At 44.6% G+C, this 144,179-nt stretch overlaps 1 protein-coding gene across 6 annotated transcripts; it reads right to left on the bottom strand.

Moving 5' to 3' along the window:
- Positions 1 to 35,820: 35,820 nt before the first annotated feature.
- Positions 35,821 to 135,868, bottom strand: SYNDIG1 (synapse differentiation inducing 1). Of its 6 annotated transcripts, none has more exons than XM_054063945.1 (4): positions 135,589 to 135,867; positions 120,019 to 120,587; positions 110,049 to 110,186; positions 35,821 to 36,064 (listed from the first exon to the last, which is right to left on the bottom strand). In XM_054063945.1, the coding sequence occupies exons 2-4, from the start codon at positions 120,496 to 120,498 to the stop codon at positions 36,038 to 36,040; spliced, it is 645 nt and encodes a 214-aa protein (XP_053919920.1). In that variant the 5' UTR covers positions 120,499 to 120,587; positions 135,589 to 135,867; the 3' UTR covers positions 35,821 to 36,037. The 6 variants fall into 6 exon arrangements, with proteins under 6 accessions (XP_053919920.1, XP_053919915.1, XP_053919916.1 ...); XM_054063940.1 differs by lacking the exon at positions 35,821 to 36,064 and adding an exon at positions 53,144 to 55,173 and having other exon boundaries at positions 135,589 to 135,860; XM_054063941.1 differs by lacking the exons at positions 35,821 to 36,064; positions 135,589 to 135,867 and adding exons at positions 53,144 to 55,173; positions 134,814 to 134,884.
- Positions 135,869 to 144,179: the final 8,311 nt, after the last annotated feature.

Raw genomic sequence — 144,179 nt, 5'->3', positions numbered from 1 at the left:
CTTTGAAGGTTCTTCCCACCTTCTGACAGTTAGGGTAGGACCTGTTGAGCCTGAAGGCGCAGTGGTACCAAGGAGGCATTCACAAGCCTGTCTTCTCTCAGTGTAGTAACTACTGTAGACCTATGTGTGCCTTACAACTCTGAATAACTTCCCTTCCTTGCATCTCTCATGAATTCAAAGAACATATGTCCTTCTTGGTTGATTTTTCCAGGAATACATTCCTGGCCAATATATGTGAGGTGAAATTCCTACCATTTTGTGTGTTTGGCTAGTAGTTCAAACAGTTGAAATGGCACATATCGCATCATTTTTTAATTTTTTTTCACTGAATCCTGCATCTTAAAACCTTTCCTTAAAATATTCACCTGTGCTGAGCTCCTGGATCTGAATTATGGGTTGGTGATGTTGTTCTTTTTTGTCTATTTTGTTGAAAAGCCATCAGGTAGAAGACATTTACTTCAATGCCCCTGGAGAACAGGATTTGTTAGCTGGCTCCCCTGCACCATTATTGACAAGGAGAATTAGCTTTCCTGTACTGTGCTTCGCGCACAATGGGAAATAGGTACAGACAGTACACGTAAAAGTCAAGGCCAAATTTAACAACAACGTTTAAATAATTCTTATGGTCTGTTAGTCAGACAATAACACCTGGTTGGTAAAGGATGCACTTACAGGGATCTCTCAAAAAACCTCACAAAAAATGACTTCTGAACACTCTCTGTAAAATTGTAGGGGTATGTGTGATTTGTTAAACCAATAGACAACATAGTTTGCACATGGCATAACTATTAAGACATGACATATTCAGCCTCACCTTTGTATTGCATAGAAGCACTCTCTGACAGTGGTCCAATTAATTGAACAGGTATTGTCCTTTGTAATTTACAGAACTCCATATTACATGCCTAGGTTTGAATGGTTAATGAGTCCCCTGAAGACCTCTCTTTTAACAGGTGTGGCAAGTCCTTTATTTTTCTCGCTTTCTGGGCAGAAACAAGACAAAGAGAAGAAAAGGCCTATGAACAAGACTGAAAAGATGGGCTAAGGTGCACACAAGCTGTATCTGAGGGGAAGCTAAGTCTTGTTTTCTGTCTTTGGCTGTTCTTCTAGACAAATATGGAGTAACAAATATGTCTAAAGGAAAACTGAGGAGGGGCTCTTTATCAAGGAGTGCAGGGACAGGGTGAGGGAGGAGGAGTGATTTTAAGATGAAAGAAGGGAGACTTAGATGAGATATCAGGAAGAAATGTTTTCCTGTGAGAGTAGTGAGGCATTAGCACAGATTGCCCAAAGAAGTCATGGATGCCCCATCCCTGAAGGTGTTCAAGGCCAGGCTGGATAGAGCTTTAAGCAACCTGATCCAGTGGAAGGTGTCCCTGCCCATTGCAGGGGGGTTGGAACTGGATGATCTTTAAACTCCCATGCAACCCAAACCATTCTGTGATTCTATGAACTTGTGCTGATGGATCAGAGAGTCACAGAAGGCACCTCTGAAGACTATCTAGTCCAAATCCCAAACCGGCATCAGCTAGAGCAAGTTGCTCAGGGCCTGACTCATTAGCTCTCAGCTGACTCATAATCCATCCCAAAGCAAAGCTTCACAGGTATCTACTTTTCTCTCATAGAAAAGGCAATTGCCCATTCATTCTGGTCTGACTTGTTCTGCCTGAAGAGCCATATCCATTCATCTCAGCCCTCCAGGCACAGGAGCCTGGATGTACCATGTGAGGCGCTACGTCTCTATGACACAAATGAGATCAGAGGCCAGTAACTGCACACAGACTTCTAGTTCCCCATGCTGTAGGGATTAGTGTTCAAGCGCTTCAGAGAAAGACCAAATCATGCTGATTTCAAGAAAGACTGTCATTTTAGCTTTCTCCATGATGCTGCCTTGTAGGAACCTCCTTAACTATGTGCATACTCTGCAGCTGAGCTCTCTTCAGCCCTACACTGTTGATTATGAGGTCTTTCCAGTCCGTATCACCTTGCCGACTTTGCTGTCAACCTACTGCTACAACCTACTATTACAACAACTTCCTTACTTAGTTGGGAGTTGTCATTCCCTCTTCCCCTAATCCTTCCTAGTTTAAAGCTGTCCTCACAGCGCTGACCAACATGATGGCACAGATGCTTTTGTTCTGCTTGGGTGGATTCAACCTCTCTCCAACAGTTCTTGATCCTCAAAGAGGGTCCATGGTAGCAAAAGCCAAATCTCAGTTATCTCCAGCTTTGCAACAAACTGTTGATTTGCCGGATCAACACACCCCTGCTCAACCCTTTTCCCCAATCCCCATTCCCTCCTAGAGGCAAAACCAAGGAAGATGCCATTTTAACACCTATGTCCTTTGGCCATCTTTCCCAGACCCATGTAGGGTTGCTTTATACTTTCCAGTCTCCAAAGGTGATTTTGTTGCTGCCCTCGTGGATGAGCAGTGGGGGATAACAGCCTTCTGAGGCTTCTCTGCTTTCAGAGTAACCTCAATGTCCTGGATCCTAGGCAACTTCAGGCTGGCAGTTGGAGTCGTCTGTCCTGCACAGTAGGGAGTTTCTTATTGCTATTACCGTGTTCTCCTGCTGCTCCCGTGTGATTTAGGCTCAGTTTTCTCTGGTGCTTCTCTGAGCAGCTTTCCCAGCTCCTCATTTGCTACCATGGCATGAAATCTATTCTGTAGTTGCAGGTATGCTGGTGGAGCAGCAGCTTTCCTCCCGGTTACAGAAGTCACCAGCTTCTAGCCTTTTCCATCACAGAGGTCTGCTTTTCCCAACCCAGTGAATACAGACTTTGAATGCTCCTGTACAACTGGGTGTTTGTGTGCTTATAGGTTCTTGGAGAAGATGCTATCCTCCTTTTCATAGCCTCTGATGCTGTGCAGACTTCCTACCTCCTCCTGCAGCTCACCTCACAAGTGCTCACCTTCTGCAGACTAGAAGACCCTCCTTAGCCGCATTGAGGAGTCCTAAACATGTCCTGCAGTGCTGCATCCTTCTTTGGGAGCTCAGCCTGAATTGAGGCTTCTGATGTTCCAGAAGTAGTTGCTGCTGTTGGTGTTGGACTGTACTCTGTGGTGCATCACCACCATAGCTGAGAACACATCCACCGTCCTCAGCCAGATTTCTGCCTCCCTTCTGTGTGCTCTTTTGTGCAAACTGGTGCATCTGTTTGCACCTTCTGTTACAGCAGCACAGACTGAATTTTTCGTGCTGTGTGACACAGTGCAAACTCCATGTGGTGAAGATGGAAAAGCTTTTCTTATTCCCAAGCTCAGAAGGATGGAAATCCCAGAGCAAGAGGTAGACTCAAAGGCAGATCTGCAAAGCACAGTTTTGTTATCCTGCAGCCTCTTCTGTACGGAACTTCACCCCCTTTTTTTCACTTCCATTCCAATGCAACTGATAAAAGCCCAGGCGTAGATGCTTATCTGGCATACAAAACCTTGTCCAGGGGGGTCTTAATTTCAAACACGGCATGATTATAGCGTCTTTGCTGATAAGATGCTGACTGCAATAGGGCAGAGGAGTGAAGCAGTTTTCTTTTTCCTGTATGCCTGATGACTCCTGTTCTGGTTCAGACCCACCAACAAAGGAACTTCCAAACCAGGTTAAACAAGTAGTCAAATTACTTCAGCACACTCCAGCCAGGAATGAGCCCCTCTCCTCCTTTATCACAGCTTTGAATGGGCTTCTTCTTGCCCACGGAATGCCAGCTCAGATTTTGCACTTGCCTGTGCAAAATGATGAAAGCTATGAGCAACCTAGTGCAGTGGAAGGTGTTTCTGACCGTGGCAGGGGGACTTGAACTGCATGATCTTTATGGTCCCTTCCAACCCAAATCACTCTGTGACTCCATGATCTGTCTGCCTTTTGGATGGAGGAAGGAGAGAAGAGAGAACTTGGCTGGGGTGAGTGTTGGAGGACAGGGAAGGCAGAGTCCTGGCAATAGCATCAGTAGAAAGCCTACTGTACTCTTTGGGCAGAGAACAGGATGAAAAAGGAGGCTTAGAATTTGGATGTCCCATCCCTCGAGATGTTCAAGGCCAGGTTGAATGCGGCTTTGAGCAACCTGATCCAGTGGAAGGTGTCCCTGCCCATGGCAGGGGATTGGAACTGAATGATGTTGAAAGTCCCTTGCAACCCAAACCATTCTATGATTCTATGAATTTGCAAGGAAACTGTTTTCTCTCTGATCCACACTCAAAGAAAGAAGATGTCCAGAGAAGAGCAACGAGGCTGGTGAGGGGGCTGGAGAACAAGTCTTATGAGGAGCGGCTGAAAGAGCTGGGGTTGTTTAGCCTGGAGAAGAGGAGGCTGAGGGGAGACCTTATTGCTCCCTACAACTACCTGAAAGGAGGTTGTGGAGAGGAGGGAGCTGGCCTCTTCTTCCAAGTGACAGGGGACAGGACAAGGGGGAATGGCCTGAAGCTCCACCAGGGGAGGTTCAGGCTTGACATCAGGAAAAAATTTTTCACGGAAGGGGTCATTGGGCACTGGAATAGGCTGCTCAGGGAGGTGGTTGAGTCACCTTCCCTGGAGGTGTTTAAGGGATGGGTGGATGAAGTGCCGAGGGGCATGGTTTAGGGAGTGTTAGGAATGGTTGGACTTGATGACCCAGAGGGTCCCTTCCAACCTAATGATTCTATGATACAGTCCTTGTAAACAGATCAGCGTCCAAGAAAATCTGGCTTAAGTGTTTGCTTGCTCTTACTAATACAGCAGCCTGAAAAACTCTGAAGATGGGTCTACTGCTTACTCCAAGAAACTCAATAATATCATGCTGGGAACGGCTTCAAGTCAGCCAGGGCTTAATGTGACATGGCATGCGTAAGATTTCAGAGCTTGATGCCATCTGCCCACAGAGAGCATTGGATTGCTGTAAGAATCAAACAAAGAGAGAACAAATAGGCTTGAGAAGTTTGTGAAAATGAGAGGGGAAACAGTGAGCTCTGGGGTGCAGGAAAATGATGGTTTCTTCCAGTGTGACTGTTGTGCTCATGAGATTGGTTAGTCTGTTTTATTTAATCTGCTCCCTTTCCACTGTCTCTGGGGAAAAGCCTGTAAGAGGAGAGACATGAGTCCTCAAGTTAAACTGAGCGATGTATGGCGATGACAGTAGCAGACTAATCAGACAAAAAATAACTTTCACATGGTCTTTGGAGACATCCCTTATGAACATGCAGAGAATTAGAGTTGCATATTATAGCTCATAGTATCAAAGAATGTCCTGAACTGGTAAAGACCCATAAAGATAATTGAGCCCAGATCCTATCCCTGTACAGGACAACCCCAACATTCACACAATGTGTCTGAGGGCTTTAATATTGTCAGGCTTGGTGCCATTACTACTTCCCTGAGGAGCTGTTCCTGTGCTCCACCACCCTCTGGGTGAAGAACCTTTTTGTATTGTCCGACCTAAACCTCCCCTGGCACATCTTTCTGCCATCTCCTTGGGTCTTCTGCTTCCCAGAGAGAAATGCTGAGTGCCTGCTCCTCCTCTTCTCCTTGTGAGGAAACTGCAGACCTTGATGAGGTCTCCCCTCAGTCTCCTTCAGGCTGAACAGACCAAACAACTTTAGCTGCTCCTCATATGGCTAAGTAGCTAGTAGCTCTAAGATCTTTTTAATGCAGCTCCCGATATAATCTGTGAGGTACCTAGTTTAAAAAAAAATACATAAAAAATGTTTAATTTAAACCCCAGGTGGTAAACCTAATAGGAATGTTCTTTGCTCCAAGAGTCGAGATAATTGTGCTTTGAAAAATTCTTTTCGTATAACATTAATTTTGACCTTTCTGTGAAGCGTGACATAAACATGTTTAAAATGGATATTCATGCCCAAGCCATTTCCATTATTAGCTAAAAAGATTTGGGTGTTATGTTACAGTTAAGGTGTTTTAAATAAACAATCTCTTTCACTGTGCTGTTTTCATGCTAGAATGCAGATGCTTAACAGACTGAACAGGTTTTTCTTTCCTTCCTTCTGTGTAGAAAATAAAACTTTGCTGTTTTCCAACTGCTGATGCTTGAATACACACAAAATACATTGTGCGTATGCAGATTGCCTGTCACAGTGTTTAGCAACTTTAAATTATTACTCATTAAAGACTCATCTTTTTCCTGAACCCCTGTCCTACTTTCACCTGTGACAGTTAAAGAACAGATTATTCATGATAATAAGGATTATTAATATACATCAGTTTCTGATTGCTGGTTTGTTTCCCCCACCAGCTACTTGAAGCATGGAAATTGCATGGATGATAGAGCCAATTGTTCAGGCAGTACCAGGGAATGTAAAAACATGCAATGCCCACAAGCTGAGCTGTGGGAGGTTAAGTCAGATTGAAGAACAGCCCTAGAGCGGGTCACTGTGGGCAGTTGGGTGGGATCTCCTTCCTCGGAGGTTTTCAAGACTCTCCTAGAAAAAGCTGTAACTGACTTGGTCTAGTTTTGGTGCTAGTGCTGCTTTGAGAGAGATGTTGGACTAGAGACCTGTCGAGGTCCTTCCCACCAAATGACCCACCCTTTCTCTCCTCTGATCTCCTCTTAAGTTAAACACCAGCTTCATGATGTCTACCATGTGACATCTAAGAGTGAGAGCAAAGGCACAAATGTATACTGAAGCCTGGACTCATCCTTCATCTGCATCTGCTCCTTGGTGATTCCCGCAGGGGCAGTTCATGCCTGGTGTTCTCTAGAAGTCAAGGGTAAAAGCTTTTGCAGGAGTCTCAAAGCTGGGGCTCAGGGTAGGCATGTATCTGAAGACATAGTACTCCATGGAGCCCAAAGGGCGGCTGCCTTACTGTGCACCGATTTCCATGGTGCCTAGCACACAGTAGTGTATGTGTGTGCTGTAAAAGGGCTAAGGAGAGACTGGTAGTCAGTGGAGTGCAAGGGGCAGTTTTGGAAGTGTGGGAATGAATGAACAAGGCTGAAACTCAAACGCACATTATGTAGACTGCAGATCATGGGCTTTCTGGGGTCAGATCCCAAGCCCAATGACCTGAACAACATTAACTTCTGGAAGAGATTCCTAGAAAAACCTGCTTATCTATTATCTCTTTGTAGCTCAATATTTCTTCCTCCATCACCACTTCTGTGAGTTACGTTGATGCATGGCTACCCCTGGAAGCCAAGATGTGGAACAAATCAAACAGGAAGATGAGGTTATGGTGGTAGTACTGCTGGAAACTAGTGCTCTGTAGATCAGTGTAATGGTAATATCACTTGGCAACTTACCAAATTCAGGTTTTCTTATTTTAATTGCTCTCTGTCTCACTCCAAAGTCCTTTTTTTGGTACTTGTTATGATGTATCCTAAGAGAACTGAACTGCATAAGGTTGCTCTAACGACTAGCCATAATCCAACTGTTCCAAGAGTGTAAGCCCTGGAAGTGGAGAGCACTTGATTTATGCTCTCAGTGCCTGAGGCTAGCCTGGATTTCTGAACTGTGACGAGAACTTTTCTTTGGAAATCCAAGGTACATACTTTGTGATAGGAGCAAATTTATAGCTTTTCTCACTGCCTCTTGTTTCATTTATTTTTATGAAGCAACTCTTGTCATGTGCACGGGCCACTGAACAGCTGAGTTTCACCTGAGGTTCAATGAATGCATTAATTTTTAGTCTGTTATTCTCTTCTGCAGCTCAGTATTTGATTATATATTGTGTTACCAAAGCTTTAATTCCCCAGAAATCCCCTTACAATTCTCCCTCTTCCAGTTACCACAGGACTGCAAAGAAGACTAGGCGACAAAAAAACAGATTTGGAAGGTGCCTAAAATGCAACATAGTATGTGGAGGAAGGAAAAATTACAGCAGTTTCTCAACAAAAAGACAACTTTTTAACACATCCACTTTTATGCTGGTGTTCACAATACAGAGGATGCTGGAAAAACTGCTCAGGCGCAAAGGCTTAAAACCTAAACCAGTTTAGTTGTCATCCCCAGGCACAGTAGCATGAGCTATGCTTGCTGTTTCACCAAGAAAGCTTGGATGAAAAGATTCCTGTTGCAGCTTAGCATTACTGGAGAATGAGCCGATAGTGCTGAATTTGTCAGATTAGACAGTTTTCTGGGTCTGGAGCTGAAAAGGAAGATTTAATGTCAGAAAAGATGCTGGAAAGAACAAGGACTTTGAGATATGAGATACCACAAGCAAAATCAAGTAGCCTGCTTGCTGGAGTCTGCCCAGACCTTAGGTGAGTGTGAAGTAGAACTGTACCCTTACACCAAAGACTAAGGCACGAGACAGACTGGTTCCAGAAAAGACACAGAATCATAGAATGGTTTGGGTTGGAAGGGAACTTAAAGATCATCCAGTTCCAACCCCCCTGCCATGGGCATGGACACCTCCCACTGGATCAGGTTGCTCAAAACTCCAGCTAACCTGGCTTTGAATACCTCCAGAGATGGGGCCTCCATGAATTCTCTGGGCAACCGGTCTCAGTGCCTTATCAGTGCCTTGGATACAACTTCCCAAATGACTCTCCACCAGCCTGTTATGGCCAAGTGTGGCTTATAGATGTCGTGCTAAACTGCTATCTCTTCCAAACCTCTTCATTTGAGAGGTGTTTCTTCAATGCTTTGCTGATTCTATTTCTCCGGCAATCGTCCCGCATTACCCTTCTTTCTCTGACTGATTGCTCTGGTCATCTTTATTGCTTTAGGTCTCGAGTGTTATCGCCTTTCTTTAACATCCAGGTGAAAAGTCAGACTAGGTTTTACTGTTGTTGTTTCCCTTATGTGTTGTAGGGGACAAGACTTTTCTTAGAGACTTCTGTCCAAAGCTTTTTTGGGTCAAGCCAAAAATGAATAACCTTATTTATTCTGGACACTCTCCTGTTAGCAAGGGCCAGCCTCCGAGTTCATCTTCTCATCAGCAGAAGCAAACACACTCCCTAGATGTTCCAGGCTTGATCACAATAGATCAACCTCTCAGCCTTTCTGCCCCAGCAAAATGCAAACTCCAAATCCCACTTGCTTGGGCTGAAGGGGGAAGACAGTTTAAGAGAAAGCAAGAGTATCAATACTTAAGCTACTAAAGACTTAAGTACTTTTTGAAGTTTTTTGCCTTACTTTTGACCTGTCCTTGCACTCTTGGTGAAAGCAACTAGTTCTGTGTCAGCTTCAGTACAGGGACTCTGCCTAGTTGTGTAGGGATGGGGTCAGGAAGGCCAGGATGCAGCTGGAGCTGGACTTGGCAAGGAAAGCAAAGAATAACAAGAAGGGCTTCTATAGATATGTCAACCAGAAAAGGAAGATTAAAGAAAACGTTTCATTCACTGGTGAATGGAAATGGTGACCTCGTTATCAACAGATGAAGAGAAGGCTGAGGTACTCAACAACATCTGTGGACTGTTCAGTGGATAAGAATATGGTCACATTCAGATAGTAGTGGTCAATGGCTTGATGTCCAGATGGAGATCTGTGACAAGTAGTGTCCCTCAGGGTGCTGTACTGGGACCAGTGCTGTTTAATATCTTTACCAGTGATACAAACAGCAGGATCAAGTGCAGCCTCAGCAAGTTTGCAGATGGCACCAAGCTGAGTGGTGCAGTTGTCACACCAGAAGGGTGGGATGTCAGGGGACATGGACACAGGGGGACAGGCTGGAGACAGGGACCTGGACAGGCTGGAGAAGTGGGCCTGTGTGAACCTTATGAGGTTCAACAAAGCCAAGTGCAATGTCCTACACCTGGGTTGGGACAATCCTGGATTTCAGTACAGGGTGTGGGAGGACGTGATTGATAGCAGTCCTGTAGAGAAGGACTTAAGGTTGCTGATAGACGAAAAGCTTGACGTGAGTCGGCAATGTGTGCTCATGGCTCAGAAGCCCAACCGTGTCCTGGGCTGCATCAAAAGAAGTGTGGCCAGCAGGGTGATGAAGGGGATTCTCCCCCTCTACTCCACTCTTGTGAGAACTCACCTGTGTCCAGTTCTGGAAACTCCAACATAAAAAGGATATGGAAATGTTGAAATAGGTCCAGAGGACAGCTATGAAGATGACCAAAGAACTGGAACACCTCTGTTATAAGAACAAGCTGGGAGAGTTGGGTTCGTTCAGTCTGGTGAAGAGAAGGCTCAAGGGATACCTTATAGTAGCCTCTGCAGTACTTAAAGTGTGCTACAGGAAAGCTGGGAAGAGACTTTTTACAAGGATATGTAGTGATAAGACAAGGGGTAATGTCTTTAAATTGCAAGAGGGAAGATTTAGATTAGACATTAGGAAGCAATTCTTCATGATGAGGGTGGTGTGACACTGGCACAGGTTGCCCAGGGAAGTTGTGGATTCCCCCTCCATGGAAGTGTTCAAGGCCAGGCTGGATGAGGTTTTGAGCAGCCTGGTCTGGTGAGAGGTATCCCTGCCAATGGCAGGCAAGTTGGAACTGGATGATCTTTAAGATCTCTTCCAACACAAACCATTCTAAGATTCACTGGCCTGGGATTATCCTCTGAGCCTGCTCTGTGCTCATGAACAATTCCTCTGGGATGTGGAGACTGAAATATTCAGCCCAGGGCTCCTGGGATCTTTTCCTCATTGCCTCTTTGATTCAGACACTGGGATTATGCTGAAAGGAGAACTTCCCTGATCTTCCTCAGGTCCTTTCTTTCAGTCTCCTTGCTTTATCTTTTGGACACAGGAAGTTTCTGACACCAGAGTAGGGAAGTGATTTAGAAGGTGCTCATTCCTGCTAGTGACAGCTAAGCCTAGGAGAAAATTCACAAAAACTGGACCTCCTGCACACAGCCCTAAGCTTGTGTCCATACAGACAGAAATACCCTGCAGCAGTTCAGGGTCTGGCTGGTACCAGCAGGACTGGAGATTGGAAATGTATTTCTCCATGGTAGAGAAGGTGAATTACTTGTTTCTAGTAATTTGAGCATAGCCTAGAGCAAGTCCAGCTCAAATGGCCAGCACAGAGCCCAAAAGTTTGTGGAAGCTGTGGAAATACACTCTTTCCACCATCCCACAGTGACAGCAGTGCCCTTGAGATGCCTCTTTCCTGCTCCCTCAGCAGTGGATCAAGCAGTCTAGGGATGTAAAGGCATAGGATAGCAACGAGATGTTTTCTACTCATCAGCTAATATCCTATGCTCCACGGTCACTGAGAGCAGATAGCCCAATTATTCACCTGCCAGCTCCTACATGGACTGGATTTTGGCCAGCAGCTACATGAGCCATCAGGATTATCACGCAGTCCTGGTAGACAAGGCTAGAAAATGCAGTCCAGCCTCCCTTCCCTGCATCAGCATCACATGCTAATTAGAGATTTTCTGCTAGCAAATGAGTTCTGAAGTCTTCTTTGCTCATCCCCCTTCTAAGGATTAAGCCTTTCCAGTGCCTGCTGCAGTTAACTCTCTGCCATGGCTAACTGGATTTTGCATGGTGCACAACAGCATTTCAATGGTGGGGCTAAGAGATGTGATTCTGATTATGACAAATCGTGTCTCTGAGCACGTGCTGAAAGTCCATCTCCTGCAACATGTCAGTCTTTCCACAAAATCCAATTATGTGTGGGAGTTAGGCTGTGCTCTTCCCAGTAACCAAGTAAAGCAACATGCCATGAAGCAAGAAGAGCAGAGACATCTTTCTGGGTTAGTTTTGTGCTTGAGACAGTGCCTGACTTTCATGAAGAAGTGAGATGAGAAGACATCACTGGGCTGAATCAAAAGAAGTGTGACCAGCAGGCTGAGGGAGGGGATTCTACTGCTCTGCTCCACTATTGTGAGCCCTCACTTGAAGCACTTGCATTCAGTTCTGGAGTCTTCAGCACAAGGACACGGATCTGCCAGAGCGACTCCAGAGGAGGCCATGAAGGTGATCATAGGGCTGGAGCACCTCCCATCTGAGGACAGGCTAAGAGAGTTGGGCTTGCTCAGCCTGGAGAAGAGAAGGCTCCGGGGACACCATAGAGCAGCCTTCCAGTACTGAAAGGGGCTACAGGAAAGCTGGGGAGGGGCTCTTTATCAGGGAGTGCAGAGACAGGACAAGAGATAATGGTTTTAGCTGAAAGAGGGGAGATTTCGATGACATGTGAGGAACAAATGTTTTCCTGTAAGGGTGGTGAGACACTGACATAGGTTGCCCAGAGAAGTTGTGGATGCCCATCTCTGGATGTGTTCAAGGCCAGGCATCCAAGGCTTTGATCAACCTGATTCAGTGGAAGGAGCGGCAGAGTGCCCGATGGCAGGGTGAGTTGGAACTGGATGATCTTTAAGGTCCCTTCCAGTCCAAACCATTCTATGATTTTATGATTCCTAGGTTGGATTTACAGGCGATGTTTGAAGGCTCACTGGATGTCTATTTTGATACCATTTGAAAAGAGTAGGCAGTTCCATGCTGAAGGTTTTCTGGCTGTTTGTGTTGTGCAGCAGTGCTTGGTTTGGCACGAGCACGCAGAAATGAATCTGGAGTGTTCATGGATCCTAAGCAAGGAGCATCTGGCTGTGGTTCCTTTGCCTTGCTTTTGTGGTTGCAATGCCCTGCAGCAGGCTACATCCCAGTTTTCTCTGCTAAGCACAGGGTCAATGTTATGTTACAGAGCAGGATGGTTTCTGACAGCATAGCGATGCACGTTGCAAGACTCAGCAAGAGTTTCTATCTGCCACCTATTCAGTGGGATTTGTCAGAGGGTAGAAGTGGAAGTTCCTTTGCCTCAAAAGGTATGAAGTTGAGTTTTCCAGCAAACTAGGCACTGGTGTGTCACTGGCAAGCAAGCCTAGACATGACTGTGCAGAGGCCAAATTAATGAGTGTCTGGCCCTGGGCTCTTTGAGTAAATAGGGAACAGAAAGACCCTGGATGATTCCTGCTATCCTCTTGTGCAAGGGGTATAGAAGTGTTTTGCGCTCAGGCTGCAAAGTAAAGAATCAGCTCAGTGGGTCCTTTCAGTAGGTCTGTAAGTGTGCAGGGTTGGGCCTTTGGCTGCTTGTGTCTTGGTCATCCAAATCAAGCAGCACGGGAAGGCACTGGGGCTCCCCTGCTGGGCTGTGTGCTTTGCTTGCGCTTATATGGCAGCCAATGTCCCGCTGATAGGACTGAAACGTACCTTGGATGTAGATGTCTATAAGACCTGGGCGAGGTGCCAGGGTTTCCTCACTGGTGCAATCTCTCAAACAGGCTCTCGTGTCAGGGGTTAACCCAATAAGCATTATTAGCTTTTTACATTGGTATGGGCAGGCGATAACTCTTCCCAAAGTCTGTGCTGAAGTGGGCACTGGAAAAGGCTGACATTTAACTTTCCAAAAAATTTCATTTCAAGAAGTAATTCACTGTAGTGCTCTTCAGATTAATTTTAAAGCAAGTAATCTAAGAAACCTGAGGAAAGTGCAATTTCAGGCAGTCTAGAGACCACAATGGCAGGGGATTGCAGTTCTGGAGAGGTGGCTGGAGCTGCCAAAGTCTGCACTGAGGGGATGGCTTTCAGGAGCTGATTTGCTTCTGGTACATTGGTTGAGTTGTGTGGGTGGGAGACAAATGGGCTCCATTTTTTTAGAGCAGAAATGTTTTTTCTGTCTTATTAATGTGTCAGACCCCATAGCCACACAATTTGCAGAGGTTCTTTGTTTAGTATTTTAATTCCCAAAAGGCTAAATGGAGGTGAAGAGCAAGCTACTCCTTTCTATACACCTTCCAGGAAAAGGCAAAGGGAGGCATCACTGTGAGACCTGGGTCCAGTTCTCTGCCAAGGGACTTGCTGAGTAGTTCACATCAGAGGGTGGTGGAGCCCTGCAACAGATTGTCCAGGAAAGTTGTCATGGCGCCAAGCCTGACAATATTCAAGAAGCCTTTGGACATGGCTCTCAGGCACATAGTGTGAATGTCGGGGTTGTCCTATGCTGGGACAGGAGATGGACTCGATGATCTTTGTGAGCCCCTTCCAACTCGGGGCATTCTATGATTAATCATAACTGTTCTTCCCTAAGGGAGTCACTGTTTCCTGCTTGTCCATGTTGTCAGCTGCCTGCTTTGTCATGGTTGTTTGCATGAACCTTTTAATTGGTAAAACAAAGGAAACTTTTAATGTCTCCTGCTCTGGATAAGAGTGTGTGTCTGGAGCCTGATTTCTCCTCTGTAGCAGCCACAACTCCATAAGATGAAGACCATCTAGGGATGACCAACATTAGCTCTCCATGCAGGCTTCCCTTTGCTGTGCTGCCTCGTACGTGGAGGGCATACAGAAGGGTTCCTGCACTTCTCCAGGAGCATGGGCTCTGTTACATTCAGATGTGCTAAAATCAATAGGTCAGTTAGCATGTACAAATAAACAGAACTACCAGCAATAAGGAGAGTTTCCTTGAGTGAGTCACAATGGTGAACACGAGCTTTCCCTGAATTCTTCAGCCTCTAAGTAACAATTCCTAGATGAACGAAGTTAACTGGGGCTAGATCATGGAATCATAGAATCATTTGGTTGGAAAAGACATTTGAGATCATTGTGTTCAACCATACCTGACCACTACTAAACTATATCCCTGAGCACATCATGTACCTGTCTTTTAAATTCCTCTGAGGATGGGGACTCAACCACTTCCCTGGGCAGCCCATTCTAGTGCCTGATAACCCTTTGAGTGAACGAATTTTTCCTAATATCCAATCTAAACCTCCTCTGGTGCAATTTGAGGCCATCTCCTCTTGTCTTATCACTTGTTACTTGGGAGAAGAGACCAACACTTCTTTCACTACAACCTCCTTTTAGGTAGTTGTAGACAGTGATAAGATCTTAGACAGTGATGAGGTCTCCCCGTGTCCTGGCCTCTGGTAGATAGGCTTCCTCTAGAGGGGTCAGCTGAGATCTCTAGATTCTTGTTTGACCTTCATCCAAAACGCATCTCTCAGTTCCTGGGCAGAAACACGGATTGTATTGTCCACTCTGTGCCAGGACACCACCTGTCCAGACAGTGCTATAGGCACAGCAAGCAGCCATGGCCTCACCTATATACCCAATCTGAAGTCTGTGTTACTGACTGGTCTAAACCCTCTTACCAGGGAATGGAAAGGAGACAGCAGTGAAGATTTTTTTTCCATGCGATGGGAGTCTGCCAGCTGAGGTGGTGCTCCTGGCTCTCTTGAGTGAGAATGTGCAGGGAGACTTCAAGCTGAAGTGGGGTTGGTATGGTTTAGATAGTGGAAACAGCAGTGCTCTTCAGTTTCTGCAGGAGAACTTCAGATGTGCTTTGGGACCACAACTGTTCTGACAAGTGCAAACTGTTTGGGATGGGATCAGCCAGAATCTAGCCCCACATCTTGCTGGGTGAATGGATCCAGGCACTGTTGGTGGAAATCTTCTGAAAGATATCAGTGTTATTTGTCCAAGGGAAGATAGCAAGTTACATGCCTTGTTTTGGGGTACATGCATGTGATGTTTAGCACAACAACATCCCGGAGACTAGTGATTCCTCTGATAACCTATGGTGGCAAAAATTGGACCTTTATAATGTAAGGCAACCATTTTGCAAAAGCTAATGCTCAAAGTCTTGACATTACTTCCTCTTCGGTGAGCCTGCCTGTCCTTGGGAACTGTGGTGTCTGTGTGGAGTATATCACAGCTCCACACAGGGTGGCTGAGCAAAACCGGGAGCTGAGATGTCCTTTGACTGCCCTTTGTCACAGTGATTGAGTCAGGAAGGGTGTTTAGTCAGGTCTCTTTAGGGCAGGATGAAGAGAATTTTAGAGGATAGTGGTCTCTTGCTCGTTGGATGCCTGCATACAGGAATCAGCAATCCCACGTTCCTGTAGAGCAGTTCCTGTAGACAGTGACTGTCATTTTACAGTTTTAATTCTGCATGACTTTCTACATGTTATCCCAGGGACTTACTCGCTCCTTATGCCAAAAGTGGAAAAGGGCTCTGGTCAAACAGTGGAGCAGTGTCTGCTGTGAAACTGCCTTGGGGGACTTAGGGTAAGTTGTTGTCAGCAGGTCCCTGACTAGTGCTACTGGGCTCCAGCAATTCCCATCATAGGTAATGTGCTACGTGGAGAGAGTTATCTAGGAGAAGAGGCTCTACTCATGTTGCACAGGGAATGCTCAGGGCAGAAGTGGCTGAAGCAAAAGGAGCAGAAAGAAGGGACAACACTTTAGTAGAGTCGTGCATGGACCCTGGGATGGTCTCTCCTGAAGCCAGCACTCCAAGAAACAGAGGGAAACAGTAAGAGATAGCAGGGTCCTCTAGAGTTATCCATTCAACCTCCTAGCCCAAGCTGAGTTACCTGGGCCTGGTTGTAAAGAAACATGTCCAGATGACTTTTGAATATCCTCAAGGATGGAGACTCCAAAACCTCTCAGGGCAACCTGTGCCAAGGCTTGGTTACGCTAACAGTGAACAAGTGTTCCCTGATGTACAAACATTACCTCCTGTGCTTCAGCTTGTGCCCACTGTCTCTTGTTCTGTCATTGTGCACCACTGAGAAGTGCCTGGCTCTGGCTTCTTTGCATCCTCTCTGTCCTTGGAGATATCCAACACCCACCTGGGCAGGGCCGTAAACCTGGCTGAATCCACTTTGACCAGAGGTTGGACCAGAGACCTCCAGGGGCCCTTTGAAACCTTCATTTTGATGTGATTTGATGGTGCACCCTAAGGGCAGTACCTTAAGGGCACCTCATTGGAAACCAATGAGGAGACCAAGCCACCACTCACCCAGCAGCTGCAGCATGGAGTTAAAGAATACAATGATGGCAAATTTTGTCCGGATTTCTTGTTAGGCGGAGAATACTTCTTACAAGAAGTCTTTAACTTTGATTACTACAAACACTCCAGTCAAAGGCGCTCAGCAGGTAGCTATGGCAACCCCTGAGATAAGTGGTCTAAAATATACCAGGTAAAATAATGAGGGGATAATAATACGGTTTTAGTTCAAATAAACTATTAAGTGTGACTAATGGTTTTACATTTAAAAAATATTCATACATCGTATTTCTGGGCTATAAATTAGTAATGGTTCAAGGCCTATTGTTCATCCCACTGCTGTAGGTGGTCTCCAAAGAATACTGTTAATATATGCCTCCTGCCTTTGTTAACCCAGAAAAAAAAAAAAAGCCTTGTAGCTCTGCAAAATAAAACTTAGAGGGAGAAGAGGGAGGGGGAAGGGCTTAGGGAGGTAAGATTATCCATGCAGGGAGAGATACGGCCCCATTGCAGAGGCTGACCTGACTAATTTAGTGTGATTCTCTCCTCAATACTTTTTTTCCCCAAAATCATGTGTACTGGACTCTAATCAAAACCAGCAATTAGCAGCTGGATGATAAGTGGTGAGCATACTCAGGTTGCGAAGGTCATTACCTAAGGAAAGCATGTGGTTTAAATGTCTCATGTATTTTTCTTACCTTGTGGCAGGGAAAAGTGCAGCTGGGATTCCCTGGTCCTGAGGAGCTGGCCTCCTGTAATTCCTCCTCAGGCAGGATTGCTAGCCTGCTAGTGCAAGAAAGAAGAACTGAACTTTGCTGGAGATACTCATGCTGTTTCTGGTAAACCTTTAGACATTTTGACTTTCAGCATACACCCACAAGAAAAGTGGGAGACTATCTTCCCCCCTACCCTTCTTTTCTCCATATAGGCTTCCTGTCTTCATAGACTCATGGAATTGTTTGGGTTGGAAAGGACCTTAAAATCCATACAGTTCCAACCCCCCCTGCCATGGTCAGGGATACCTTCCACTGGATCAGGATGCTAAAAGCCCCATCCAGCCTGGCCTTGAACACCTCCAGGGATGGGGCATACGTGGCTTCTCTGAGCAGCCTGTACCAGTGCCTCACCACCCTCACAGGAAAACATTTCTCCCTAATACCTAATCTAAATCTGCCCTCTTTCAGCTTAAAGCTGTTCCCTCTAATCCTACCCCTGCATTCCCTAATCAAGAGCCTCTCCCCACCTTTCCTGGAGCCCCTTTCCATACTGGAAGGCTGCTTTATGCTCTCCCCAGAGCTTTCTCTTCTCCAGGTTGAACAAACCCGACTCTCTCAACCTGTGCTCAGATGGCAGGTGCTCCGGGCCTTGGCTCATCTTTGTGGCCTCCTCTGGACTTGCTCTATAGATCCATGCCCTTCCTGTGCTGAGGACTCCAGATCTCATCATCTTCATCCTCTTCAGAGCACAGACTGTCTCTTCTAAGCTTTCTTTTTCCTTTTGACTGTGCTTCACGCAGAAACAAATAGACCTGTCCTAACGTCAGGGAAGAATTCATCCTTCAGACCTGGCAACTACTTCAAGGATTTTGGATCATAAATCCTGCAGTAATCCTTGCAATTTATTGGGTTGCTTCACCTTGAAGCATCTAATACATAAAGGATTATGATGTTATTTTTTTTCCAAAGTACCAGTACTTTGGAAGTACCTTATGAAGCAGACATAGTAAACAAAAAGTGGTAATGCTGTTTGGGTATTCTCCCTCATTTCCAGGTAGTTACAGAAACCCCAGAAGGTCATAAGTAAAGGGGCTTTGTTGAGTTACCTTTTCCTATAAATATAAAAGAATATTTGAGTGTATCTTAGGCCAATGGAGAGGATCATGTGAGAAAAACAGAGTTCTCTGTGGGGATACTTTTCTAAAAGGACTTTGTCATTGGTTTTTATTTTTCAGAGGCTCTTCCTGACCAATTTAAATTCCTCCTCTAGGAGCTCTAATTATCTCTGTATGCTTGTTATTGTCAGTTGTTGCCTCTGAAAGAAGTTAGCTCTGTATCACAGCAACAGTGTCTTAAATAATGCAGTGTGCAGTGTTTAATCAGCCATCACCCAGGGCAAGATTTTGCAGGTAGGGAAGGGAGGGGAAGGAGCAGAAGATGGAAGACCTTCGTCCTCTCAAGCAGTGGATCCCAGCAGATGAGGACAGGTACAACCCAGCCCTCTGCACAACCCAGCAATGTCTCTCTTTTGCCTGGTGGTCTCTCCTGCCCTTTCCACACTGCTGCATTTCACCAATCATCCTACAGTGCTTTGGATTTGTTGCTGGTCAAGGAGGATTTGGACCATCCTCCTCCCTATTAGTATTATCTGCTTCTGTCTCTAAGGCATTTAGAGATGAAGGCTCATAGAGGTGCTCTGAGCAAAGCTGAGTGCTTTCTTAGACCTGGGTTGAACTGAAGATCAAAGTTCTGCATCTGTCTGTTCAACTGGACTTCAGCCTCCCTTTACTCATTGAGGGTTGCCCCTCTGGGCTTGACACAGCGTGGCCTGGATGTCAGGCAAGACGATGCCTAGGACCATGAGTAGTTCATTTTTTAGACCCTGTGATCCTTGGTGGTCATAACTAGCTTTTTCTTTTGTTTTCTCTGAGTTCCTTTTGCTGCCTACATATTGCCCCTCTGAGTTTTGGACTAAGGCTTTCTCACTCTCTCCTTTCCTAGGCTGCTGAAACACTGTTCATACAATAAAAAAAAAAGCCAAAGCTGAGATTCACTGTTGAATTTTAATTCTCTTGTTGGCTGGTGATAGGGAATTATCCTGTGAAAGTCAATGGACACTGACACTTTCCTTCTGGCCAAGTGCTAAACTGAGTGTTTTAACACCGACAGCCAAGCCATGCACTGCAGTCCCCTAAATCTCATCCTGCTCCATCCCTTTCCTCCAGCCTTGGGGACAAAGCCGTCTGGGTGTCCCACCTCTACCTCTGGATGTTGACACCCTGTTAGCTGTAGTATGTGCAGCAGGAGAGTGAGACAAGCATGGATGACCCTGCAGGAAATGCTGGTGGCATAAATATTTTATATTTAAATGACTATTATCCACCAAGACTTGTTTTTATGTTAATGTAAACTAAAAGCCAGAAAATAAGAGGTAAATAAAAGGAGAGAAGAAGGAGTAATTCTCACAATGGTACCAGGCAGTTTTTTCCAAAGTGGAACCTGCAATATCACTAGAGCATGCAAAGCCATGGGGAAAATATTATAGACAAAGCAGGTGGAAAATACTGCCCCAGAGCGTCTGGACAACACTGCTGTGGGAATTTTAGTGAGGGGTTGCAGATCTGAGAGAGAAAGGCAGGCTGGAGGACTGCAAATCGAAGGCTCTGAGTGCTGCAAAAGTGAAGGTGCTGTGGAACTCTCCACAATATGGCACCTTCTTTGCTTTTTGGTCTCACTCCTGTAGCTGGCAGGTTCTGAGGAACAGGCTGACTTAATGGGAGTTCTGGGAAATGGCCATGCCTCAGGCCCTTTGCCTTTCTGGACTCTAAAAGTATCAAATTGCTGCACATTGAGAGTAGCAGTACTGGGTATTACTCACCAGCAATGTCATGACTTGGGTTTTGTCTGGTTTCTGTAAACAGGGTTGTGTAGTATCATCCCCTAGTTGTTTGTTTTTAGTTTTTTTCAGGGAAGGATGTAGTCTCACCAAAATCCAGCTTCTTATTCATCTGTGATGGTGATGATTTCTGAAGCTGGTGGGGGAGAAGAGAGCGATGAACAGCTTGGTGGCAGCTTGTAGAGGTGAATGGATGTGATGGCTCCTGTGTTTGTGGGACAGAGAGGAGTGGAAATAAAGGGAAGTTGAGAGACAGGTTGAATTTCCTGGGCTGTGGAGCAGATACCACAGAGACTGTGTCATTACTCCATAAAGTGACATTGTTAGAGAGACCGAAGGACTGACACCAGAACTACTTTGAGTGACAGTATTAAGCCTTGCCATGGGTGCCATGACTCTCCTCTGAGTTTTGTGCAGCAGGGAACATAAAGAGGCATTTGGAAGAAAATGCATTTTGCATGCTTTAACATCCTTACCTGTTAAAGCACAGCTTACGTGTGTTTGTTGCAGTATGCCATGCAAACATTTCTTGACTCCAATAGTTGATTATCCACACAGTTAGGTGTTTGCATGAGCACTTCAGAAGGTGAAGTGATCTTCACTCCTCCTCCGAGCTATTTGAGGACCTCTTGTCCCCTTGAAACAGGACAAGAGATTGCTCAGTCCAGCTGAAGAAAGGTGATAATGTTTCATATTTGTTCTGTGCTATTGATTTTAAGTAATCCAAGCTCCACTTAGAAGTAGGAAATAAAACAAGGTGAGAAAATATTCTCTGAAAACACTGGAGGTATCTAGGTGCTGATGAAAAGGTGAAATGTGCATGATTTTTGCCACTGTTGTCCGAATCACCTCAAATCAATTAGCTATGGAATTGGCCATTGATCTTTTTTCCCCCTTCCTAATTAGAAAAGAGTCTAAATCCATTTTGATTTCAAAAAAATCTAGAATCAAAAAGCAAAGGATGGAAGGAGAGGAATGGGAATGACACATGGCAGTTGTGTTATGGAAACCGCCTTTTTCCCTAAGAATACTTTTGGTTTGTTAGAAGCTTTCATTTTTTTTGGAAGGAAAAATAGGAAAATAATTTCCTGCCTGGCTCTCATTGTTGCTTCAGCAGAGAGAGACCGCAGAAAGGGAGTTGGTCAATGTGCTTCATGAGTGTTCAGTCAAAAAGTATATTGCTTTGCTCTGTCCCCCGTAGAAACTTCCTTGTTGTACTTTTGAGCATAGATCTGATAGGATGAGTCCAGAGGAGGCCATGAAGATGATAACAAGGCTGGAGCACCTCCCATGTGGGGACAAGCTGAGAGACTTGTGCTTGTTCAGCCTAGAGAAAAGAAGGGTCTGGGGAGACCTTATAGCAGCCTTCCAGTACTGAAAGGGGCTACAGGGAAGCTGGGTTAGGACTCTTCATCAGGGAGTGCAAGGTTAGGGTGAGGAGGAATGGTTTTAAGCTGGAAGAGGGGAGATTTAGATGAGATATTAGGAAGAAAGATTTTCTTGTGAGTGTGGTGAAGCACTGGCCCAGGTTGCCCAGAGAAATTATGGATGCCCCATCCCTCGACCTGTTCAAGGCCAGGATGGATGGGGAAGTTGTCCCTGCCCATGGCAGGGTGGGTTGGAACTGCATGATCTTTAAGGTCCCTTCCAACCCAAACCATTCTATGATTCTCTTCAATATCACTGTTGTTTTCTTCCTTGCCGCACTGGTATTTCTATGTAGTTTTTCTTTCCTCTGGCCTATGGTTGCCTCCTGTCCACTACCCATATTTCTTTCTATCACCAATCCCAGCAGCGGTGATGAAGAGCAGAAGTCAAAGTGGTTGCAGTTTGTTGTGTCTCAGGGTGGCTTTTCACAGTGGCTGCAGAACCTGTCAGCTTGGTTATGTACTTCCTCCCCGTAATGCATTACAACTGGGGCTCCACAGCTTGGTGAGTGGACAAAATGCCCTTCATCATTTGTCGTACTTAAAACATATTCTAATTCAAGTGACAGCTCCCCATATCCCAGCTTGCTTTAAGTGACAGCAAGGGAATGCTTTGTTCAAGCTAAGGACAAAAAAAGAGGACACTTTTCAGTCTTTCTGTAAAATGTCAATGAATAGAGTGCCTCAGAAAATGTATTCTGGTCTCCACAAGTAAAAGCTTTAATTCTGAGGTGGAGACACACAAGAATGAGACTGATTCTCTGCTTCCAGTGCAAATTCCTTTGTAACTGAGCTGCTATTAGCAGCTGTGGGGTAGTGGACTGTGTGTTTTTATGGACCAGTAATAGATGCCTAGAGTGATTGGAAGCAATCAGCCTTGAGCCTAGAATTTTACAAAGCCCCAGATGTGTAAAATGTCAAGCCACTGAAGACTGCCCTTCTCAGACTTATAATACCACATGCTCCAGGAAAGCAAACCAGCTGCTAACTAATGGGGAACAGGCAAAAGACCTGTAGCCATGGTGTTGTGTATGGCCTGGGTCACTGCCAGCCTTATCAGAAGGGTTGTTGTGATTGCTCCAGTCTATAGTTTCCCCTGGGGTTAATTATACCAATTACCTGAAAGAAGGTTGTGGTGAGCTGGATGCTGGTCTCTTCTCCCAAGAAACAAGGATAGGATGAGAGGAAATGGCCTGAAGTTGTGCCTGGGGAGGTTTAGATTGGATATTGGGACAAGTTTCTTTACTGAAAGAGGGAGGGAGAATTGGAACAGGCTGCCCAGGGAAGTGGTGGAATCACCATCCTTGAAGGCATTCAGAAAACATGTAGACATGGCTTTTGGGGAGGTAGGCACAGTAGTATTGGGCTGATGGTTGGACTGGGTGGTCATAGAGGTCTTTTCCAACCTTAATGATTTTATAAATTGAGTGGTAGTGAATGGTATGAACAGAGTAGGGCATGGTAGATGTGGCAATGGTCTGGCAGTTCCTTACAGTGTCATGGAGGTTTTGTGTGTTTGAGATGTGTCTGTTTTGCTAGAGCAGGGCATGAGCTGTCACAGAGGTGAAGCTTGTGACTAATACGGGACTCTATGTAAATGAATTTTCCAAACTACCTTTCTGGGTTGGGTATTACCACTGAGCCTGCAGCAGAGGTGAGCTTTGTTGTGCAGGAGTATACTTGCTTTCATTGCAATGCTCATGGGTCCTGCAGCCCAACCATGCAAAATTGTACTGAATTTGGAGATGCTTTTTGACTAAAAGCAGTATCTGTTATCTGACATTTTCCATTGTTAATTGGGACATCTCTTGCTGCTGTCTTTCTTCTGGTACCCAGGAACGGGCCAAACACATTGCTGTCTTCTCTGTGTGTTCAGCAGCCACAAGTGCACACAAATCCATGCATATATGGGGAGTTCAGTGATGGTGTTCAAAGTCAACATCCAACAATGCAAGTGGGCACTGTGTACGGCACCTAGGATAAGCAGGATCCTGGGCTGAAAGTGCTGCTGCCCTGGTGCTTCTCAAAAACCTCTCACATGTTTCCTTCTCTAGCATGCAGTGAGCCTTTTGACTTTGGACCCATCTAGCAAATAGGAGAAATTATGATTCTGATATAAAAAAGATTCAGCTGATGAAGGGAGTAGAATGGGGAGGCATTTAGTGTTCCTCAAGGGAGAAATCACTTGGAAAAGAAGGAGTAAGTTGTGCTTAAAAATAGATGCTGAAGTGTTTAAGGCCAGAGGAGAAACTCAAATCAAGGCATTCTCCATTTTGCAACTGCAATGAAGACAAATTTCTAATACTTTAATAAAGAGAAGTCTATTAACCATAGCCTATGCTTACCAGGGGCTCTCTGTTGTGCTGCAGCAGCGTGAGATGGATAACTTTGCAACTTTGACCTGAATTGATATTGCACAGTGTTAGATAGATGCAGCAGTAAGATATTTCTTTCTTGGCAGTGCTCTACTTCATCCAGAAAAGGCATTGTATCTCTCTTGCTTTATGCTTTCTTTTGTTTTAGTAGCTGAAATCGGATTTCAGGTGAGACTGGGGATATCAGAACAGATAACAGAACAGAGGTTCCTAGTGCAAGTCATTCCTAGGACCTGCAAAAGATGGCAAAAGAATCACAGTTTGAGCCAGAAAGGCCCTTAAAGTTCATCCCATTCCAACCCTTCTGCCATGGACAGGGACACCTTCTACCACATCAGGTTGCTCAAAGCCTCATCCAGCCTTGAACACTGCTAGGGATGGGGCATCCACAACTTCTCTGGGCAACCTGTGCCAGTGCCTCACCACTCTCACAAGAAAATATTTCTTCTTAATATCTCATCTCATCTCAATCTCCCCTCTTTCAACTTAAAGCCATTAACTCTCATGCTATCCCAGCACTCCCTGATAAAGAGCCCCTCCACAGCTTTCCTGTGGCCCATTTCAGTACTGGAAGGCTGCTATGAGGTCTCCCTCGAGCCTCCTCTTCTCCCCTCCACAGCTTTCCTGGGGAACATGTGCTATGAAAATCCTTCATGGCCCAGTAATGGGTTTTCTTGTCACATTTAGAGGTGTAGGGATTTCTGTGTGAAAGAGTAGCTGCTGATTGAGAGGTATCAATACTATTAAGAGTCCAGTTAATTAATAACGCTCTCAAATCTGATCATAGGTGCTGTAGGGTGCTGACACCTGGGAGTTTTCCTTTTTTGACTCTTTTCTTTCTCAGTAAAATTAAAAATTTGTTGAGGACTGCTAGTTGCTCTGTTTCTCCCAGTGTAGCAAAGGAGATTTTGATTGTTTGGAAGAGAACTCTAGGTGAAAGGAGCAAAGGAGTGCCAACTGCATGAAATTTACAAGGTAAAGTGTTGGATTTTGCACCTAGGACATGACAGCCCTGGATGTCCATACAGACTGGGGAGCAAGAGGCTGGAGAGCAGCCCTGCGGAAAGGGATCTGGGGGTTCTGGTCAATGGCAAGTTGAACACGAGCCTGCAGTGAGCTCTGGCAGCCAAAAGGGGAACTGTGTCCTGGGGGGCATCCAGCATGGCATCACCAGCCGGTTGAGAGAGGGGATTGTCCTGCTCTGCTCCATACTGATGCAGCCCCACCTCGAGTACTAGGTGCAATTTTGGGCAGCACAGGATGAAAAGGGCCTAAAGCTACTCAAGAGTGTCCAGATGATTCAGTTGAAAAGCAGGAAAGGAACAAGATGAAACCTGCACTTGTCTCTTTAAGACATAAAAATAAATGAAAGCATAAATCTGAGTCCATTACGGATCTGCAATAAATGTGGTCATAAATCAGAGGCACCTGATAATGTGAAAGTATTACATGTTTGCAATACAATCACCACATGACATTAGAAGATAAGTGTCCATTTACAAAGCAATGATGAAGCAGTTCTGAATGCCTTGAAGATCACCTTGTAAAGCTGCTAGGTGAAAGGAAAAGGTCCCTGTGTTGGATCCAAAGCAAGTTTCCGAGACACGGGAATTCATGAAAGAAGGTGAACTGCCTTTGCCTGTCAACTGGCCTGAGGAATGGGGAATCTGAGCTGATCTGCTGAGCTTGCAGTTCCAAACCTGTCTTCAAGATGAAGGATCTTACGAAGCGAGAAGGACAATGGATTGCTTGCAATTCTGCCAGACTGAGACTGTGCCTAAAAGGTACTGTGAAACCCTCATAAAGCGTGCAGTAAATATAAACATCAGTTGTGATTGTGATGACATGACAGCAGTAACTAACAGTCAGGATTAACAACCACAAATTCTATGTTACTCTATAAACCTTGGGCTGGGCAGTGAAGCAATGAGCAGGGCTGCATAATTACAGCCATAAAAGCACAAGTGTTCTCGGCACACTCAGAGCAGAGGAGCCAGATGAATATTGCTGAGCTTGGGAAGCTGTTAATTTGTTTCATTCCTGTAAATTTCCATCCTGTAAGTTGAATCCGCAGCTGATATTCTCACACAGATCCAGTGGATGTAGTGGAGGTCTAGGAACTTGCATCTGAGACAATGGCTGCTGCCAAAATGAAAGCAGAAGTAACGGTATTATTGGTAGATCTTAAGGCTGGAGGGAGTCATTATGAATCTCTGTCCTGCCCTTCTATGATAAGTCAAGCCTTGAAATTTTACCCAGCAATTTTTTTCTATCTTGCCCACAGCTCCTGGTTGGGTTAGGCTGAATCTGTTAGACAGCTGGCTGTAGACCTCAGGTGATGTTGTCCTGAGGGAAGCTGACGAGTGATTGATTTGCCACCCTGATGGATATGTTCAGTTTTCAGTGTTGAACTGTATTTTGCTCTTTTTTGGAGATGGAAGAACTCATACTTCTAAATAACTTTTATAACCCACATTGAAATAATTTAATACAGGCAAGAGCTTTGGAATACATTTTTCTTTATAATGCATCTTTTCCAGAGCTCTGGTGGTTTCGGTTTTTTTTCTCTTTTTCAAACAATTCTTTCTTCTTTAGTCTCCATCTGGAAACATAGACACAGGATATGTTACAGACTAAAAGCACTGCTTTGTTCCCATCTGGTATTCCCTATGGCTGGAGAAGAAACATATTGCCTGAAGTTTTTTGAGGCAGGGATTTCTTTTCTTTTTTAAAATTTGAATTTATTTCTTCTCTTCTGTAGTCAAAAATTCATCTGAAGGCAGCCAAATTTTTTTCTGAAAACTATAATTCTGTGAAGACAGAAATATATTTGATGAGCTCCTTGCTCTCCTCTGTCTCCTTTGTGTTTCTGTCATGGTTTGCAAGACACTGTCTGTTAGAGAACTGAAATACCTGGGTTGTTGTTTTCCCTGTCTTGATCCATTCATTTTTCAGTCTGTCTTTGAGGTGAACTGGCATTACCAACCAAAGTAAATAGCTCAATAAGAATCTTGACAATGTTAGCTAATGACCTTGGGTTCTTCTGGAGCAGATGGAGATAGGATTGCTGCATGTGATCACAGTGGTGGTTGTTCCTGTCTCATTTCTCTGTGCTCTAGGACCCCACTTAGTGATTAACAGCACCTAAGGGAGATGCTCTGATCAAATAAAAGTCTCATGTTTGTTTTTTCTTTTCCTTTGTCTTCTCTGGTCACTAGAGTGTTTGGCCTTGTATTGGGAGTCATTGATAGACATATAGAAGGTGTAGGAGTGGAGAGCAACTCCAGTGTCATTGTATCCGCTCCATGTTGAGCTCTATTTTATGCTCGCCGATCATCTTGTAAGGCTGATCCAGAACAGCCTGATACTGATATAATCCATAAAACCACGGGTAGAGCCTGTGTTTAGTTGACAGCTCTGAAGAGACAAACTGTTTCTTTCAAATTTCCTCAGTTTCCTCTTGTAAATAATAGGGATAGTGTCTGCCTTCTTCTTGGTGATGAACAAAGAAATTAGAGGGTAGAAAAAGCTTTAGAAAACGTAGACTCTAATGCGTATGCATGACGAGTTGACAAGCATCCCCTGATCTGATTAGACATGTTTTGAGCAGATGGATGGGCTAGCTGACCTCTGGAGGTCTCTTCCAACCTAAATTGTTCTAAAATTCAATGAATATGAGTCATTTGAGACTGTGTTGCTATTTTAACATGTTCGTATGTTTTTATGCTGAGATTGGCAGTTGTATTTGCTGTGTTCACTTAAAGAAACTGTCGAAACTGTCTTGATGTTTTTAATAGTTTCAACTTGCTTTTTCAAGTGCCTTAGCAAACTGTGATAAATATCAATTGAAAAACCAAACAGATAAATTACACAGTGGATCCCTGCCCTGTATCAACTGATAAAATGAACAGGGTGCTCAGTGCTATGTGAGCTGAACAAATGCGCTCTCAAACACTGATACAGAGGGAACCTTTAAGGCTTTGAGCAACCTGATCCAGTGGAAGGTGTCCCTGCCCATGGTAGGGGGATTAGAACTGGATGATTTTTAAAGTCCCTTCAATCCAAACCATTCTACGATTCTGTGATCAGCTAGCTGTCTTAACACTCACGGACTGCATGATGGTGCATTCCATCAGCGTTCATGGTCTTATGCAGGTCCAGTTTGTTTAAGTATTCCTTGACCTGATCCTATTCCACCAAGGTTACATCTTCCTTTCACCTGACTTTCCCCTTTGTCTCCAGGATCTGATGTTTCTGAAGCTGATCTTACTAGTAAAGACTGAAGTGAAGAAGGCATTTAATACCTCACCCTTTCCCATGTCCTGTGTCACGGGGTTCCCAACCCCATTCAGCTGCAGTCCTGCATTTCCCCTCATCTTCCTTTTGCTTATGTATGAACTGACAGAAGTCCTTCTTGTTGCCTTTGGCACACCTTGTCATTTTCAGTTCCAGGTGGTATTCGGTTTTCCTAAATATCTTCCCATGGCCAAACAGTGTGTCTACATACCGTCCAGTTTCTCCTTCCAGCTTCGACACACTTTCTTTTTATGTTTGATGTTTGCAAGGTGTTCCTTGATTATCCATGCAGATCTCCTGGCATTTGTGCCTGGCTTGTCAGGATGGACAGCTCTTGAACTTCAAGAAATGAAGTCAGCTTAAGCAGTTTCATAGAATCGTAGAATTCCAGCTTTCCATTCCTGGAAGTTTATATTTCTAATATTTTCTCCTTTTTTTTTGAATCCTTCAGGTCAAACTTTTGAGTTGCTTGTTTTCTGAGGCAGTTAAGTGCTTATCTAGAAGAACAGAAAATTATTGTCTTGGACATAGTGGACTCTAAAACATAGGACTTCAAAAAAACCCAGCAAATAACAGGTTGCCCAGAGAAGTTGTGAATGCCCCATCCCTGGAGGTGTTCAAGACCAAGTTGGATGGTACTAGGAACAACCTGATCCAGTGGAATGTGTCCTGGCCCATGGCAGGAGGGCTGGAACTGGATGAGCTTTAAGCTCCCTTCTAATACAAACAATTCTATGATTCTATGAAATACAGATTTGATCATGAGATGGCAGTTCTGTTTGCAGAGAGTAATTTAGGCCATTAAAATATGCATTTTGACTCAATTTTGCTTTGATGGTCAAATTCAAGTTTATCTGAACTTACCTTGAACTTTAACAGGACTATACCAGTTTTCATCAACTCAGAATGTAATCTTCAATTCCTATACCCTAATGCAGCGATCTGGTTGTGAATGGAGTACAGCATGAGGGGCTGGCATCCTTAATGTCCAGACATCCCAATTTGAACTTTTGTACATTTTTCGTAAGAGCTTATTCAGAAGAAAGCAGTTCAATAATTTAAATGTAGACGAAGCGATCTTTTTCTGACAGGTCTGATCTCTTCCTTTCTTTTTGTTTAGTGTTCAAGATCTACTACAAATTAGTTTCTCCCGGGAATATTTGCCTTGGCTTCACTCAGAAAACCTACTTGTTGAAAGAAAGAAACTGTGTAAATAACCCTCCAGCTCAGATACCCCAGCCAAGTGCATGATAGCATTTTTCTCTTAAAATTTAATTTGTTCTAGTGATTTAAAGTGCACCATTCACACTGAGCTCAGAATCTTCTGTGCTTCCTTTCATTACTGCCTTTATCATGATCAAATGAGCCCTTATGATGTACAATGAGACTTCTCCTCATTATTAATAACAATTCATACCTATAGAGATCCCATTTGTTTCTGGTAGGGGAAATCTATCTGCCATAGCTCAGGAGCAATTGTAACCCTTTGTGATTGTAGGTGAGCATCACTCAGTTTTATCCATGCTGCAGTTTTGCACAGCCCCTGCCACCTCAGCCAGCTAAGAACAACACAAAAGGCAGAAATACATCTTTCAGCTTGGCTGAATCTGGAGTCTTCAAGAAGTGTTAGTAGGCCATTGCAGAGAAAAAGTCTGTGGTGCAGTTGTTTTGAGTTGTACCTGATGTTTAGACACTTAATTAGCACTCTGCTTGCTTTAGCTTCTGTGAGCATCCTATAAATCACTTTCAAATTCGAAATTTGGGCTGACCCTCAGGCCAGTGGACTGAAAAACATCGGATGAAGATTTGCAGGGTCTTATCACAAGTAATCGTGCTCAATCTCAGTAACTGCAGTGGTTTTGATGTGTGCATTTATTCCTGTTTCATGAATGCAATCTACTTGCAAGAGAAATATACATTAAAAGGCTATTGGAATTCAGAAGTGTTAGACATTCATGCATGGCAGATTTATCCTGCCCATGGCAGGGGAGTTGGAACTGGATGATCTTTAAAGTCCCTTCTGACCGAAACCATTCTATGATTCTATGATTTCATAGGTAGAGGTGGCTGAATTAAGTAAAGAAATGTAATATCCCTCTTGTTTTTCCTCTATGAAAATGTAATGTATTTACTTCCAATGTGAGTCTGAAGAATTTTTCTATTGTGAATACTTTTGGATGGATTTAAAACTGAGCCAGAAGGGAGTAAAAGTAGAAGAGACTTGGGTTACAGTGATAGTTATGCTCAAAATTTCCACTGTAAACATTGTGATGAATTTTTAATCAGAATTTTGAAAGTAAGGGATGACATCTAGTTTGAACATTGTGAGTAGTACATTTTAGATTTCTGAGGGAAGATCTGTGCCATGTGCTTTAGAACTGCAAGGGCTGGCTGTAGGGCAGTTATTTGTTCTCATGAGGAGCATGAAAAAAAGTGAAGATTTAATCCAAGCAATGCTTCAGGTTAAAAGCACGCAGGCATAGCTTGCAACATCACAGTGTACAGCTGCCTTTTCAACTCTGTTGACACATATGCAGGAAAAACATCCTGGCCGTCTCCACAGACAGCTTTTCTACACTGTGTGACTTAGGAATCAGTTTCCAGCATCTTCCACCCAGACACCAGCTGGTGGACAGCCCTGTTACCATCCCAGTCTCGATGGTCGTACCTCGAATCCTGTGTTCAGTTTTGGGCCCATCACTACAAGAAGGACATAGAGGCACTAGAGCTTGTCCAGAGGGTGATGGAGTGGTGAGTTGAGTGGTGGTTGAGTCACCATCCCTGGGGGTATTTAAAAGACGGGCAGATGGTGTGCTCAGAGATGTGGTTCAGTAGTAGACAAGTACAGTTGGATTCAATGATCTCAAAGGTCTTTCGAAACAAATGATTCTAGGTTCCTATGAAATTCTCTCCTGAATCTTCCAGCTTTTGAGTGCTGGGGCAAACTCACTCCCCTTGGCTTGATGAAAGAAGAACCAGTTGCATCTCAGCCTTTGATATAAATGGACAGGGACAAGAAACTGTTAGCTTTCTAACATTTAATAAAGCCTCTTGCTTGATCTCTCACATAACCCAGAGAGAGGTTTTCTACACGTGCCCCCGTGAGGGCCTGATTGTAATGAAGATGTGATACCTGATACTTACTGCAGGGCAGAAGCATGTTTGTTCCCACACATCTCACTGCAATTTAGCCTTCCCTGAGACAGTAACTATTGTTGGTGTCCGCTGGAAAACATGGCCTGCATAAGTAATGCTGATTTCAGTGTGGTGCTGGAGGGGGAAATGAGACAATGGTATGGATGGGAGACAGCCTACTACCAAACAGGCAGCTGGCAAAGAAGGTCTAAAGAAGAAAGCTTCCTGAAGAGCCTTGGCCATGGTTGTGCTGTAAAAAGAGCTGCTGTAACTTAGGCACAGTCTTCTCAGTAGTGAAGTTCCTCTGCTCTTTCACCTTTTCTGTTGCCCAGCTCTATGAAAAGAATCCTCCTCAGACATGTGGACCCTAAAGGCTTGTTCTCTGCAGGGGCCTGGGAAAGGAGAGAAGGTTGCTCCCCAGTATGGCCATCCACATAGGAAGATAGATGTCTCCCTACAGCAGAGTTTTTGCCAAGCAGAAAGGGGAAACAACATCACAAACAACTAAAGCAGGCAGGTTCTCTGTTGGAAGATGACCCAAGCACACAGCATCCTGCTCACCCTGCAGCCTGTTCTGCTACCTGCAGCAAGAGAGTCCTTTTTCCACTCTCCTCATGGCCTGGAGGCAGGGAAAACACTTCCTGAAGGGCCCATAGGTATGAAGAGTGTGCTGGATAAGTGAAACCGAAAAGCTGGATGACAGGATAGAGTGGCTTAAGGGTCACTTAACAATTTGCAGAGGCTAAGCTTGTGATGCGGCTGTGTATCCTCCAGAAAAAAATCCTGCCTGCATTTTTACCAAGGAGCTGCAGTTCTCTTAGTGAAGGGCTACAAGTTTCTATTTTCATTCTCTTTCCTTACTGTATTTCTTCTTTTATTTTAGTTGGTTTTGTTGTTTTTTTTTTTTTTTCCTTAAAAAAGTAACAAAAGCGAAGAAGCAACAAAATCTTCAAAGCAATTCAGTCTGGCAGTCTCAAGATAGCACAGCTAAACTCACCTTGGCAGGCTACACTCGGTTAAAAGACACATTTAGCAGCTTCTTGCAGCTTTCCTTAAGGAAATTGTGCCCTTTTTGGTTTGTTAAGCACCTAAAATGCCCGAGTGAGATTACAGTGCTGTCTTCTAATGATCCCAATAGAGGCTGATGCTCCTTTTTTCAAGGCATATACTACCCATCCTGTAATTGGTAGAAGACAATTGACATGCAAGTGTCTCATTTGGGGAAAATTGCAAATTGTAAGGATTACTGTTCCTCAAATTAGAAAGAGGTAGCACAGTCCATTATTTGCAGTCCTCAGTTTGTGACATAGTGCACTGCTGAGGATTGAATATCAAGGAGACACTCCAAGTGAAGTCTGCAGATCTCCCCTACCTGCAGCAAGGAGCTATGTGAGAGAGCCTGGGTCTGGTCAGCAGACTCCATATGGTCCCAGGGCTGTGTCAGCCCAGAGGAGTCTGGCTGTGGGTAGTCATGGCCTCTGCTTACGTTTTGGCTGTCCATCAGGAAGAAAGAGGAGTCGTTGAAGCTGAAGGGCAACACACAGAAGAAATGAGGGTACATAAGCTGTCTGAATCTCTCTGCTAATGCACTCCTCTCACTGTCTCCTAGACCCTAGATAGTTTAGGGAGCATTTTTCCTCACTCTCTTTGACTTTTCTGTGCCTTCTTGATCTCATAATGCCAGCAGCCTCTATAATATCCCAGGACTGGTCTCGTCACAGCATGAGAAGTCACGTGTTGGTAGACAAGGATTGTGCCTCTTTGCCATATCATTTTGCTGGAAGGTCACATTCAGTCCTCTGGCTGTTGCAATCCCCATTTTGGGGTACAGTCCCTACTCTATATGTTTCTTCTTGGCATGATTTTGTGTATTTTTGCTGCTGGAATTTGTGTCACTTGCCAATTTTATCTACATCAACTCCCAGAGCACAGCTGAAATCAGCAAACCATTCTGGGCATAGTCCTGCTCCTCGTGCCGCCTCAGTAGAGCTGTTCTGGTTTAACGCCAATTTCCCCTGACTGGTTGCTGCTTCATATCTGTCAGGTAGGCATTTCTTAACTTGTTTAGTTCATGCTTTATTGATGCTATATTATAATTTTTTTTTTAAACCAAATGTCATTTGATACTAAGTCAAAACCTCTTCGAAGATCTAAGCCTATTACATCTGGACAGTTCTCTTTATCAACCAAATTTGTAATATCATCACCAAGCAAAATCAGGTTTGTTTGACAAGCCCTATTTTCCATGAAACCAGATTTATTTGCCTAGTTATATTTCCTTCTTTAATTCTTCAGATAGTGGGTCCTGGATGGAGAATTCTAGAACATTGTTCTGTATTGATATTACACATCCCTTTCACTCTGCTTGTGTTTTTGCAGCATTGTCAAGATGTTACTACCCTCTGAGGCTGATGGGTGGACTGTGCTGCTCTGGGAAGGCAGAAGAAGCAATTTCTCAGAAACCAAACTCCCATCTGTGTCTTAGAGCAGGGGAAGAAGGAAGCCAGTGGGAGGCAGTTTGAAGGGCAAAGGAGCTGAGGGAAAATGACACATCTTGAAGGACAGCATCCTTCAGGTGCAAGAATGGTCCATCCTGATATTAAGGACCCACAGAACCTCCCACCAAGGCACCAGGAGCTCTTTTCCTGCATTCCTTGATGCATCCTATATTCCTGGGCAGTAACCCCACTCATGAGTCCCAGAGATGGTTGTCCTTCAGCTCCTGGGGCTGATGACTTTCTTGTGACAGCTCTGGGAGAGATTGAGGCAGGGTGTCATTCAGTGGTCTTATCTAACAGTCTTCCTCTGTGAGCTGGAGGCAAGATTTTGTCATGTAACCTACAAACTGACACTCAGACAGATGCATCAGGAGACTGGCCTAGCTAGGCAGGGGAATTGTGTCTGACCTGTTTCATGCTCACCAAAAATGGAAAGGAACCAAAATGAAACCAGTTGTTTCATGGGAAGTGCAAATTCAGAGCTATGTTTTTATATAACTGAGCACTCAGGGGCTTTAGGCTGGAGATGATGGGTGGTTACTGCAGTATAAAAAACTTGTGTGACTGCTCTTCATTTTATAGCTGTCCTTAGTCTCATGGAATGGGTGAACCAGAAAAATCTGGATGAAGATGCTCGTTTTGATGGGAACCAAGGCGTTAAATACAACTTCTTGCCATCTTTACCTTTGCTACCTGCTCAAAATAAAGCCAAGCCCGACACATTAGCAGTGACAGTAGGAAGCCAGCCCTAAGGAGACTATCTCAAGGCTGTCAATAAAGATTTCCTTGTGTAATGCTTTACAGGTAATCTGCTCCCTCACGGCCTCCTGGTTGATAAGACAGCACAGGGAAGATCACAGTGTGTTCAGAAGTAATACCATGATCGATGCAAACTGTCCACCTGCCTGATGGAAGACAGCTTTGATAAGCAGTACAGGGAGGCTTAGTGAGGCCACATACTTCTTTGTTACTATCCAGGCTTCTTTAAGTTCACCTCTGACCATGTCTTTTTTCCCAGTGTTCCCTGGAAATCTATTGTTAACCTGACCTATTCCAATATGCTCTTCTGTCCTCTTGTGATGTTCTCCTTTTGGATTATCCCCAGGCTACATAAAAAGCTGGTGTTGGAATAATGCCTCCCAGGGCTGAGTACAAAGGTTGTATTGGATTGGCAGTATTTAAAAAGATGAAGAAGGCTGATGTGTTCAAATGCAGCAGCTCAGATACTGATGCTAGGCATGGCTGCTTCAGTGGAGCAGCTTCTCATCCTCCTTATTGTTGCTGCCTGCAGTCTTCTGTGACCAGAGGAAATGGCCTTGAGTTGTGCCAGGGGGTGTTTAGATTGGCTATTTGGAAAAATTTCTTTACTGAAAGAGTGGTGAAGCATTGGCACAGGCTGCCCAGGGAAGTGGTCGAGTCTGCATCCCTGGAGTAGTTTAAAAAATGTGTAGACTTGGCACTTTGGGACATGGTTTAATAGGCATGTTGGTGTTGCATTGATAGTTGGATTGGATGATCTTAGAAATCTTTTTTGACCTTAATGATTCTACGATTCTATGATCAGATGTAATGGCTGCACGGTGGGTAGGTATATTCGTCTTTCAAGAACTTTATACTATGTGGGGTTTTTTTGCCAAAAGGTCAGTTTTGCCCATCTTATTTAATGGAATCGTCTTGTATGTTATAACCCTTTCTCCTTGCCAGTGGGCTGCCAAAATTCCTAGATATGCAGCTTAGGGAAGGAGAAAGGCTAACCATAGAGGAGACATTAGAGGGCAAGCATCTTGCAGCAGTGTTGTGCTGGAGCTGGTGTTCAAGCTGGAGTCAATTGCTTTTGCTATTTAGCTTCCCACATAGCTTGATCAGGTGGGCTGGGGCAGATCTGAATGATGAGGTCCATTCTAATCACTTATAAGAGGTCCAGCCAACTTACAGAGGTGGAAACACATTAGATGGAGAGGGTCTGTCTCATACGATGAGAGGAGTTTGCGACCCATAGCTGTCGCTTCTCACAGGTGAGGAGTGATGGGTGGCTTATCCTGAATCAGTTAGAGGCAGCTGGATATGGTGTGATGGTGGTCAGTGCAGGGTTCTCCTCAGTTTTACCTATTCAGCAAACAGAAGTTGTCACAAGAAGCTTAGTTTGGGTTTGAAGGGACCTTAAAGATCATCCAGTTCCAAGCCCTATGCTTGGGGGTTACTGTCCTTGCTTGGGAATATCCCCTTCTCCCCCCATCTGCCACAGCTCTATACAGTGCTACTGCTTATATTGCTTGTTCATCTGCACTTGTTGCATTTGTTGTTTGTTCACCTGCACTTCAAGCTCTATTCTCAATAACTTCGTTTCATAGAATCACAGAATGGTTTGGGTTGGAAGAGACTTTTAAAGATCATCCTGTTCCAATCCCCCTTCCGTGGGCAGGGACATCATCCACTGGACCAGGTTGCTCAGAGCCTCATCCAGACTGGTCTTGAACACCTCCAGGGATAGGGTATCCATGACTTCCCTGGGCAAACTGTGACAACCTGTGCCAGTCACCACCCACACAGGAAAACATTTCTTCTGAAGATCTCATGGAAATCTCCCTTCTTTCACCTTAAGACCATTCCCCTCCCCAGCTTTCCTGTAGCCCCTTTCAGTACTGGAAGTCTGCTCTAAGGTCTCCCCAGAGCTTTCTCTTCTCCAGGCTGAACAAGCCCAACTCTCTCAATCTGTCCTTGTATGGGAGGTGCTCCAGCCCTCAGGTCATCTCTGTGGCCTCCTCTGGACTCACTGCAGCAGATCCACGTTCTTCCTATGCTGAGGATTCCAAAACTGAACACAGGACTCCAGGTGAGGTGATATCCCTATGTCTTTTTAATTTAGTCCTTTAAGAAGGGAAGCATGAAGAATCAAGATAAAACCAGATCTCCTTGTCTCGGGAATTTTTGCAGCCACACATTTTGGAAAACGTGACTCATTAGACTCCTTTAATGTTTTCATATAAAATGAAATAACCTAACAAGAGAGTCCCATTTGTAGCTTGAAATGAAGTTAGAAAATTAAATGCCACTTTTTGGGTGATTTTTTCAGCTAGTTTAAATTGTTCCATCAGAGGCGGAGATGTGCTAATTGGCAGGAGCTGAAAAGCTCTGTCTCTGCATAAAACCATATAATGCTGTTAGCTGAATTTTAAACTAACTTTGTACATTTTGTTTCATTAGCTAAAAATACATACATACCTACATATATATGTACATATATACCCAGAAAGATAGAATATTTCAAGAGAATAAATCAACTTCTCTGTAGTCTTATCACTTTCAAGCAAAACCTATGTATCCTAAGAGATAAGAGAAGATTGCCTCCAATGACTGGACTTCTACAAAAAAGTGTTGGGGTGAATAGTCATTGTCTTCAAAAGTAAAAACACTTAGCACAAGTGCCTGGAGATAAAAATGAGCATTTCAAAGTCCTCTGCAAATATGGGCTGTTTCAGTATTGGAATTTGTGGCGTTCAGGATATAATGATGCTCAGAAGCTCCATGCAGTTTTCGCCAGAGAGGTGGTGGCTAGAGAGAAAGACACCTCTCCTTGTGGCTGATAATAGATGGTTTACTCTAAATTCTTTGTTTGCTTGTTTGTTTTCCCTAAATAATGATAACTTGGGTTCTTAATTGATCGGATCCATATCCATTGGCAAAGTGACATTTCTTATTTCTATTACATTGATGTGTGTTTCTCACAGGTGGGTGTGTGGCAGAGCACCCATCCTTTGGGTTTGGTGTTGGCAAGATGAAAGTGGGAAACAAAGGGCAGGGAAGAGAGCAGGAACCAGAACATGGTGATTGTTATGCAGGGGTTTTGGCAGCAAACCTGAGCTTACTTTGGCCATGCTCACATGGCCTGATGTGTGTTAGTGCCTCATCCAAACTGAGACAAGTGCAAAGAAGCCTCTAGTACTTCAGGTTGGTGATCAGTCATACTGTTACAAGCCCCACTGTCTATAGTATTTATACTGTGTCTACCATCATGTGTAAGCGAATCTGGAGATTGTCATAGAATAGTTTGTGTTGGAAGGGATTCTTAAAGACTCTCTGGAGTCTTTAAAGACACTGAGGTGCTTGGCCCAAGGACAGAGTGTAGGCTTTGCCCCTGGTCCTACTCCTCCCCTCTCCTTTTTCCTCTTTATCCTCCTGTAAGCGTGGCCCACAAAGCCTCCTCTTCATCCCTTCTTCAGGCCAAGGCTGTGGGAATTACCGCTTTGGCTTCCTCCTCAAATATGCCCCTCCCAAGCTCTTTTTCACAGGAGGGACGGCACAGCAAGTAGAGCCTGCTCATCCTCCTTGGAGTCAATAAGAGATAGCAGCAAAAGGGTTCCTTCCTGTACTACTGTGCTTGAGTGCCTCATGTAACCCAAAAACAGCAGGAAAAATCCAGGCCATGAGGTCCCTGGCTGAGTAGGACAGATGATCATCTAAATAATGCTCAGTGGCAAATGGCTTTCCAGCTAAGTGGAAGCTGCTTGGGAAATAGAATCATAGAATCATTAAGGACGGAAAAGACCTCTAAGATCATCAAGTCCAACCATCAGCCCTACACCACTGTGCTTACTACACCATGTCCTGAAGCACCACATCTACTTGTTTTTTGAACACCTGCAGGGATAGTGACTCACTGGACAGCCTGTTTCAATGCTTCACCACTCTTTCAGTAAAGAAATTTTTCCTAATATCCAATCTAAACCTCCTTGGCGCAACTTGAAACCATTTCTTCTTGTCCTATCTCTTGTTACTTGGGAGAAGGTTTCCATATAAATAAATCCTTGGTTTTTATAACAGAGGAACATTATTCTTTTTGCCAAAGACACAAAACCAACTCTGAAAGCCAAAGAAAAGAAGATATCACGGTTGATGCACGCTTGCATGGAGCAAACTATTTCTTTCCAAGCACTTTTATCCTACAGGCATCACGGTTTGAATGTTTCGCTATCTAAATTCCATACTGGGGCATTCAGAGGTTTCTTGCTGATGCAACTCACATCAGCAACAGTGGAAGAAAACAACAACCACAAAGGAAGAGAGAAAAAAAACTGGATTCTGAAGAAAGGAACAAGATATGGAAAGAAGCTGGAGATGCTGCTGATATTTCTGATCCTGCCTGTGTTTGACTTTTTGAAATTCATAAGGGCTCATCTGACATTCTACAAACAAAAGTACATTTCCCTTCACTCAATTTTTAAATTCTCCAGAGGTAACAAATGTTGCAAACAGACAGTTCTTGGTATTAGTTCTATTGTACATGGTGAATGAGTACTGCACTCCCACACTTGTTCAGAAAAATTGAACAGTCAAAGCAGAATCTAGTTATACATTCCAGATGAATCTATGGCTCAGTTCAATATATTCATTGCCTGGTATTGTTCCGTAGTCGCTTTCATCAATAGACATGAACAGCGCAATATGCAATAAAGGTAAATCGGTATTTATCTGGTTATGTAGATTTGATAATTCCCTAAGCAAACTGTCAGTACAAGTCCTCTGGAAGGGATGAGTCTCCACATTTCTCTCTCAGCAAACTGGGTGCAAATGGGGCCAGAGTATTGCAAAGGCTGCCTTATTCTAGGCGAGGTAGGATGATGCTTTGAGCAGCCTGATCCAGTGGAAGGTTTCCCTGCCTGTATCAGAAGGGTTGGAATTGGGTGAGCTTTAAGGTCTCTTCAAACCCAAATCATTCTAAGATTCCCAGGAGAGGCTGAGAACCTGCTTTAGCTGCTGCTCTAACTCATGGGTTTAGGTCCAAAAAGCATGGTTAGGAAGCATTACAGTTCATCCTGCTGTGAACTGTGTTGGCTACGGCTTGGAGGATGTCACAGGCAGGTCTTGTGCCTGGAGCTTCTGTAGTGGAAGGGGATGGGCAGAGGCAGAGGAGCTGGCAGCTCATCTGCAGTTGTAACTTGTGGTCTGTAATGAGCTATGGTGACGGAAAGAGAGCTGCAGAAAACAAGAGATGCCAGCTCCACAATCCAAGCAAGGAGGCAGCAGGGAAAGATGATGTCACTCGCTGAGTCATATAATTTTGTGACATTGCAAAGTAATCAGAAAAGTGGGTCTCTGGCAAACAGGGCTTCTTATGTAGGCTTGATAGATGCTGCATAGTTTCTCTGGAGTTTGTTTGGATTTCCTTTGTTTTGCCAGTACATCAGTGACTTTCAGCTGCTCAGCAGGAGCGTTTCCACAATTCTGTGGGAAGATATTTATAGATATTTACATTCCTTTCCTGGCAAAACAAACCAGAAATTTGTCTTGCTCCGAAGAAGATGCAACTGTTGTTTTCTTTCTCTTCATTAATACTAACAAGGAGTACAGACCTGCAGCATGAACACAGCAGCCATGAAAGCTTCATTGCAACCCTTGTCAGAGGAATGGATTCATGCAGTGCCATTTTCTCTTCTCATTACAGTCTTTGTCAGAAGAATAAGTTTTTAATCCATCATGTGACCTGCTATAAGATAGTGGAGTGGCTGAGGACTCTTATTTGCTGTGGTCTGTAACTCGCCAACCAACTTCAGTTGCCTTACTGCAAGGGAGAGGGACAGAGCTGATGAGTGGAGATGGGGTTAAGCACATGGCAGTGGGGTGATGCGGGGGGGAGGTTGAGCCTAACTTGAGTGGGGATTTAAGCCTAACTCAGGGCTGTTCGCAGCCATGGAATACAGAATCTTTTTCTCTTTCCTCAGTGGGGATTATCCTTAAAGGATTTTGTTGTGCTGGAGCAGCTGTGGAGGCACAGTGCTGCCCTGAATCACCACAGTGCTGAAATGGGATGGTCTTTTGGAGATGAATTCCCAGCTGTCTGGAAGCTCCCAGGGCTGTGAAACATGGAGAAGCCCTGTAAAACCATGGCTACTGGGATAACATGTGCAGGGAATAAGCTGTTCACCATCTGTTCCATAAATAACTTGTGGTTGGCTATATGAGATGCTAATACCACATGGTACTGAGCTGTGATATCCCTTATAGAGATGTAAATGCTCCTCAAAGATGACAACTAGAAGACAAAGGCCAATGTTCTGTTTTCCCTCCTGGGCTCACATTTGGAAAGCCCATGCTCAACTGTGAATTCAACTGCACATTCCTCCTCTCACCCCAGTCAGTCTCCTTAGCAGTCCCCTGGCTTTCCTGCCTGCTCTTCCCTGTGGTTACAAACCAGAAAGGAAACAGTGCAGTGCTCAGCTCTTCAAGGGCTGAGATAAACAGCAAAATGGGACGAACCTGTCTCTGTTGTTGCTTGTGTTGAGGAGGATGTATTTTTAGTGACACCAAAGGCTTTTATGACTGTGATTGCTTTTTTCTTGATTTTTTAATTTAGAGGAAAATTAGAAAGGCATCCAAAACCATTCTAGGTTTGATGGCATCAAAATAAACCCAAAATCAGCTCTAGGGGAGTCAGCAGCCAGTTTTATTTTGAAAATCTTCTTTGACTGTAAGGTATTCCAGAAGAGCCACAAAACTATAAGCTCAGAGTTCAAACCAAGTTTTGTGGCTGACCTGCAATTTTTTTCCCCATATTTTTCACCCCCTGATAGGTATAGGAGTTCAAAAAGGGATTTCTTTCAAAATAGGACATTTCTTTTCCTTTGTCCTTTGTCTTTGGTGGTGATCTGAATTTTGGTAGGTTTCTTTAGTGCTGTATCGCTGCAGTAATAGCTGTGATAGAGACACATACGTAGGGCAGGTAGAACATGATGGTGGGGATCATCACACTGGAGAAATCACAGTAAAAAGCAAGGGACCAGTTTCCAAACTAGGTCGCTTCGTGTCCTTAGGTCCCACGCAGGAGATGAATCACATGCACTGACTGCAACACAACGTGACCCATAGGAAAAGGTTTACTTTGCTCTGGATTGCCCAGAGGCATTTAATTTGGTTTCCGTCCTTGCCAGCGGGAAGGAAACATGCCCTGCAAGCACAGGCTGAGGCATTAGACCTCGACTGGGGCTAAGGGTGTGTTAGGGGATTTACAGGACACCATCAGCCCCTGCAGTGGGGGCTGGAGGATGGGTAGGTCAAAGGCGCTAATGGGAGCCCTGCAGGACATCACACATTGGACTAATGGGCGCTTTTCCTTGCCACAGAGCATCTCATGCATTGGAAAAGGGGTGCTCTGGAGAACTTCTGGAACAATCTCTGGAGAAGAGCTTATCCCCTGCCCTCTCCCAGGGGCTTTCTCAGCTCTGGTGCCCTTCCCAACCACAATCCCACCAGGTAGGTACAGTCAGCATTCCAGGAAAGAATGGGCAGCAGCCACAACAGTCAGCAGTGTGGGAAAGCTTGGACGCTAGAGACCCTCTCAGGCTCTCCAGTCCTAGCATAGCCCAGTGTGTGACATTTGATGCTCAGGAGACTGGTTTTATATCCCTTTTCCCAAAGTGTTACACTTCTCTTAGAGCAGTAACCACTGCACCCACAGTTTCTCGACGGACTGTAAAATAGCCAAAAGATACTTCTGTAAATGTCTTTCATTTCCTGCATTTTTCCTGAAAAAGGCATGTTTCAGATCATCTTAATTGCTTCTATTTTAATCAAGGCATTGCTCAGTATCAACAGTTAAATCAGGCACACGATATCAAGAGCTGACTTTGCATCCATGTCAGGGGAATTGGAAATGGATGATCTTTAAGCTCCCTTCCAACACATACAATTCTATAATTCTATGATTCTGTGAAAAGCAGAAAAAAATGGGTTTTCCTTGAAGCTTGTTGTCTTTCGTGCAATGTATGTGTCGGTGGTGTGTCCAACATCTCATCTAGTGCCTGCAGTGCTGTTCACCTCTCCAGAAATGCCTCAGAAAGGGAAATGAAGCTACAGACCCATTTGTGCACAAAGAATAAGCTAACTGCCTATATCTCTTCAACTGGGGGAAAAAATGCCTGAGGGAAGAAATCCCAGGGATATGAAGAATGATGAATGGCAAGGAGAGGCCACAAAGGGACTGCCTTGCATTTCTACTTCCAGCAGAAAACCCAGCTGTTGTCGAGGTCAGGTCAAACACAAAGACACGGTTCTCCATAGACCATGTAGTTAAACTATTTGCTTCTAGACGTGGTAGAACTTAAACAGTGTACAATCACAGCTTTTCTTGATAAAAATATTTCCAGAAAGAATTCTTCTTAAAGGTAACCACATCAGGGAATTCCGAGCCCCATTCCTCCACCTGACTTGGGAAAACTGCCCATCTCTCACTGAACAACAGCCTGGAACAACAGTTTTTTTCCCTTGTCCAAATCTGGCAACTTGAACAACTGAAAATGGGCTCATATTAATTGTGAACATTTTAATTTATGCATCTGATTGATATTATGCTGTAATTAAATTATATTCCCATGGTGCGTTTAACATCAGGGTTGTAGTAATACAAATAATTAGTAATTAACTCTAATCAGATCAGTTAGCAAATGGCAGATTCCAGATGAATAAGCTGGCCAGCAGTGTGTGTGGTGAGGAAAGCCAAAGAATAATGAAGAAAAGCTAATTTGTGCTAATGGATAAAGGAAGAAGTGAAAATAACAGGAAATTCATTTTGAAGAGAACTCCCCTGCCAAAGACAAGTATGCAATCTTAAAAGAACCTCTGGGCAATAGCCATCACCCTGCAGTTCAGTTCTTGGAAGATACTCCACTTTGACCTGTCACATCCTGCCCTAAATCCCTCCCAAATGCTCGTGCCTTTTATGATGCTTTGGTGCTGAAGTAAATTAAGAGCCAGTGCAGTAGCATGCAGAGAGTACCTTCGGCTGAAGGGACCTTCCTAAGCTGCCTCCCAGCCAACAGCCCCTGGATGACAAGTGATGATAGCTCTTCAGTGCCTTCCTCAACACACCAGTGTCACTGTGGCGTGGGAATTTGAGAATGGGTTCCTAACCAGTTGCTCCCACTCATCTCCAAGCAACTGCAGTGCTGCAGAGGCAACTTTGAGATGCAGAAATGGCTGGAATGGGAAGGTCCAGGCATCTGTGGTGGGAGGAGCAGTCTGAAAGTGTGTTTGGATCTGAGACTCAGGAAGGACTACAGCACAGGCCACAGGAAATAAGAATAAGGATCTTGATGGTGTTGCAGACGCAGAGCCCAACTAGAGCACAATAGAGTATGTGACTCTCCCCAGGCTTCCTCTCTAGCCAGCAGAGATTCACAGCCCTTCAACACTACTTCAGATCATGAATCTCCTGCTCTGAATTATTGTCAGGAGGCACTGATTTCTCTCTGTTTACTGCTGCAGGAATCAGCAGAGATTAGACCTCCTGGGCTGAAGCTGGTTGTCAGGAGTCATTTTCCCTGAATGAGTCCAACAGGAGCTCAATGTTCTGCTGCAGTACAAGCTCCAGGGATACAGATGTGATCTCTAGGGACGCTAGAGCAACATGAGCGCTTAGAAAACAATTGCAAGTGTTTGGAGTTCAGAGTCTGGCAAGATCAAGAAGGCAGGAGAAAGGCTGCTGCCTGCTGAGTTTGCAGAGCCAGAATAGCTGAGAACATCATATCTAATCTTCAAAAGAGTGATGTTAGAAAACAAAGGAACCCAAGGGCTTGGGCAGCATGGACTGCACAGAGGGAGTCTGTGTCTTGGTGCCTGCAGTTTCTCTTCTGAGAGCACCAGTGTGGAGCTGCTCCACTGTCTCCCCAGTGCCATGAAGCCCCAGCTCTGTCGAGCGTGAGCCACATTGACCAGCACTGAAACCTTGTTTCTCTGAGCTTCTGTTTTTGTTCCAGGTGTGTGTGAACAGTGTCTGTGAAGGGCGACCAGGGAATGAGAAGAGTAGATGAGGAGAAGGACATGACCAAAGGATTCAGATCATTCTCATACCCCTACTAGAAAGTGGTATCCTCCTCTTCAAACTGTTGGAGTCTCTAGTGTAGGGCAAATTTGTGGAAGTTATACGATAGCAAGCAAAGATCCTCTGCCATTGCATGCACTGAGTAGTCTTTCCCAGGCAGAAGTAAATATTCCTGGAGATGCAGAGTAGCAAGGCCAAATCCTGGCCTGGATTCTGAGCCTTCTTAGTGCTTCTCTTGCTGTTGCTGAATACAGTCAGCTGATGGTACCTCAAGATGTGCTTTGGGTTGGGAGAAGCCTGATTCCCCTTTTACATCTTCCACTGATGGAGGAGCTCACCCTATTGCTCTTTCTTTCCCTTCCAAGTCCCTGCCTGTTTTAGGACCTGGCCTAGATTGGTCTGGACATACTCTGCTTTCTTCTTTGTGCAACCATGTCTGTGTTGGCTTAACATGTCTTACCTGTCCTCTTTTTGCCTTACAGTTGCAGGAAGGCATCTGTGCATCAGTCTGCTACAGTGTCTAACCCTTCAGCTCCAGGATCATGAACTTCACTGCAGAAAAAGAGGAGTGTGTGCTTCCAAGGATAGATTATTCAACACAGGGGGGCTTGGGAGATCTGTTCTTCATGGAGCCAAGGAGAATTTTTCTACACAGCAATGAAGTATAAAAGATCTGGGAATGGGACTTTATATGTGGTAAGTAATTATTAAAATCTGAACATCTGTTTCTGGCTTGAAACAGAGCAAAATATTGCATTTTGGCAGTTCCCTAAAAAAAAAAAAAAAGAAACAAAGAAAATATTTTTAACAATTTCAGTTTGGATCTGTCAAACAAAGTTTCAATTAAAAGAAAATTCAAGATGTGCTCTTGCCAGCTGGACTGCAGTTTGTTCAGTACTGAATATCTGAGAGACAAATAATTTCAAAAGAAAACAGGCTGTGTTATGTCTCAAAAAGGTTTGTGTGAAATAGTCATATAATCATAGAATCATTAAGGTTAGAAAAGACCACTAAGATCATCAATTCCAACTGTCAGCACCAAACCATCATGCCTATTAAGCTATGTCCTGAAGCACCATGTCTACATGTTTTTTGATCCCCTCTAGGGATGGTGACTCCAGCACTTCCCTAAGCAGCCTGTGCCAGTGCTTCACCACTCTTGCGGCAAAGAAATTTTTCCTAATATCCAATCTAAACCTCTCCTGGCACAACTTGAGGCCACTTTTCCTATTCTGCCATTATGAAAGGGTTTCATTTTTTATTTTCTCAATTATAAAATGTCCTTGAAACCGACATAGTACTGCAGCCAATCTTGCCTTTTGATTAAATGGCATTTTCTGATGGAAAATGTTCTAAGCAAACATAAAATGATTAGAAAATGTGACCAGCTCTAATTGCTGCTCTGTGTCAGGAGCATGCCAACAGGTCCTTTCTTGGAGGGCAACAGGAAAAGGGAGTTTGCCTGAGATTTTTTTAATTTGATGATTCCACAAGTCACTGACTGCTTGTAAGTTACCAGTAAGAGTTCACAGGCAGGCTCCAGAATGGTCTGATGAACTGATTAATCAAATGAAATAATAAAAGAAGGTAAGAACAGGTCTTAATGGGTAGACTTATTTGGGTTACTTATTTCATGGTTCAATTTTGTGGGTTGCTATTGGCTACCAACAACATTTGTCCCTGGCATACCTATGTTATGGGAATTTCTTGGGGCTACCAGAGAATATCATCCCTCTAGCCACCCCTCAGGGGCACAGGGAACTGGGATTTGGGATTCTCAGCCTCCTGGCAGGTCAAGCCTTTCTGGTTTTCCAGTGTTTCATAGAAGAGGAGAAACCAATAGCAGTGCAGAAAATTTCTGGGATCATACTTCCCACAGGGGTACTGGTAGGCTTTTGCCTTAACCATGCACGCCAGAAGATCCTGAGGAAAGGAAATAGTGCAGTAATTCATACTCAGTTTTTCCTCAGGGATGGGCCACAAGCACTGAAGTAAAGAGTTTGCTTCTGTCCCTAAATCCACACAGGGGTTGTATTAGTCACCCACGGGATGGGGTGGGGCACACAGCAGCTGGCAGAGCCGCAGAGACATGCTCTGGGATTTAGCTACGGGTGGCCCAGGTGACAAGACACTGGCTCTAGGATGCTTCTCATCACTCCCAGATTGACAGGTTAACATCTGTAGCTGATGATACTCACTGTTCCTCAAAAGGACTTGGGAGCAGGAGGGAAATGCCCGCTTTACTTTGCCGTGGACGCAACTAAAGAAGGAGGGAGTCATGTGCAGAACCAGATCTTCACTGTTGGAGACAAGAGGAGAATTTTCTATCAATTCCAAGGCACTGTACAGGCCTTGTGTCAACTCAGACAGCTGTTGGATGGGAGGCCAAAAGAAAAAATAAGGTCCTATCCTACCTAGTAGGCATTGGCAATGGGGATGGTTTTTCTACAGATCATTTTATTTTAAACTCTCATGTGAGATTTTCTCAATTTATTAGTCCACCTCTCCTACTCACAGCTGGGGACAACCCAAAAATTGCTGTGGACCAAGGAGGTGGTTGAGCATGATGCTGTGCGACCATATCCATTCTTTAGAGACCTCTGAAAGAGCCTCTTCTTGTCCCAGTTGCTTGCTTACAAAGTACCAGTGGTACTTTTGCATGATGCTGCTACTTTTATGTGGCAGTTGTACATGTGTCCTTTCAGGTCCCCAAGATAGCTCGCTTCCTTGAAGATGCTGTTACTCTACCATGGCTGCTAAGTTGCTCATAACCAAAGCACTTAAGTAATAATACAAGATATTGCTTCATGGATCTGGTTTTGAAAAAACACTCTGAATTACTTAGCCTGCATGTTGGCTCATTTGAGCATTTCTTTTATTTATTGTGATTGGTCTTGCCTCTTGGGTGTCTCAAATGAGGAGAAAATAATGAATATGCCAAGTCTATAGTAGGTGTTCTTAAAATAGAATGGATAAACCAATTCTAGGACAGAATGAAGAAATGTGGCTCCAGTTCTAAATGTGAGTCAATCATAACCCCCTCGGTGCTCAAATTGCCCTTCAATTTGGGAGAACCAGGAGTGAGAAGCATGCCCCTGCAACACAGGAGGCCAACTGGCTGTGTCAGCAAAGAGTGCAGCCACCAGCGTGAGAGTCATTAGAGTGATAATAGTGATTTTAGTCCCCTCTACTTGGAACTGGTGAGATCCTACCCAGACTGATCCTAGCCAGCCTGAAAGATGGAGGGACAAAGTGGAGTGAGTCCAGTGGGGGCCACCAAGCTGTTTGGAGTTTGAAACACGGGGCACTGAGCAGGAAGCCAGAGAGGAGACCTTCAGAAGTCTCTGTGAAACTAAGTTAGTCTGTGGTCCCATATGCAGACCACCACATCTACCACCTGCACTGATGCAGGAAAAAATTAAGGGAAGATTTCAGAGGGGCTGCTTGTTTTTGGCTGTGAGTTTCCTTTGCAGCTCTCCGGGTGGCATTTCCCAAGCTGTGAAGGCTGCATGGCAGTCAGCCCAGAGAAGGTGGTTGCCACTGCCACTGCCTTGGCCAGGCAGGCTGATGTCTACCTCTCATCTGTTCCAGCCTTGGTGTACAGTGATGGTCCCAATTATCTTCACTATGCCTTCTTCTTGCCACAGCAGGGACTATTGCAAGCCAGCCGTATGGTGGATGTTGCATGGAAGATGAGAGGAATTCATTTCACATTGACAGAGCAATAAAAAATGCTTAAGGGTAGGAAGATTCCCAAATGAAGGCACTGAGAATCAATAGAGGTATCGGAGGGGTTACAAAATCCTGTCAGACAGCAGATGTAATGTGTAATTAGTCTCCGACACAGTAAATTGTTTGCTGAGAGTCTCTCTGCTCCCTTGAGCTCAGACGTTCACAAAGAGGGTTTTATTCTTCCTTTTCAGTGAGTGTTCGGCTCTCCCCATGCATCTTTGGAGGTTAATCCACAGTGACATCCTACACTGTATGATTAAGTTGGAGCCTTCCAACCCCGGTCTTTACAGCTCAATATTTTTCCCTGTAGCAAATCTTAGCCATCACTACAGCTTGTCATCTGGTTAAGATATCAGTGCCACTTCTTTGATACCTCCTGATTGAACCAGTATGGGATGAAGGTCCCACTTCAGAAAGGGAGGGAAGCAATGAGGCAGCTGTAGTCTTTGGGAGACCGTCTCCTCTCCTATCTCTGGGATGGCAAAGCTCTTTTGTAAACTAAACAGGATTTTCCTGTGTCCAAACATAGGGAGGCAGAGCACTCTGGTACACCAAAAGTGATGTTTATTAAAAATAAAGTTGCCTTTAAGCCTGGGGAGAGCATAAAAGGAACAATGGCTTCTGAATAACAGGTATGTTTAAGGGGCAAGCTCAAGCTGACCTGAATGACAGGTATGTTAACTCAGTTTCAAAAAGCTGCTTTGAAAAAAGAAAGCAACCAGGGTCGTCTTCTCGGTGTCTACTTCCACCTGACTTCTTCCGATTCATCATTCGCAGCAGCTGTAGAATCCCTGTCTCCCCTCCCTGGTCACACAACCTTTCCTTTCCCAAATGAGGGGTTACAAACAGAAAATAACCATCAACAACACGCAGCCAAAAATGAATGATCATCTGCAGAGTGCTTTCTTAGTTCAACGATTGCTGACAGCATTTCATAGCCAGTCTTGAATAGTATGGCTCTCAACCACGGGAGTAATTGCTGTAGCCATTATGAAGATATCCCTCTAGCTGACTGTGATTTCCCTACTCATGTAGGTTTGCACATTTTGGCATCAGTCAGAAATACCAACACCATTTGGGTAAGGTAGATGCTCATACTGGTCTTTCTGCCAGATTTGCCTGAGCACACAACAGGAAGGGGAGATTTAGATGAGAGATTGGGAAGAAATGTTTTTCTGTGAAGGTGGTGAGGCACTGGCACAGGTTGCCCGGAGAAGTCATGGCTGTCCCATCCCTGGAGGTGTTCAAGGCTGGGTTGGATGAGGCTTTGAGCAGCCTGATGCAGTGGAAGGTGTCCCTGACCATGGCAGGGGTGTTGGGACTGGATGATCTGCAAGGTCCCTTCCAACTCTAACCATTCTATGATTCTATGAAGTTCATGCCAGATTTATTCTGGCTAGGGGAAGACAGGTGGGACCTACTCTAACATAGATGTGGAAAATAGCAGGGCAGCTTATTTTTTGTTACATCTGAACCAGCGGAGAACTTGTCAGTCCTTGGCCTGTAGTGGTTTGGAGCTGGTACTCAAAAAGCAAAAGCTGGTGGTGTGGTTTCAGTTGCAGCATGGCTCACACAGGCTGCTCTCTGTGAATAGAAGTGCATGTGGCTGCCCAGTTTCGTAGCTGCGTTTCCAGCTTAAGCAACAGGGACTTGTGATTTTGTTTGCACGTAGTTCCTCCCCATTTCAGCAGAAAGGATAGAAATCCCATGTGTGTTTGAAAAGCTGCTTCCTGACTTGGCCAGCCTAAGGTTTTCATCAACATCAAACAAGGTCATAGGCAGCCCAGGGCATCATTTATGCCTTTGATTCTTGCTGTTCGCGTGGTGGGTTGCTCTAGCACGTGCAGCACAGAGGCACATCTTCAACTTTCAGCCAGGTTATGTTCTAAGGAATGCTCTTGCTAGGCAGTTCTTTCCACAGTGCTTCTCCTGTCTACTGTTGCTTGGGAGTTCCTAGAGACAGGAAAACCTGCATTCCCCAGTTTAGCATGCTATTTTTAAGGTTAGGTGCAAGGGCCTTTATGGCTTTTTCAAAGCTGGGAAGGTTTCTTCTAGATCCAGAGCTGACTTTTGCCTTTCGGGTCAATATTCAGCTTGTACAACCATCATTAAAAATCATAAGGTAGACCCATCAACCACATGAGTGGTTTGAAAATGAAATTATGATTATTGTTGGGCATGTCTAATGATATTTAAAGTTCCCGTACTTACCTTTTAGTTTTTGAACTCCAGGTTAAATTCAGATCGGGAATAGGGAGTATTAGTTCTTTTCTTTTTAAACGAAAAATCTGAGTTTCTTCTTCAATACCATGTGAGTTTAGGCTTTGAGAGAAAGATCTAATTCCCCACAAATCGCACTGACATAAGGGAAGAGCACATTACACATTGCAATCCACTGCCTTTGCTGTGTGTTTCTCTGCATCAGGGGCAAAGCACAGCAGCATGTGGTGAAAGCCAGGTCCTAACTGAAATCTGTTCTCTTGCCTGAATTCATGCCCACTGAGCACCTGTGCATTACAAAAGCAAACGTATGTGCTCACAGGCCTCACTGCACATCTCACACACTGCGGTATTTAGGGCCTTCACACAGGGGTAGGATGGTGTCCTCAAAGTGCTATCTTGAATCCCAGTCATCATTCTCCTTTCTTGTGATGAACTACACCCAAACACACTTAATTCTGAGTTATTTAGCAAATGGATCAGTTGTTGATGTGGTGCTCAGCGCTGGGGTCTTGGATGGGGCTTATATGGTCCCCAAAGTTTCCCAAGGTAGTGATGGATAACAGGAGACCATGCTTGCCAGCCTGGATGTCACCCATGGGATGAGCAAGATAAGAGCTCTGCTCAGAATGCATGTTTTTTTTTTGTCACGAGTTGATCCCTCCCACAGACATGTTGCTTCTGAGGACCTCCAGCCACACCCATCACCATGTCACCAGGAGTCACCATGTGGAAAGGCTGCATCTCTACCCCATAACACTGTGAGACCTTGGCTGGGCTGCTGAGAAACATGAGGCAGAAGGAGACACCCACACCTGAATGCATAGGACCACCCAGCTCTGCTGAAGCAATGAGGGGTGGAGGTGTAGGAGTAAGAACAGCTCCCCTGCCCCCTTGCCTGTGATGGGGCAGCTGCCGCAGAGGATAGGAGGAGGTGCAGCAGCAGGCACAATCCACCCACCACCACCTGACTGCCCTGGTGCCCCCAGCCTCAAATTGAGAACCTTCCCAAAGAAGCTTCTGTGCATGCACAGGAAGACCACCCCTCACATGCTAATGGGGCACAGACTTGCCCTATAAATAGAAATTGCCAAGGAGGCACGGCACGCATGCCCACCACTCCAAAAGAACCAGCTTGGAGAAGTGACCACATGTTCCTGAAGAACTGCTGCTGGAGTTGCTGCTGGATAGACCACATTTTCCAGAGGAACCACCATGCCCCATTGGAGTGGTAATGCTTTCCCCCCCTCCACCTACCCCCCGCCCCCTCTACATTTTCCCTCTTTCTTTCTTGCTTATCTTACTGTGCTGTCTTTTACTTTCCTAGCATTTTGGTGTGTTGGATCAAATCAGAGTTTTGTTTTGTGACCTTGGCTGTGTTCAGGGTGTCAGACTGTCATCTAACCAGATTGAGATCTGTTTTAGTGACTTTGGGAAGATGCTACTTGGAGTGCACCTGACTATCTGGTTTGTTATTTTGGTTATGTGTCTAAATTAAGCACTGCATTTCATTTTACCCTGGGAGACTTGTTGTTATCTGGTTTGCTGTGCAGGTATCAAACAACCCTCCCTCTTTGACTCTGCAGGTCAGAGGGGGCCCAAACACTAGTGGTTTTGAGAGCCAGCCCTGACAAGTGCCCACAAGTTCTTCTCCACAGGGCTGCTCTCAATCATGTCGTTCTCCATCCTGTATTGAAACTGCAGTTTGCCCCAGCCCGGGTGCAGGACTTAGCACTTGGCTCTGTTGAACCTCATGAGGTTCACAAAGGCCCGCTTCTCCAGCTTGTCCAGGTCCCTCTGGATGACATCCTATCCTTCTAGTGTGACAACTGCACAACTTAGCTTGATGTTATCTGCAAACTTGGTGAGGGTGCACTTGATCTCTCTGTCTGTGTCATTGATGAAAATATTACACAGCTCTGGTCCCAGTACAGACCCCTGAGGGCACCACTTGTCACGGATCTCCACCTGGACATATTGAGCCGTTGACCACTACTCTCTGAATGGGACCATCCAACCAATTCCTTATCCTTGTTTTATTTACTGGGCCCTCATCTTTAGCAGCAGCTAAGAACAGGTGAAGATGAAGGAACTGGGATTGATTAGCCTGGAAAAGGGGAGGCTGAGGGGAGACCTCATCGGTCTCTACAGCTCCCTGAAAGGTGGTTGTGGTGAGGTGGGTGCTGGTCTCTTCTCCCAAGTAAGAAGAGATAGGATGAGAGGAAACAGCCTCAAGCTGCACCAGGGGAGGTTTAGGTTGGATATTAGGAAAAAATTCTTTACTGAAAGTGTGGTGAAGCACTGGAAGAGGCTGCCCAGGGCAGTAGTGGACTTCCCATCCCTGTAGATGTTAAAAAAAGTGTGTAGATGTGGTGCTTTGAGACATAGTTTAGTAGGCATAGTGGCATTGGACTGGATGGTCTTAGAGGTCTTTTCCAAACCTAATGATTCTATGATTCTATATTTCTATGACTACCACTATATTGTTATTCTCCATGCTTAGTCTGAAGGCCAACAAATCAGTTCTAAAGAAGAATTGTCAGTGACTGCAACAGGCTTTTTGGTCCATGGATGTTCCATATGGATACTTCTCTGGGTAGCTGAATTCAGAGTACTGAGGCAATGTTCACTTGGTCTGATGCTTCAGGTCCATCCAAATAATATATCACACAGATCATCAGCATCTGTATATCATGTGTTTTAATAAACTGTATAACTAGCAGAAAAATAGTTTTGGATGCGTTTGTCCCCCTTCCCCATAAAATAAAAACAGTCAAATGAAAACCAAAATAATGTCAACCCCAAAACAGAAGAGAAAAATAGTCCCAGAGCAAAGCTGACACACAATACAAAGTTGGAAAAAAAAAATCTTTGATGACATTCTCGGGTAAAGAAATCATGTTTGTAAAACACAAGGCAGTGACTAATAAAATGCTTATTTTTTTGATCAGTTCCTCTCTTCTCTGTGTGTATATATATGTAGATACATATCTATCAATCCTGATAGACCCTTGGCGGGATGAAATGGTACATCTGTAAGACCAAAAAAAATAGAAGAGTGACTGTAAGGAAGGAGTAAAGAAGAAAAAAATGTATCATTTCAGTCAGTGAAGTAAGGATAATTCCCTTGCAATGTACCATTGCACTGCTTAGCAAGGGAAATGCTTGTCTCTCCATGGCTATGCTGTGTCCCTGGTCCATGGATGAGCTGTAAGCTTATAATCTGAGTGGGGTCCTTCACTGCTTGGTGAATGAGCAGCACCTCAGAAATGTAGAAAGCATTCCTTCTCCTGGTTAATTCCCATGCTTTATCATGATGTTTGATTTAAAATTGATCAATATTTCAGTCTGCATTTTTACCCCCCCGAGGTTTCTTGCATTGACTGCTTTGCAGGTCCCCACGGTAAGGCGGAGTAACCCAGACAAGCAATATGCCACAGGAATGTGCTGTTATCACAATGTGACTGGATGGAGGAGTTGATTTTACAACAGATCCCATGCTACTTTGACCTCACACTCAGTCTGTGGAGCCAAGTCTTGCAGTAGCCTCAGCCATTCTGCACTGGATGAGCCTGTAGGTCACATCGTAATCCAAAAACAAGGGTAGGAAAGAAAAAAATATTTTTTATTTCCTTTTCTCATTCCATGGAAACCTATGGACACAAGAGGTGTAGGCAATGCCATTCTGCGCTGAGGTCTCTGCTTCGCACTTAGGCAAATGAGTCCTGCATTCAAAAAAAAGAAAACATATTCTTCCTCCTGTTGTTATATTGCTCTTTCAGAGAACCAACCACTGTTCATGCTTTCCCAGACCTCGGTGCCGTGCTTAACAAGCAAACCAAGCACAAACTCATGCTGGCTGCAAAGTTCAGGTAACCAAGAAGGTATTAAAAGAACAGCTCATTTTGCCAGCTTCTTGTAAACACCATATTGCAAAGAAGACATAGGCAAAACACTTTTCTCCACACCTACCCTAGCTGCCTTCCTTTGGTTTTCCTTTTTCTTTCTCTCTTTATCTTTTTCCTTTTCTCTTTTGCTCTTTCTCTCTTTCTTTCTTGTACTGGTGTTAATGAAGAGAAGCAAAACTTGTGCATCACAAATGATGGAACTCTCCTCACCCCAGCCAGCTACCCACCCTATAATAATGTACAAACCCATCTTATCCTGTACCTGCCCCCCCAGAAGGTGTTTGTTTGCTTCTTGATCTTTTTGGAAAAATCATGCATTCTGATCTGCTGGGGAGTTCTGCAGTGCAGGTGCTGGGTGGCTGGTTCTCCCTCTTTCCTGAGGCTCATAAGTGATTGTTTTTGGACAGATAGGCAATAAGAGCCACAGCCACCCCAACGTAGATGCCAGTTCCGATTGTGATGGACAGGACAGCCAGGAAGAGTGCTCGACGGGAGTTGGAGCTTGCATGGTGGAAGTCCCCCTTGGCTACTGCTTTGTTTGTCTGCAAGACATATAACAACAACAATATAATATATTTATTTGTTTCATCTGGAAATGAAGATGTGATGCTCATTTTTTGGGTGAAACATGGTCCTGGGATATGACAGTAACTGGTTAGAAAACAGATATGTTTTTAGACAAATAAGCTTATTTGCACAGCTAGGATGATGATGAAACCAAAGGCATCACAAATGGTACTTTTAAGTGCCTTTAAGCTTAAACATATCCTAAGATTTAATACTATGCATCATGATGATTTCTGAGATGGCTCAGCCTCCCCTGATGACATAGACAAATGGGCTGTGAGCCAAGGGTCTGATATGTCCCTTCCAGACACAGCTACAATCCTTTTTCTGTGAGGTGGCTGAATTCCAGCCTGGATGGGAAAGGTAACAAGGGAAAAACCCTTTAAAAATGCCACTTGCACAAAAACATTCTTCCAAGTCAGGTGAAATGTTCAATCTGTTCTCACCTGGACAAGGACAAGAGGGGCTGAATTTTCCCTTCCAAGGCAGTACAGAGACGCCAGACACCACCAGTTTCCTTGCATCTAACTCGGGCCTGATCTCTAGCGCAGGACAAGCACCTAGGAATGCAGAGCTAGTAGGCAACTTGTCAGCCTTGATGCAGATGAACACTTAGGCACACGAGAAGGTCATTTCCCTTGATTATCAGAGGAATGATGCACATGCTCAATAGGTGTTGGAGCCATGGTCTTCTCCCCTAGGCATCTCCCCTGGATCTGTCAGCTGAAAGAAGAGTTCCCATTTTGATGGTGTTAAAGTGGTTTCTGTGTCTCTTGCTATGGTTTCCAGTAGTTCAGAAGACTAATCCAAAGCTCTGGTAATTATATCACATCTTTTATGTATCTTTGAGTATCCAAGCAGGTGCTTTGAATTCAACCTGATCAGCTGAAGTTCCCAAAGTTGTATTGAAAGCATTTAGGCTTCAGCACAACAAACCTCACAAAGCTACAGCTTGTTAGTAGAGTTCTCAATAATGAACACAGAAATCAGAATCACAGCTGAGTGGGGATTGTCCCCTGTTGTGATCCCACAGTCACACTGATGTCAATGGGATGGCCACTGCAGAAAGCTATACCTCAAGTCTGAGAAGTATTCAAGTATCAGTTCTTCTAACACACCTTCCAGGCACCCCCGAGCCCTGGAGGCAAGATAAAGAAAAAGTCTTGCTCAAAACAGGCAAAGGAAAGGTAAAATTGGACAGGACTGATCTAATCATCAACAAGACCACCTAATGCCACTTCAGTGGGTCTCAGTCTTGCAGAATGACAAAAGGAGGATGTCATTTTTATAGACTGTGGTGTGATAACAGCAAAGTCACCCAGCAGCCGGTAACAGATCTGTCACATACGAGAAAAGTCTTGTAGAAGCAAATGAGATCCATAAGTTCAGAGACAGCCTTTGTTCCCTTGTTACCATGATTGAGGAATTTGTAATCCTTTAATTGTATTTCTCCACAAATGATCGATTTGCTGGGACATTTTCTGCTTCAGTGTCATCTATTGCTCTATTTTTGCCTTTTCTTTTTTTTTTTTTTTTTACTCTCTTGCTACTCAGAGCAATTTACAGCAGCTGAATGACAAGCTTCCACTCTGGAAAGAAGGCTTCTGGCCTTTCTGTCAATGACTTTATTAGGAGAACCGTCTCTTCTCATTCATCAACCTAATTTTTTTAAGCATGATGCTTTATAATATTTCAGGCTGTAACAATGTAAAACAATACATATTGAAAGAGAGAAAGAGAGAAATAGTAGAGTGCAGATAGGAAGAAAATGGTAATATAGGAACAGTAACAAATAAACAACTCCGGGTCATGTCCTGTTCAGCCAGGCCCCTCAGCAGGTGACACGGATTTTCTGAACTTCTATAGGACCTCAAGAGAAGAATCTTTTCCAGAAAAAAATCTAGGGGTTTCAGGGATCATGGAAATATTTCTTAGGGTCATTTAAGAGTCTTGGCAAGGAAAGTAGAGAAAATGTTGGTCATCAAAAGAAGTGTGACCAGCAGGTCGAGGGAAGGGATTCTGCCCCTCTACTCTGCTCTCAGGAGACTTCACCTGGAGTCCTGTGTCCAGTTCTGCAGTCTTCAGCACAGGGAGGACATTGATCTGTTAGAGCGAGTCCAGAGGAGGTCACAAAGATGATCTGAGGGCTGGAGCACCTCCCATATGAGGACAGGCTGAAAGAGTTAGGCTTGTTCAGCCTGGATAAGAGAAGGCTCTGGGGGGACCTTATAGCAGTCTTCCAAGACGTAAAAAGGCCTACTGGAAAGCTGTGGAGGGGCTCTTTAACAGGAAGTGCAGGGACAGGATGAAACAGTTTTAAGCTGAAAGAGGGGAGGTTTAGATGAGATCTTAGGAAGAAATGTTTTCCTCTGGGGGTGGTGAGGCACTGGCACAGGTTGCCCAGAGAAGCTGTGGATGCCCCATCCCTGGAGGTGTTCAAGGCCAGGTTGGATGAGGCTTTGAGCAACCTGATGTAGTGGAAAGTGTCCCTGCCTAAGGCAATGGGGTTGGAACTGGATGGGCCTTGACGTCCCTTCTAACCCAAACCATTCTATGATTCATGTCTCCTCAAAGATTTTCTTCAGGCATCTGCTACCCATCACAGCATTGATAAAAGACCTGAACAGAGAGGCTCTTCTTAACAGAAGTTAGGTTACATTTCTCAGGCAAAAGTAAATGTGCAGCACCGAAGCTATTTGAGCCTTTGAATAAACTGAGGTAAACAGTTTCAACCCCCCAAATTGAGGAAAAAGTAGAAAAAGCTGGAACATTTCATTTTGACATTTCTGAAATGTCACATTATGTTATGGAAAATTCTGCAACATTTTGGATTGACCTCTTTTAAATTAAACTCTATACAGTTTCAAACCAGTATTTTTTTCTACTTAAAAACAGACGGAAACTCAAAGGGAAAAGAAACCTTTAGCCAAAGTGTCAAATGATCTGAAAACTTGACAGTATGTCTTGATTGGATCCAATAAAAGATGTCGGATTTACTCAAAATGATGTGTTGAACAACCCAAAGGGATTCAGAAGGCTGATTTGTAAAGCACTATTAGCTTTTTTTTTCTGATAGGATCTTCAACCCAGTGACAAACCTGCTCACAAAGAACAGGTTTTTCTCTTGAAGGGCTCTTTGAGGACAGCCCTGACCTTTGTGAAGGGATTGGACCTATGATGAAAATCCAGCTTCTCATTAAAATGTTCAGCCCAGCAAAACCAGATGTCTTGTATTAGTCACATGTTGCCACAGAGGTGCTGATTTTTTCAGTTCCTGTCTTTACAATATAGCTTGATTTTGCTTGGGGAACAGGTCTGAGCTTTCACAGAACTTCTAGTTTCAAACAAATTACCAGCTTGTGTGGGAGTTGTTTATTTTCTTTTAACCTAATGCATATTTTTGTGACTTAGCAAAATCAAATCCCCCCTATATGGAATTCTGAATGTAGAGTGCATTGGTAAGGACCCATGGGAAGGACAATCATATGCTCTTCCTTTATTCCATTCAGAAAAGTTTCCATTGGGATGGAGAAACCATCAACACAGAAACCATTTTCCACCAGTGTAAAACTAGTCTGGAAGGGTTTGCTTATCACAAAGAAATTTTTTTGTTGCTATTCCCTACTTCATAAAACCATCCCATTACTCCCTGGTGTCACTATACTCAAATTGCACATTTCTGCAGGACTAAGCTAAACAAATCTGGCAAATATTTACTCTACAAAATGCAATTGAGGCCAATGTTGTAAGTAAAGTTAGTAAAATAGTTAAAGTAGAATCAGTTTTCTCCCTTCAGCTAAGTCTTGTTTGACTTCATTTTCGGAAAGCTAACTTCATGTTTCTCAGACACTGTCTGTTTCTAGAAGTGATAAAACAGGGCACTGGGATGCAGAAAGGCCATTGCTTATACTTATTCCTATAGAAACCAATGCCATTGTTGAGCTGATGGAATGCTGTAAGTCAAAGGGGTGGAAAAGGGTTGCACCTGCAGGGTGGGGGGTGGACATGAGAGGTGACCCCAAACTGACCAACAGAAAATTCCAGCCCATATACGTCATACTTGGTATATAACTGAAGGATCACAAGGCTTAAGCCTTTTTCTTTGATGGCTGATGTCCAGTGAGGACTTTGTCTGCCTTTTTGTCCCTGATCCCAGATCCATGCGTTCCTGAGTCCAGCCCACGACTTTTCCCTGTGCCTGCTCTGTACCACCAATGGTGACATAGTCATTGACAGGGGAGGTGATACAATGTCATAGATTTGTGTATATTTTATTATTTTCTTATTCATAGTTGAGGCTCTGGAGTGTGTCCAGAGATGAGCAACAAAGCTGGTAAAGGGGCTGGAGAATAAGTCTTACGAGGAGTGAGGAGCGGCTGAGGGAACTAGGGTTGTTTAGCCTGGAGAAGAGGAGGCTGAGGGGAGACCTTATTGCTCTCTACAACTACCTGAAAGGAGGTTGTGAAGAGGGGGGTGCTGGCCTCTTCTCCCGAGTGACAGGGGACAGGACAAGGGGGAATGGCCCCAGGCTGTGCCAGGGGAGGTTCAGATTGGATATCAGGAAGAAATTTTTCACAGAAAGGGTCATTGGTCCCTGGCAGAGGCTGCCCAGGGAAGTGATTGAGTCACCATCCCTGGAGGTATTTAAAAGACGGGTAGACGAGGTGCTCAAGGACATGGCTTAGTGGCAGATAGGAATGCTTGGACTTGATGATCTAAGAGGTCTTTTCCAACCTAGTGATTCTATGATTCTTCATTATTATTACTTCTTTAGAGCTGTTTTAGTTTCCAACCCACACGTCTTTTTCTGTCATTTTTCTTTGCCCTTTTCCTGGGGTAGGGGAAGGAAATTGGGACACAACTGTTCACATTTAGCTGCCAATCAAGCTGGACTGGGGATAAACTGTAACACCATTACTCCCCAGCGTCACTATATGCAAACTGCAGCATTTCTGCAGGATTAAGCTAAACAGATCCGGCAAATAGTAACTACACAAAATGCAATTGAAGCCAATTTGAATAGGTTAGCATCTGGCTACAAACAAGCTGATTTTCTTCATTTTTTATTTATTTATTTTTTAAACAGAGATCAGATCTTTTGTATCTCTTTGAACTTTGAGGAAGTCCCTTGGGTTGGGTACCCATCCAACAGCTTATGACCCAGATCATTTGATGCCTTACACAAGGAAGTGGTGACTTCCATACCTGGAAAGCCTGTGCTCTAGTGATCGCCATGGGTGAAATGAGAAGAGGAAATGTCTTTTGTAGATTAAAGAGCCCGATCAGACTGAGTCTCACCAGCTTTTCCTTGAAGCGGTAGGAAAGGTGAAAACTATAGTCATTAAAACCAAAACCAAACCAGGACATCTAAATGCATACAGTGGTGAGGCTGTTCCTTGGTCTTCACAGTGTCTGTACCTCGGTACTGCTAGCTGAAAGATAAAACTTCTCTATTTAGAAGGAATGTCTACCTAAGCCTACAATCAGACACTGCATATAGACAAGCAGACGCAGAAATTCAAATATCCGGAGCCAAAAGAGGTACAAGTACAGAGAGTGATATCTGTTGTGTACGCTTCTGAGTCATTGCAGCCAGCCACAACACTGGGACCTCAGGCGTCAAAACAAACCCATTCTCCTTTTTCAACACCTGTTTTTGGGTCAAACGAGAAATGTTTGCACAATGCCACCATGATTAAAATTTCTCAGAAAAAGAAAAAAAGTCGGTTTTAGCTAATTAAAAAAATAAAATCCTGTATTTCACATAAAAATATCAAGCAAGAAAATACTCATCAAAATTTGGTTAAAAATGAGGTGACATTTACAGTGTGCTAGACTACCAACTACCACAAGGCAGGATGTGTTAGATTGATGCTATGTCCACTTGCACTAAACAACCCCATCCTGGATGTCCACAGTGCCTGTGAGGGTCATGATTTGTACAGCGCCCGGTGCCACAGATGCTCCAGTCTACAGAGAAGCTTTGCCTAAGATGACAAATACCTGCATTCCTCCAGGCTTTTCTGCTCAATTAGAGATGGGGATGGGGTAATGTGCACCACCAGGGCCCTTGCCAACCCCATAAGGTTGATGTACCAAATGGTACAAACACACTCTTTGCCATTCATAACCAGCCTGGAAATGGATATCTGTGAATTCCTCCTTGCAGACTCAGCTCTGGACTCACTAAAGCAATATTTGCTTTTGTTACTTCTTTGCCCTGAAAAGCAAAGTCTCAGCTATGAATATTACTGTGCTGAATAATAATCTAATATTAACTAGACCATCATGCTTGACTCTGGAGAGTAATGCAGCCAAGACTGACTGATGCAAGAATGAAGATCCAAATGCCTTCCTTACCAACAAAAGACTTAATTCACTGCAGCCTCTTCAGCTAAGTCCCTTAATTTAAGTAGTAAGGAATACAGACAGCTATTCAAATGGGTTTAACAGTGGATGCAGAAGTAAGTGTTTTCCTAATAAAAATTACATTATCTATGGATCTATCCATTTGCTTCTTCCTTTCTTTGGCAAGACTGTGGCTGGCAGTCAGGTGATTGATGAACCAATTTAATACACTCTTTGGGCAGCAGTGGGACCAACAGGTTTGATAAACAGGGCAGGGGACAAGTGCAAGACAAGTCATGAATTATGAATGGGGGATAATTTATCGCATAGCACCAGGCAAGTTCCCTCACTGCACAGCCAGAAGATGAGATACTTTTCTTGCAAAGGTTTTGTGTCCCTGGACTACTCCTGCCTCTTTATTTTCTCTTGGTCTGGGTTCTCTGAATGCCCAGATAAAACTATCAACTTTCTGGCACATGGGTACTCCAAAGATGAAAAGAGGGTCTTGAGCAAATACCAGCCCCATGTCAATCCTCTCTTTAGAGGCTTTGGAAGTAAGCCAGGAAAGTGAGGAGGGGCAGAGGAAGAAGGGGTAAGGAGAGCTGGAAGGTTTACCTTACTTTGTTCAAATAATAAAATGACTGTCTTGTTGTTTAGAAATACCTTCAAGGAACTTCCCTGGAGTTTCCACTTGAGCTTTTGCAAAACATATTCATCATGTCTCTGGGCTACATGTTTTATAGGCTGGGAGAAGATGAATACTGTACCTCCACAGCTGCAAGGCCAAAAAACTCTACTGCATCCACAGTGACTCATATATCACACTCACAAAATACCTTCCAGTACACTGTATCTGTAAACATGAAACACATTGATCACAATTATTAATTCTTTCTCATCTGCCTGAGTCTGGAGAGCAGGAATGGCTCCATGTAGGAGGAGAAGCGGGTGTCTTGATCCCTTTGGTCAGCTATTGAGAGGACTTCTTTTCACTTCATGGGAAGAAATGGCCAGCAGGGAGCAGGAACGCACAAGCTCCGTGCAGCCATTGGCCAGATCCATGCAAAAAAATACCACAGAATCATAGAGTGGTTTGAGTTGGAAGGGACCTTAAAGATAATCTAGGAGAAACTCACACAGAAAACACTTTTGCTCCAGTATCTTCTCCTGCATTTCTTCTAATCGAAAAAACTGGCTACTTTTTTTAACTTGCCCGAGTTGTACTTTTGCTGATCACAATTTCAGGGCAATATCTTCTCCCTTCAGGCTCACATTACTTATTTTCACTGACAGTGAGTGAAAGACTATAGAGTCTTTCCTAAAGATACATGTGGGGGAAGGATGAAGTCAGGATTCACCTCGTAACCATGAATGACAGCAGGGAGGTGCCAATCAGCAAGGGAAAGCACTGGGCTGTCAGACACCTGACATAAGGGTTGGGACATGAAAGGATAGTTTTCAGTCGTCGCGAGAGCATCAAAGGGACTATGGAGTCCCATTGAACAGTTCCACAGGCAGAAATAGAGATCTAAATAAATGACAAATGGTTCTTTGTAATTTCTGTTGTGCCCATAGCGTAATAAAATCTTCAGCCTGAGGCAACGTGCCTTTCAGCTACTTAGGAGCTCTTCTGGAGGTTTCATCATTTCTATGGGGAAGTTGGCCCAGGAAATACACATTAGTCATAAACAGCCATTCCCTGCCTGGAACTTGCTGTGGAAACAGAGCATGCATCACCTGAAATGCAGGCACTCCTAAACAGATACACAAACCTCCTGGGTTCGATGTTCCACCTAATGTCTGCTGACACTTAAGTTGCATTTCCTCTTCAGATGAAGGCATCCAACCTAGCCTAAGCTAGCCTTCTTAACTACTGTGTCCAAACCCAGTTGCTGGGTCATCTTGTGGAAATTCCCATCCACAGTGCTGATAGAGACTAGAGAACTTGCTTGGGATTGATGTCTTTCCTTCAGTGAGGGAGCAGCCGCACTCTGAGCATTTAGAAGACTTAAAGCGTAAGATCTTGATCACATCCTGCTCTCTCACTGTCTTGTAGCAATGAGATCCAGATGGGATGGCTGAATAGGACCTTGAGAGAGCAAATGCCTATCCACACAGAACTTCCCCTGGGACAATGCTGAAATACTACCAGTACTTGGGTAGCAGTGACAAAAGGGTAATAGAAGGATGTCACCAGAGTTTTGTTAACACATGGAGAGGGGATAAACTGGCATATGCAGCTGCTTTGCTAGAGGCTTTGCCACATGTCCTAAGTGCTCTGCTGCTCCTCAGAGTGACAAAACAAAATCCAATGTGAAAATATAGTCCTGAAGGATTTCTTTCATCAGTGAACCCTCATTCTAGTATACAGGGTTGTGCCCTCAGCAGGCTGGGCTACATCCAAAGCCAGCAGAGCAGGGAGGTCATTCTGCCCCTCTGCTTAGCTCTCGTGAGACTTCACCTGGAGCCTTGTGTTCAGTTCTGGAGTCCTCAGCATAGGAACGACATGGATCTGTCAGAGTGAATCCAGAGGAGGCTATGAAGATGACCTCAGTGCTGGAGCACCTCCCATATGAGGACAGGCTGAGAGAGTTTGGCTTGTTCAGCCTGGAGAAGGCTCTGGGGAGAGCATAAAGCAGCCTTCCAGTACTTAAAGAGGGCCTACACGAAAATTAGAGAGAGGCTCTTGAGCCACCTTCCCTGGAGGTGTTGAAAGGACAGGTAGATGAGGTGCTGAGAGGCATGGTTTAGGGACTGTTAGGAATGGTTGGACTCAATGATCCATTGGGTCCTTTCCAACCTAACTATTCTATGATTCTATTATGTGAGTGCACTGAATTGGACACTTGCTGCTTCCCAGCAGCAACCCCTCTGACCTGACTCAGCTCCTTCCTTCTCTTGACTGTTCAGCACGGCAATAGAGCAAACAACGGGTTCATTGCAGTGAAAGCAGGAACAGGAACCTTTGTGCGGGCACTGAAAAGGGCAGGCTGGTGACTCTCCTGTGTCTAGAGTAGTCTCTTTTATTACATTTCAAGGACAGGTGTCGTTTAACCAAATATTACTCCAGCAAGAACTTCAAGCGGTATTTCCTTCTTCGTGAGCATCGCCTTCTTTGCTCTGCAACAGCAGAGGAACTTCCAGCCTGGCCAAAATCCCACCAAGCTCCTGAACGGTGACAGGGCAGGTAAAAACATGAGGCCTGAGAATGGGATTTCTACTGCCACCAAGTTAAATGATGCTGTGTTGATGTAAGGAGATGTACTGGGAACAATATTTAGACCTGGAAACCCATGAAAGGGTCAGGGGAAGAGAATGTGATTGGGGAGAAGAGGGTGTAAATGGAGAATCAGATGAAGCTGCCTCTTCTGCATGTTCAACTTTCATAACATCTGTGTTTGAGGCGTCAGATCATTTTTGTATCAATGTTTTCTGCTGGAATTTGAAAATATGACGTAGGGAAGGACGTGATTCAGCCCCTGGCTGGTGCTGCCTGTGGTGTTTGATTGTGTATTCAAGTGCAGATACAACTATAAATGTCCGAGATTTCGGCACTTTGAAAAACAAGAGTATAATAATGAGAACAGCAGGCGTCAAAGGCCTGGATGAGCAGAATGCGGAGAGATGTTTTTAGACAAGCTCCACAGCAACAGCAGTTCATTTGATTGCACTTGAGAGCATGAGACCTCAGCCTGTGATACAACAGCAATACTGTATTCCTGGCATATACAGGAATTTGGATATTTATGGAAAAGATTATGATCTCCCCCCAGTACTTTGCTTCTAGCCTTTGAGCAGATGTTGCCATTTTGTGATCAAAGAGAACATTTGGGAAAGGTAACATGTGGTGAGGCCTAGTTTATACATAGACATACACACACACACACACACACGTTCGCGCGCCCTCACAGACTTATATGTAGCTGACATGGATTTGCATTCCCACAAATAGACATATTCATCATCTGCCTAGAGGCTGGATGCACATATCTAGGTACAACTTAAGTTTATCGGCCAACTATTACTGACCAATTCAGTCCCAATGGGCTCCTTTATTTCTCCTGTTTTGATGACTGATTGTTTCTTCTTTATGTGAAGACACAGAGTTTAAAATGTGGGCATTACCGAGGAAGAGAAATCTGGAAGTGATTCCTAGTTTTCAGGTTTCGTTTTGTGAGTTGGGAGAAGTTGCCCTCAATGCAGGGGACACCATGAGGTACTTTTTGTCCATGCTGCATCTACCCCCGTCACAAGATCTGGATTGGGACTGACTGGACCATACCACAGATGAGTTTGCATTTCAGGACTGTCAAGAGTCTCCTGATATTGTATCTGGTATGTGGTCAGCAACAGAGGTCACCAAGAGTCTGTGGAGTATTCTTGGACATATTCAAAACTCCACTGGATATGATCCTGAGCAACCTGCTCTATGAATCTGCTTGAGCAGGGAGGATGATCTAGGCTATCTCTAGAGGTCACTTCCAACCTCAATCATTCTGTGATATTGTGAAGATTTGACAGTTGTACAAAGCTGTGAAAGCTGTTATTCACTGTCAATTTCATTATACGCAAATATAACCAGAGAAGTTTCTCTCTCTGTTTCACAGGCAAAAGCAGGGCTTTTAAAGCCCTGTGATGACTTTGCTAGGGGTCCACTGAAGGACCTGCTGCAGGTAGGTTCCTACATTTGGAAAAAGCTACATTCAGAGCAGGATGCCAACAGCATCCTGATTTGCACCAGAAATGATGTGGCCAGCAGGAGTAGGGAAGGGATTATCCTCCTATACTCGGCACTGGTGAGGCTGCACCTTGAAGCCGGTGTTCAGTTTTGGGCCCGTCTCTACAAGAAGGACCTTGAGGGGCTGAAGCATGTCCAGAGAAGGGGTACGAAGTTGGGGAAAGGTCTGGAGCAAAGCAGTTATGACGGGCGGCTGAGGGACCTTGGGTTGTTTAGTCTGTCATGATTGCTCTAGGCAATAGTGTCCAGCTGGGGTTAATTCTACCAGCTACCTGAAAGGAGGTTGTAGTAAGGTGGGTGCTGGTCTCTTCTCCCTGGTAACTAGCAATAGAATGAGAGGAAATGGCCTTAAGTTGTGCCAGGGAAGATTTAGACTGGATATCAGGAAAAGTTTCTTTACTGAAAGAGTGATGAATCAGTGGAAGAGGCTGCCCAGGGAAGTGGTGGAGTCTCCACCCTTGGAGGCGTTCAAGAAGTGTGTAGATCTGACGCTTTGGGATATGGTTTAGTAGGCAAAGTAGGGTTGGCTGATGGTTGGACCTGATGATCTTAGAGGTCTTTTCCAGCCTTAATGATTCTGTGATTCTATGATTTGGCCTTTGCCTTGCTCTATGCTTTTCTGAACAACAAACGGACTTCATTACCTATGGGAGAACTACTGTTCTGCTTACTTGATGACCAAAATTGGCCAATGGTTTGAAAAGTTATCAGTGAGGGTGAATGGACAGATGGACAGACAGACAAATACAAAGGCCACAAAAAATTAATACAAACTGCAGATTTCCCTAGTGTATGGATTACCTGTGTATGGTAGCAGAAAGGAAATGCCTAGGCTTGATTTGCTATTGATTGCATCAGGAACGTCCTCACAGACAATAGAGCTGTAAGATAACTAAATAGCAGCAAGTCATAAATTCAATTCCTGCTAGCTGTTGGTGGTTCGCTTTCCCAAGGGCAAGTAGTAAGTGCCTGGCGTGGCCTTACAGAGCCCAGGGATAAAAAGTAGGACTGAAACTTCACATACCTCTTTTCCTACCCACCACCCTTTCCCACCACCAGTGGCAGCTCCCTTCTCTCATAGTCTGCACTTTCCCATCTCCTGACTTTGGCTCTAAGCCCAGAGGATGGTAGCAACCCAGCAGGGTACCATGAAAGTCTTGCTTCAAGTGCCTCAAAGCTTTGGGAATCCCTGTGAGACAGAGATATAAATGGCCCTGGGCAAAATTATCTCTTTCTAGCAGACACTAAGGTGTTTTAAAAATGTGATGTGTTACTTTTCTCTTCTGATTAAAATGATTATCACCTCCTCCCTACATAAAACAAAATATCGTGCTTTGGTCAAATAAAACATTTCATTAAATTGCATACACATTCTCCCCCCCCCCCTTTATTAAATATTTAATTCCCTGAAAAATGGTGAAGAAGATCATAAAGGACACTCTGATCTCTGCTCCCTCTGACACCAGAGATGTCAAATTGTACTTTTTTCCCTACTGAACTCACCAGCAAAGTATTTTATATCAAAGGGCAGTCTCAAAGGAGAATTCTCTTAGAAGCTGTATTTCTCAAATCATCTCTCAACTTTTACCAAAGCACATACTGTAGATATTATTTGGGAACATTAAGAAAGTATTACAGAAGTAGAGAGAACCATAGAATCCTAGATTGGTTTGGGTTGCATGGGATCTTAAAGCTTATCCAGTTCCAGCCCCTCTGCCATGGGCAAAGATACCTCCCACTGGATCAGGTTGCTCAAAGCCTCATCCAACCTGGCCTTGAACACCTCCAGGGATGGGGCAGACATGACTTTTCTGGACAACTTGTGCCAGTGCCTCACCACCCTCACAGAAAAAAACATTTTGTCCTAATATCTCATCTAAATCTCCTGTCTTTCAGCTTAAAATTTTCCTCCCTCACCCTACCCCTGCACCCGCTGATAAAGAGCCCCTCTCCAGCTTTCTCGAAGGCTCCCCCCAGTATGCTTGCTCTACTCTTAAAACCTCTGTTCCTATCTTCTATTAGAACCACTGGAGTCAGGTTACTGGGTTGGATGGACCCCTGGTCTGACCCAGGAGTTTCATCTATTCTTAGGAGAGTTCAGCATTGTTGGTTTACAACACAGGTTTACTATTGCCAAATTAATCCATTTTGCTAATATGCTATTCCTGTATTTATTTAACAAAAGACAATTGACTTTGCTGATACAAAAATTGAAACTATTTAGCATAATAGCTAAAGTCACAGTGTTTTGATGTAAAAAAAATCTGTTTAATCTTGATTAAAGTATGCAAAAAACCCACTGTGAACTACTGGCTCCCTTAGGTCTTCTGCTCAGACTTCTGTTCCCATTTTCACCAGAAACTTCTGATTTGATGACAAGTATGGGAATAAAGTGGGTTTCTGTCTTTATAAGAGACATACTTCTTTTAAAACAAGATTTAATGAATTTTCTTTTATTTCTCCCATTTTCTTACTGTTATTACTGTTTTAGAATAGGTTCTATATTTACATGGCTTAAAAAAAAATTGATTAAAGTCCCATAAAAGATAAAACTATGGCATTTCAGAAGACTAAAACTCAGGAGGAAAGTTTTAAAAGCTCTGGAGCAGAAAAGAAGAAGTAAGAGACCTTCTATAATACTAAAACAACCCAAACTGCATTTGAGACTAACAGGAAAGACATTGAGCTGCTGGAGCATGTCCAGAGAAGGGCAACAAAGCTGAAGAAGGGTCTAGAAAACAAGTCTTACAAGGAGCTCCTGGGGGAACTGTGGCTGTTTAGCCTCAAGAAGAGGAGAAGACTGAGGGGAGACCTCATCGCTCCCTACAGCTCCCTGAAAGGATGTTGTGGTGAGGTGGGTGCGGGTCTCTTCTTCCAAATAACAAGGGATAGGACAAGACGAAATGGCCTCAAGTTATGCCAGGGCTGGTTTAGATTGGATATTAGGAAAAATTTCATTACTGAAAGAGTGGTAAAGAATTGAAAAGGCTGCTCAGGGAAGTGATGGAGTCTCCATCCCTGAAGGGGTTCAGAAAGTGTGTAGATGTGGCGCTTCAGGACATGGTTTAGCAGGCACGGTGCTGTTGGGCTGATGGTTGGACTTGATGATCTTAGAGGTCTTTTCCAACCTTAATGATTCTATGATTGTATGATATACAGGCAAGACACTAAGCATTAAATATGGTATTTCTTTCTGCGCAACGGCAGAAAACAGTGTCCAAAAAACGTGTTGAACAGAAATGTGTGCTAAGAGAATTTAAAAAATAAAATAATGAGAATTAATTTAAGCAGTCTAATGTAGATAAATGTGAAGTATTTCACATTGCTTTTGATCTTTTCTTAGTTGGTTTCTTTTTTTTTTAACATGTATATACACATTAACCAAACTTTTCAGATGAAAAATTTATTTCCAATTGAAAATAGGGATTTGGTTTGTTCTGTTGGAAAACATAGTGATATGAGATCCTCCAAACTTTTCAGAATGTTTGTTGAACAACTTCTGAGGCATGAAAGTTCTCAAACAAACTCTGAAATGCATACCATATCTACATACACACAAACACTCTTAACAAATTAACAAAACTTTGGTGGATAAATTTTCATTTGTTTCAAATATCAGTCATTATGCATTCAATTTTTAATTGCTTTTCAGTAACAAACATATATTTCTTCTTCACTAGTGTGATCGTTTTTGAGGAAGCTGCTCCCCTTGTAGGGCTGGGATGACTTGTGGAGTAATGACCCTCCTGAGAGACATGGTCTGGACCTATGGGGATACGTGTCATTTAGGGAGCACAGTCATAGGATGAGGGGGAACAGTTTTAAGCTGGAAGAGGGGAGGTTTAGATGAGCTATTACGAAGAAATTCTTTGCTGTGAGGGTGGTGAGGCCCTGGCACAGGTTGCGCAGAGAAATGGTGGATGCCCCATCCCTGGAGGTGTTCAAGGCCAGGCTGGGTGAGGCTTTGAGCAACCTGATGGAATGGAAGGTGTCCCTGCCCATGGCAGGCCGCTTGGAACAGGATGATCTCTAAGGTCCCTTCCAACCCAAATCATTCCATGATTCTGTGATTCTATATTGTGCCTGCTACTGAATGCAGACCTGAAGCTGACTCCGCTACCTAGGAAAACACCCCCGAGGGGGATACTAAGAAAATTATTCCTAAGTTGCTTGTATCGTGGGGCAGACCTGGAAACTGCAGTTGGTAGGTAGTGTGATCACTGCAGTGCAAAGAAGATACTCCCCATCCTTCATGTGTAGCCTCCAAAATTGTCTTTGTATGTGAAAAGAATGAATAAGGAGAAAAATCATGTTCTGTAAGACAGGCATCCTACCCAGACACCCACCAGCATCTACTAATGCCAGTAACACCTCTGCACAGGCTGAAGAAACTGTGGAGGGCGCGTTCATCTCTTGACTCAACTCCATACTCAGTGGAAGAGGACTCGCAAATACCTCAGTTTTTACTACAGGAAAAGCTCATCAGCTGACCTGAAACAATTCATTTGTATTTGTCACCATTGCTGTTGGCATGGAAATGGAAGGTTTAACCTTGTATTAAACTGTCAACACCCTGAAATGACTGCTCTGTCTTTCTTATGACTCAGTGTCTGCAAGACAAGAACTCCATGTTCTCCAGCAGTAACACACTGCAGTATTGTCATGCTACCAGATACCAGCCTCTCATCTCCTGAGCACCGAAAGTCCTCTCTCCTATAACAACAGTACCCCCAGGCAAACAGTTCTGTGTTTCAATGGTGCTGTGGCTTGCATGTGTGAGGAGCTTATTAAATGGTTTTGTCTCAGCCCTTGCTCTTTCCCTGCAGAATAATAGAACTGTGCAATTGGAAAAGGCATTTGAGATCATGAAGTCCAACTGTACCTGTCCACTACTAAACCATGTCCCTGAGCACCTCATCTACCCATCTTTTAAATATTTCCAGGGATGGTGACTCAACTACTTCCTTGGACAGCTGTTCCGGTGCCCGAGGACCCTTTCAGTGAAGAAATTTCTAATATCCAAACCAAATCTCCCCTGGCACAACTTGAGGCCATTTCCTCTTGTCCTATCCCTTGTTACTTGGGAGAAGAGACCAATACTCACCTCACCACAACCTTCTTTCAGGGAGCTGCAGAGAGCAATGAGTTCTCCTCTCAGCCTCTTTTCCTCTAGGCTAACCAATTCACTTGGTCACTCCTCATAAGATTTGTTCTCCATCCCCTTCCTCAGCTTTGTTGTTCTTCTCTGGATACGCTTTGCTGCCTCAGTGTCCTTCTGTCCATTTGTAGATTTCTTCCCCTTTGATCTCTTGTAACTCAGTTCTGCTTCTCTTGTTGCCGCTCTGCTCCTAGTTTACTCTTTCTTCTACCCAAACAGCAACCCTGCTTTTGTGTTTTGCGCACATTATCTCTGTCCTTTGAAATGTGTGCAGGTTGTCTGAAGGGTGGAAGTTGTGGTATGTCACACGCTGAGAGTTTCAGCAAGAACAGAGCTCTCGGCAGAGCTGGGGTGTGGGTGTACAGAAAACATCCAGGCAGCAGCACCACCTTCCCAGGGTGAGCAGCTGGAAGAAGCCCAGCAGCAGCCAAAGTGAGTTGGAAAGGCTTTGCTCATCCTTCTGCTGCATGGTGAGCAGGGCAGAACATTTGTGAGAGATCAGGGAAGCCCTCCAGGAATGCTGCTGCTGAGGAGTGAGTCACCTGCCTGAGCACTAATAACAGCCTTCCCCGAGCTTGTGTGGTGGTGTCACAGAAAGATCAGTGAGACCCCCACGGCTGCAGTGCCTTATGCAAAAGCAAAGTGAGGGACCCCTGCAGGTCTTGCAGCACAGAGCTGCTGGTTTCACCTCTATGACGGCAAGAACATCCAGCTAATAAACCTTCCTTGTGCCTGAGTCAGTGATTATTCCTGCCCTCAGGAAGAATGCAAACTGGCTTGAGATGTATCCCCAAGGATTCTCTCGCTTAGGTATCCTCTCTTCCCCCAGCATCTTACGAACGCCTGCAATAATCACTTTACAATACTCTTTTCTCGCTGCAAGATAGCTCACTCCCTGAATCTCATATTGCCATACTAAGAGAAAGGAGCAGGAAGGAGCAGAGTTGCAGCAGTTCTTCCATTAGCATGCTGGGAGTATTTTATTTTTGATTCATGGGGCCCCCAGTCAGAATATTTGCTGCTTTCATGATAACTTGTGGAAGGTAGAGACCATCCCAAAGGTCTCTTCTCCCTTTAATGAACTGCTCCACAGGGGTAGGGCTCTTTCTCATTGGAAACCCATTAGCATACAAACATAAGTCCTAATGGTCAACGAGGGAGAGCACAGATTGCTAATAAGGATACCTCCTAGTGGTTCTGAGGAGTCATCAACAACCTGGCCAAGTTTTTTAATATCAAATTATTCCAGAGTGTACAAACAAGAACATGAAGTCTGGTTCTTTTCTCTTTCCCTCTCCTTCATTCTATTGCATAAATACAGCAAATATCTCACTCCACACAATTTAATTGGCATTGCTTTGTCTGCCAGAAGTAAGGAACAATAAAAATCAAAAGCTGCCCTCTATAGCCAGTTGGCTTGTCTTAGGTCAAGCTTGAACAGCGGCTGGTGTAGACACCAGGTCCCTGTCAGCAGGAGGGTGATGTACTTGTGTGTGTATCCCTGTATGCACGTCCTGTGCTGAGCAGGATTGCTGCAGAGAGGCAGGGAATGCACAAACACATTCACTGCAGGAAGACATGACCCGTATGCCACACTCTTTTAGTGAAGACGGATAAAAGCATCGGCAGGATGCCTTGGTTGAACAGAAGACTCATTCCTTGAAATGTAAACCTCAGCAGTGAGAGCAGGCTCCCTTTGATTTGAAAAGACTTTGCTTCTTGCTCTCCAGTTACTTCCCTTTAAGGTACTGGGAGTAGAATGTGCAAAGCATCTGTCAGGAAGATAGTCATTACAGAGACAATCCCTTTCACATGTAACTTCCTTTAGTTTGCCCATCTTGTTTTCAAAACTACTCCATCACATACATGCAGGCAGAGGACTGCTGTAAGCTTGCCTTTGTTTTGCCTGTGAAAGCCAGTTGAAAACACTTCATACTTGTTAAATAGAGGATGCCACTTTTTGTGGTAAGGATCAGTGTGCCACACTTGTTGCCACCTATCAGCTGCTGACAGTACACGAGTACTCTGTACTTACTAACTACATGGGTCTCTGAGTAAGAGCAGAGTAGCGAAAAAGATCATAGGATCATAGAATCATAGAATCACAGAATGGTTTGGGTTGGAAAGGACATTAAAGGTCATCCAGTTCCAAATCACCTGCCACGGGCAGGGACACCTCCCACTGCATCACATTGCTCAAAGCCTCAACCAATCTGTGCTTGAACACCACCAGGGAGGGGGCATCCACGACTTCTCTGGGCAACCTGTGCCAGTGCTCCACCACCCTCACAGGAAAATATTTCTTCCTAATCTCTCATCTAAATCTCCCCTCTTTCAGCCTAAAACCATTACCCCTTGTCAGCCCCTCCCCAGGTTTCCTGTCTGCCCCTGGAGACCAAGTCTTCAAAACTCGCTCAGTGATTTCAACCACGTGGTGAGGGGAGATGAGGAGAAACAGACACATCTCATTGGTGTTTTACACAAAAGGATATGGAAGAGGAAAGGACAGGTGACATCCAGAGGTGACAGCAAATGAGCAGGGTGAAAGTGTGGGTGCAGACATAAACCGGGTGGCTGCTTAAACATCTTTCACGCTGCACAGTACAGCTACAGAAGGAGGGCTGTGCTAGTGAGGCACAAAGTCTGTCCTGGTCTGATATCTTTGTTGCATTCATCCATCAGAAGTCATTCACTTGGGGACGGGTTTGATAATTATTTCAGAGCTTGCTCACTCTCCTCTTCTCCTCCCCTCCTCTTCTCTCTCCCTCTTTCATCTCTCTGCCCCACTGGGCTAATACATGCTTCATGATAGAAATACACCCTTTCTGAAAATATTCCACTAAAATATTCATGAACAACTGTTTTCATTATTTGCTCAGTGCTAAATGACTTCATGATAACTATGCAGCCTGAGGTCTAAAGCAGCCGTCTGCCATGGTGACCAGTGCTCCCCTCTCCTCGTCTGCTCCTGTTCCCTGTCTTGCTCTCACTGTTTTTGAGCTGTAAGCCCTTGAGGACAGGCTCATGCATTTTTCTTATCATTTCCAAGGTTTTAGCTTTGATTTGTAGAGCACCTAGCACAATAGGGATCCTTGTCCTGGACAAGTGCTGGTGACAGTAAAAAAAGTACTGACATTATCAACAGTATCTCGGCAACACTAAGTTAATTGTTCACAGTTTTCTCCTCCACTAGAAAACAGTGAATGGTCAGGGTCTAACCCTTTTGGAAGAGGATACAAATTTTATAACAGGGTGCTCTCCAGGCCTTTGTTCTCTTTCAATTCAGAGACAAGGTGCTCACAGTAGGAAGGATTCTAACTGCAAAAATACTTGGAGGATCAGGTAAGATATATTGCACTTCTGTTTACATTTCTATCTCCCACTACAGAAAAGCTGTCTGCTCATGGAGGAAATATTTCTTTCTTATTATCATAGAATCATTAAGTTTGGAAAAGACCTCTGAGATCATCCTGTCCAACTGCCAGCCCAACACCACCATGCCTACTAAACCATGTCCCAAAGTGCTATGTCTATATGTTATTTGAACCCCTCCAGTGATGGAGACTCAACCACTTCCCTGGGCAGCCTCTGCCAATGCTTAACCACTCTTTCAGTAAAGACATTTTTCCTAATATCCAGTCTAAACCTCTCCTGGCACAAATTGAGGCCATTTCCTCTCATCCTATTACTTGCTACTTGGGAGAAGAGACCAGCACCCACTTCATGACAACCTCCTTTCAGGGAACTATAGAGAGCGATGAGGTCTCCCTTCAGCCTCGTCTTCCCCAGGCTAAATAATCCCAGTTCCTTTTGTTGACCTAATATATAATTATAGGTAGAGCTATTCCTGCTCAGTGGAGTTACCTTGTGGTTCCTCATACAAACAGCAGCACCATACGCAAAACTTTCAGAGATGGAAAACCACTCTCAAAAGGCCACAGCTTCACCACTCCTGATGGGAATGAGTGCTGCATGAATTTGTCCCTGACTCCCTCACCAAATGTGTCTGTGACATTTCAAATGTCTAGCAGAGACAGATTTAAGACATGCTCAGTGGTCTCTGCATGCCAGAGGGTGAAAAGCAGCTGAGAGAAGTATGCACTTGAAGGAAACCTTTCAGGGTATGTGAGCAAATGTGGTTCACGGTCCTATATCAGAGAGAAAGAGGGACTTCAAGTGTCTAGAGACATCTGGGATGATGGGAGAAGATTGGAGTTCTGTGAACAACTGGATAAAATATTTGGTGTAGAGGATCTTCACAGAGAATGAGAAAACACATGCATGGCTTTGTGGATCAGGCAGCAGAAGTACGTTGGTAAGCTGTTAGGTGGGTGGTGAGTGATGAACAGGGCACCTTTAACCCCACATATGTACCAAAGCAAGGGAGCTGCTTTCTGGAACACCTACGTGAGCAACTTCTCTGTTCATCACCACTTTTGTGCTGGACTGTGTGAACTGTGAACCAGCTGAGACAAAGGCAGTGACGTGGCTCCACAGGAACAAAACCATCGATACTGAAAATAGAAGAAGCTGGAATGAGTCCACTTTCAAATCAGCTCTTCGCTAGGGAGAAAGAGTGGTTTTATTATTTTCAAGCCTGTGGCTTGGAGCAAAGCACTAGGTCACGACAGCCATCTCGAGCGTGTTTTGGTTGCCTTCGCTGCTGTTGGAGCAATTAGTCTGAGTCAATTCAATGCTCTTTAAAATCTTCTTGCTTTCCCTTTAACTTCTTGTGAGAAAGAACTAAGGCACTGGCCTTTGCCACAGGAAAGAAAGTAATGAAAGGGATGTCTGCGGTGATTTGAGGCTACATTATACTCTGCTTTCAGATTCCCGTTGCTTATGGAGAACCATAAATTATTTCCAGAGGAAAACATTGGCTTTCTATAACACAGGAGTGCTAGTGCAAGGGTGTATCTTTTCAGACGGTTCTTTGCTTTGTTTCTCACTCTTCGGTCCCTAAAGTGTTTGATTTTGCAGAAATGCCTTTGAGAGAGTAAAGCAAGAGGGCTGTGCTCATTTGAGTGGAACAAGGCTGATTTACATCCATCATTTTTTTGTCTTCATGCCTTTCATGCAGCAGCATATGATACGCCTATGATATTTTGGCCCTACACACAAGTTGGATGGAAGGGTATGAATTTACATTACCAGTCTCTCAGCCTTTGAGGGATAGTTGCTCTTTGATACTTGTCAGCAACGAGGCTTGTGAGGTTTACTGATGGGCTCCAAGTGGGATCCTGAGTTCAGACCATTGCCTCAATATGTCTTGTTCAGTCCTGGCTTTTCTGGTGCCTGATCTGAAGCTATGTGAAACAGATGGGACACTTCTCAGTGTCTTGAGAAACTTTGAACAGGTTTCTTAGAGAAGTTCTTTAAAACTAATTCCTTGGAAAAGCCCTTTAGACCTGAATTCCTTTGTAGATTTGTACTCATTTTGGGGCCAGTTCTTTTGATATCTCACAGCTTCCTTCTGGAAAATCACTGTTTAATCTCACTGGGGTGGCAGAGAAGAGCTGGCTGAGTGTACATAGGAAATGATAATCCTCTTGAAGCTGTCCATGTGTGACTTCTTACAGTCTGGGATTATATGTTAATGAGAATGCCTTGAGTCTTCAGCTCTAATGCTAATTTCTTCCTTCTTCAGTTCAGCTGTTCCTTTCTAACACTGGATTTCCTACTTCAGCAAATGCAAAAGCAGACTGACTAATTCAATTACAGACAAAAGTAGTGCTCAATCTTCCTCTTTCTACTAAAGAAGAGCTCTCCTTTCGTAGTATTCCAACAGGATATCAAATTATTCAGTATTGGCGAGGCCACACCTGGAACCCTGTGTTCAGTTTTGGACCCCTCACCACGAGGACACTGAGGGGCTGGATCACCACAAAGAACATGTTGGTTTCCTTCTTGAGAAGAGTATAGTTATTGTGATTGCAAGTGCTGCTAACATTTTTAATTATTCTAATTGCCTTATTAATGCCAGGCAAGTCCTCTTTAGCTTGTAAAGGGCCAGAGCACAATGTGTACTTTCCTTTAAATGCTAGAGGAACATAAGTGAGCAAGCAAGAAAACTCTTGGAAGTGTTCCACAGAATCTAAGAATATACAGTCTGCCAGGTTTAAATATTTCTGCTATTAAAAATAACGCAAAATTACTTCAGTAATAACTTTTTTTCTTGCATGCCAGGTGCCACAGGATTGCTGAGGAATATAAAGTAAGTGGCATTTTTAGAAGATGTGTACCATCCTCCTCTCTCAGCACATCAGGCTTTCCATCAGCTTCTGTGAGCAGGGCTGTCTGACAGTTACAAATTCAGGCTCCAGCAATGCAGCCTGCCTATGTGGAGTCAGCCTGAGCACCTGGGGAGCCAGCCTGAGCATCCAAGGCATATGTCTGCAAACCAAAATCAGGTGAATGTCCTCCAAGGAAATTCAGGGATGTATAGGCTATAAAACAAGGCTCATATCCTGATGTTGGCAAGCAGACTCTGCTTCTATCACTATAAGTTCTACATCTGAAATCAGATGGAGGAGTTTATATGGTAGATGGGTGGTAGTTCCTACATTGGATCATAGGCTTGGACCGAAGGATGTTTAAGAGCTGTTGCCTTACAGGCAAAGAATCATAGAAAGGTTTGGGTTGGAAAGAACCTTAAAGATTATTGACTTCCAGCCCCTCTACCATGGGCAGGGACACCTTCCACTGCATCAGGTTGCTCAAAGCCCCATCCAGCCTGGCCTTGAACACCTCCAGGGATGGGGCAACCATGACTTCTCTGGGCAACCTGTGCCAGTATCTCACCATCCTCACAAGGATGTGAAGCTTTTTCTGCTGCAAAGGGATACCTGCCTAGCTCTAAAGTAGAAAGGTGCGTGACTGAAAAGCAGCCTATTCATGACAATGTGGCAAACTTGTCAGACAGATCTCTTCATTGCCAGCACCTGAATGCATCTAGATTTATCTGTCTCCATGTGCCAAACCTGGATATCACTCCTTGCAAGTAAAGAGTGGGAAGGGGAAGTTGAAAATTCTACCGCTAGACATCCCACCAACTTTGTTGGTTGTCTTGTGTTATTTACTCCACTCCTCTGGAACAAACAGGGACTGAAGGAAAGTCTCTGGGAGAACAGCCACTAAGCAAAAGAAGTCAAGAATGTTCTCTGAAGCCCAAGCCTGCATTTATAGTAATAATCCAGGAGATTAGTGATGCTTCTCCTTCACATGCAGATAGTTAGGATAGCACTGATATTTTCAGCCTATGTCTAGGTGCTTCTCTGGGAGCTGAAGAATGTCAAATGCAGAGAGGACAGAAGTGGCTAATTGGTTATGCCAGTCAAGGTTTTAGTGACGGAGAGAGAGAGAAAGTGAAAGGGGGTGGAGGAGTGAGAGAGAAATCCATTTACAGTCCATAGCATTGGGGAAGTACTCTGTAACTGAAAGAGAGACAGAGAAAAGCCCTTGGCACTTTCAATTTATTACCAAGGACGTTATCAGTGTAGTCTAATCCACTGGTTCCCACTTCACTGGATCATGGACCACCACTCATCCTCAGGATTCCTGGGGAAGTGCCATGCTGGACTCAACAGTTTGGTTCTCAGTAGTCTCATAGGCATAGAGACCCTGCATGCCCACATGCTATGTTCAGCAACGACCCAGAGTTGTAAGTGTGGATAACTCCCTTCTGCTCTTCCAGTGCTTGACTCTTGAGACGGTGCCATGGGACATATCCAATTCTTGTTTGAATTACTTGCAAGGAGACATCTTGGCTGCACACAAACCTATGCATGCTTGGACACATACATATACATGTTGTAGTGAGGTGAGTGTTGGTTTCTTCTCTCAAGTAAAGAGTGATAGAATGAGAAGGAATAGCCTCAAGTTGTGCCTGGGGAGGTTTAGATTGGATATTAGGAAAAATTTCTTTACTGCAAGGGTTCCCAGGCACTGGAACAGGCTGCCCAGGAGAGTGGTTGTCCCCCCATACCTGGAGGTATTTGAAAGATGGGTAGACAAGGCTCACAGATATGGTTTCGTAGTGGACAGGTATGGTTGGACTTGATAATACCAAAGGCATTTTCCAACCAAAACATTCTATGATAAAATATCTGATGTAAATAGCAGCACTGTAAATCAGATGCCAGCCTTGAAAAGAGTTCAAAGCCTTTTGGATCAAGTTTGAGTGAGGAGCATTCTTGTTTTTAGGGAAGAAATTACAGCTTTCCTGCCATTGTCAGCTGATTTCTGTGCCAAATGGGGGTGGCATTCGTGTTTTGTAAATGGGCCTGGGCTATTTGCATGGAGCTGCAGCTCTTCTCACTGTTGTTAAGCTTCCTTTGAAACTTTCTGAAAGAGTTTTTTTACACCCGCCCACACAGAGAACGACACACTCCCAGGGCTGCTTGGGGAACTTAGCAACACACTTCTGCTGGGAATCCACGCAGTCAGCCACAGTCAGATCTGAAACACCTCTTGGTGCCTGCACCAGCTCTACCTCCCACCTTCCCTTAGACAACTGCAAGAACACTAATGCACCTTGTCAGTGATCTTGCCTCAAACAACAGGATCTATCCTTTGCATCACGAATCTTGTGCAGTGCATGGAGGGAGGGAAAGCAAAAGCTCAGGTCACACAGCAGAACCAAGAACAGCCTTGGGTCCCTTAATCCCAGCCTTAGGCTGATGGTCTGCTCTTGTGCTAGTTGGTGTTTGAGCATATACAGGTGGAACCGGTGGACCTCAGAGCAAGCACACTTGGTGATGAGGCACAGCTACAGCTACTAGAGGACGCAGATATAGTAAAGCACATCTGCAGAAAAACTGGGGAGGAGCTTTTTATCAGGGAGTACAGGACAAGGGGTAATGGTTTTGAGCTGAACGAGGGAAGATTTAGATGAGATATTAGGAAGACATTGTTTCCTGCAAGGGTGGTGAGGCACTGGCACAGGTTGTCCAGAAAAGTCATGGCTGTCCTGTCCCTGGAGGTGTTCAAGGCCAGGCTGGATGAGGCTTTGAGTAACCTGATCCAGTGGGAGGTGTCCCTGCCCATGGCAGAGGGCTTGTAACTGGATGATGTTTATGGTCTCTTCCAACCCAAACCATTCTATGATTCTATAATTCTATGTTATAAATCTTCGGAAATTTCATCTCTAATGCTGCCAGGTTTGGAGAACAGACTGCTCTTTGAGATACAAAAATGCTGGAGATCATTGCTTACTCCATCAGCAATACTGCTGTCCCTCAGCAAGTCTGGACCAGGAAAAACTGAGAGCTTGCATAAAATGAAAGAATGGACACAAGAGAGCCCAGGCTTCCTATACCTGGTCTCCAGCAGTGGGAAATAACTGATGCCCTGGTAAGTATACAAGGGCAGGGCAAGGACATCATGCTATTTCCTCTAAACAGTCCTCTAGTCTTCAAGGAAGGTTGCTATGGAACAGGAGTGATCCCTTTGTTCATTTTGTTCTTTTGTTCATTTCTTTTTGCAGTGAAGATTTCAGCAGCACCATCAGCCTGGCTAACGCAGTCACTGACAGATCTTAAATATTAATAAACACATCTGCCTCCTGTAATTTGAAGCAATGTTCCAGATCGGAGTGCTGTGAAAGCAGCTGTTTGCTTGCATGATCTGGTTGAAGAGGATGTGCATGTCAAAAGGGGGATGTGCAGAACGCAAAATTTGCAGAAGAGGGGGATGAAAATAGCTGTGACTGGGGCACAAAGTAAAAGTGCTCCTTTTCTAAGTGGATAAGTTGCAATGGAGGAAATAGCTGTCAGCTGGCATAGATACACAGCCCCAACAGCACAGAAAACCTGAGCCCCAAGGGGGAATTCATCATAGCCCTTTCTTTACCAGCAAAGTTGCAAGGCAGAAGCCTAGATTTACAGAAGGAAACAGCAGAACCTGGCAGGGAGTTTTCTTTCAATGTGTTTTATGTTTGTTTGCCTGGATATAGAATCTGACAGAACATGACTGCTCTCTGTGATGATTTTCCTGGAGATGTGTAAAAAAGTGCCAAGAAAAGGAAAATCCTTCAGTTCCAATACTTTGGTGCAATGCTGCTCCAAGGCAGCTGCAGTTTGCTGCCAAATGCCTCCCTCTCATGTATGGACTAGTGTGTAACTGCCACACCAAGATACACCCACTGTGACTGCCACACCATGATACACCATGGCCAGGAAGCCCAAGGATATTCCTGCAGGGAGTCCTGACAACACTAAAGAATACAAATATAAAGCAGGCTAGTAATTCTGTGTGGAGACGCAGAGCCTTTTAGGTGCACACTTCAGTTTTCCTTTGTTTTGTTTTGCCTAGTGCATCCTCTCTCAGAAAGCCAGATTTATTCTGGGATGCATCAGAAGTGTGACCAGAAGGTCAAGGAAGGGGATATTCTCCCTCTACTCCACTCTTGTCAGACCTCATCTGGAGTCCCACATTCAGCTCTGGAGTTCTCAGCGTAGGAAGGACAGGGCTCTGTTAGAGTGAGTCCAGAGGAGCCATGAAGATGATCCAAGCACCTCCCATACAAAGATAGGCTGAGAGAGTTGGGCTTGTTCAGCCTGGAGAAGGCTCCACGAAGACCCTATAGCAGCCTTCCAGTACTGAAATGGGGCTACAGGAAAGCTGAGGAAGGGCCCTTTATCAGAGAGTACAGGGACAGGATGAGGGGGAAGGGTTTTAAAATGAAAGAGGGGAGATTTAGATCAGAGATTAGGAAGAAATGTTTTCCTGTGAAGGTGGTGAGGCACTGGCATAGCGTGGAACTGGATGAAATTTAAGGTCCCTTCCAACTGAAACCATTCTGTGATTCGGTAATTTCTTCTTGTTGTTGAACTCTTTTTTGCAGGGAGCTAAAAAAAGAAGATACTCTGCTTTTGGATGAGCTGTCAAACCCTTTTTGATGGCTGTAAATATATCAACACAGCCTGCTGCTATGAATTAGTAACTATTCTTAGTCAGCCAGTATAGATTTAGTGAATATTAAGCAACCCATACGACAGTTTTCCTCCTGCTGGAGAAAGCTATTTATTTTCGGAGTGTAGGGGGTTAATGTAATAAAGCATCAAATAAGTAAATGTTACTCCAAAAATACACAGTCATGAACTCAGCAATCCTACAAAAGCAGTTAGCTCCCTATCTAGGAAAGCCACCAAAATAGCACATTATATGCAGTTTCCATATGACATCAGACCAAGTAAATCTGAGCAAGTCACAAATATCACAAAGCCCTCTAGTCAGTTTGGTAGATTACCTTCACCAATTAAAGGAGATAAAATCTGCAGGAAGAAGTGAGACTGAGAGCACCGTGCAAAGATGAACACTATACTTGAAAGTAAGGGAAGTCTGACTGTGTAGATGGCACAAGGTTCAGCTCCCAGATAACAAGAATAATTCAGAAGGAACCAGCCCAGAGTACTGATCCGTCTCGTTACTCAGTGTACAGAACTTAAGCTGAAACCAAAACCTTAGAGTTTTAAATGCACTTTTTAATGGCAAATGGAGAACTGTCACATGATAAGTACGGGTCTCCAGATCTGTAAATGTTGTTTTTAATCATTGGACCCACTTCTTTCCCATCTCTTCATGAAAAGCATTGAAAGTTCAGAACTGGAATTTCATCCTAAGACAAACTTTGTAAGTCTACAAGATTTCTGAGGATGGAAAATTAATTTTTTTGCTCCAGTTGATGGACATGCTACTGGTGCGACAAGGTAGGCACCAGGTCTTTACTGCAAATACTGATCCTTGAAGAAATGAGCTATTTTCCAGTCCCATCTATCCACCTCTGTGGCTTGAAAGAGTGCTGGCATTATGCTTTCTAACAAGGATGAGTAGCAATCTTGACTGGAGTAGTAGCCCACTCCAGGATTTATAAACAGGCCAGTTCAGAAAAGGCTGCAAACACACTAGTTATCAAGTAACCAGTAAATTAATTCAAGACAGAAAGCTATTGATGCTGTGCGTAATTAAACATTATTATGCTTTTTTTTTTTCCTGCTGAGATTAGTTACAGAGCAGAGAGCAGAGCCGTGTTAATAAATCAACTCCAGGGTAAATCAAACAGGCATCAGAGGGGATAATGATAGGCTTGTAGAAATCTTAAGCTCTGCCAACAAAAGCTACGAAGCCATTCTTGACTGGTCATCTGAATTGTTCTCCATCCTCTGCCCAGGTAATGCGATATTGCATTTCCCCCTCTTTACTTCTAGACAGCTTTCTCTAAAGCCAAACAGAGACCCACTTTACTGCCTAGGACCTGGGATTTTTAGTCATCCTGGAGAGCATGTGGAAAAGACTTTCATAGAATCATAGAATGGTTTGCATTGGAAGACACCTTAAAGATCATCCAGTTCCAAACACTTTTCACTGCATCAGGCTGCTCAAAGCCCCATCCAACCTGGCCTTGAACACCTGCAGGGATGGGGCATCCTGTGCCAGTGCCTCACCACCCTCCTTGTTTGCATCTGCTTTTCTCACGCTTGGAGGGCATTCTTGCATTTCTGCCTGTCCACTTCTTCTCCAGAATTTTTCTCTGTCCTCATCTACACCATCAAGGATCCTTAGCTGGCATTTAGGAGCTGGTAACACTGCCACACACTGAAAATGTAGGCAACAGCAAAAAGGAAGGGCTGGCACGGGCAGAGGTAATAATATGTATTATGCTGAATTTTATGTCACGACCAGAAGGCTCTTTATTACATGATTTTCTTCTTTACAGCTCCCAACAGAGCAGCAAATGCATATATTAGATTGTAAACCACTACAATGCAATCTATGTAAATCACAAATATAAAGCCATGTAATGATCCCTTATGGTGATCCAACATCAGCATCATCAGCACTGCCAAAAGCCCAGGGGGACCCATTGTTGCTTTTGCCAGTATGTCTTTGCTAGCAGAGAAAACAGAAAAGACTTCTTTGCTCGCACTGCACCCCCCCAACCCAAGTGGCCTAGACAGCCTCCTGGCTAAGGGACCAGTAGCTCATTTTGTTGCAGAGACTCTGGCATGAAAGCTGACCCATAGGACTGTTTAAATGAAGTCCTGCAAAGTCATCCCTGCCAGGAGGTTTCTGGAAGATGGAGGCTGAGCTAAGCCTGGAGAGTGGGAACTTCAAATGCTTGCATAGTGGGTAGCCAGTGGTTACTGCTTGGAAATTCCCTTGTGGCCAAGAGAAACTGAAAGGGATTCAGTGACAGGGATTTACTGAGGATGGGGCACAGCTAGTGAAAGGGATCAGGGGTATCTCTGGGCACAGCCAATCCCAATATAAGGAGATTTACTCAAGATGTCCCATCTCTGGAGGTGTTCAAGGCCAGGTTGGAAGGGGCTTTGAGCACCCTGATCCAGTGGAAGGTGTCCCTGCCCGTGGCAGGGGGCTTGGGACTGGATAATCTTTAAGGTCCCTTCCAGTCCAAACCATTCCAGAATTCTATGAAGAAAGGAAGTGCCAAGACAAGTGCTACCCTTGTCTTGAGGGAGAACAAAACCATGACAAAATGGGTTTAATGATCCCAGAGGATTTGAGCCTTTCTTAGCTGGAGTTTTGCATCGGAAATCAGTTCCAAGCTCCTAAAGTGTACACAAACTGCCCAGTGCTGCTCTGTCAACACCACCATGGAGAAGCAGCCGGTGGGGTTTGTCATTGCACCATTGGCTTCTCCTCTGAGGTGGTAGGTCATCATAACCCTGTCTCAAGTTTTGGGGGTACCCTAAACTGGCATTCAGCCCATTTCTTGCTCATTTTCCCACCTGTGGCTTGAAAAGTGGTGTGGAAGAGTGAAGTGAAAAGGCCTGATTGATAGGCCTTAAACAATTTAGGTGACCCATGGTTTATTTGTATTGCATTGCAATGTGTACTGTTTAATCTAAAATGTCTCACATTGCTATCATCAGTAGAACTGTGCTGTGCTAGTCTTAATACATAGAGAAAATGCATCATAGTTGACATTATCATCAAAATTGGGCTGTGCCACCTGAATTGTAGCTGGTCCAGCTTACACAGGATGAGAAAAAGACCATCAGCACCCTGGATGACCAATCAGCACAAGCATGGACAGTGTGAAAGGAGAACTATGCAGGAATGCTGCACCTCAGGCCACTTAGTTTAAAGACAGGACATATCCAGCTGTCTCCTTATCTCCTCTCCTGGTGCCTTGGCCATGCTACAGGAGGAGCGGGCAGCTGATGCCAGAAATTCCACGCTTTCAGAATGATGTAATTTGTATATTTAATGATAGAAAAGCTTGACCATTTTGCAGTGATCTTTGGAAGGCCCCATCTATGAGTGGATGCACTGTGTAGTTGCCCAGACAGAATCCACAAATCCTCACTGCAAAAGGGCTCCTGCGGTGACTGTGGATCTGGATGATGATAATAGGGCAACTGGTGATGTAGCGATCTTAATTACTATACTTTTTCTCTTGCAGTAATGATTAGACACATTGCCTTTAAAACTGTTATTGTTAACTTGTTGTTAGTCGCTACTAATCATTTGTCACCTTTCTTGTTTTAATAGGCTAAGAAAAATCTGATTTCACAGAGTATTTGAGAGCTTGGGCTGTTATGCTGTTTGCACTCTGTGCTTAGCACTCTGTAGTAAAACAAGGAGGCAAAACAGAGGTACAGGTACCACTGCATGACAATGCTGGCAATCCAGGATGCAGGTGGCATTTTTCTGACTTGAGATATTTGTGCCACTTGCAGCACCTGCAGGGAAACTGCCCAGAGACAACTTCTTGTTTCAGTCTTGCCTCTGAGGAAGCAGATACACTTGCTGTGAAAGATGCTGTTAGAAGATGCTTTACTAGACGAAAAGTGGATTGTGAACCAATAAGGAGCCCTGTGTGCTGAAATCATCAGTGGCACATAATTTCATGTTAAGAGGCATTTGCCTCCTGAGGGCTATGTTAATGGAGTCCGACTGGGTGTTGATTTGGTTATCCTTCGCAGCTAGGTATACAGATATCATTTTCCACAGGCAGGCAGGCTGCATGTTAATGATCCTTCCTTGCAGGGGCTCAGAGGCAGCAAGCTCTCACAGAAGTCTCTTCCACAGACAGCTAATCAGAGATGTTAGAGCAACCCCGCAGGGGAGGCTCAGCAGGATGAAGGTTGTCCCTGTCACTCCTGCTACAGAGAGAAGGCTTAGCCCATGTCCACATGCTGCTGAGGCCACAGAAGAAGTGATCCTGGGAGATGAGAAGTGAACTCATCAAGCATTCTGAGAGTAGAATAGATGCACATCATCAGAGATGCATTAGGTCTTCATGTGTTGTCCTGTGGATAACTATTTCCAGAAAACAAGTAAGCTGAAAAGGTTAATTGTCAAAATGGAAGTGCTGGCATGCTCTGTTGCAAAGTTGTATTGCCAGCGCCTGCAAAAATGCTCTCAGGTCAGCAGCCAGAGGACCTAGACTTGCAGTCAGCAGTAACAGCAGAGATGTCAGAACAGCAGTAATGAATGAGTATGGAGGAGAGGCAGGGAGTATGACTGGCTTGTGCGTGATTTCAGATCCAAACTGAGAGGTACTGCCGATTTATGCACCTGCCGAATAAATATATCACTTGCCACTTAGGAACCGCAGATGTGAGTTTGTATGACACAACCCATAGCCCTGAAGAATGGTCCCTGCCCCACAGAAAGGCAGTGACGTGTGGGGATTTGATATGTGTCCCTCAGCCCCGTCTCAGGGGCATCAGGGTCCAGGTATGCCAGGTTCTGTACCAAGGTGCGATAACAGACCCTTTCTCCTCATCCAGCTTTAGTTTCAAGGCCTGCTTCTTATAAGTCTGGATTTCCAGCAGAGTATCTTACTTTCTAGCAGCCGTACTTTTGACTGTCGAACCTGAATTTCCAGCCACAGATGCCCCCCAATAAGTTCAACCAATGTTTCGTGAAAACACAGTGAGTTCAACTAGTGGTTCATGAAAACCAGTAGCTCTGAAAATTAAAACACTAAATCAAAAAAGGAAGTCACCAAAAGCAACAGACAACATAAAAACTGTGGGAAGTGATGTAAGCAAGAAGACAAGGGGAGGAGGAATGTGTAGAGATGGAAACAAGCTCCTTCCTCGTGGAAAGACTCAGCCCTGAAAGGCAAGATCTTTTTAAGGCTCATTTGGTACTGTGTGGCATTGACTTCCTTCGCATTGACTTCACGGTCCCTGGTCTCAGACCCCAAGTGATGTCCACAAATGGCTGAAGAATTATCTTAGTACTCCTATTCTTCAAGAGAACATTGTGTCTGTCTGTAACGTGGTTTTCTTGTTTACTGTTCTAAATAACAACCTAGCGGTGGCAGACAGATGGTCAAGATGAACCTAAAGGTCTTTGCCATGCTTAATGTCTATGATTTTATGAGTCATTTCCGTCAGAAAAAGAGGAGATTAAATGTTTGAATGGAGTTAAAAAGACATGACATCATGGTTCTGTTTCCCTTCTTTGGAATTAGTAATAAACTGAATTATGCTCAGCCACTTATCATTAACAAAAAGTCTTTAACTTGCTTTCTCAAGAATACATCTCCCCTCTCTCCTAAATCAATCCACCAGAGAAATGCAAGAGGCAAAGCAGAACAACTTGGTCTTGGAGCAAGTAAAAGAATCACAAACAAATCAGTAATGTCTCAGCAATACATACATCTGAACAGCAGCTGAAATACTTAACTGCAGCTTTTAGCAGCACTTTTTGTTCTGGCTGCTTAGTTGAACATCCTGTCCTGCTGGGCTGGCTAAAATGCCCTGGTGAGATCTTCTTGGCATGGCTGTTTCTGCTTTTCAAAATAGTACTCTCGCTACTGTAGTTCATTTTAAGGCGAGAAGTCAGGATTTTCCATAGTGGATTTACGGCACAGTGACTGTTCTCAGCAACACATAATTTCACATGAAGTGATGTTCACTCACAAAGGGGCCTGAGCTGGTTCAAGGACTCCGTGTCATTCATGAGTGTTACACAGACGGGAGCTCACCGCTCTCCCAGCACATGCCTCTCCTTTCTCCACTGCCTTGGAGCACAGGAGCCCTTCCTCTCAGAACAGCTTCCTCCCTCCTAACACTTCCTAACCCCAGCACTGCTCCAGCTCTTTGCTGCAGAAAAGGAATCATAGAATGTTTTGTGTTGGAACGGACATTAAAGCCCATCCAGTTCCAAGGCCCCTGCCATAGGCACAGAGACCTCCCACTGGGTCAGGTTGCTCAAAGCATCATCTAACCTTGCCTTGAACACCCAGGGATGGGGCAGTCACCACTTCTCTGGGCAACCTGTGCCAGTGCCTCACCATCCTCAAAGGAAAACATTTCTTCCTAAGATCTCATCCAAATCTCTCCTCTTCCATCTTGAAACCCTTCTCCCTTGTTCAGTCCCTGCACTCCCTGATAAAGGGCTCCTGCCTCCCCAGCTTTCCCGAAGCCCCTTTCAGTACTGGAAAGGCTGCTCTTAGGTGTCCCCAGAGCCTTCTCTTCTCCAGGCTGAACAACCCCAACTCTCTCAGCCTGTGCATACACGGGAGGTGCTCCAGCTCTCAGATTATCTTCATGGCCATGACTGGACTCACTCTAACAGTTCCATGTTGTTCCTATGCTGAGGACTTCAGAACTAAACGCAGGACTCCAGATGAGGTCTCATGAAAATGGAGTAGATGAGGAGAATCATCTCCCTTGCCCCGCTATTTACATATCTTCTAATACAGCCCAGGACATGGTTGGTTTTCTGTGCTCCAAGTCTGCATTGCCAGCTCATGAGGCTCACAGCTTGCCAAGACTGATGGAAAAAGGAGCACTGAGAGAAGCATCTCCTTCTTCTCCCATGCTCCTATGCTGGTTGAAGCATTGCCTAGTTACAAGAGATCTTTGAGACAAAGACACAGTAGATGACGGCAACCAGAGACAAGCTGCAGTTTCACCTGTAAATGCCAGCTGTAACAGTCCAGGGATAGTGGAGTACAATTCACCTCCTCTTCAAATACTACCCCTTCACTTTTGACAGCTCAGTGACTCTCGAGAGGAGATTGCCTAGTGCAAGCACAAGTTGAGTTAGTTGACTTGCCCTTTTTTATAGTGATTAAAATGCTGACAATGAAGAAAGAACTTCACAGGTCATGTCAAGGTTGTCACTTTGATTTTTCTTCTCTGCTTGTCTCCCAAAACACAATCCATGCTTCTGCTATGTACATGGTGTAGACAGTAAATAAAAATTGCAACTACGTGTAACACGGTATTTGCTTCTGTAGCTGCAGGGCTGTAAAGCCAGCTCCAGAGATGTCATACCTAAACATGACATCTTACATGAGCTTCTCATCTTCTGTACATTGCCAGAGCTTCCTAATCAAATTGGGCAGAAATCCTTACCCCACACATGGCCATATTTTCCTTTTTCTCCTTAGAGAACTCTCCCTTTGTCCTTGCTGCTTTGCACCACCCACACCAATGCCCTTCACACCCTTCCAGTGCTGTCCCTCATCCATTAGTCGTTGCACAGCCTGACCTCATCTACTCCAGGTTCTCTAGCACAAACTCTCCTACTCAAGCTAAAAAAGCAATTTGTTCTCAGGTGTTCACAAGCACAGGCTGAAGGCAAAAAGCAGACACCAAACTCTGCAAATCATCATCTTAATCTACTTCTGTGACCAAGTATGAGGATGAAAAAGCAAAATAGCAAGCAGGTCTCCTGTTTAAAGGAATAGATGACCATTCAATCCTGTTGTTGAGTAACTCTTCTGAACTATTTAGTGCCAAGTAGGTTCTAGGTCTTATAAGATGTGCCAAATTGCATAAGTCCAGATACTGCAGCTCAACTTATCTGTACCCCCTACACCTTATCTGTACCTCCTACACATAGGAATGCCTTCCCAAATCAGTGATTCATGTCTCCAGGAGACCTAATGTTCCAGATATCATTTCCCCCACCTCTGCAAGGGGAGAAGGGCAGGCACGTGTTGTCAGGGCTTTGAAAGCAACAGTCTCTGCAGTTGGATGCTGTGGGACCGCCCCCTGTGATGATGAAACTACCCTGCCTTACTGCCACCACTGGTTCCCTATTCCCTTGTGGAGTGGTCCTAATCTTGCTGTTCCCTGATGTCTCTGAGCAAGGGAGATCACTGACAAACTATTTTCATGAGGTGAATGGAAATCTGTGTGTTAAAATACATACTATATAGCCCACCAAAGTTTTACCCTCAGATTTATGGCTTGCTTCTGGCATCGAGTTGAAGTTATCCTCAGTGTTGAGTTTAGTATAATTCTCCACTCCATCTGGTCACCCTAGCATGGAAGCTCTGGGATCCCTAACCTGGACTACACAATATTTCCATCCCTGTACAGCAGAAGTATCACAGAATCATAGAATCATAAAGGTTAGAAAAGACCTCTAAAGATCGTCAAGTCCAGTCATAAGCCCAACACTACCATGCCTACTAAATCATGTCCTGAAGTGCCACACCTACACATTTTTTTAACATTTCCAGGGATGAAGACTCCACAACCCCAGGCAGCCTGTTCCAATGCTTCACCACTCTTTCAGTAATGACATTTTTCCTAATATTCAATCTAAACCTCCCCTGGTGCAACTTGAGGCTATTTCCTCTCATCCTATCCTTTGTTACTTGGAAGAAGAGACCACCACCCACTTCACTACAACCTCCTTTCAGGTAACTGTAGAGAGCATTAAGGTCTCCCCTCAGTCTCCTCTTCTCCAGACTAAACAACCCCAGTTCCCTCAGCCACTTCTTGTAAGAGATGTGCTCCAGACCCTTCACTGGCTTTGTTGCCCTTGTCTGAACATGCTCCAGCAGCTCAATGCCTTTCCTTACTGAAGAGATACCAGGCAGGGTATCTAGTCATGAACACTTGTATCAGCACCACTGCCTTCAATTTCCCAATTCTCTCATTAATCACGCAGTTACACAGTGTTCCCAGCAAGCCAGGCGGTGGTACAGAGCCACATCCCTGCAGGAGCGTGGAAAACATGCATCCTCCTCCTTGTTAAAACAAATGTCCCCAAACTGGACACCAAATAGGATAAGCAGCTCACATATCTGCCAGGGTTTACAAATGGTGGCATTTCTACATTTTACCCTTGAACCTCCACACAGCAGTTGTTAGGAAGAATGATCTTGGTTTGCCAACAGATGCAAGAACATACGGTGAAGGCTCCAGGTTGGTGAAGTATGGGCTGGTAGATTAAAAGAGAAGCTGAACATACTGGAAGGGTGATTTAATGCCGACAATACTATCACCACCCTGTGCTCATACTGAAGATGGCAGATGATGCACATTCTGCTAAAGAGATTTCACAGAGGTGGTGATTTTCCTTTGCACAGAGCTATGACAGAAATCTCTCAGCTTAATTAGCAATTGCCAAAATATGACACACTTGGTAGGAGGTAAATTATTTTGGCCTTATCAAATAATTTTCAAACATGATGTTTCCTTTGTGGTCATGAAAATATTACAGCCTGGAATCCGCAAGGGAGCTGTTACAGAGTGGGGGGAAAAAAAGAGGTTTTGTGATAATAGCAGGGCTCTAACAACACAGTGAATGCAGGGAAACAGGAATCTCTGCTCCAGGTTTCAGTGTGACACTGGTCACTGTGCGAGATTGTTCAGGTCTGTCTGACTTCCCAAAATGAGCAGAAGCAGCTATTTCCCCCAAATCACATTATGACAAACCGCAAGTCATCTTCAACCTCACACATATTCTATTTCAAAAAGTAAACCAGATTTCCCTCAAGCTCCGACTGGAGCTGCAAGTCTGATCTGCAACACTGAGAAAGTTCTGATGCCCATCAACTGACCCTTTTTTCCCTAAAGACATCCTGAATTTCTAGGCTTGATGCCAAACCGTGGCATCTTTAACATCTAAAGCTGGAAATCTCAGATATGACTCTGATGCCTGCATCAGCAAACCTGGCCTGTAGAGATGGGTTAGCTGTTTCTCTTCCTTCCCACTGCTCACCTCCTTGGTCTTCTTAAGAACCGACTTGGAATTATGGTTGCTGCACTCCCATAAAGGACCTGTGTGAATGTCTTGATTGCCTTTGCTGTGCAGAAACCTTCCCGAATGCACTCTGCTCCGCAGTGGTGCAGCCTCATCTCAAGTACTGTGTACGGTTTTGGGTCCCATAGAATAAATAGGATATAAAGCAACCTTATATTTATAGGATATAAAGAGAGAGTCCAGAGGAGAGCACAGAGTTGATGAAGGGTTTAGAGAGAAAGCCGTATGATGAGGAATGGCTGAAGTCACTTGTTCTGTTCAGCCTGGAGAAGAGGAGACTGAGGCGAAACCTCATAGCAGTGTACAGCTTCCTCACAAGGGGAGGTGGAGGAGCAGGCACTGATTTCCTCTCTCTGACCAATGATAGGACCCGAGGGAATTGCAGGAATATGTGCCAGGGAAGGGTTAGGTTGGATATTGGGAAAAGGTTCTTCACGCAGAGGGTGGTGGAGCACTGGAACAGGCTCCTCAGGGAAGTAATCATGGCACCAAATCTGACAATATTCCAGAAGAATTTAGACATCATCCTCAGACACATGGTGTGGACACCAGAACTGTCCTATACAGGGACAGGAGTTGGACTAGATGATCCTTGTAGGCCCCTTCCAACTCAAGACATTCTTCCATCCTATGATTCTATGAATCCCCACTAAACATGACACCACCAACAGAGCTTTTTCTTCCCTGTTTTCTAGGGTACCCTCTCTGACATGCCAGGTGACCAAAGAGAATAAAAATCTCTCACTGTCAGCAGGTTTGCTTTTGGCACTTTTTACCCATGAGTTGCTAATGAATACGAGGTTGCTTTGTTAATGCTGATGAATAATTCAGCAGCTTGAACCCCACTGCCTTTCAATGTGACCTTTGTTCCTCTGCTTCTTTGGGGTTTAAAGATAAGAAGGAAGGTCCCTGGCACCTAGTGACACACTTGGCAAGTGGCACACTTCCATCAGTGTTCCCTGCCATGCTTGCTCCTCACAGGGCTCCTCAGCTCCACTGGTCTTGTCTTCTCGTTTCCCCAGAGAAAAACCTCATTCTGTGTGTAATACATCATGAAAAGCAGATTTATTTCCCCTCTGACACTGCCACACACAGAAATTCAATGTACCCATTCCAGCTCTTCCAGCACTGTCTTTTATATGGTTCTCACCCATAACTCCAGCAGCATTTGGGATGGCACAAGAGGAAAGTTCAACGTACAGATTGTCAGTGGTATAACTGCACCCAGCAGGACATTGTTTTCTCTTTCAAGCTAGTTGTAGCAGAGTGTGCGAGTGTATTTGTGCTTTCAGCAGGAGAGATTACTCCCTTCTACCAATTATATTATACCTGGGAAGATCTTTACTAGTATAAAGGACACTGATACTAAGCTTGTATTACAGGGATGGGCTGCCAGAAGTATGCTGCTTTAATTGAAACAGTATAACTTTTGCCTGTAATTAATCCCTAAAGGGTATTGAAGATGGATTGTTCATTTATCCTGGGCCACAGTAAATGGGAAATTTCTGATCCAAGGAGCGCTAGACCCAAAGGGCAGAGAGAACACCACCAAAGCATTCACAGCCTGACGGCAAGAATAGCAATGTTGGGAAAGTGAGGCTGTACCATGGCCACAGTGTTAGTCATGGTCCTCTTCCAGGGTCATCCTGTAGAGGCCCCTCCTTTTGTCCTCTGCAAATGAAGTGGAAACAAAACTCAAACTCAGCCCTTTTTGAAGTGGTAAAACAAGCCACCTCCATGCCAAATCTAGCAGAGGCACAGGCAGCCTTCAAGCGTACTTACTGCTGCTTTATGTACTGACAGATAAAAGAAACACAACTGAAACCTGTGCTGTTATTAAATACATCAGAGGTTGAATCAGCCTATAAATTTGGGATAGTATAGTTACTTCCAAGAGCAAGTGAGTGCCGTTATTGCAGTATTTCCATCACAGCTTGTTCCTGCTTCCAGGAGGAGCAATGTACCCTCTCAACATATTGCTAAAACTCCTTGACGAGGTAAGGAACCTTCAGTAACAATGAACAGAAATTCACTGATTTTATTCAGCTCCCTGTTCCTGAAATGCAGAAGAGGTTATCTGCCCAAGCATGGGGTGTCCTGGGTACTCAGTGGTTATGGATGCAAGGTTTCCTAGAGAAAGGCATCATCTGCAGAGAGCTGCATCATGAGGAGATGCAGAAATGCTCTTATAACCTTTCCAAGATGAAGGTTTTTCTGCTCCTGAGACCTCAGTTCTCTCGCTGAAGGTGAGCCACTGTAAGCCCTGTTTAGACACAGTGTGTATGGAGCAAGGGTTGAGTTAGTTCTCATGTTCACACAGGAATACAGGAACCCTGAACTGAGACACTCATCCCATGCCACAATGATAAGTTGCTCCTTGAGCTTATCTTAAATTTTGCATAAAGGCCGCTTTATTCTTCTCTCTTTTCAACATTTCTACTAAGCAACTCTGAGAAAATAATGGAGAACATAAAACTGCATAAAACTTGCAACTCATGAGCAAAAACTAGACAAATAATGTTACCAGTTCTCCAAGCTGAATCCAATGCCTTCTAACACTTTGAGATTCCTTGCTGTTAGTAAAGGAATGAAGGGGAAGTAACGCTTCTCATTCCTTTTCCAGCCAGGGTGCATACATACACTGGAAACCTCTACTATCATCTGTTTTCTAATCAGCAGATATATAAGGTGTGTATTATGTTTTTGTTGTTATTATACAACACAGAAGTTATTAGAAATGGGGGAGGGAGTCATAAGGCATCACTTCTGTGATACAATTAGAATCAGAACATCTGAAGGCTTGAAATTCGGTTGATGGGGAAAATGCTACAGTGCTAACAGAACCGAGCGAGACACAGAAGAATAAGAGACAATGCCCATGTGATTTAAATATTCATTATCATTATGGGAATACCGAAAGTCTTGGGAAACGAATTTGTGTTCACCACAATTTAGGAATAGCCACTGAATGTCACAGGACAAGGTGGTCTTTACCGGGAAGGAAGGAAAGCTTTCAAATACAAGTGAGACATCCTCAAGACACATCAGAAAAGGCTGAGATGGTGCTATGGATAAGTCTAGCTTAGGCTGAGTCAACCTGTCACAGCTGTGGTTCAAACTGAGACTGGTGGATGCACTGAAATGTCAGCTGGAAACTGGACAGCCTTTGGACCAATGCTGTGACAAGGTCTCATAAGGTCACTGAAGTTATTGCTCTACAATAGCTTCTGTGTAAGTGCAGCCTCCTAATTAGTTGCTTAATTAGTTGCAGTCTGTAGAAACCTGCTTAGAACAATGCCATCTGTGCAACGAGGTCAAGAAATGAGGACATAGCCAGCACAATTACTAAGTGTGGTGTCTTAAATGAAATCCAGAAATCACAGTCTGGGACAATTACTATTTAAATTAGTTCAAAGGCCCACATGTCTCTGGACATGAAATCCCATTTCCTGAGTTATCACACCTGAGAGGATTTGAAAGTTACTCTGTTTGCCATTATCAGCCCACCCTCAGCTTTTGTAGCATGTCTTTGCCATAGTGAAGGGAAGGGCTGGGAGCAGCTACTGTGCTTTCAACCATGGAGAGAGAATTCTCCACCAGCTTCTAGTCCCCATTGTGAAGCGAGGACACGATTCCTTCCAGAGATACCTCATTGAATGACTGAGCAACAAAAAGTCCAAATCCCAGCCAGAATTGGCTCCCTGAACAAACCTGGGAAGAAAAGATTAGGTCTTTCTGGTTCCCAGCATCACATTTCTCCATCTCTTGCTACTAACAGCAGCCATAAGCAGAGGTACCTCAGGGGGATGGACACTAATGACGGTCCCTCATGATGGACACTAACATCCATTGGCCATCTTTGGGACTGGGGACTGGAAATTCTGCGGAAAAGCTGGTTTGATTGCATTCTTTCTCCTAGGCTTCATGATGGCAAAGTACTGACTCCAAGGAAAGTAGGCTGAGGAAAGTGGTTGACCAGAGACTGCCAATTCTGTCTCTCCTGCTCAGTTCTGACCTGCTTTATCTCTGGCCTGCCTCATCCTCCTGGAAGAAGCCAAGTCCCTCTGTGAACATGCCTGGACTTGCATTCACCCAAGAAACCATGACTCTTTCACACTTCTTGGAAATGGCAAGAAATCCCAAGATATGGAAATGTTATTCATAACCCATTGGTCATTGCACCCCATAAAGAGTTTATTTTAATAATAAACTGGTGCAAGGGAAAGAAGAAGAAAGATTTTCACAATATGAAAAAGTTGATGGACTTCTCTCCCCCACAAACACATAGAACAGTACATTAGTTTTATTACCAATGGTACATTAAGATCACACACCTCAATGGGTGTATTTTAATATCCTGCCTCCCTGGAGGCAAAGCATCCAGCAAATGTAATTCCTTAGATTAGGAAACAGTGTTTGGGAACAATGCAATAGTATTAGATAATTAACTAATCTTTAACTTCTTAGAGAAAGATTTCAATCATTTTAAGCACAAATGAAACAAGGTCTGAAAACAGGGTACCACAGAGACTGGTAAGAGGGAGAGTCAAGACTGATACAGAGCAAGTCCCAAGCTACTGAAGGAGAGTAGTTGCATATCTGTATGCCCCTGGCAGAGTGAATTTCTAGTGGCTGCCTTGGGGAAGCTGTTCCTGCTGGGCTCAATAGTTTGTCCCCAGTCATTTGAATCAAAGTGCAATCTCTCCATCTACTCCAATAAGACAGGTTTATTTCCTGTTGGCTCTCAAGCTTTTTGGCTGGCACAGAGCTTAGCTTTACAGAAGTCCCTCTGGACTCTGCCACCAGCAGCAGAAAGCTTTTACTGTGCTGCCTTCCAGGGTCCCATGATATGACTTCTTTGTCTTTTTCAGTTTTCATCTGAAGAAACCCTTGCACTCAGCGGGAAAGCCTGTAGGCTCACTGCTGGGACAGCCACAGCAACCATTGTCTCTGGAGAAAAAACTCAGTGCATAACCACTGAGAAGTCGAATGCTGCTCAGGCACAACAGCTGAAAACAGAGAGTCTTCTCCCTCCCTATATCTGATATTGTCATAGAATGACAGAAAGTCCTGAGTTGGATGGCATCCACAAGGACCATCTACTCCAGATCCTGCCCCTTCATAGGACAACCCCAACATTCACACTACATGTCTGATGGCGTCGTTCAAAAGCTTCTGGAATATTTTCAGGCTTGGTGCCATGACTGCATCCCTGGGGAACCTGTACCAGTGCTCTACCACCTTCTGGGTGAAGAACCTTTTCCTACCATCCAACCTAAACCTCCTCTTGCACCAGCTTAGATACAAACTGGACAGCCCCATGTAGGTCCTAGTCCCTTGCTTTTCCTTGGATCTTGTTGTTCATCCCAAAATAAATACATAAAAGCTTTATTTTTTTTCTGCTGCTGGGAAATCAGTGAATTCAATGAGGAATTGCAATTGTCTGGCAGCATCTCTGAGTGACTAGATCCCTAGACTAAAGTCTTCACTTCAGAGTGGTTTTCTGCAGCCCATTAAACATAGACTGTAATTAGAAGCGATCAATTAACTTTGCTACGCATCCAAACAGAGTAGTAATTCAATAGCCCCAACCAGAACAGCTGCCGAGAGATAGCAAGCTGTATATTCAAGATTAGAATACAGCCCTGGGTCTCTGGTACATGATATTGATCTCTTAGAAGAAGAAAAATAATACCTGAGTATTCTGCAGACCGATAAAAGGTTAACCTTAAGTCTTGGCTATTGAAAACATCCATTCATTTGCTGCTGCATACATTAAACTTCAGATATTTGAGTCTCCTTTCATTTGTTTTTGTTTTGGAAAAGAGTGCTGTCACATTGCAAGATGAAAGAAAGGTCCATTATATAAACAGCACCCAAAGAACTACTCTAGGCACACACTTTGTTATCCTTGCCACAGGAGAATTCAAGGGACATCATTTACCACCTTGAATGCAAGGAGCTTCATCACATCACCAGACTTCTGAAGCAGCCACTGAAGCATCATCCAAAACTTTTTGGTTTTTCTGACAACTGAAGCAGACATTGGGATAACTGGAAGACAGGATCACGTTCCAGTCCCAGATCTACAATGGGTCTCTTCTCATGCCTCCTTCAGCAGGGCGAAGTTCTGGGAAAGTGCAAAATCTTGTGTTTGCCCTTGGACTGGGAGCATGCTCCTTCTGTGACCTTGCCAGGAATATAATCCGTCCTGGACACTCCACTTTTGCAGACATGAAAAATCTAGTATTTAGCTGGGACATATGAGGATCACTAACAAAAGCCACTCCACGTGACTGCTAACACTTCTATATCCATAACCCTGCTAGCAAAGTGCATCCTTGCTGTTTAAGCTGAAAAACATGAACATAAACATTGGCTAAGACTAAAAAATTGTTTAAACTTAGTGAGAACCACCTAAATGTCAGAGGGCCTGAATCCCTGGGTCAATTACTGTGGAAGATTTACTACCTTACTTCTCAGATGCCTACACCAGACAGGCCTCCGAATGATTTTGTGACTACTACAGACACACTAAGCTTGGCTGCAGGCGTGCTAATAACCTGTTGAAAGTGCATTATTCTGCACTCAAATGGTGTTCAAGTCAAGGCTGGATGAGGTTATGAGTAACCTGACCCAGTGGGAGGTGTCCCTGCCCATGGCAGTGGGGTTGGAACTGGATGATCTTTAAGGTCCCTTCCAACCCAAACCGTTCTATGATTCTATGCCCGTCACTGCCTTGTAAGCCTGTGAAATAATGAGCAAATTGAAGAGCAACAGAAAGCAACAGCAGGAGAAAAGAGGATGCCAGGAGGGAGTGATATTTTATACCCTTGGAGTATGACTGTATTGATATCTCTCTGGGCTCTGGCTCGCTCAGCATAATGTGTGAGGCATAAAAGTCTGGCACAGAACAATTCACGTTCAAAGTTTGCCATTGTGCATGGTGTTCTTGCTAATAAAAGACACACCTCATCTCCTCAAACGTTTTGAATTGGTCTCTCTTCTGTCCCCAAACTTCCTTGTAATTAAACACCTGTATAATGAATTAAACTCTCCAGGGAATGTTATTTGAGAGCTACCTCTCCAATTATTTAAAATTAGCTTAAGGGCTAAAGCAATCAGGCCATTCATTAATCTCATCCCTTTTTCGTAGCTGTAGTCTGTGATTTGGAAATGTGACTGCAAGATCAAAAGGACAAAGAGGAACGAAGAGGAAATTATACAAGACACTTACGAAGTTCCCTGGCCCAAGACCTCACCCACACCACACTGAAATTAGCAGCTGCTGACAAACAAAGCACTCTAAATGGCCATTTTCTTGTGTGCACAAACATCTCTCCTCTCAGGAGACATATATCCTGAAGGGAAAAGTTGGCATGAGCAAAGACTACCCACCCTCAAACTCTCTGGGAGCCAGTGCCTGTCTGGAAAGCAGGGAATTAGAGGTGCTAGTAGTTAATAAACTCCCCCTTCAGAGTGGTTGTCACCGTCTGAGGCAGACCCCAGGGCCATGAAGCATCGTCTGCTACTCCATCCAGGACTGGTCTTACCCTCCCTTCTGAAAGAGGCAGAAGTTGCAAACCTTGAATGTACTGAGCTTTTTGCAAAGCCAAGGGACGTCACCCAAATGTCACTCATCAGGGGCCAGGGACACCTATTTCAGAGCTGCTCTTCCAAGAATAAGAGACTCAGCACTCTCACACAGCAACATATGTGCCTGGCTATCTCGGCAAGTAGTTCCTTTCTGTATAACTGTTGAGAACAGCAGCCGTGTTATTTTATGCTGGCACAGGCTATGCTGTTCGGTATTCACTACCAATCCCTTCCTGACAAACTGGCCAAGTGTCTGATGGTAACAAGGGGAGGAGTGTGGACAGGCAGCCAGCAGGGACCCTCTGCAGACCAGCCCTTGTGCATACAGCCTTGTCAATGCCCTGGCCAAGCACCTGCAAGCCCCAAGGGCCCTGCTGGCTTGAGGCACTATCCTCTGAGCATTTTCCTTTCCCTCCAAGCCTTTTCCTTTCCCTCCAAGCCTGCACAGAGACACTTGGTATCAAGGGGGAGGACAGAGATTATTATACTAATCTATTTTGTGCCTACAGCTGCAAGCACTGGCCTTACGAACACGCCCACATGAGAGTGGCAGAGAAAGACCCTTCATTCATGCAATTCATGTATTCATGCAATGTTACATTTAATCCTTCTCCTTAACAGGAAAAACATTTAACCTGTTTTTCTTCAAGGAAAACCAACCTGAGAGAGTGGGGTTGTTCAGCTTAAAGAAAAGAAGGCTCTGGGGAGACCTTACAGCAGCCTTCCAGTGCTGAAAGGGGCTACAAGAAAGCTGGGGAGGGTCTCTGTGTCAGGAAGTGCAGGGATAGGATGAGGGGGAATTGTTTTAAGCTGAAAGAGGGGAGATTTAGATGAGATACTGGGAAGAGATTCTTTATTGTGAGAGTGGTGAGGCACTGGCATCAAAGGTTGCCCAGAGAAATTTTGGATGCCCCATCTCTGGAGGCATTGAAAGCCAAGTTGGATGAGGCTCTGTGCAACTTATCTAGTGGAAGGTGTCCCTGCCCATTGCAGGGAATTGGAACTGAATGATCTTTAAGGTCCTTTTCAACCCAAGCCATTCTATGATTCTACACCTGAAGGAGTAAGCTGGCCCTGCCCAAGATATCATATCTCATGCCACCCTCATAAATTATCTCTGTTCATCATTGTCTCTCTCCCCTGCTCAGTTTACCCAGCCAGCAGAGCATATTTCCCTCTCCTTCATGCCCTTCATTCCTCCTCAGAAAGGCAGATGGATCCTCACTGTCACCACTGAGCAGATTGGGTGCCTGAGCCCAGGTACTAGAAGGATCGATATTGCACAGAGGTACTCTGTGTGTATGTATATATATATATATATATACACACATATCGTATTTTTTTTTCTCACTAGAGGACTCTCTGTGTGTATGTGTATGTAAATATATATACATATCGTATTTTTTTTTTCTCACTAGAGGACCTCCATCCTGCTCAGAGAGAGTAGTGGGATGAGGCTGAGGGTGCTGCCTGCATTTGTTGAGTGCTCCAAGTGTCTTTCTGTGACATGTGTGGCCAGCCATGTATACCTGCAAATACATGGTGTACATGGTGCGTATGTGTCCTCTCTGTGTGTGTGCCAGCTGGAAGAGCATCTTCAGCCTGACCGCTGGCTGGACCTGTGGGCATGAAGCAGCAGCACCTTTGTCCCTCTTGGGCTGTTGTACCTGGCATGATGTATTTTCCTCTAACAGGCTCTGCTGCCATGTGTTATGAACATGCATGGTGGACAGTTTACCGGGCTTGTGTCTGTTGCTCATGGATGAACTTGTGAATGATGGGAGCACAAGGTGCAGAGCATTGCTCTCTTTCCCAAGGGCAGACTCACCTTCAGGTTAGTATCCGTGGTGTCTACATACCTGCCAAGGGCAGGATGCCTGGGCCACACACAGGCAGCTGCAGCCCTTGCTCCAACCCCCTAAGTGGACAAGGTAAAAGCCATCTGCTAAAAGGGACTAGCATAGCTCATGCTCCCCAGACCTAGGCTCAAGTATAGACACAAATCAAAGAACAAGCTATGTACGTATGCCTGAAGAGCCATATACAAGACAGCTGTCTTGTGGTAGCTAAAATTATGGTGTCATTCAATGATCTTGAAGTGCTTACCCTCGCAAGCGCTGTGTTTTATCAGGAATGCGCGCATATGCACTTGTAGGCAGAGACAGTTTGCAAGCAGAGCTATATGAGTACTTTGCAAGCAATATTCACCCTGCATTTCCTCATACTAAACCTTATTTTCAATGGTTCCAAATTTCAGAAATCTAAAATTCCAGTCCTCAACAGCTAATTCTGTGTTACAAACATGGCTGGAAGAAATCGGCTCTTTCTCAGGGTGATCACTTAGGAAAAGTCCCAGAGCAGAGAGCTCATCCCAGCAAGAAGTTAAGTCCTGTAACACAAGGGTCCGAGAGCCATAAGCACCTTGAAGTCATGTCAGCAAGGACTGCCCCAGCATTGGCTGTGTGAGTCCCTGGCTTGGTTCCTTCCTTGGTAACACAGAGCTGGCAAACCAGATCTTCCACACAAGTGAGCAGAGAGGGGGTGATTTCCTCCACCTGAAGAGTTGACATGCCAAGAAATAATAAACGTTAACTAAACAAAATCTATATTCATCAGCTATTAAGATTGAAACAGGCTCAGAGGAACACATAAGTCTGCCATCTACTTTGGTGTCTGCCATCTACTTTGCAACTGGGACATGGCCCAGTGAACAGTGGACTTCCCAGGACCAGGGCCTCACACAAGGACAACAGCTGTACATTGCTTCAGCAAGACACTGGCACAGAGCTCTGCTGGGAAGATTTTTGCCACAAAAATCCTTAGCAGCTTCATGTGAGCTTCATTTTACAGCTGAAAGACTACAAAACTTCATCAGAAGCGTGACTGCATGCACCTGCACCCACATGCACACCCAGAGCTAGATAAATTGTAGAATCATAGAATCATTGAGGTTGGAAAAGAACTTTAAGATCATTATGTCCAACTGTGAGCCCAACACCACCATGCCTACTAAACCATGTCACAAAGTATCATGGCTATTAATTTTTGAACACCTGCAGGGATGGAGACTCCAACACTTCCCTGGGCAGCCTGTTTCAATGCTTCACCTCTCTTTCAGTAACGAATTTTTTCCTTACATCCAATCTAAACCTTCTCTGGTGCAACTTGAGGCCATTTTCTCTCACCCTATCACTTGTTACTTGGGAGAAGAGACCAGCACCCACTTCACTACAACCTCCTTTCATGGAGCTGTAGAGAGCAATACCCCAGAGTTAGCTTTTGCCTGTGCCCTTTCATCTTGGATACAAAGGGATGCACCATCACCAGTACAAACGTACGCTTATGACTATGGATGTCAACTTGTTTATCATCCATTACATTCTGCTTCCTGATGGGGAAAAAAGCCTGAGAGAGTTAAGGTTGTTCAGCCTAGAGAAGTGAAGGCTCTGGGGAGACCTTATATCTGCTTTCCAGTACTTAAAAGCAGGCCTACAGGAAAGCCGATGAGGAGCTCCTTATCAGGAAGTGCAAAGATAGGATGAAGGGGGAACGGTTTTAAGCTGAAAGAGGGGAGATTTAGATGAGAGATTCGGAAGAAATGTTTTCCTATGAGGGTGGTGAGGCACTGGCACAGGTTGCCCAGAGAAGTGGTGGCTGCCCCATCCCTGGAGGTTTTCAAGGCCAGATTGGATGGGGCTTTGAGCAACTTAATGCAATGGAAGGTGTACCTGCCCATGGCAGGTTGGAACAGGATGATCTTTAATGTCCCTTCCAAACTGAACCATTCTATGATTCTATGAAAAGCGAGAAATAGAGCTAAAAAACCAAGGCAGGCTGGTAAGAGCGTGGAAAGGTCTTATCAGCACCACTTGCCAGTTTGGTAGAGTGTGGCATGTCACACTGTTGTCCTGCCTCATGGTTTTCCCAGTTGAGACGGGAACTATGAACCACATTTCTAATGAATAAACAATAGATAACACCTTGATGTTATTTTCCTGTCCTTTTCAACAGTGGCTAGACGTCAAAATCTGATGCAGAAAGGCAAAGAAACACATTCACGTGTGCTGAGTATCTAATCTCTGCTCTCATAAAGGTTACGTTTATGCTATCTTTTCCCTTCCAGTGGGGACACAAACATTATCTCTCTCTTTTCCCCAGTCACCTCTGAAACAAACCTAAATAAGTTTGTTTTTTTTCAAAGCCTGTACATCTGAAAACAATGGAAAGAAACAAAATGGTTCAGAAGTCATGTGGATGAAAGACAAGCTACTCCTTTGTTATGTCCATATGAAAACCGGAGCAAATACTTTTATGCAGTGCACAGTCCCTACTGTTCTTTAAAGACTATCCAGGTAACAGTATTTGGAGCTGCCTACTTGAGAAATCCCTGGTCTGGGAAAATAATCAGAGCTGTGCATCCCTTGATCACTGCATGAAGGAGGAAATTATGGCACAGAGCAAGTGCAAAAGATGGGAAACGGTTGTTCTCATGCACTTGGATTGCGGGCTGCTGCCTGGCAGGTCTCACATGCTTCCATGTGATGAGGAAAAGCAGATTTGGAGGCTATTTGAGCACCTAAGCAAGCTGAGAAGCATCCAGTGGGATTTTTCAGGTGTACGCCTATGCCAGCCTGACCCAGGTACATGGAGGTTACAGGGAAGATGGACAGAGGTGTTGTACGTGCTTTTGTTACTGGCTCGCATCTCCTGGATTCTTTGATGGATAGTTACTGGGGGCAAAGGGCTTCACATGACCACTGACATCCCACAAGCGGGTACAAAGTGAAGCTCATTCACACCAGCACACACTTAAGTCTCTGATAACAAATTTCTCAATACAGGAGGAAAAGAAATGTGTGCCAAGGTACTGCTCTCTTTCCTAAAAATAAACTCGGGGAGAAAATGAGGATTCAGACTAAAAAGACCTTGCAAGATTACCAACACCAGCAAGCAGAAATCCTGACAAGCCCTGATAAATCGCCTGGTAGGTTTAATGGCAAACTTGACAAGACAAAAAGATTTTTTTCTTAACTTCTTTCTCTGACTTATGAAGCTTCAGACTTGCCTACAATCTAACAAAGCTAAAAATTTCCATAAAGAAATGGAAACTGAGGTGCATGCATGACTCTAGAGGGTGGAGATTTATGAAAAAATGGAGCCATAGACTCATAGAACGGTTTGGGTTGGAAGGGACATTAAAGCCCATCCAGTTCCAAGGCCTCTGCCATGGGCACAGAGACCTCCCACTGGGTCAGGTTGCTCAAAGCATCATCTAACCTTGCCTTGAACACCTCCAGGGACGGGGCAGCCACCACTTCTCTGGGCAGCCTGTGCCAGTGCCTCACCATTCTCATAGGAAAATATTTCTTCCTAAGATCTCATCTAAATCTCCCCTCTTTCAGCTCAAAACCCTTGCCCCTCATCCCGTCCCTGCATTCCCTGATACAGAGCCCCTCCCCAGCTTTTCTATAGTCCTCTGAGGGTTTTTTTTTTATGAGATGCTTTTTGTGGAAGAGAGTTTTATAGTGAAAGGTGTACAACATTTACATTTTCCTCAGTAAAAGCAAAAACTCCCTCTCCTCTGAACCAGCCCTTTCGACTCAGCCATAATCGGTTACGAAAGCAGCTAATCTCAAAAAATTACAAACATGAAAACTCAAACGCCCTATTTGTAGAAAACTGGTAAATTAGCCAACAAACAAAATCAGAGTACTCAGAGACACTACACCCCCCTGAGAGATTACCCTAAAGAGGTGGCCTCTGGACCAGTCACCAGAATATTTTGTGTGTGCAAAACCCCTGTATTTCAGCTGTGACCATTCTGGCAAAACAGGGACCGGGTCACCACTTAGCATGACATCGGCATAACCAGGAGGACACCTTGTGCCTTTGAGGCCATGGGAGTCATGTCCCAATCTCATGGTCCCAAGAAGCAAGCATTATGGAAGACAGGCTACATGTGGGAAGAAAATGGCCCAGTCCTGACCGTGATTTACTGCTAGCTGGCAGGAAGACCAATACCAAGCAGCCACAAGCAATGAGTGTAAGTCTTTTGTGGAAAGGAGAACACAGATCAAAACAGAAGCAAGTAAACAAATCAGCATACAGAACACTGATGGCCTCAGGCTCTGTTTTACTGAGGGAAGATGAGAAGCAAAGACTCTCAGCTTTGTTTAGGATAGAAAGATCACCAGGTGATGCCCTACTCGGGAAAACTGAATATGGCAACAGAAAGGAACTGCTTTAGCTTTCACAAAGTCCATTTCTGAATCTACTGCTCCTCCCTTCTGGTTCAGCTAAACCTGATGCAAATCCTCATTTCCACCATGCAGGCAGACTCTGCACAGCTGCACTGTTTGGAACAGGTGGTCTCTGAGAAGCCCTAAGCCAGCAGCAAATTGGCAAGGGCCCTGGTGGAAACAGTGGGACACAGAGCAGAAATAGCCCCTGCAGGATGCACATTGTTTTTATGTAGCACAGGGAAAATTAATCTTTATATTCATAAATATCACCTCTGAAACCTCACAACATCCATCCTTGTATAATTCGCTTTCAGCATGACATAGACATATGTGGTGTAAATGTATGGTCAGGTACTGTAGGATTAAACAGAAACCAACTGCCCCTTTTGATTGAGCTGTACTGCAAATATATCTTCCACAAATCAGACCTTCATCTGTAAAGGCATTGTGCACCTAGAGGAGACCATGTCTTTTTAAAAAAAGTTCACCACAAATGATAAATTCTGGCACTAAGAACCCACCCACAACCTTTGAAGCTCCTATTTATTAGGAGCTTCAATTTTTTTCCTACACAGGCTGTTTTTTAGTAGAACCTAGAAGTACAGAAGACTTTTGAAAACATGAAATTTTCGAGAGCTCAAGCAAATGCTAAATAAAGGTCTGAATGTAAGTGACTAGTTTTGATCTTTGGTTCTAGTTCTGACTCTTGATACAGGATGAGGAATGCTAGACTATGCTTTGGTATTAAAAAGAGATCTCAAATGTTATTCAGGAGTTCAAGATAAAAGACCTATATAAATAGATATTGTATCCTAATAGGACATAATATTTTACTACCTCACATATACAACGTAGAATCACAGAATGGTTTCGGTTGGAAATTACCTTAATGATGACCCAGTTCCAATCCCCCTGCCATGGGCGAGGACACCTTCCACTCCATCAGGTTGCTCAAAGCACCATCCAATCTGGCCTTGAAAACCTCCAGGGATGGGGCAGCCACCACTTCTCTGGACAATCTGTGCCAGTGTCTCACCACCCTCACAAGAAAACATTTCTTCCTAATACCTCCTCTAAATAATCCCTCTTTCAGCTTAAAACCCTTCCCCCTCATCCTATCCCTGCACTCCCTGACAAAGAGCCCGTCCCCAGCTTTCCCGAAGCCCCTTTTCAGTACTGGAAGGCTGCTATAAGATGTTCCTGAATTCTTCTCTTCTTCAGACAGAACAAGCCTAACTCTCTCAGCCTGTCCTCATATTGGAGGTGCTCCAGCCCTCGGGTCATCTTTGTGGCCTCCTCTGGACTCAGTCCAACAGATCCATGTCTTTCCTGCGCTGAGGATTCCAGAACTGAATGCAGGGCTCCAGGTAAGGTCTTACGAGAACGGAGTAGAGGGAGAGAATCGGAGAGAATCCCCTCCCTTGCCCTGCTGGTCATACCGCTTTGGTTGCATCCCAGGATATGGTTGGTTTTCTGGGCTGCAAGCACATGTTGCTGGCCCATGTTGCACAGTTTGTGCCCCAAAGCATGCAGGATTTTAGTGGCTTATACTACCTGTTTTAGCCAATTATCAGCCATAAAGGGTTTTGGACTTAATTTGAACTTAATATTTCCCCTGGAAAATGCCAATTTGTTTGATGTGGAGTTGTGCAGAAACACCACTTTCAATGAAGGCTGGCAGTTTCTCCTAGTGGAGGGAAAGCAGGTAGTGAAGGCACCTGCCTGTGGACTCACGGAGCAGACAGATTGACATGCCTGGGCTGTACTGGGGTGAGCAGCAACCTGACCATATTTCCTTGAGAGATTTGGGTAAGGTTTTCTCAGCTGATTCAGCTGCTGGAGAGAACTAAGAGGAGAGATAGGAGGAAAGGAGCGTGAAGGGCCAGTGTTATTATTACCATTTTTCAGTAGGGAAGGAAGAAAAAAATTCTTCTTCCAACGCAAAAATGAAAAAACAGAAGTCAAACTTCCTCAGAAACACAGTCCTTCCTCCTGGCTGGATTTAGACACAGCTTCTCTTGGTGAATTCAAGGGGTCAATTAACAAAGATAAATTTACTGCCTTGCAACCTAATCAAAGCAAAGCACCTTTCTCAGACCTCCTAATTTTAGGCAGTCACATCCAGCATTTCCTTGTTGTTATGCTAAACCAAACCATCACTCAGGTTTCCATTTCCCAGGGCCTAAATCCTTCAGCACAATATTATCACCTTTTGCTGCCTTCGTGTGACTTTTTCCACCTTCCTTTGTGCTCCTATCTAGGTAGTAGGTTCTTATGGATCCACGCTAGCCCCTGGGATCAGTTCACAGCTATTAGAGATGCCCTGTCCTTTGCACGCTGGCTCTCAGCACATTTAGCTTTGCAGCCTCACTGCTTTATAGTACTTAATTATGTTGTTTGTTTTGCATTTATTGGACTGTGCTGAACTTTCATTGCTCAGATAAAACTAGGCCGCCTGAAGGAACGCCATTGCAGGAAATTAATGAAAACACTCTTCCCCAGCACAGAGCAAACACACTGCTAATGGTGACAAACTCAAACCTTGCTGGGCTGCAGCACTGGTGAAAAAATCCTGCCTAGTCCACGTGTGAGAAGATGTGGCCATTGAAACTGCTGACAAATAGCTCTGCCTGAAGGACCAAATGGCAGGATATGAAAGTGTGTGGATCCCACCTGATGCTTTGCTTCTTTTGCTGTCGTCATCATCATCAGGCAAAACCCTTGACACAAACTTGAGAAATCATTAGCACTAAAACAAGGGAAAGTGCTATTTTCCGCTGGACAAACTTTAATTGTCTCAGAGGCTTCCAAATTCAATGCCAGACACTTCATTTAAAACAACAAATAGTCATGCTGTATCTCTGTCTTTGATATTGAAGACCAGAATTCTTCAGATCTGAAGTGTCTTGACAAATACCCAGTGCTGGGAGATGTTTTGAGCAGGCAGATTAGAAAGGCAGGTGAGAGGGTGAACAATTTTAGTGCTGTGGAATACAAACTGTAGTTTGCAATAGGCACTGCTACCACCAGTAGATAGAAACATTTGTAAGTGAACATTTCCTTGTAGTCATTGATGAGACTTCCAACGGACTTCTTTTCTGTCATGTTACATTATCTGCCATGCTGGGAAACTCAATAAATACTCTGCAGGCACTTGTCGAAACAAGTGATGGGGCATGAGGTGATTGTTAGGCACAAGCTGGAAACTAGCAAGCCCGTCTGATGAAGGGAACAAACCAAAACACTGTCACTTCTCTAGTAAAAAATATTTCCATATTAAAATTGGCCAAGAACAATCTGAGCAATTTTTTCAGGGGGAAAAGTAATGGTTCCTGGAAAGCAATTTTGCTCCTGCAGAACATAAATTGTTTTTCTGCTCCTGGAAGGATATTACCTGGTTTGTTTTTCCTGGGAAGAAATAGATCAGATTTCCCATTGGGAAATCCAAGTATTTGAGATAGCATGGGTGTTTTCCACTCAAAGGTCATGCCCACAGATACCTAGCTGGACATTGTACAACCTGACATGGAACCTGACCACTGTCAACTAAAACCTAAAATATTTTATAAGCTCCTACCTCAGCAAACTATCTTGCAAGACAACAACCACTATCACAGAGACTTAACAATGTGGGGAACACACTACCCTGTTTAACCACCTCCTACCACCCTGGAGAATGTCTTCCCACATTTGGGTTTTGATGACCTTTCCCTGCTGATATGGAGTGATGGCTACTGCATGGATTCAAAACACTGAAACAGCAGATGCTTAACATACCTCATGAGACAGGTAAAAGGCAGCAATTCCCAGTGGCCAGAAGCAGCAGAGCATGGAGAACACAGTGAGGCCAAGATGATCTCTTGGTGGCATCATCAGGAAATTGTCTTCGCTTTCTGTGTCACTGGAGTAATCGCTCTGGAATAGCAAGGGGGAGAGAAATTTTGTGGTGCTGGTTAACGACATGATTATTTCTCCTCAGCCATGGTCCAAAGCTGTGATCATCCACCTATAAAACTCTTCCCAGTCACACCAGGGCAATTCCTTAACATCAAGAGAGGCCTCCAGCGCTCATTGTAGAAGGCTTCTTGTGATCCACCCTGGGGCCTCTGCCATGCAGGACTCTCTAGACAAGATCAGCATGGGGGGCAAGTGGAACCTATTTGTCAGGGCCCATGAACACATCCTGTTCTGCTACAGCCCCACAGCAACAAAACCACAGGAGTTTGCCTGCTCTCTTGCAGCGTCCACACCAGCCAGTGGCATCCTTCAGAAGGACTTCACAATTGGGACTATGGCCATGGCACATCTCCATCCCCGCCCTGCTGAAAGGCTTACCAGGGCGCTTACCCCCTGTTTTAGCAGCTGTCCAAGGGGAGGCTGGGACATCCCAACTTTTATGTCTGACATAAGCTTTTGACAATTTGGCTCCCTAGCTGTCTGTCTTCAGGTTGTTCCAGGTTCTGCAAGAGCTGCAACCTGACACTGAAGAAGCTGGACATTAGGGGTGCTGAGAAGCCAGAAATAGTCTTTACAGAATTACAATTACAGTCACTTTGGGTTAGCAGATTAATCCTGCATGATCACTAATATTCGTCCACAGCACTGCTCCTTTCATGTTTAACTGTCTCTTTATAAATTTACGTGGAACTTTTCACAATTACATCATAACTTCAACAATCTGACTGAAAACATAAGTTAGGTAATAGCATAACTAATTAATTTTCAAGGTTTAAGTGGTCAGCAAGACTGCACAGACAAGCTTTCCTTTATTTGATGTTAACTTAGATTACTTTACGTAATTAGCAATAACAAACTATCAGTTGTTTGTTTTTTTTCTATAGGTGTACCACCAGTGGATCCTCCAACTAAAAAAAAAAAAAAGCAATCAAGAGAGAACTTGGACAACTGTTAAAAAAATACCCAGCAAAGAGCATCCCTTTCTTGGCTGAGACAATCTGTTCATCAGCAGAGCAAAGATCCCTAATAGTTACTGTCCTAACAGCTCCCAGTTTCTCCAGAGTTTTTGCTGAGGTGGTAAATACAATCAAGTTATCCTCTTTGAAAAGAGCTCTTCTACCCCATCAGTCAGACAACATCACTGTCTTCATACCTCAGGAGATCAGACCTCAGAGGACATCTCCCCAGAGCATGAATTCTTGTAGAAAGCACAGTGCCCTACACAGATGAATGTTGATTACAGTGAATGGCAAAGACAGCAAGCAGCAATTAATTCCCTTTTCTTCCTTCGCTTTCCCTCCTATTTTCCCCTAGCAGTATGGGAAAAGGACCTGTAGACTATGGCCTGCTTACCCAGAGGACCAGGTGATGCTATCAGAGGGAAAGCTTTCACTGGCTGAACCAGTTGGGAGACCCCACACCGGCTCTTTGACTCTGTCTTATTTATAATATTTTTCAATATTGCACATCTCTGCAGCCCTAAAATACATTAGTCACAAGCAATATGAGCAGGACTTAAACTGGATTTCTGCAGAAGCTGGATGTGACAAAGGATAAAGAGGAGAAATTAACTTTCTTGGGAGAAAGGAAAAATCTTCCCAGAAACAAAGTGCAGCTGGAATTTGACTGCTAGACTGTTCAACAGGAAACCTTGATGTCTGTATTCAAGAGGGGTGCCTCAGGCTCTTCCTGACCTGTGTGAGAAGTCAGCCTTGAACATAACCACAAATATGGCCACCCTGAAGACTGATAGGGTGAAACTGAAAGACTGATAGATTTTAATCATAAAACCATAAAATCACAGAATTGTTTGATTGGAAATGACCTTTGAGATCATGGAGTCCAACTGTACCTGTGCACTACTTAACCATATCCCTAAACACCTTGTTTACCCATCTTTTAAATACCTCCAGGGATGTTGACTCAACCAATCCCTGGACAGCCTCTTCCAGTGCCTGATAAACCTTTTATTGAAGAAATTTTTCTAATATCCAATCTAAACCTCCCTTGGAACAACTTAAGGTCATTTCCTCTCATCCTATCATTTGTTATTTTGGAAAAGAGATCAATACCCACCTCACTACAACCTCCTTTCAGGTGGTTACAGAGAGCAATGAGATGTCTTCTCAGCCTCCTCTTCTCCAGGATAAATAACCCCAGTTCCCTCAGCTGCTTCACATAAGACTTGTTCTCCAGACCCTTCAACAGCTTGAAATTCAACCAGCTGCTTCAGCTAATAGTAATTCTTCCTCAGCAAAGGAGTGCAGAGAGAAGAGGATAGTTAAGAAGGGTTACAGAATCTCTTAGACACCTCATTCCTGAAAGGGCCAAGGTTTGGGAGTGGGAATCGGTGGGAATCAGCACAGAGCAAGGCATCTGAATGCAGACCTGAATGCAGGCTGTGTACTTCAGACTGTGTTTCACAAGGAAGTGATCCTGAGAAAACAGCTAGACCAGAATTTTCAATCAAGAACAAATTGAAACTAAACCTTCTCTGTGATGCACCACAAGAGGAACAAATGTGATCCTCGGAGAGGGAAGGCACAGTACTACAGACAGGTACATACTGGGCCCAGTTCTGTTACCACCATTTCCCAAGTATGTTGGAGAAATCAGATATTTGAAGGCAAGTACATGCATCATGATGCAGAAAATCTACAAAGGAAGAAAGTAGAGAAGCCATCTTCACTTGTAAGATAAATTTAAGATGCAATTTCAGCAGAGTCTGTAAGTGCCTGCATGAGTAGATAATTTCTGATCAGAGACAGCTCTTTCATAGCAGAAAAGCAGAAGCCCCGGCGATTTAAAGCAGAACAGATGAAGAGCAGACACAAAGTACAGATTTTTAACAGAGATGGTGATGAACACTTTTCTGCAGTTGTAATGGATTTTTCTATTACACAAAGCCCTTTCTTAAATTGAGACTAGCTGTCCCTAAAAGCCATATGCGTTACCACAACTGAGACATTATGAGTGAACAGAGGCTCTGCAGACAGCCTGGTGTGGGCTGCCTGCGACATACCAGAGGCTGGACTTGATGGTCACATCGTTCCTTTGAGTATTAAAATGCTAGGCACACTGGAGAAGTCAAACAACATCTGCTGTGAAACACAGCTGCCAGCAACCTTTGATGGATATTCAGGAAAAAGCCCTTTCGGTCTTGCTCCTTTTTTCCTTCAAAGCAACCAATTCAGCAACATGCACGCACTGCATACAAAACTAGTCTGGTACAGCCCTGTGAGATCTGCTTCAAATCCAGATGGTCAAGTGATCTGTTTTTGACAAAGACCAACACACGATGCAACTAAGAGATAATATGTGCTCTGTTTCCCTCCACACGGTTCCTGTTTCAGTAATCCAGTTAAAGGTGATGCCCTATTCTAACCAGCACTCTGCATCCCTTTGCTCTTCCGCAGGCAGCCTGAGTTCACTTAAAGGCAGCAGATGGCGAAGGCAGCATGCTGGATGGTAGCGCTCCCACCAGGGGCTGTAGTTTAGCACTGCTCTGCCTCACACTTACTCATCACCACGGAGCATCTGGCCGATGCTTTCTTAAGAGGTGATATCTCTAAAACCTGTTGCCATCATGGATTTTTTTCTGCTGGTCATAGAATCACAGAATCATTTGGTTGGAAATGACCTTTGAGACTGAGTCCAACCATACCTGTCCACTACCAAACCGTATCTCTGAGCACCTTGTCTACCTGTCTTTTAAATACCTCCAGGGATAGTGACTCCACAACTTCCCTGGGAAGTTGTTCCAGTGCCTGATAACCCTTTCAGTGAAGAAATTTTTGCTAATATCCAATCTAAACCTCCCCTACTGTGACTTGAGGCCATTTCCTTTCATCCTGTTGCTTGTTACTTGGGAGAAGAGACTAACACCCAACTCCCTATAACCTCCTTTCAGGTAGTTGTAGACAGTGATAAGGTCTCCCCCCAGCCTCCTTTTCTCTAGGCTAAACAACCTCAGTTCTCTCAGCCGCTCCTCATACCCCTTGTGATGTATTATTAATTTATTTGTTTGCCTACTTATTTCTTTTTACCATTTTGAGTTTTGCAGTTGCTCCCCTTCAATTTTAAAGGAATTTATATGACTCATAAACCACTAAACTAGCCCAAGCTCCTCGCCAACTCCCAGTCTAAAATGCCTTATCAGTGGAGGAGGAGCCAGCCTTCTAGAATGGGCTCACGGAGATATCTCATTTTTTTGGAAAGCTTTTCATATCTAACCTTCCAAACCCAAAACGTATCAGGGGCAAAAAAACCCTGGATGCAGCTGCCCAAGCCCCTTCTTCCTTCTGTCCTACTGAATTTTGACCATCTCCCTTGTGACGTTTTCTAGACACCCAAAGCCAGTCTGCCTAAAACTCATCAGTACCTTGCATTCAACACATCACCACTGGAAGGGGATTACAGCAGACAGAAATAAACAAATCCATACTAAAACAGGAGGCTGCCACAGTCTCCTAAATCACACTCTTTCTCTCAGATAGCAGTAATCACAGCCAGAAAGTAAATATCCCTAATCTCTGTGTGAATGACAGGAGCTCCCAACATCCCTTTTCCTTCACGGAAAAGGCACGTGTCTACCGTGGCATGCTTTACAGGTGGGCCAGCAGTGACTGCAGAGAAGTGGGTCTCCGCAGCTTATGCTGTCAGCTGTTAGAAGGGTGAAGTTGCAGTGAATGTAGTGTACTGATGGGGCATCACTTTAGGGCCCTCACTCAGGGAGAGGAAGACCTCTGCAGCCAGTAGACACAGAGGTTCCTGTTAGGAGGAGAAGAGCATCCCTGCAGAGCAGATGGTCTTTGTCTCAGTACTGCCTGTTGAAGAAGATTAGGGAGATAGCCCTTGTCACTGAGTCACTTCAGCAGGAAAATTAGCAGTACTCAGCCCAAGATGATGCTATGTGATTGTCCTCTTTTTGCTTTAGAGCTGACACAGCTTCCTTTGCAGTCCATGCTCAAAGAAGTGTGCTCCATCCCCACCTTCTGCAAATGACAGCATGAAGCTCATCCAGAGCTCATGCTACTTATGGGCTGGAGCCCAGGGACCTCATTAGTGTCAGTCTGACAACGCAGGGAAGTGATCATGAGAAAGGGAATCGCTCCAGCCTCTGGCTGCTATTAACAAGATTCATAGAAGGACACTTGGAGACTGCTGCAGGTGACTTCCCTGCCATGTTCCCTTCACCTATGGCTGGCTAATAAAGGTTAATACCCCTTGGCAGTGCTCAGTATCGCCAGACTCTGGTGGCTTCTACTTTAAGGGAGAAAAATAAATCAAATGCACAGTGTAATCACTCTTGTAACCTGTTAATAAGGTGCCTGTGAAGGAATGCAGGGTCATAAAGCATGTCCTATGGAGTAAAATCAGTGGTCCATTAAGCCCCATGCTCTGCCTTTGCTAATGCACCATAACCTCTTGTGGCAGCAAGTCACCAAGTATTTGCTACCCTGTATGTGAAGAATGATTTTCTGTTATCTGTGTTAAGTCAGACTCTTAGCAGATCCCTCAGGTGTCCTCTGCTTCTAATATTACAGGTTTGGCAAACAGCAGGTCTGCATTCACCTCATCCTTCAAGATCTTGTGCACCTGGCTGATACACCCATTAGCCGCCTTCTCTACAAAATGGAGAGTCCCAACCCTTTTCATTGCTCCTTATAAGGAGGCTGCTACTTCCTCTTGATCATTTTCTATCTCAAATATGTCCTTAGCCCACCCCATTTTAAAAATTGGGTTCCTCAGAGATTCAATATAGCAGCAAACTTTCCAGGGACACCTTATAGCAGACTTCCAGTACTGAAAAGGGGCTACAGGAAAGCTGGGGAGCGGCTCTTTATCAAGGAAAGCAGTGACAGGACAAGGGGGAACCATTTTAAGCTGAAAGAGGGGAGATTTAGACGAGATATTAGGAAGAAATGTTTTCCTGTGAGGGTGGGGATGCACTGCCACAGGTTGCCCAGGGAAGTCATAGATGCCCCATTTCTGGAGGCTTTCAAGGCCACATTGGATGAGGTCTTGAGCAAACTGATGCAGCGGAAGGCATCCCTGCCAATAGCAGGGGGGTCAGAACTGAATGGCCTTCAGGGTCCCTTCCAACCCCAACTAGTCTGTGATTCTCTGAAAATGCTACAGCACTCTTTCTTGTTCTCAAAAATGGTCTTTAAGTTACCCATCATTTCTTAGATTTATTAATTTGCACTGCACACTGTTCTGTGGGACTTCACAACACTGACAGTGAGCACAAATGCCTCCATCTTTCATTGTGACCTTATCCGATGTCACTGTGTTCTTCTGAGCATGTGCCACAAGACGAAAGAACCAAAACGCATTCCTAGTTCCACAACACATCCCTAGGTGAGCTTAGGCAAGACATATATTGCACCTTTTTCTTCACTTTCCCAACTGCAGAGTGGAGAAAACAGTTTTCCCACCTCACAAGACCGCTGAATTCATTAGTGAAAACAAGACCCTGATGGGAAGTGGCCATAAAAGTAAGTACCTAAAGCATGTAAGACGTGCCTCAGATGTCATCCACACTACAGCCTCCCACATCTGCACTAGACTCGCTCTTCACGCAGGCTGCAAAGCTCTCTGGATGGGGAACCCTGCCATGCTCAGCCACTCAGGGTTTGTCCAAACCCTTGACCCAAGGGAGGGTCAAGAGACAGCAGCTCAGCTCTTCTCATAGTAATGCAAGACCTTCCAAGCCTATTTAAGCTGGCCTCACTGAGAGAAAACATGCATGTTGATGTGCATAAACCCCCTTCAGGGCTTTCTCGGAGAGTCATAAAATGGTTTGGGTTGAAAGGGACCATGAAGATCACCCAGTTCTAATGCCCCTGCCATTGGGAGGGACAGCTTCCACAGGATCAGGTTGCTGAAAAAACCATTGAATATGGCCAGGAGGTGCTTGGGAAAGTGGAGAAGAAGGCTTAGACAAATGCAGCATGGCTTAGGATCCACCTGCTGTCACTATGCTTTTATGCTCACGTCAAAGGGATGAATTTCACAGCAGCATCCAGCAATTTGTAGAGACGAAAAAAGAAAGAAGGTTTAGCTTGAAAGCTCTACGTTTCCTTTCTTCTTTAGCTCCCTGGAACATTCTATTTATTTCATTTTCAGAGACTGTTTCAGATATTGCTGGGGAGAAAAAAAAAAAGAGGGGTTAAGAGAGAGCTCAGAAGTATTCTTTTATGCGATACATGAATAATTCAATTTGCTACCATCAATAGCTTGGGTTTCTCTAAATAAGCCATCTATCTAGGGGTTTCGGAGAAAAAGTAGCAGGAGCATAATATGACAAATGATGTTTATGGATAAAAGATGGCGCTGCATTCACACATGTACTCTAACAGGAGGGTATTTCAGCCTGCAAGTCCTGCAATATTTCACTGCTGCCAAATTGACAACTTGTCTGTCCATTAGTTGTGGCGTAAAGAACTCGTAAGTTATTTATAAGTGTTCCAGAGATGCCAAACTAGGGAACCATTTGATTTCAGGGGCGGGTACTGAAAAGAGAAGTTTAAAGCTTTGAGAGAATGTACAGGGTCTGCTTTCATGCCTGATAATTGCTGGAGTGAAGTGGGGGTATGTTTGCTAATGAGAGCTGTTTCAGAAATGTTTTTCCTTCCAGATAATTATGATCTTTTTAGGAAGTCTGAATAACATTACATCAGAACCTGAGGAACTGCTAGTATTCTCTGGCCATTAGGATGATCCGGAGCTGGAGCACCTCTCATACGAGGACAGGCTGAGAGCATTGGGCTTGTTCAGCCTGGAGAAGAGAAGGCTCTGGGAGACCTTAGAGCAGCCTTCCACTGAAAGGGGCCACAGGAAAGCTGGGGAGGGGCTCTTGATCAGAGAGTGCAGACACAGGATGAGAGGGAAGGGTTTTAAGCTGAAAGAGGGGAGATTTAGATGAGACCTTAGGAAGAAATATTTTCCTGTGAGGGCAGCGAGGCACAGGCACAGGTTGTCCAGAGAAGTTGTGGATGCCCCATCCCTGGAGGTGTTTGAGGCCAGTTTGGCTGAGACTCCGAGCAACGTGATGCAGTGGAAAGTGCCCCTGTCCATGGCAGAGGGGTAGGAACAGGATGATCTTAAAGGTTCCTTCCAACCCAAAGCATTCTACGATTTTATGAAGCCACTTTCCCCAGTTTTACAAGTAGTTTTCTAGAAACACATTCTCTCGATGAAAAGCCAGTCAAGCTCCTACAGTACCACTTCGAAGAGACACTCTGATCTAGGGCCCAACATTGCAAAGGTACCTTAAATATCCCACCAAAACAAGGGAAAACATATTGGGTGTAAAACATCTTTTCATTGTCCTGCATATTTTCCAGGCCTTTTTTAGCCTGTCCTCCAACAACTGACTAAAGAACATCTTGCTGGATTTGGATTGACAAGAGGGAGACATTTTTCTTTGCTGCCTAAACATCAGGGCAGATGTGTCAATACCACCATGAGGCAATTAGACACCTGCTGCAGTCACTTACTTCACTGCTGCGTGAGAGAAACTAAAGCAAAAAGGCAGCAACTAGGGACTATGAAAACAAGACTTCCCACAGCCAATTTTGAGATGCTGTAGCAGGGTGTGATTTGAGCTTAACACTCTCCCATGCTCTCAGAGAGAAACTTCTTGTCTCCCTGCAGAGACATTTAATATGGCATTACTGGCACACACTGGGAAAAACACCTCTCTCCCCCTACCTTTTCAATATCTCCCTACATTATCAATAAAGAAAAAAGAGAGTAACAGAGAAGTTGGGCTCTTGTTGGGTTGCTGACCACACGGTGAGACACCGGTGTCACAGGAGGTGAAAATATAGGTTTTAGGACTTGTTAGGTCTCAGTGGAGAAAACTCCTGCAACAGAGAAACACAAGAAAATAGTCTTTTGATCTCAAGTTGAATATTTGAGTAGAAGCTATGCCTTTGTTCCAGACAGCCAAATGGCCTTTGATAAGTTAGGAATCTGTGTCCAAGTTTTGGGATCAACAGTGTTATACATCGTCTCCATTCCCACGCACACTGAAAAACAGAACCTGTGCTGCATTTGGGCAGCTGGCTTCAGCCAAGAACAAAAAGATTTTTTTTAAGTAAAAAAAATGCATCATTTAATCAAGAATGAAGTTGATTTCCATAGTCTGTCTCATTTCTCTTACTTGACTGTAAGCAAACAATGAAGCACAAGAATCTAGAAGAAAATATAATATTTAGAACCTAATGAAATGTTTCACACCATTAGAAAAAAATCTTTTGATTCAGAAATAGGGGATTCACTGCAGCTTGAAACCCAAAGACTTTTGGGTTTGTGTTCGTTCAGAGGCAGAAATGTTTTATGTTTGAGCCAGAATGCAAAACAATCTGCTTTATGCTCTCCTCAAGACGGGAAAAAGTAAGAGGTGATGTTGTCCTGCTTAGTAAGACACGTTGCATGTATGTGGACAGATGCTCTTGACCCCAACCTTACACAGCATTTAAGAACAGGGATTGTCTTCAGTTTCTGACCAGCCTATTCAGAGTCAGGAGGGAAATGTTGATCCACATTCCAGCCAGTGGCAATTTAGCCATTTATACCACAGAGTTGGGACTTTATCCAGCTAATAAAGATGAGTGCTCAATGTCCTGGCCAAAGGAGAGAGCAATAGAGCTGATCCTGTGCAGATGAGCTTCCAAAGCAGCTAATCCCTTGCATACCAGTTCTTGGAGGGTGTCTGCTGAACCCCAAATATGCCCCACTCCCCCTGAGCCTTCCCCACATATCCCAAACCATATCTGACCTCTAGCTCCTGGAAATCCTCCTCTTCCTCCACATCATAGGAGAGGGTGTGAATCTTGATGTCATCTGCTGAGAGATCAATGAACTTGCTGTCTGGGTACTCCAGGCTGTCTTTGGTAGGGGATCGGTCCTCGATGAAGGTGGTTTCACAGCACTCTGAGCCGATGCTCTCACCCCATGAACGCAGCACATTCTCCGAGTAGAGGATGATGTTGGGCCGGTAGTGAGACTCCACTGTCTGCTGCAGCATGTTGGGGTCCAGAAGCTGCTGCACAGGGTCATTCCTGCCATTCTCCAGGCAGGTTGGAGAAGAAAGGCTCCCTGCTCGGTGGCTCTGATACTGGGGGGTCGGGTACACAGAGACCAGACCATCTCGGCTCTCTGCTACTAAGTTCCTTGTATTAATTAAACCATTCCTTTTCCCAGCTTCAGCAATCTTACTGTGCATTAGCACACTGTTCTGCTCAACCAAGCCATCCATGCTGGGAGGTGTCTGAGGGAGTGGGATGGGTGGTCTTTTTTTGTTGTACCTTAGAGGCAGGTCACAGTAGAGTAGTGGGTCCCATTTTCCTGATGAAGAAAGGAAACAGATACCAAGGTGAGGACATAGGCAACAGATTACATAGCTAAGCACACAAATTGGCTTGTCTTTGGTATCACTCAAGAGGAAATACAGTCCCAAATACAAGGTCTGACACAAAAAAAAAAGAGACTAACCTTGTAGCCTGGGAACCAAGAGTGGAAGTGGAAAGGCAGAGAGGTGGTTATAGAACGTGTTCTAACCTGTCATAGTGAGACAAGGCTCAGCTTGATCACTCCACACAGTACAAGTGGACGTGTTCAAATAGAGATGTTTTCTCACCCTTATTCTGTAAATGTTGGTGCATAAGAGTGGACAGTGAGTGATCAAGATTCTTGTGAAACTGAAGAAATCAGTACTGGAATTTTTTCTATTATTGATTGAAACTTATGATGAAGAGATTCAAAAGATCAAGTCAGGGCTCAAAGGAATGTAATTTTTATTTGCGGAAGATGTGAAAGCCAAACTACTGAAGATTCCCAACAGCCTTTCAGAAAATGATCTGCAGAATTGCTTTGAACATTGGCAGCACCGTGTGCAGGCTTGTGTCAACTCGGAAGGGAACTGTTTTGAAGGGGATCATGGTTGATTGTCTTAATTTGTTAGATAAAAAAGTTACGGCCTCATTTTTTTTTTTTTGTTTTTGGCGTGGGACCTCATATGTGCACACATTGCCACAGCTTTGCAAATATATCCCTGCTTGGAGAGGCAAAGCCCCCACCCAAATCCAGGGGGCAAACAGAAGCAGATGACAATCTGTGGTGACAGAGGACTTCCTGAGATGTCTTGGTAATTGTGGGCCCCATCAGAGAAGGCCTATGATGCCTTCTCCATCCTTCCACAGGTACTCCACTGTCATTCTGAGGGCAACATCCTTTTCCTCTAAAGGGTCTGATAAAAGAAGTTGGGGAAAAAAAAACCAAGAATAAGAGATAAGGGAACAACTTTCAGTTCTCTGAAATCTGCAGTTATGGGGGGCAGGCAGCTGGTGTGTTCAGCCATCAGTCTCTGCAGCCACCCGTCACACTTCACCAGTGCTTTACTACCCTTTGAAAACCCAGGTGAAGGGAAAAGAATGCTCTTCAAATCAACTGAAGAAACACCATCTGAAAGTAAGATTGGATTTGACCCAGAGGAATTAAAACTCCTCTGGACAGGGTCTCAAATCCCCAGCCCTAGTACTTCCAATACCTACAAGTCTGCTCCAGGGCGACAGCTTAAAGGGCTGTATTGGGGCTTGTCAGCGTACCCATCCCCATCCAGATTCACGTAGAAGACACAGAGGCAACAGCTGCTTGAGCCTCAGGAGCTGGTTGTCTCTTTTGCACAGGAACAACAACCATCCTCTGTCTCATCAGACCGCCAGCCTGGCTCTATTCCATGTGGGCTGCACTAAGGCATGAGAAATCAAAGGGATAGCTCAGAATGCTAAAAGTACCTTTATCCAGCCCAAACGTTTTCTCACCAGGACACCAGTCCTGCTCAGGTGCAGCCAAAAGAAAATGGTTTTTGAATTATGGATGTATCTGCTGCAGCAATAATGAGCTCAGGGGTTGTTTCTGTGCCTGACCATAGAAATCACAAAAATGTTACTGGCTTAAAAAGCTTCATATTAAATCTTCTAAAGCCAAATTCTTAAGACAGGATTACCCATCCTGGGTGTGCTGCCTGGAAGAAAACAAGAATTCCACATACAAACACACATACGTGTGTATTATTTTTAGTTCATGCTTTCCCTCTATTTCCCTTTTATAGCAAAGATCCTTTAACAGAGAAATGGCTAGTAAAACCCTAATTTTACTTCCTTTAAATAACTCCACACTTCAATAACGTCTGCAGTCTCCCTTCTGGCTTGCAAGAGATTCAAACCATCACTAAGAGTTGGTTTACATTCTTACATGGCAAATGAAGCAAAAAACTTGTTTAATGTACAAAAGAACTTAATGATTGCTTAACTAATGTAATGTTTGCATTCACAGCATTTGGTTTAACATGTAGAAAACCCATGTTACTGTGTTATCAACTAGTTCAGTGTTTGTCCTAAGTGAACTGCCAGGAAAACTACACAAGTGAAAACATACCACAGTGGGATCCGATGGAATTTATACAACATGGCTCTCAGCCCCAACCCTGGGGAACCTGCTGGCAAAATTAAATCAATTCACAGATTAGCTTGGACTCGGTTTCACTGAAGGATTAATCTCAAAACCCTCAATCCCTCTGCAGCAGATAAGCGTGAGATCGGATGCCCTGCCTTTCCAAGGAAGGCTTATTTCCATATACAGCTATGCCTCTGCCAAACAGACAGAGGACCATGCCCTCTTCCTGCTCCCAGCAGGGTAACAGCAGCCTTCATCAGCACAGACATATTGGTGTGAGGTGGAGATGTTTTTGGAGGAAGGAAGAGAAGTTCAGCAGATGAGAGTGGGTTGGGAGGCCAACATGTTGCACATTTGCCTTAGGACTAGTCCTTGCAGCATGACGGTCTTCCGTCCACTGCTCCCCACTGCACCGGCAACCTGAAAGAGCTCCTGTGGGCTGCTAAGCTGTCCTAATTTTGCTGTTTAGGAGGCTTCAGAGGCTGGATGGGACCCAGTTACAACCTCAGTTGGGGAACACTCCATGCTGTACCCAATCTGGATGGGACACTTGCTTAGGAGATCATTCTGCTGTGTCTCAAACAGCTTGCTCTTCTTCCTCCGGCCCTTCCAAAGAAACAAGATGAAAGTACATCACCATAGGCAGAAGCTGAGAAAAACTCAGCAACTAAAGAGTAAGTTGTCAGGATACTTTGCTCAGTTGCCTCTCAGCTGGCTTGGAAAAAGTGCAGGCCACATCAACCCCACTGAAGCCTGAGAGACTTCACTCAAAACTGTAAACCACCTCAGAAGCGTTATTAGCCCTGACATTTAAACTGACACGAATTATTAGCATTATTAGCCCTGACACGAAAACTGAGGTGGTCAGTAGAAACACCCCACATATATAGCAGAAGTTGGAAGAAGGTGTGCAAAATCAAACAGATCCCAGCCCAGAGAACTGGATGGTCAATAGTTGGCCACAGCATCAGCGGCTGTAGCAAAGCTTGGGTCAGGCCTTGCACATTCATGCGGTCACATCATTCCAACAAATGGATATTGTCTGGCCTGAGCAGCCTGCAGCAAAATGCCATTTTAAGGCAGCTTTATCTCATGTCTAGGCTGCAGTGTCAAATTCTCTTCACGCTGTCTCTGCACTCACCTCTCATCAGATGACATTTGGCCCTGGAAACTGTCTTCATGGAAAATACTTGCTTTCAGTAGGTGCAAATGAGGCTCTGCAGGCACAGTGACACCAAAGGTAGCTGGTACGCAGACCAGTACAAGTTCCTATGCAGTTTTAGGTGGTCATCCCATCTCTTCAAAGTTTATTTTCATAGAGACCCAAAATTATGGGAAATAATGAAAACCATCCTCCAGTTCTTCTCATGCTCCTCAGGAATAGGAGGAGAAAAGTAAGAAGAGGCCACAGTGAAAAATGTTTATAGTATGCCTAAATGACCCGAGACCCAGGAGAGCTTCATAGAATCATAGAATGTCCCGAGCTGGAAGAGATCCACAAGGATCTTCAAGTCCAGCTCCTATCTGTGCACAGGACAGCCCCAACGTTCACACGGCGTGGCTGAGGGTGTTGGCCAAAAGCTTCTGGGTTATTGTCAGGCTTGATGCTGTGACTGCTTCCCTGAGGAGCCTGTTCCATCGCTCTACCACCCTCTGGGTGAAGAATGTTTTCTTAATACCCAGCCTGACTCTGCCCTGGCACATCTTCCTGCAATTCCCTTGGGTCCTATCATTGGTGGACAGAGATAAGAGATCAGCACCTGCTCCTCCTGCTTCCCTTGTGAGGAAACTGTAGAATGCAACAAGGTCTCCCACTGGGATGCAGGTGTTGTCAGGCATCAGGACTGCCTCGTGTCACCCCTTGCTTCTACACATTCATCAGCTTAAAGTGATGCTCCTTTTGCAAAAGGCTGATTGAAAGGAAGCCCAAGACTGAACAACATTTGAAAAAGTGATTTGGCCCTGAAGTATCTGGAGTCCCAACAGACAAGGTTCTGCAAAAGACCTAAGCCAAGACTTATTATGGTGGCTTTGGTATGATATGGCTGATATCTCTACCATCCCAAGGAACTGAGAACAACCTCATTATAGGCTCAAGCATCCTCCATAATCACACACATCAGCAAAGCATTAAGCACACCCCATAGCCTGGCTTCAGCCTGTGCCCTCTCCCAGACAATACATACGCTGCACTAAAGTGCCATGCATGCTTCTGAGAAGCCTCCGTCATTTTGGCAGGTTTAGCAGCATGGACACTGTCAGTGTTGAACCATTCATCCTATGGGCAACAGATGGATCCTGGTATGCGTCATTTACTAGATAGCAGGGAGCCCGTGGTGTTGCTCAATCCTACTGTAAATTTAAGCATCTATCTGGCCAGTGCCTACCTATCATGTATTTAAACCACTCTTGTAAACCAATCTTGCAGATTCTGACTGAAACTTACTCCTCGGGATGGAGGAGGGAGGAAAGAAAACATCTGAAATAAATCAAGGACAAGGCAGGGAGCATCCTTCCCACACAGTAAGAGGGCTAATGAATTGCTCAAGACACGTTCTTCAGAGTCCAACATAGGAGTGCAACTTGCATGCCTGAGGGAAGTTCAGCAAAGAGAGATGTGGATGGCAGCAAGCACTCAAGAAAAACTGTTTAAGCATAGAGTTATTCCAGTCTATAGCTGGCTGGCTATCTTACTAGAGCCTGACCCAATGTTTTCAGACCTGCAAGTGTATTGCTTAATAGTAAGGAGCTGGCAAGACTCTGACGCCTTTTCATTAGAATGTCTTAACAGAAACAATAATAATAATAATAATATGGCATTGATTTTTCTTTTCCAGGTGAAATTCATGAGTGGCTGGCCATTAGGTTTAAATCAATAGCACCTTGATTGCCAGTGCATTTTGATGCAAAGCTGAAGCAAGGTCAATTGCTCTCTAGGGAAAAGTGAGAAACAGTTGAGGTACCCAGAGATTCTTCATCAATAAAAAGGTAGGATTAAGAGCACTGTCAGTCACAAATGAAATTTCACATCCTCATGGATAAAGAGAACCTCCTCTGGCTTTTCTCTTTCCAATCATCAGCTGAAGAGAGTTAAATCAGATTACCATGGCCTTTATAACCTGCTGCTACCTCAGTGTTGGTGGGAGAATTAGATTTGAGAGTCGACTTCATTTCACCTACAGCAGACACCTGAGGATGTTTCTTGAAAGAAATGAATGGCAGTTATGCAAGGTGGACAGGACCAGTGGGCTCAGACTCCCTTCAGAGCAACTAACCACCACAAGTTACAGGGGAGATCTCTCAGTTCTATGCTAAGCTTTAGATGAGGAAGTAGGTGAAATGAGTCTCTCAGCTTCAAATGGAAGAGCCGTGAACAGGGGCATGTGGCCATGAGTGATGCTTAGGGGCAAAAGGCAGCAAATGCTTATGCAGTGGCTCAGAGCCCATACCCTGTCTTCAGGGAGGTAGAGGTGGATTCAGTCACCACCCTTTCATTAAGGGCTTTCACTGACCTGGCCCAGGCAAGGCTCACATGTTCGCAACTCACAGACAGGTCTTAAAATTAGTGCTGCCCCAGTTTTCAGGTCAAACTGTGGGCTGAAGGATCCCAAATGGCAGGACAACTGAGCAGATAACCTCTGATAGACCACCTGAGGCAACCAAAGGCCACCTTTCCTGCAGGGAGTGAATACTCAAAGCAAAAATGAGCCACTCTCATTACCTGGGACTGCAGTGAGGTTTCAAAATGATGCTGACAGGAAAATGAAACTCATCAGGGCCCTCTAAATAAGAGAGCTGTTCAGTCACTCCCAAGATGCAGAGTTAATTTAACTGGTTTGATTCAGCTTTCATTTGTCTTTGCACAGTTTGAATTTCTCCCCACAAATCACTCACTGGTACTTAAGATATCCAGAAATAATTCTGCACTCCCAGACTCAAGGAAGAACAGAAAATCAAGTTCAAGGTATTGACAAATAGTAGATCAAACTTCCACCTATTTTTTTACCTTGAGGATTAGACATTTTTACTTAAGTGTCTGGTATTAAAGGTAGAGCTATTAATTATTATAACCTTCATTCTTTCCAATTTCTTGCCTTTCTTTTTTTCTCTCTCACTTCCTTCTTAAAATAAGAAGCTGCAACCAGTGCCAAGATATTTAGTCTGCAATGCTGCAGTTTATTAAGCTATCACTCGTGTTACAGCAGAGCCCAGCTAAGGTAGCTGCAATGAGAGCTACGCTCTGCTGGGTCTGCAGACTCCTGCTATGATGACAGTGGCTGACAAACTAATTAAACAAACGGTGTGAGACAGAGAAATGCAGGGTGGGGAAAGGGCTAGGAGAGAACAGCTAAATGCTGTGCCCTAGGTTCTGGAAGACAATGAGCAGAAGCCAGTTCTGCTACTGCACACCATCCCAAAACTCCTTTGCTCTTCTGCAACCCAGTGAGATGCTGTTGTCCTCTGGGCTCCATGGGGCTCTACCCTTGGCACAACTCTAGCACAGCCTCAGGGTGTTTTAGCCCTCAGGAGACCCTGCCACATACCACAAGTCCTACATGAACAAAAGGTTCTGTTCCCTCTGAAATAGCAGACTACAGTTGAAAAGCCCCAGCCCTTTTCTCACAACAGATGAGAAAGACATTCATCCAGGCAGAACTACAACCTCAAGATCTGGCCTGGCCAGACATCACCAGTCTGAGGGCCTGGTTGATTGGCAGGAAAGCTTAGAGACAAAGGCAAGCCATGTGAGGTCAAAGGTTGAGTCCTCATCCACTACCAAGGCTTATGGCTCTACCTCCTACTACTCCCTGCAGATCTCACAAAATATCTGCACGAAGATCCTGGAAATAAAGAGAAATATTTGCCCTATGAAGACAGTTGAACATTGGAAAAGGTTGCACAGCAAGGTTGTGCAGCCTCCATCCTTGGAGGTTTTTAAAACCCAACTGGATGAAGCTCTTAGCAACGTTGTGTGACCCCATATCTGACCTTGCTTTGAGCACAAAATCGGACTAGAGACCTCCTGAGATTCCTTCAACTTGAGTTACCCTGTGATCCAAACCTCTCTGTTCCTGGTGGATATCCACAAATCTCCAATGGCTCCAGCAAGACATTCACTGCTCCCACACTCTCCTGCCAGACCCTCAGTGACTCCAAACCTTACACCAACATGGCGAGGAGGGGCAATAACCACCTCTTGCAGGGCTGTGCTACCGTGTCATGGTTTAGCCCTGGCCCAGCTAAATTTCAGCAGCTAAAACCGTGCAGTTGGACTCCCAAATCCCGTTACCCCCAACCTCAGGGAATGGGGAGAGGGGAGTGAGAGGAAAAAAAAAACGTTGTGTGTTGGAAACTAAAACTACAGCTTTAATGATAATAATAATGATTATGAAAATAATTAGAAAGTAATAAAATATATGAGATCATGCCACCATCCCCCAGTGACTATACATCTCCACAAATACTGTAGAGCAGACATGAGGGAATGGTCCATGGCTAGGAGAGAGCTGGACTCAGGAAATGGACTCAGGAACATATGGATCCAAGATCAGGAGCATCCAGATAGACTAGGTCCTCACTGGATATCAGCCATCACAGAAGACGGCAAGATCCCCATTATCTTTCAATTTTATACACAGTATGATGTATATGGGATGTAATACTCTGTTGGTCAGTTTATGGTCACTTGCCGTATTCACCCCTCCTCACAGGTGCAGCCCTTTTCTGCCAGCTCAAGGACGGCCTTGGTTACTATAGGGATAAGTATAAGCATCAGCCTTTTTTCATACCAATGCCCTGAGTTATCACTTTGGGAGAAGAAGACTGTCTCAAAAACATGCAGTTGGTTTTCAGAGAATGAAGTTACTTACAGCAACCGAGTTAGTCACAAAACTGACTCTAATTTATCTCAAACCACAACGCACCAGAAGAAACTGATGCAGTCTCACAACTACCAGTTTCAACATAGTGCCTCTGGGTTTGATGCTGATTCTCCCACTGCCAGCACAGAGAAAGCAGAGAGGAAAAAGATTTCCTGAAGAACAGGCAAGGCAAATGGGGAGAGCTGCAGCCTGACAAAAGCCACACTGTAAGAAGTTCGGAGGTTGCAGATTTCCTGGTGAAAGCTTTCAGGTATGAGGGAGTTTTTAATGCATAATGCAACAGGCTTCAATGTAGTTTAAGATACTTCTAACATCTAGAAATTGCAACATCACATGTGGAGCTTTTGCTTGAGAGAAATCACAGGCAACGTATGGATGTGGAGAGCTGATTACAAAGTGAAATATTTAAGGAACAGCAGGAAAAAAAAACCTTCCCACTTGTACGCTTCTTCTTTGATTTAGCTGGGCTCATTAAAATAGGCTTTGTTTTAAGAGTGTGTTGCTATTTCAGCAGCTGAAATTCCTTTTGACCTACTAAGTAAACTACAGGGAGTTTCATAAGGCCACACAACTAACTCACACTGGGAGAATTAGGAATGCATGCATTAGTGATAGCTAAATGTTTAATTGCTAACAGTGGAAGCAGAAAGACCTCCGTGCTATTTAAGTATAACCAATAACCAGCAAATCCACTATGAGATGTGGACCTGTCCTGCCCTGGAAAGGAAGGACTCGGAGTGCATGGGAATACCCAAGGTCACATCAGGCACAGGAGCAGAACTGCAACTAAAATCCAGATCTCTTGATTGCCTGTCCAGAGGTATATTTAAGTGTGGAAACAATTACCATATGCATATTAGATCTGTCTGAATAATTGATTGCTTGATTCAGTAGCTGAATCAAAAGAGCAGGGGGGAGAAAGGAGGAATTACCTTGTGTTGACCTAAACCACAAAACGTTATCCCTGCAACAAAAGATTGCCTTTAGAGCAGATGGAAGCCTGAGCCAAAATGAAATGCAGTGTTTCATTTATTTATTTTTAAATGAAGGAACTGGCTTTTAGTTCAATTTTCCTCCAATTAAAAAATGATAGATACAGGCTTTTCTAGCAATCCTCCTTCTCAACTCATCCTTTTGTTGAGTTCAGCCCAAATTCACAACTTTTTTCATTTGATGACAAAACTGCATTTTCCAGCTAATGAACAACTTACCTGAATTACAGCATCTAGCTGTGATGGCCATAATCCTGCTTGTTGTGGTAGGCACCAGTATAAAACCACCTTGCCACCCGTACAACTTATGGCAATTACTTTGGAAAGTGAAAGAAGTAAAAAAAAAAAAAAAAAAATTAAGCTTCATGCTTTTTTAAGTGAGAAATTCATTTCACCCACACAACTGGGGAAAGCTCAGTGTCAAAAAGCTGTTATCAGCTACCAAACTGCACCTGGACACATGAAACCTATGAATCAGCCTTGAGCAAGTGACTGGTGAGCTCAGTGTGAAACTACAAAGCAGCTGGATCCTGTCCTAACTCTGCATCTCCACATGAGCAAAGCCTTTCATCTACATGCCAAACACATGCTTCTCTCATGTCTTCTTGTTCTCTCCTGGCTGCAAATATGTACTTTCCACTTTGAGCCTGGTTATTCAGTAGCACACACAGCAAAGGATGCCTTCCCACCAGCCTGTAGCACCAAGTCCTTTGCAGCACTGCTGTTCAGAGGGTCTCTAATACCACAAAACAGAACCAATTTGACAACTCCAAATGTATCCAGCTTCATCATATCCCTCTATGCTCCCTGCCGCCATTCAAACTGGGAGATTGAGTCATTAGGAGCGAGTGAATCTTACTTTAAAAGACATATCTCTCTCAGCAGAAGGCCAAGCTGACATTTCTTCTCCCTTCTTCCATCCCAAAAAGCTGTTCTGTAAAACTCTGATGTCCAGTGTAATAAAACTCACCTTCATGACATAATAAATAGAGAGACACGTAATGAAACAGCTCAGGTCACTACCTTCAGCAGTGTGGTCAGGCTGAAGGATCTGTTTGCCAGCTCGAAGAGCAGAAAATTGTGCTGCCTTTCACTTTGGAAGCAAGTGAATGCAGCTGTCCTCTGGGGTGTATAATTGCATCCTTAATTGTTCAGAGTGCCCTCACTGAGAAAAACATCTTCCAAAGTTGGTGCATGGGCTGGAGAGCACTTCTAGCCTCTGCCCAAGAGCTGCTCCAGCTTCTGGGGAAAACTTGACTCAGACCCACACTTAGCATACCAAGTTTGGGGCCAGAACTCTTGCTCTTGTGGATTTAACCATGACCCATGTTTTGCAGAGGGAAAGCTTATGCACAGCTGAGCTGTTTGTTTTGCAGAGTGTTTCCCTGATAGACAAGCTGCATTCCCAGGTGGAAAGATGTGATGCCTCAGTCTTTTTGGTCCCTATGCCACAGTCTGGATATTTTCTGAAAGTCAATCTAGATTTAAAGGTCTGGAAAACTGAGTTACCAACAAAACCCTCTGCCTTATTTTAGTGATGCCTAGTGTTGCAACAGAATTAAAATTCTCTGGCTTAGAAGAAGCTACCTGACAATCTGCCCTGTAGAAACCTGCAGCAAGGCAACGTCCTGGCCATACACAACAGAAAACCTAAATGAAATCTGAGAGGCTCACCTGGGAATATCAGCACCACAGAATCACCTGGCCCTCTTGATCTGCCTCTCTTTGACCTAAAATCCCTGGTTAACTCTGTTTGTAACCAGACTGACCCACAGATAGAAACACCTAGGCTTGAGGACTGGCCCTACTAACTCACTCAAGTCTTATTCCTGATGGGCATCCAAACCCTCATAGAACCCAGTTCTTGTGTACATCCTGCTCATCCGGCTCCACTCGTATTTCCACACTGCATGCAGGAAACAAGGCTGGAAAAGACACCTGCCTCCCACTTGTTCTGAGTGTAACATGTCAACACTATGCTCTGGGCTGGGATTTGAGATCTTCCTGAAGCAGGAATGATAAATAGAGAGAGGACAGAACTGGAAGACAGCCTAGTGGTACAGACTTGGTGCAAAATGAAGCTTTCCATACCTCCAGCCCCAAGCAAAGCACCCCAGGGCTGTAAGTCACTTTGCTAGAAAAACGATTCTGTGATACTGTAAAATTGCTAGTGCCAGTTCATCAGGGCGAGAATGATTAGATTAAGCAGCCACTGCTGGGGCAATAAAATCAGCCTTGCTTCATCAGGCTCTAGAAGAATTGCAGAGCCAGGAATATGCTTTGGGACAAAAGCTTTACAGAGTAAGTGATTTATACGTAGTGAGACTCGTAGCTGGAGGCAGATAGGGCAGGCAGGGAAACATGGAAAAATAGCATCAGTGGGTGTAGATTGACCTTTACAGACCTTTCTTAACCCCATAATGACTCCTCCCTGCAGAAATCAGAGTGGAAATGAATAATGTGGCCCATTAGACTCAGGACATTGCTAAAGCCTGAAAAAAATTTCCTATAACCTCTTCCTTTTTCCTGGGAGCACCTGGGAAATTCCTCTGTGGGAGGCACAGGCAAGTCGGCTGGTAGCATATCAACTCAACACTGCCTCCGTGATCTTGCAAGCCACATCAAGTAGAGAGAAAGGAAATAATTTTGTGGCAGAGATGTGAGATAGGAATGGGGACACTATTCGACGTGGTTGCATGCCATTGCATGTAGCAGACAGCTGCTGCAGGAGATGTCAAGAAGCAGACTGAGCACAGCTGTCCTGCAGGACCTGACACCAAACTAGACATCTCCGGGGACCTAGAATGGGCAGGTACCCCCTCAAGGAGCTGAACTCTTTGATTATGTCATGATTGTCATCTGAGTAAATCATCAACTTGCAAGCACTATTTCAAAGATCTTTGTTCTGTGAATCCAGCGGAGGTCACAAGGATGATCATAGGCCTGGAGCAACTCCCATGCAAGGACAGCCTAAGAGAGTTGGGCTTGTTCAGCGTGGAGGAGAGATGGCTCTTGGGACACCTTATAGCAGCCTTCCAGTACTTAAAAGGGCTACAGGAAAGGTGAGGAGGGACCAATTTTCAGGGTGTGCAGTGATAGGATGAGGGGGAATGGTTTTAAGTTGAAAGTGGGGAGATTTAGATGAGATGTTAGGAAGAAATATTTTACTGTGAGAGTGATGAGGCACTGGCACAGGTTGCCCAGAGAAGTTGTGGCTGCCCCGTCCCTGGAGGTGTTCAAGGCCAGGCTGGCTGAGGCTTTGAGTAACCTGATTGATTGGAAGGTGTCCCTGCCCATGGCAGGGGGTTAGAACCGGATGATATTTAAGATTTCTTCCAACCCAAACCATTCTATAATTCTACGATTTTTAATAGGTCTGAGCACTCAATCAAAGCACGACATAAACCCTATTAAACCACGGCTCAAACATATGCGAACAGTCAGTTAATTCCTCTCATGCCTCAGTGAACTAAGGTCTCAAAGCTTAAGGACATAAATACTTTACAGCGTGGATTTGGATGGGTGGTTAATGAGAGAACTTTACAGTTTCACGTTTTACATAGGTACATACATACAGATATACATCTACAGGGATGCCATGTGTAAAACTGGGAGTGTTAAAGTCATGCATGGACTCACACCTCTCATGTACTGCACCACTGTTTTAAAATGCAGCCTTTGCTGTTGCAATGAAAATAACCAGAGTTTTTCACAATATTATGGCACCAAATTCAAAGCAAAGAATCTTTTGATTCTTAGGTGCTACAAGCTGGACCAGCTCCACCAGAGTCCTCAGAATCATAGACATTTACCTCTGAAGAGGAGCATTTAACTGTGATCTCATGGCTCAAACTAATTTCCAACTTTTACTAGAGAAAGATTGTTCAGAAGCATCTGATTTGATAACGAAAGGATGTGTATTCAGACATGAGCAGATACACACTCACAGACCTACACACAGACAATATTTGTTCACATTTGTCAAAGCAAAGTCACTGACCATGCAGAGTATTTTCCTACTGTTTAAACCTCTGCAATTCTTTTCCACTTTTTTTCCCAATGAGACTGTACAAACAATAACCTGGAAAAAGTTGAGTCTTCAAAGTGAGGAAGGCAACATTTGGAAGTCCTAATATGTAATCAGAAATCTTAATAACCACATAGGCAGGATTAAAAAGTCTCCTGAACAGAAGCATTTTTAGCTCTCAGCAGATATAAATTTGCAGTAGAGAGAAAGACAAAAAGCCTTATCCAACAATGCTGCACCTTTTCTCCTCAGAAGTGAAAGCATTTTGAATTCAGAAAGCAGCCTTCATCAAGTAAAATGTGTAGTGGTGGTGCGTCTATACACTGGTACTGCATTACATCTGCATTTGTATTAACGAAGAGCCTTCCTGTGCATGTGAGATTTATTCCAGAGCGTATGGTACCAGTTGTGTGAGACGTCTGCTTGCCCACTTAATAAAAGGAAACTTCATTTAATTCCTAACAAATGCACTCATCCTACATACACTTTGGCATGACCTGTATTACCAAATTGCCAATAAAATGTCACCTTGGCCAGTAAAATCAGAAGTGACTTATTCTTTGGAGCAAGGTAATGTGAAACTAATATGGAGAGCATCTAAATGCAGCTACTTTGAAGATGATACCTCATTAACTATAATTAAGAGGAAGTAATTTAAATACATGAATGTAGAAAAGTGTGTTCTCTGCTCTGACTGCAGAGCAAGATAATACAGAATAATCCCCCTGAAAGGAGCAGTTAACTCATCTTCTCAGGTTTAAGAATATCAAAGCATCTTTTAATTGTTGCTAATGCCCTGTTTACGAGGGATTAATGTCTAATGATTTGTGATTTGAATATTTAATCTCCCTGGAAAGTTCAGATCTTTTTTTGGCTTATTTCTCTGTTACACAGAGGGATTTTGAAGACACAGCTCAACAGATTGCTCTCCAGAGCAACTCCTGCCGTGAGGTAGCTCCATGTTCTTATAGGGGTGCAAAAACCCACCACCACTTCTAAACCCTTCTAGACCCTTGAACCTCTCCTCCCGCAGCGCACTCCGAACCAGCGAGCACAACCAGTCCTGTTCCAGGAAGGCTTGCACTCCTGCAGTGCCAATTCCAGAAAGGTCTCAATGCATTTGCCAGCCTCTTCCTACTGAGGGGTTCTCCTTGATCCCTTGCTGGGATGCTTTAGTGATACCCCCAGAAGGACGGGGCAGGCGTGGGGGACTTACCCAAGGTCACCTTTTTCTACCACTGAATAGCAAGGACCACCAGTGTCTTCTCACTTTAACCATCCCTCTCTCCAACTCAGCCTGCAAACTACAGGATGGAAAGGAAAAGGAATTCAATTCAGCACCTCTCGAGTAGGGTGGTGAGGGGAGGGGGTAGCTGTGGCTGCAAGGAGCCCGCCTGCCCCCCGGCTCCGGCTCAGCATCCCCACGCAGCCCCTCTCCCCCTTCCCAGCTGCCCTGGACCAGCAGGGTGGCTGGGTACCGGGAGGGAAAGACGCTCTCCTGGCTAAGGGGAGGAAAAAGAAGGATCTTAGGCACAGTTTCCCTTCCAGTGCTCCCAATCCAAGCCTTGTCACGGCGCTGGAAAAGCCAGATCCCTCCCCTGACCCATGCAGAGCGTGTTCCTTTCGGCTCCAAGCAGGGCCCCCGGGAAGCACGGCTGCCGGCATCCCCCTGGGATCCTCCGCCGCCGGCATTCCCCCGCAGCCCGGGGGCAGCAGAATCCCCTCTGCTCCAGTCCGGGGGAAGCAGCATTCCCCCCCCACCCCCTCCCGCAGCTCGGGGGGAGGCAGCATCCCCTCTGCTCCAGCCCGGGGGGAACAGCATCTCCCCGCAGCCCGGAGGCGGCCCTAGGTCCCTGCTCCCATCGGGGCAGGACGCGGAGGCTGCGGGAACCGCGATGCTCCGAAGGATGGGCAGGAATTTTGTGCATCGCTCCCGGGATGCGGGGAAGGCTTGGGGCGGGGGGGGGGGGGGTTAGGAGGGGGTCACTCACCTCCCTGCAAGGTGACCCGCAGCGCGATGCTCCCGGCGGGGGCTGCAGGAGGGGAGCTCCTATCCGGCGGCTCAGCGCCCGGGCGCGGTGCCCGGCAGCATCCCGGCGGCTGCGGGGGATCCGGGCAGGGCGAGGAGCCCCCGCCGCCTGCACCGTGCGAGCTGCTCGTGGGGAGGAGGAGGAGAAGGGAGAGAGGGAGGGAGGGAGGCAGGCGGAGGGAAGCAGGAGAACCAGCCCTGCCTGGCAGCGCGGCCAACTTTCCTCCTGCAGCAGGAGCAGCCTCACATCCCCCGGTGTGTACCCAAAGCCCTCCTCTCTCTGCTCCCCCTCCTCCTTTTCCTCCCAGCCTTCCTCCCCACCCGGCTCTTCCCACCGGCTCCTCCCGGGAGCCGGGATGCTCCCAGTCTCGCTGTCCCAGCCCCCTGCCAGCACGGAGATTGACGCACCGGCTCCCCAAGGCGATGGGGAAGCTCCAGCAGTCTGAAGAACTTTATTTTATGTATGTGTTTTATTTTTTTAGCGTAGTGACGAGCGTGCCAGGCTGCACACTGCAGCCTTTAGGGGGACGTTCCCTGCTTCCCTCCTAATAACTGCACATAATAGGGGTAAGCAGGGTTCATTCATTCCTCTTCCCATCCCCAGCAGGCCCGCTAGCCAAGTCATTTGCTTAAAAGCTTCTCTGTCACCACTTCTTTCTAGATGCTTCAACATCTGTGGCTCAAAATGCTGTTGGAAGGTAACAAGCCCAGTTTAGATGCTTGTTTTCCTTTGCCACTGCAGGGAAAGAGCCATGCAAGACCAGACAGCCCCAGTGCATTTTTGTTGCCTCCACCTCTCTACTTGGGTTCAGGCTGTTTTCTCTCCCTGCTCACTTATTGCTTGTTATTATTCATACTTCCAAAAATAACCCATGCCAAATCTTTGCTGAAGGAGAATGTTCCAAGATTTAAAACACATATTAACTGACTTGAGCCTATCTTGGGGATTTTCAGCAAGGAATCCCTCCAGCCCCATTTTCCCCTCATTAACAACATTTTCCTTCTCTTCTGAACTGTTACTTTGTTTTCAGTATATCCTAGAAATACCCACAAAAGGTTTTTCTCTCCATCTAAATATCTGGTCCCCTGTTCATTCCTGTCTAGTTCTGGACTTCAGGGAGGGGTTGTGTCTTATACAAAATAGTCTTCTTAATGTAATAGGCACTGGGAGAGAATAAATCTGTAATCAGCAGAAAAAAATAGCCCCAAATTATGATCACCCCGAGTATCCAATGTGCTCTTCACCTTTGCTGTCTTGGGAATGGAAGCCTGTAAACCACATTTATTATACCTTTACCCAGTAAGACTTTTAGGAAAAAGACTGTCTTTCTGTTCTGCTTGTACAGGAACAAAGCTGTAGGGAGGCTGGCTTGCAACCAAATACCTTCTAGCTGCTACAGCACGAATTCTTATCATTTGATTTGAGATATCAGCTGGTTTGGATGGCTGGTAAATTCCGGGCGAAATACAGTTTCTTAATGACTGCAAGTATGTGTTGAATAGGAGGAAACATGGCAAGATTTCTAGAAGGATTTGTTAGATTTTTCCTCGGAGGAAAAGAATGATATTTCTACAGAATGGAGTGGGAAAGGGATTTCTGGGACATAGAGTCAAATTTTCTGGCTTCCAGGCAGCCACATGATGTGATCCTGTTTATTTCCTTGTGACACTTCCAAAATGAAGTGTTTTCTCATGCTATTATCAAGATAAGGTTCAGCGATGTCAGGGAAGCAATCATTGCCTCTAACACTGTTCCTCCACTTCTGCCATTCTCTTTGCACAAAACTAAGCCCATTCTTTACACAGTCCAGGAAGCCTTCAGACTTTTGTGTCCATCAGGAAATCAGTCCTTTTTTGGTTTACTTGAATTTTGCAGCAGAACCAAGAAAATATAAGTAGTGGAGCAATCATAATCCAACAACTGCAGTGGCTGTAACTGTTGCTACAGACAAGGGCCAACTCATTCTCTTCTGTCTTGTCAACTTCTTCTCTTAACAAAAAGAACCCATAAAGAGTTTACCAGTGCTCGTACTACTGTTAATCTTGCTGTAAATTGGTCTAGTCCTTATGCTGGGAAGTGAATGACTCTGCCTGGTCTGATTTTGACATTTGCAGCTCTCACTGTGTGCTTTGTACCCTGCAGATTGACAATGCATCTTGCATTGTCCTTGCCATCTTTGGAGAAGGGTTTTCAAAGACCAACAGAAAGGGGGGTTTTGGTGAGGTGAATTGCAGCAGAGTAGTTTGTGTTTTGGAGGTTTCTCTTAGGTCTAGGAGCATCGCTGAGAGTCTCCTTCAACACCAGGTAAACATACACAATGCACGCTTAATGTATCGTGCCAACACACTTCACAGCTTCTTGGTGGAAAGAAGTTGGGGAGATGCATGCTATGTGTCTAGTGATGATAACTAGTGCTGTCTTTCTGTTTCACTTTTCATCCCTGTAGGCTGATGCAGATGCACCCCAATGGGAAAGCTGCTGTGTAGACAGAAGCACAAAGCACTGTGGTGACAGAGAGCACCATGAAGAGAAGTTTGAAAGGGGCAAGGCAGGGAAGGAAGAAAAGTCCACCTCCCTTGTGTCTGATGCCTGTTGGAGGCTTACTGCAGATGCTTGCTATACTAAGGTTATGCCAGCAACCTTAGGATAAACTACATAACAGCCAGGGACATTGCCTTGCTTTGAGGACAGGGATCTGAGTAATTGCTCCCCAGAGCCCCTCAACAGGGCTCAGAACTCCTGACAAGCTACCATTCAAAGACCTGATTAATAATAAGAACAAGAACAATCTTTGCAAAGAGGAAGAGTGGAAGGCAAGGCCACCTAGACCAGAGGGTGAGATGGGAGGGACGCAGGGCAGCCCAGGCTTGCCTGGGAGCCTCCATGGGCCCTGTGATCTCCTGCTGTCTGTGAAAAGCTGAGGATTTGGGAGCCATCAAGGCAGAATGTAAAGAGGAAAGACCACCTGGAAACAATTACCAGATAAATACAAACAGCTTTTCCTACAACACTGGGTTTTGCAGAAGGTAAGGAAGGGATGAGATTTTGCAGGCATATATCAGTAGAGCCCCAAGGAAATAACGTCACTGCTTGTTGCTCTGATCAGGGCTGCTACAAGAACTTATACTGACCAAGCATTTGACTTCTGACTTCAGTGGAAGCACTGTAAGTGACAGCAGAGACAGGCTGGATAGTCATACAGTCCTGATCAACTGCGTGCTCTTTGCTCCTCTAGATGCTCTGCACCACTGTGAGCAGTTGCTCTGCGAGAGACCTTGGAGATGAAGCTGCACTGAAAGCCTGCTGGCCAAAGCCAGCTGTGAGCCATCACAGCATGGGAGCAGGAGAGAGTCCTTGTCTGGAAACCACATGACAAATGCTGCAGAAAGGGAGGGCGAGCTTTGTGGTAGCCATGAGGATTTTGGGAGCATCATTAGCCGGTACATCTGTTGATCTGCTAAAAGGCTCCTGGGAGCACGTGTGAGGAATATTAGGCTGTGGCTCCCGGCTATTCAAACAAGGTCTGAGAGTCTCTGCTGTGGTGGATGCTCTACCGGGCCCAGGATACCCTGAGCAGGAAAGTGGAAAGATAAAGAAGTCCATCCCTGGGCTCTAAGAAGAGCAGCAGCACCACCTATCACCAGAGAAGGAAGAAGGACAGACACAGTCGTGCTTCTTCTCTGTTCCCAATACAAGACTGAAGCCCAGACCTAGATAACCAAAGAAAAACTTCCTTCTTCCAGTAGAAGAAGCTGACTTAGGTCTTCCCTGGCAAACTTCATGCTAAGAGCTCCTGCTATCTCTGTGCGTGGCTCTTTATTGGTCTATGATCTGGCATCCTTCACTACAGAGGAAACAAAATGTCACTTAATGCCTCTAGAGCAACTGCTTACTGTGCCCCAAGGTCACCTCAAGCTCAACAGGAACAGAACCCAGTTATCATGGTAATGCTTATCGGCTTTAGTGAGGTTGCCCAGTCAATGTGCTCAGCCTTAAAAGCTTGAGAGTGTGGTTCTGGAGTGAGCTTGCTGTGGTGCAGAGCTGGTAGAGGGAGGTGGAAAGGATGGAAAGCAGAAGGTTTCAAGAGAAAAGGGCTGAAGGCTGGTATTTACAGTGATAATGAGCCAGGAAAAAAGAAAAACCCAAGCAGGTCTGTGAAAGAATTGTTCATCGTTTGGAGGACACAGCTGGGCTCTAGGACACTGTGCTCCAAAGTGCTCCAAAAGCAGGGCTTTTGGCTTGCAGGTCGGCACACAAGGGTTCTGTCTGTTGAAAATCCTGGCACCATAGGTACTGATGTGGTCTGAACCACATTTCACTTGATTATAATTCAGAGTGATGGTACAGAGCAGTCAGGAAATAGCCCAAAATCCACTATCTTTTTCCTGCCAAAGGCAAGAAGAATCTTTCCATTTAATTGGCTCAGACCTCAAAGGCATAGCCAGGAGTGCTTTTAGCTTTCTGAGGAAGAAGAAAGGGTTAGCTGAGATGGCTGAGCTGTGTGGGTGCTGAAGTTTGTGTTGATCTGTTGGCTGGTAGTTCTGAAAACAGAGTAAAAAGAAAAGCTTGGGTTAACCCAAACTGAACATATTTTTTCTTATTCTGTATTTATGGCATGTAGAAAGTAAAATATATAATTTTTTGGCTGAGTGAGCTGTATAGCTTAGCTCAAAATCAGATGTTTCATTGGCTTGAACTCTTCTTTACTGTTATAAACTGGATATGCATGCTTACTTGCAACAAGGGAAGAATCTAAATGCTGTTCCTTTACTAACTGCTATTCCTTTACTAACCTGTGCCAAGAAAGCATAGCTGCTAGATATCATCTGCTTGGAGGATGAAGTAAACAGAGTATAGGACTTTACAGCTGGGACTAAATTAACTTGGAAGGACTTGTTAGCAAAAGTGAGACAGGACTGTCTTTTTACATATACAGAAGTCCTCAGCCGAGCCTCTAGAAGGGGTTGTCTGTATTTCTTTTGCTATGAATTCAGTTGAAGTGGCCCAGTTTCTCATATGTCCGGGAGCTGAGACACTTAGAAGGTTGGTTAAAAAAAAATATAAAAAAAATTGCTTTTATTTTGCCATCTGTGCCTTGTCTCACTGCATGCAGAGCTCATGTTTGAACTTCTGGGGATTCTTCCAAGAAGCCTTACAGCAAGCACTGGCACCAATGCTTCCGTATTCATAAGGCAGCTCCTTGACCAGTATGGATGGCTTCAGGGGAGAGGGGACTGTACCATCTCCGTGCCTTCTTGCACTGCTGGACTCCCAGGGTAGCCAGGAAAGGCACAGGTTGGTGCTAATTGAGAGGTGGCCATCTGTCAGACAGAAAACATGCCAAGGCCAACTTTTCATTTTTTATAAGGGAAGGAACCAATCATTCGTGACAGTATTTAGGTGCTACAGACCTTGAACAGGGTCAGAGAGATACCTGAGATAGAATCATAGAAAAGTTTGTGTTGGAAGGGACCTTAAAGATCATCTAGTTCCATCTCCCCATGTCACCATGGCCAGAGACACCTCCCACTGGATCAGGCTACTACTCAAGGCCTCATCCAACCTGACCATCAAGAGAGGGGGTATCCACAACTTCCCTGGGCAACTTGTGTCAGTACCTCACTGCCCTCATCAGGAAGAATTGCTTCTTAATGTCTAATCTAAATCTTCCCCCCTCCAAATTAAAGCCTTTCCTTCTCATGCTATCGCTACAAGCTTTTGTAAAAAGTCCCTCCCCAGCTTTCTTGCGGGTCCCCTTCAGGTACCGGAAGGCTGCTATGAGGTCTCCCCGGAGCCTTCTCTTCTGCAGGCTGAACCCCAACTCTCTCAGTTAAAGGTTCCTTTTTAATATGATTAGGGATCTTCTGAATTGCTTGACATCTCACATTAAATACCTTTTCATCCACTGTGAAACTGCAACATAAATGCTTTATTTACGTCAGACACTTCTTCAGAGACGAGTGCCATGAAAGCTGACTTGTTATCTGTCTTACAGTATTGCTCAGGCTCCTGGTGTGTAATGATGGGTATGTGAACATGGTAAGAAACAGTCCTTTCCCCAAAGATCTGGTACCTCAAGTAGAACACAAAAAGGATGGGTGAGAGGGATAACCACCAGAGGTCTTGGACCTAGATTCATACAGGTGTGTTGATACCTACCTGAGCAGACATTAAGTTAAATTAAATCAATTTCAGATCATTCAGGCAGGATCAATGGCCTCAGTGTGGAATGTCTGGGAGGGGAGAGCTTTACCTCTCTGGAGCAGTGGCTGGAGGCAGGAGGATGCTCCAACAGTTAAGGAGCTGAGCAGAGCCATGTGGGTCTGATTTCCACCTTGGCAACTGTGATCTAAGGAGAGTACCATGTCCTTTTCTTGCTCCCTGCAGCCTATATAGGGTGGATCACACCTCATATTTTAGTATTCTCAACAGTGGATGTGCATGAAGAATGGGATGGTTTCCAAATTCTTCATCATCCTGTGGATTTAAACTAGTCAGTGTTACTGTACAGTAACACTAGGAAAGTACTTTGGGATTGGTGAGAAATACATGAAAAAGCCTTTTCCTCTCTGCACAAACAGGCCATGGAAGTAAAGAGGAGTTCAGATTCCCAAATCCAGTCTCCTGGTGCAGCTCCCATGCAAGGACACTGTCCCACTGCTTTTCAGACAGCCTGCCAACCTATTACGGCATGTAGACAGATGATGAGACCTGGCTTCAGCTTTGGCTGAGATTGAAGGAAGCTGCTGGACTTGAGAAAGAACTGAAAGAGAAACTGATTAAAGTTACAGATAGCTCCATGAGAAATGATCATGTTTCACAGTTGGGGAGTAGAATATCAGTGATATGAAAAGTTGTGGAAGGGCAAACTTGCGAAGATAGGCCAAAATGATAGGACATTATATAGGATTACTAAGTAGTATAGTTGAGGAGGGATGGCTTGAATACTCCTTAATGAATGCTCCCACAAGCATGCCACTAGGTTCACTAAAGGAATTAATCTGTCTGGCTGATAAATACCTGGTTGCCACGAATGCTCATTGAATTAACTGATGCTACCTTAAAATGCAGAGGGGAGTGTGAATTTATCTTTCTTACTAATTTCCATGCGCTTACCTGACTTTATGTATGATGAGGAGTCTTTCTGCCATGGGGTAGCTGTTAAAGAGAGAGGACAGATTTTTCCCAAAGAAAATGTCCTAACAAGTACCCTAGAGGTGCTCTGGTGATTCCATGTTTGCCCAGTGCAATGCAGAAAGCACGGGAAGGACTCATCCGCATACTGTGTTCAGAGCCCCACAGCTCACTGCGTGGCTCATGTGGCAGCCTGCTCTGACTGTGGAGCTGCTTTTGAAGTAGACATAATAAATTTGTCCTAAGCTAGGTGGTTTCAGGCTCAAGGTACATATGGGTGGGTCAGGATATGTACGGGGAAGATGCTCAGGGAGTCTGGATCCTCAGAGGGCTGGAGCACATCCATACAAGAACAGGCTGAGACAGTTGGACTTGTTCAGCCTACAGAAGAGAAGGCTCAGGGGAGACCTTATAGCAGCCTTCCAGTACTTAAAGGAGGCTACAGGAAAGCTGGGGAGGGGCTCTTTGTCAGGGAATGCAGGGGTAGTACAAGGGGGAGAAGTTTTAAGATGAAAGGGGGGAGATTTAGATTAGATATTAGGAAGAAATATTTTCATGTGGTGATGCACTGGACCAGGTTGCCCAGAGAAGTGGTGGCTGCCTCATCCCTGCATGTGTTCGTGGGCAGATCGGCTGAGGCTTTGAGCAACATGATCCAGTGGAAGGTGTCCCTGCCTATGGCAGGGGGGTTGGAACTAGATGATTTTTAAGGCCATTTCCGACCCAAACCATTCTATGATTACAATTTCAGGGCAAAAGGCATCACCTTGAAAAAAAACATGACTTTTTGTCCCCTGTCCTTCCTGTCCATGGGAAGGGGTCTGGATCCCAAACTGCTCATCCTTTTCGCCTTGCTCATTAAATTTCCCAGAATCAGATCTTTTTTTCCTGTGACATTGAGGTAATCACCTATAGCTTCTGGTTCTCTGAAGATCTCTTTGTATATTCTTATAGGCAAGCAGAGTTTTGAGAACCCTTCTCAAAAAAGCGATCTATAGTGCAGAAGCAAGACATGTTCCATGTAAAGACAATATTAAAGGTAGTTAGGGACAGATCAAGCCTTTGGTATTCAAGGAAGACCTCCCAACCCAAATCAATGAAGAGTTGCACTTCCAAATTAATTGCATGCTTCTGTCCTTAGCATCTGGGCATGGAATCAAAAGTCATGAGCCAACAAAGCAGCACTGAGCTGCTCCTGTGAACAGTCACCATCAATAACAAGAAATACTAGGAGAAGTACTCTTTGAAATTCAAATCACAAGGAGCATCATTTAAAAGGGAACTCAGGAGAAGCAGAAATACCATGCACCACACATTAATTGTCATGCTTGTGACAAAATCCTCTCTACTGCTGTTACATAGCAGCATTAAATTTATTCCCCTATTATTAATGCCATACCTGGGATGAAGTAATTAAA

Source organism: Cuculus canorus, chromosome 3 (assembly GCF_017976375.1).
Source record: "Cuculus canorus isolate bCucCan1 chromosome 3, bCucCan1.pri, whole genome shotgun sequence".
Taxonomy (NCBI): domain Eukaryota; kingdom Metazoa; phylum Chordata; class Aves; order Cuculiformes; family Cuculidae; genus Cuculus; species Cuculus canorus.
This window is presented reverse-complemented; position numbering and strand designations above follow the sequence as displayed.

Excerpts from the sequence above, each read along its gene's own strand:
- SYNDIG1 (XM_054063940.1), bottom strand. The coding sequence starts at position 120,498 with ATGGATGGCTTGGTTGAGCAGAACAGTGTGCTAATGCACAGTAAGATT. Across the intron at positions 110,187-120,018 it reads AGGATTTCCAGGAGCTAGAG|AGCGATTACTCCAGTGACAC; the intron begins GTCAGATATGGT and ends TTGCTATTCCAG. Across the intron at positions 55,174-110,048 it reads CCTTTTACCTGTCTCATGAG|ACAAACAAAGCAGTAGCCAA; the intron begins GTATGTTAAGCA and ends TATGTCTTGCAG.